Source organism: Barbatula barbatula (assembly GCF_947034865.1).
Source record: "Barbatula barbatula genome assembly, chromosome: 25".
NCBI lineage: Eukaryota > Metazoa > Chordata > Actinopteri > Cypriniformes > Nemacheilidae > Barbatula > Barbatula barbatula.
The window spans coordinates 12676375-12800272 of NC_136788.1; the positions used below are offsets into that span (position 1 = coordinate 12676375).

The 123898-nt window shown below is 40.0% G+C and overlaps 6 protein-coding genes across 7 annotated transcripts; 4 read left to right on the forward strand and 2 right to left on the reverse strand.

The window, feature by feature from the left end:
- Positions 1–15492: 15492 nt before the first annotated feature.
- On the forward strand, positions 15493–22128 carry exoc3l1 (exocyst complex component 3-like 1). The gene is made up of 14 exons (XM_079449996.1): positions 15493–16837; positions 16906–17013; positions 17786–17961; positions 18086–18305; positions 18451–18863; positions 18978–19267; positions 19348–19465; positions 19546–19671; positions 19783–19883; positions 19978–20094; positions 20241–20511; positions 20757–20912; positions 20998–21131; positions 21216–22128. Exons 2-14 carry the CDS (start codon positions 16974–16976, stop codon positions 21400–21402), a joined length of 2349 nt encoding a protein of 782 aa, XP_079306122.1. The 5' UTR covers positions 15493–16837; positions 16906–16973; the 3' UTR covers positions 21403–22128.
- A 207-nt stretch (positions 22129–22335) lies between these two features.
- Positions 22336–27517, forward strand: prmt7 (protein arginine methyltransferase 7). Its single transcript, XM_079449938.1, has 16 exons — positions 22336–22610; positions 22886–22922; positions 23600–23749; positions 23830–23938; positions 24014–24126; positions 24212–24622; positions 24693–24817; positions 24910–25045; positions 25139–25222; positions 25318–25365; positions 25724–25813; positions 25912–26073; positions 26162–26236; positions 26357–26517; positions 26582–26678; positions 26786–27517. The coding sequence occupies exons 1-16, from the start codon at positions 22516–22518 to the stop codon at positions 26942–26944; spliced, it is 2052 nt and encodes a 683-aa protein (XP_079306064.1). The 5' UTR covers positions 22336–22515; the 3' UTR covers positions 26945–27517.
- Positions 27258–29848, reverse strand: ciapin1 (cytokine induced apoptosis inhibitor 1). Of its 2 annotated transcripts, none has more exons than XM_079449941.1 (9): positions 29719–29848; positions 29030–29192; positions 28794–28937; positions 28635–28714; positions 28384–28552; positions 28233–28306; positions 28031–28149; positions 27803–27884; positions 27258–27697 (listed from the first exon to the last, which is right to left on the reverse strand). In XM_079449941.1, the coding sequence occupies exons 2-9, from the start codon at positions 29184–29186 to the stop codon at positions 27587–27589; spliced, it is 936 nt and encodes a 311-aa protein (XP_079306067.1). In that variant the 5' UTR covers positions 29187–29192; positions 29719–29848; the 3' UTR covers positions 27258–27586. The 2 variants fall into 2 exon arrangements, with proteins under 2 accessions (XP_079306067.1, XP_079306068.1); XM_079449942.1 differs by having other exon boundaries at positions 29347–29729.
- coq9 (coenzyme Q9 homolog) lies at positions 29786–33730 on the forward strand. The gene is made up of 9 exons (XM_079449939.1): positions 29786–30227; positions 31115–31331; positions 31493–31628; positions 31702–31844; positions 32084–32168; positions 32292–32396; positions 32658–32813; positions 32909–32962; positions 33111–33730. The coding sequence occupies exons 1-9, from the start codon at positions 30170–30172 to the stop codon at positions 33144–33146; spliced, it is 990 nt and encodes a 329-aa protein (XP_079306065.1). The 5' UTR covers positions 29786–30169; the 3' UTR covers positions 33147–33730.
- A 90-nt stretch (positions 33731–33820) lies between these two features.
- On the forward strand, positions 33821–37151 carry polr2c (RNA polymerase II subunit C). Its single transcript, XM_079449754.1, has 9 exons — positions 33821–34081; positions 34417–34466; positions 35133–35201; positions 35292–35344; positions 35449–35577; positions 35755–35806; positions 35891–36059; positions 36282–36356; positions 36474–37151. Exons 1-9 carry the CDS (start codon positions 33996–33998, stop codon positions 36616–36618), a joined length of 828 nt encoding a protein of 275 aa, XP_079305880.1. The 5' UTR covers positions 33821–33995; the 3' UTR covers positions 36619–37151.
- A 1819-nt stretch (positions 37152–38970) lies between these two features.
- shank2b (SH3 and multiple ankyrin repeat domains 2b) lies at positions 38971–112409 on the reverse strand (the record flags this gene model as incomplete). The annotated part of the gene is made up of 22 exons (XM_079449717.1): positions 38971–40104; positions 42298–44659; positions 44763–44874; positions 45146–45270; positions 46503–46547; positions 47642–47722; positions 48048–48183; positions 58920–59044; positions 60166–60248; positions 64322–64403; positions 70948–71058; positions 71490–71647; positions 78287–78626; positions 88331–88397; positions 91977–92054; positions 104855–104971; positions 105555–105722; positions 107437–107588; positions 107990–108098; positions 109718–109789; positions 111387–111590; positions 112224–112409. 22 exons carry the CDS (start codon positions 112407–112409, stop codon positions 39567–39569), a joined length of 5451 nt encoding a protein of 1816 aa, XP_079305843.1. The 3' UTR covers positions 38971–39566.
- Between the last annotated feature and the right edge of the window lie 11489 nt (positions 112410–123898).

The following is a 123898-nucleotide window of genomic DNA, read 5'->3' on the forward strand; positions in this document are numbered from 1 at the left end:
ATAGAAAAATGTGCTTTATCTATCACATGGCGTTTTAAACCACAAAATATTTACATTTGAACTATCAATATGGTAAAAACCTTTTGTAAATCATGATTTTTTTTAAAGGTTGGCATTTGCATGGAATTGTCCAAGCCAAAAAATAAGCAAATTCATAGCTTCTAAGCAGTTTTTAAATCAGGAGTTGCAACTTTTTTTTAGCTGTTTGTTAAATGGCCATATATGCCAGAAGTCTGCACGTCCCAGCAGGCCATGTGTTCACTCTCTCTTTAAATGAATGGGAAACCAGGCTGCTAACAGCAGGCTGAACAGTAGGCTAATTCCCTGTGTTTAATACAAAAGGACCAATTATATGCTAATCAGCACATCTCAGCACTGCTGCAGCTCCTCATCCTTCACCGGCGGCACAAAATAACATGCTTCTTTATAGGGCCACTGACTTTCTGACTTGCTGGTCTGTAGCTCAATTAAATGCCACTTGTGGACCAATTTGTCTTCTGAAGGTTCAATTTGTAGCGAATGGTGACACGGAGGGATGTAGTCAGTAGACATTTTTTTATGCCACATTTTTAGGTATTCTGACACTTATGTGCAGGCTGCAGTTATGTAATTGACTTTAAGGGAAATTACATCAGGGCTGTTAAATGATTAATCATGATTTATCGCATCCTGAATTAAAGTTTACAAACTATATGACTGTACTTACATGTATTCAATAAAAAAATATAAAAATGAATAAATGTTTATAGAATTACAATTATATATAAGTATTTATATATGTATGTGTGCGTGTTTATAAATATAAAATAAATATGCACAATACAAAGACGTATATTATGTAAACAAACAAATAGTTTATTGATAAGAACAGTGTTGGGTAAGTTACTCTGAAAAAATATTTTTATTACTAATTACTTTCTACATATTGTACTGTATCAACATTGATTAGTTTGATTCAACTAGTGATTCAAGGATAGACACAAAACGAATCATAATTCATTCAAATAAAAAATATAAAACACCACAAAATGCTTATTAACTGACTTGTTTTACAAATGTGTGAAAGAAACATTAATGCATGCATTTTAAAGTTAGACTTTGAATTTTAATGTCAATTCCACTATTGTATACATTACACAGTATTTAGTTCAAATACATCTGAAGTAACTGTAATTAAATTACAGAAGAATAAAAGTAATCCCCTTACTTTTTAAAGGGAAAAGTAACTAACTACTTAAAAAAGTTACACCCAACACTGGATGCGAATTGTCACGATTACTCGTTGATCAGCCCTACATCATGCATCCACTAACATATTACATTTTCTATAAAACCTTTAGACACGTTAAGGAGTTATATATATCTATTTATATATTAGGAGTTATAGCTGCTCTGAATAAGTTTCTAGAACATTTGTTTGATGCCAGTGCAATGCAAAAATGGGCTCCACACTGCGGCCATTCCCGTCACATTTGCGGCTGTGCGACCATATATTTAGGCGCACTGGTGCAATCGACCCGATCTAAACTCATAAAAAATTTAAATAGAATAAAATAAAGAACGTACGACTCCTAACTGTGCCTCCATTTATATAACGTGACATTATGCACTGCGATCAGATGCATTTCATGCTAGTCTAGCACACATTTCAACCTACACGTGCCCCCTTAGATTTTTTAATAGTCAGTTTTGCACGCAACCTCCAAATGACGACTTAGACATCTAATTATTGCACGATTCTATAGGAAGAGACTGTATCAGTTTGAGCTACACCCATGTCCTTTTTTGATCGTGTACAGGAGCTTAACATTGATCAATCCGACAGGAGCAACAGTAATGACGTAATCAGCATCTGCGCATGAGAGCACGGCTAACGGAAACACCCGCGTCGCCGAAACGAGACTTTCAGACTCATTCTATGCTAGTATGCGCCGTCAATTAGGCAAGGCATTTGTCACCGACTTTCGGTTGGGGTTTTTGACTTAAAAGTGGACCAGACCGATCCCAGTATGTCACAAACTCCTGTGAGAACAGACTGCTCCAGATGCTTTCACATTTCTCTTGCGATAAGTTGGTTTAATTTTTTTTTTTAATTACTGGGAAGAAGATTCGTGTATTAATCAGATTTTCAATGTGTTTTAAATGTAATTCTCGCAATTATTTGTGTGATGTTTAATACGCTTAAGAGATATTCTCTATAATATTGCTTTAAATGTATGTTTTTGTACGTATAGGGCATGTTTATGTGTGTTGTGCGCACTGTGCCCCCTTCTCATATGGGCACTAAATTGTTCTCCCACTCATTCTCTTTCACAACTCCTTCCTGGTGGAACATTCTTCCTAACTCGGTCCGGTCAACCACATCTATCACAACCTCCAAAAAAATTCTTCTGTGAATACTTGACAGACAAATGAAAACAAAGAAAAATAATGTACACTAACCCTCTCTGTTTCTCTCAACAGCTATGGTCTAACTTTGGTAAAACTAACTTTGCATTAGCACCTATTGTATTATTGCTCCTGTATGACATATCGCTTATTGCCCCATGGACTCATTATAAGTCGTTTTGGATAAAAGGGTCTGCTAAATGACTGAATGTAAATGTAGTCAAGTGAGCGGAGTTTCCGTTATAAGAAAGTAAAATATGCTTACGCGCCATTTAGTGCTTTGCTTTTTACTTTCTGTTTTGAGGTGATGTGCGAGTGTGGGTGTCGTTTGCAGGGGTCTGTGTCTGGCATAACCGATCTTTCTTGGACGCAGGATAAATGTTTCTGTGTGGCGTTTCTTTGAGCGATCGCCTGGCGTTCGACAAATGAGCCCAACACGCTTTCTTTAGTTATATAATGTTGCTTTTGGTGTGTTGTGGAATTTTCTTATTCCTTAATCAAGGTGAGTCAATTTTGACAAACGCAATATACAGAGACATCAGGTACTTTGCAAAGTATTTTATTGTCGTTTAATCTGCATCATAAGCAATGAGCATGGTGCAGAGCAAAGGCACTCTTTCCTGCTGCACCCAGAGTTTATATATTAAAACGTGAAAACCCCCTCCCTTTGCCCCCTAGCCAGAATCCCGAGCTGGTTTCCGAGAAGTGATGCCCGTTATTCCAAACAGAACATCTTGGCATCTGCTCGAGGGCAAAGGCAGAGTGGTATGACGCGTATAGAGAAAAACATGATAACATAGAGAAGAAAACATAGATAAAAACTTCATAAACATATAGATAGACACATCAAGAAGCTAGACTAGAAAATTTCCATTACATTCCCCCCTTTTATCATATATGATAACCAAAATCTTTATACTTTGACCATGTAAGATGAGCAACGCCCTTTCTCTTATAGGTTTCATTCTTCTATCTAAACAGTTCTTAAAATCCCACTAGAATTGGTAACACCACCTGCTTCAGCCTTCGTCACTTTCCATATTTCCACTCTCATTTGTGAAGTTGCTCCCGTTCCCTCATAACTAAAATTTTTCTGAGTTAGAGCTAGTCTAAAACTTTCTCTTTTTCCTTTTTATTTGGCCGTCCCAGGGGACATAATGGCCCACATTTTCAAATTTTGTTGCCTTATCCAGAACATCAACTGAGGTACACGTACCTCTACACAAAGACATATTTGTTCCCCAGTACCTAACAGAATTAGGGTAACACTGTCCCTCCCCATACCATTTTATTAAACTTGGAATAAAGTGTTGCACAGAAACAAAATTCTATAATCTCTAATTTCTCGGGGTTCGATGCGTCCCCGACTGGAACAGTTGATTCCCTTTGCGAGCACCAATAGTGCCCCTCCTGTCGCTTCAGTCAGCACGACCATTGCGAAGAGCCATTGTGGATGCCATTTTGATGGGCCTATGGTTGGAGTTGCCACTCCTTGGAGACCTTTTTGCAGTGGGAGGCGTGTCTTTTCCATGACTTCCTGGAAGCTGTGTAATGATTTGTCAGCTCCGTTTGCTACTGCTCCTTTGACCTGCACAAATATTTTGAGAGCAAAAACACAAAAACACATTGCTTGTAACATCCCCCCTTTTGACGCGTGGTCTAGGCCATGCGTCAAAATCGCAAAAGCAGGGAAAAAATGTTTTGGCAAACAGGTGAGGCCATTTGGGCCCCCGAAAAATTTGTCTGTGTATTTACATGAGCACTCCTTGCAAAATGCACGCTCAGCTGGTTCTGCAAAATGTTTGCATCTCTGCAAGAGAAAGAGTTCTGTTAGTGATTTCTGGAGACAATCTGTCTGTCTCTGATGTTGCTTGCTTTGCTGCAAGGTCAGCTCGTCGGCTTCCTGCAAAAAATAGTTTCAGATACAAAAGTGTGTGTGGCAGTCACACACAACAATGGCTGATGGGATAAGAATGGCAGATAGCATATCAGCAACCTGTGTGTGATAAGGAATGTTTTTACCATCAGCTTTTACAAAGTTTCTGTGTTTACACAGTGTGCCAAAATCATGAGTTACACCAAATGCATTTCTACTATCTGTGTGAATGTCTACATTTTTATTCTTTGCTAATTTGCATGCGTGTGTGAGTGCAATGAGCTCTGCTGTCTGAGCAGAGAAATGGTCCCTAAAAATGATATCAATTGCTTCTTTGCTTTTGGACTTGCGATGTCTGTAATTGCAGACACGCTTTGCGGACAGCTGTCTGCCGCGGTCAGTAATTTCGTGACCCAAAAATGAACAAATCGTTTTGCCAGCTGGACTTTGGAGACATTTTACTTTGTGTTCTTTTCTCTTATCTTTTAAACTGGAAACAAAGGCCTGCGCACCGGTAAATTTGGGCATGGCACAACTATGCCTTTATTTTTTAATCTTTTTAAACTCATTAAATATTGGCCTTATGCCATTGAGGGCTTCTAGTTTGAGGCTTCTGTTTTGAGGGGGTATTGCTGTTTGCATGGACGAAAATTACCCTTGGGCGTTATCACACAACAGGTTCACAGTTCCTAATCAACCAAACATAATATTTTCCTGTTATCAACAGTTGTACGGGCACCTTTCCCAAAATTTCTGGTATGTAAATACTCTTCATTAATCTTTTTGTGTGTGAAAACACTTCAAGTCCCCTTGTTGCTGACAGACAGGCATGATTTTCACGATGGGCATGCAACAAATTTGAATATTGCACGTCGTCCCTTTTAACCCATTCTATGGCGTGCGCATATTTGTCAGAAAAACACCCACAGCTCCCCACACCATTGTAATCAACGTCATGAGGCTCTGTGAGGCAATACTTTCTACATCATACTTACGTAATTCAATATTACATCGTATAGCTGTACGAGCGCTGCACTCGGGTCGTGTTGGTATCATGCTCAATCTGTCATACACATTATGACTCTGCCCAGCAAATGAATCGGGCAGCAGTCAGACATGAGACACCTGTGTTGAAATTTGACACTCCCCAACTCACATTGCACCCTTTTGACATCAATTATTCTAGATTAGAGCCACTAGCATTTAGGGAAAACACAGCTAGTTTAGACTCTGGCAAATTTAAACACTTCTTGTGAATCACAGTAGGCTATTTGTTGCCCCTGAATCTATCAAAAATTCAAGCGGTTTGTTGCACACAAGCATTGTGCATTTTAGCAAAGTTCAGAAAGCGGTTTCATTCATCATGGAATGTGAGCTAAGCAGATCTTCATTGCATACAGTAGGAAAAAGCATTTCTTCATTGCATATGCTAAGGGAAATCATACTCACCACCCTCGGAATGATGCCTCACCTCCTCACTTCCATCTACCTTTTCTCTTGACCCCATTGGTCTCAGAGGCTTCGGACAGTCGTTCCGCCAGTGCCCCGTTCTTCCACAATTGAAACATTTCTCTGGATCATAGGTGCTAGAGGGTTTAAAACCTCCTCTCCCTCGCCATCTTCCTGTTCTTCCGTGTTCTCCTCCGATATTCATTAGAGCCATGTGGAGTTCTTTATCTTGGGTGTTTTTCTTCTGAAGCTCTTTCTTGCCTGTTTGTCTTTCGGCGTGTACAGCATGACGGATGATCTCGCTCATTCTCGCGCGATCTGGCTCGATGCATGATTTTTCCACTTTTCGTCTCAGCTCTTCTCTGAGGTTCCGCAGAAAAGCGGATCTGAGATGTCCTTCGAAGGGACCAATGTCTGGTCCGTCTGCATCAGGTTGAAGTCCAGAATGTTCTTTAAATACTTCCTCCACAGGCCATTTACACTGTAGCTTTCTCAGGTCAGATGGTTTCAGTTTGACTTTCAACAGTCTCTCTAATTCTTTCATTGAGGGTGAGAATTCTTTGCAAAATGTCAAAAGTTCTTTGTCTGTCGGTGCTAGATGCACTCTTTCTTGCTTTTGACGCACCACGGGCTGTGGTGGAGACGGCACTTGTGCTGGTGGAGACACTGGTGGGGGCACTGGAGCTGCCTCGATCGGGTTCAGATGTCGGTGAGGAGGGACACAATCATCCTCCGGTTGGTGGTTGTACTCAGTCATAGATGGGGGTAAAGAAGACAGAGGGGTTAAATCATTATATTCAAGCAAAACAGGGTACAATGGAGTTTTCGGTGGTGGCAGTTCTTCAAATGCCATTTCTTTAAAAACATAGTCACGTCTATTTGCTTCCTTTTCCCATAATTCTAAACATTTACACGCTTCGTCATATTTTTCCCTTTCTTTTGTAGACATTTTAAATATGTCCTTTTTCCCCATGTGTTCTCTTATTTTCTCTAATTTTGTGGTACTAAATGTACCGTTTCCTGGAAAGTTACCTTTTTCTTTTAAATAGGGTACACCTTGTAAACTTCCCGTTCCCCACCTTTTCCTCATTTCTCTGTATGTTGGTTTATCCATATTCATATGGGATCTTCCTTGTCCCATTTTTCACGATTCAGAGTAGTCCCCCTCTACAGACTGTTTAGAAATGTTCTTTCTATTTCAGAGTAGTCCCTGCTCTACAGACTTTTTAGAATTCTATTTTATTTCAGAGTAATCCCTGCTCTACAGATTTTTTTGAAATTTACTATTTCAGAGTAGTCCCTGCTCTACAGACCTTTTAGAAATCTACTATTTCAGAGTAGTCCCCGCTCTACAGACTTTTTAGAAATGTATCTGACTCACCACTTTTCCTTTTTGTGCCTTGCACTGAGTTCTTTTGGGATCACGTCAGCTTGGGGTCCGGAGTAGAGTTCTCTCGTCCCTGTATGGGGTTAGAGCTGGATTTGCTATGTCCAGGATGATCAGTCAACTCTAATCCGTTCTCCATCAGCCTTGTGATCCCATACCTCGTCGCCAAATTGTTGTGGAATTTTCTTATTCCTTAATCAAGGTGAGTCAATTTTGACAAACGCAATATACAGAGACATCAGGTACTTTGCAAAGTATTTTATTGTCGTTTAATCTGCATCATAAGCAATGAGCATGGTGCAGAGCAAAGGCACTCTTTCCTGCTGCACCCAGAGTTTATATATTAAAACGTGAAAACCCCCTCCCTTTGCCCCCTAGCCAGAATCCCGAGCTGGTTTCCGAGAAGTGATGCCCGTTATTCCAAACAGAACATCTTGGCATCTGCTCGAGGGCAAAGGCAGAGTGGTATGACGCGTATAGAGAAAAACATGATAACATAGAGAAGAAAACATAGATAAAAACTTCATAAACATATAGATAGACACATCAAGAAGCTAGACTAGAAAATTTCCATTACAGGTGCTAATTAATTCATGTTTGGTAGACGTAATTTGCGGGTGGAACATGTCCCTATCACCATTTGGAAGACATTAACAAATGTTTACGGGAGGAGTTTATTGTTTAGTTGCCATTATCATCTAAAACTCGTGCCACTTTCTCACCATGTCCCGTCGCTCGCACTCAAGTATATTTGCGGAAGACAGAGAGCCACGACTCCATCCGCTTGTATGCTTGTGCATCCCAAGCACAAAAACGTGTAAACCAATGAACAAGTGATATTTTAGTCATATGAACAAACTGTTTTTAAATGTAATGCACAGCAACAGCCATGTGACCTTCCCCAAATTACAGTTTGGGAACCACATACTTTGACAGCTGGAATTGGAAAGCGGAGTAGCCAATGGACAGACCGGCCACTATAGCCTACATGATTAATATTCCCAACGAGTTCTTACAGAAACAATTTATTAAGGTAATCCGTCTTTGGAAATCTCAAATCATATGTTATTTAGTAGGCATACGCATATTTAATATAGTTTAATGATTCCCTGTGTTTTTCGGTTTGTCTGTAGTTTATGGTGGACAGAAAGCTACAGTAGCCTATAATAATGTTATTCAGTTAATCTCGGTGCAGTGATATGAAACTGTAATGTGGTTGACAGATCGGGAACTACGTGCGTTTCCTGAAAAACAACGTACACCCTTAGAATGTTCGCCAGCCAATCCCAATTAGGCACTCAACAGCCCCCTTGGTAAAATCAATAATTACCAATTAGCCTAGTTTATCATTTTTGTGCATGCTTACAGTGCCAAGTGTAAAAATACTTCAATCGTCTGTACGCCTACATTTTTGACTGTGCTCCTTAAAAAAATAAGTTACCCCAACGCCCTGCATACTGAGGTTTTAAGATACAGAAGAAATTGCAAAGTTAACAAAAATTACAATAAATAAAATAAAAGTTAAAACATCTCCCAGAGGCTGGCTTCAGTTTCAACATAATCCTCAATTTCCCCCATTTCATGCAGGTCAGTCAGACCCGCCAATCACGTTCCAGCACCGAAAAAGTGCCCACTGCTCGCAGAGGAAGTGAGTTGACCGCATCTTAGCTAATCATTAGTTTACTTTTGTTTTTTTGCTAAATCAAACAGCATGTCCTACCTTCTTTCGTCAACCTTATTCAGCTGAGGACTCAATTGTTTTAATATGAACTTCCTTGAGTGTTCTCATTAGGAGTTAACTAGCCCCCTGCTATCCAACCAGCCTCACCCCCTCAAAATATCTCCACCCCCAGAGACCCGAAGAGCCTTTCTTAATCAAATGTACATTTACTAGTCGCTCGGCTTGAGACATCTGCCCCAAGCAACCAGTCAATATCGTGGCCCCGGTTCAAAGCAGTCAGTTCATTAGCTGTGTCAGCTTTACAACCAGAAGGTAATGGGTCTGAAAGTGAGCAGCAACAATGCATGGCAAAGCAGGCCTCATTTAATAGTGATTTATCACCAGCCAAAAGCCCTGTTTAACCTTTGGCCAGTGTAGACCTCCCTTCCTCTCTCAAAGGAACTATTGTCAGATCCTCAGGGCATCTTACTGGGTGAATGAGGAAAAGATGAGCTAGTTAAAGTCACATCATTTAGGCCTGTGATACTGTTACTCTACGACAAATGTTTTATTTCTCCTCCTTTAAAACGCTTTCATTTTTAAAGCTTGATTATGAAGACACCCACATAAATATCCATTCACTTTGACACCGTGGTCTACTATTAAAAGATCTTAAGTTAAGATCGTTCTACTGTATGCACCAATGATGTCCAAAAAGGCTGTCTAGCTAGTCCGCTCATTGGGTTTTGAGACAGAGTCTCAATAGCAGAACTGTAAAAAACTTCCTTACTTTACCAAGCAATACTTTTGTTCTGCTTTTCAGAAACAAAAGCGTCCAGTTCTGCATGTCTTCTGTTCTAGTGATCTAATGCAGAACGGCCCTGTTAAGTGGCCAGATGACAATAGGGGTGATGTGGTCCATATGGACAGCATGGGTCTTTGCAAGCCTCCTCACTTTATTAATCGCATGTCCTACCACTGCTTAGTAAACTGTTTTGTTAACAAAGCTTTGGCAGGAAAAGAAAAAAGGGGGTCGGCGTTGAAAATGCGAACAGTTGGTGCGATGTAAAGGCGCTGTCTTCTGCCGAGAGCCCGGTGGTACCCCCCTCCACCCCACCCGCCTCGCCTCCCTCTCTGCCTTCAGTCTACGCCACTCCGCCCCATCCTTACAAGCTGTGGCTTAGTCACACCAGCTGCCTGGACCATTCTTCACTGCCTGGGCTGCCCCCTGTCAGGAACAGAAGCCAGAATTTTCCTCTGTCCCACCTGCTGAAGGGATGGAAGAGGGCGAGTTACGTGAACCCAGATCAGGGGGTCTGGGGATGAAGTGATCAATACAATATTGATATTCTGTCCAGACAATTAGATACGACCATTATAAGGCCATTATAAGGCCAGCGTGAGGTGTGAGGCTTGCTATTAAAACTGTGTTTCTTTTTTGTCAAATATGGCTGCTGTCCTTCTGAATCTCCATATTTCGTGATTTTTACTTTTAGCTGTATATCATATTTGTCACCCTTTATGTTTTTTACAGGGTTCTGCCAATATCTAACCAATAAAAAGTATTAAAATGACTTGTCAACTTTTACAGCACAGTAGTAATAATTTTTAAAGTAGTGGTTAGTAGTTAAAAAAATTATTTGAACTTGGAGGTTTGAACAAGGTTCCAGAAGAACAGCATTGATGTATATCAATTTAATTTCACCATTTTTGTTTATTTTTTCTCTCTATGCTATAAAGGCCCACATGAAGTCAAAATAGGTTATAAAGCCTAATGCTATTGATCCCTTTTGAAGGGATAGTTCAGCCAAAAGTACATTTTATCATCATTTTATTCACCATCATGTTGCTTAAAATCAAAGAAGAGATTTTGAGAAATGTCTCATTGCTCATTGTAAGGGGTGCGAGTTGTGCGAGTTGGTCTTGTTCAGTTACCAATGTTCTTCAAAATATCAGTTTTTGTGTTTTGCAGAAAAAAGAAAATAAATAATTTAATTAATAATATATGATTTTTTTTAAAGTTCTTTAAGGACCGTTTTGTGTTATGTACTAAAGAACACAGAAACCAATATGCTTTTTTGAATAACCTATTAGAATGTAACCATGTAGCACAATTTTATCTAAAGAAAAATCTCCAAAGAACCAATAACAGAACTGTATATAGTGGAAATGGTCCGTGAAAAGTAAAAGAAAGAGGATAATTTCCTGAACCTACAGAGCTGCAAAGAACCACAGAATTTTTTCCCCAATGTAATCAAATGCTAAATAACAAGCAAAAGTAAGCTAAACTGTAACATCAAATTGTATCTTCAGAATCAATCTGCTGATGCAATCAAACATCCAGTAGACCTACAGATGTTCCATCAGCTGTTCAAGAAATCCAACCCACCAAAGAAAAAAAGATAAAAGAAAAGAAAACCCCAATGCAAGCGAAATGATTGCGCTCCATTTAGAGCCTTACAATAATCCTTTTCTGGCCTGACAGAATTTCTTACATTTCAATTTTCTTTGAAGTAGTTTTCGGCACATTTGATGGCGAGCTTCGAAAGCACAGCATTATGGGTGCAAGAATGGGGCTTTTGAAGGTGTTTATAGATTTCAAAGATCTCTCTCTTGTAGAGCACAGATTGTGTGGTCTGATTGGGTCATTCCCTCAAGTGTCACTTGAAAAATCCACAGTATTTGGTCTTATTCCCGATGTTATGCACAAGCTAAGACTCTGAGGCATTCGCTTTGTAGCGGAATCTGCTTAGTTTTAGTGAACATACAGAGGTCGCGTGACACAAAGGGCCTCCGCGCACAGATTTTCACGCACCCTTTCCATAAAAAAGGTTGGTAAAATTGAAAACCGAAACGACCCATCCGCTAAGCAAACAGAATGAACTAATGGATCAGCCATCCTCTCCTCCCATTCCAATTATCCAGATCCACGTTAAGAATATGGCCACGTTGGTAAACGGCAATGCAAATACAGATAATCCCTTACATACATATACATATCGCATTCACTTAGCCACAGAACCACCCAAGCAGTTAGTACATGACTTGAGACCGCCAGCAGAGAGCAACTACATCCTTCAGGTTTGTACAAGATAATGAGGAATATGTAAATGCTGTGGGAGCTTATAAGATTACCTCATGTTTAATAGTTATTACAGGTGTTAGTAAACCAGAATTAGAAGCCTGGCTAATGCAGCTCCATTCAGACCGCAATTGATCCCTTAATACAGCCGTTTGTGGCTGTGTTTGCTGTCTTGGATGGGACATTGGTTTGGGCTGTGGTGGGTCCACATTGTGTACTCAAGACTCGGGAACAAAAGTTGCTCTCTGTTTACTCATTTTCTGATGTCTTCTCTCTTTCAGTTCCCATATGCACACAGTGACACAAAATGCTTGGAAATAACATTCATTCCAGCAGACGGACACCGTGTTCTCACTAAGGCTTTATTTAAGCCTGTAAATATTCTGCTGCTGCTCTCTGATTATAAACTCCACAAAATCGGTTCTCCTGCAAAAGTATCCATGTCACATTTGTCTTCTTTTTATCTTTTGTTTATTGGAGCCAGTTTTGGCAAGTTAAAGAAGTCATTAAGCTTATCCAGATCCAACAAAAGAAAGATTTTGCAATGGCAAACAAGAGTGTTAAATCAAACAGAGATTTGCCAAAGAGGCTTTGGCGAGTTGGTGAGGTCCATACCAATTTAGAGATTTCAATGCTGTCTTTCTTACTCCTGGGAAACTCATTGGACTTGTTTGAAGAGGACAAAAGCACCACAAATATGAAGAAATCATATACTTCAGCATCACATTCCTCAACGTAAGACTCGAAATCTGTGTCTGCCAACTGTGTCGGCACCTGGCAGTGAATATCTTTACTTAACTAGCAATGCAAATTGTGTTAAGCGCTATATAAATAAAATTGAATTGAATTGAACTAGGAAAGATTATACTACTAATATCTTGTTATTAAGATATATGAAGACATTCAAAGAATATTAGCTCATATATGTTTTTACCTGCTCCAATTTGCACAGTTGAGCAGATTCAAGTCACAAACTGACACGATGACTATTTTCAAGTGTGAACTGTGATACACAATTGTGCTTTTTCTAAATAAATTTTCTAATGTTTAGTTACCTATTATCCCACTAATGGACAATAACGACCATTTGTTTTATCTTTGGTTTAATTATGTAAAAGAGAAATTATTTAATTTCTTGGAATTAAAGTAAATAAGATTAAATAATGTCACGTCAAGCAGTAGCATCAGTGAGCGAGAAACTTTAGCTAAAATGATTGTAAACAAAATATATCTAATTTTTGTATAATTATTATATAGATATGAAATGACACATCATTTGCATTTAATTGTTATTATTTCATCACATTGCCGGAATATTTGGTAAATTGCACAAAGGCTTAGAGAAGACGATGAGGACCAGCTTTTAAAAATGCACTTTCTCTCACATTTTTTCTCTTCCCTTTTTCCTTATACACATATAAGCCCTAAAATCTTGATGTTTTTTCCTAAAAAATGATGCCCATCTAGCGTTTTCTGCTATTTTATAAAACTTTATATCATGTTAGTGAGAATGAGGTATGTATTATTCACATCCATGTGATCATAATTAGTGTGAAAATGCATTGCAGATTCATGGGAAAGCCCACCTAAATAGTCTACGATGTCATAAGAATTATGAATGGAAAACAGTTTCTCTGTAGGGTCCGCGCTCTGTAGACACATCGCCCTCTGCTGGCAACAAAAGAAAATCCATTTTGGATGAACTTTGCCCGAAACGAAAATCAACTTTATTTAGCACTATCGCTGATTCACTTTATTTAGTTTTTTATATTTAGTATTACTTGAGAATCTTATTTTAAAGAGAGCATTTATAAATAGTAAATTATATAATAAATATAATTATATATTATATAAGTAATGAAAAAGTTAATTAAATAAAATTAAGATTTTAATTGCGTAAACGCGGTATTTATTATGCGTGTGAAAACATTTATAGTTTCACGATTCAAAAGCTTTACACGCATAGTAAAAAAACAGAAACTCATTTTCACACATTAAAAGGTAGGAAGTATAAAAGTCGCCCTATATAAAAATCTATTAATACATAAATGAACAGAAAAATCTAAGTAGCCTCTTACAACAAAGCTGTCACAACAGAGAAAAGCTAAACACCGTAACTTTTATAAATTTCAACACCGCGCAGTTCCGCAACCTAAGATGAATTCCGCCGTGAATTTAAACGTTACGTCGGTTTCTTGTGTTCCTCTTGTTTTAAACGCAGCCACCAACACAATCTCGGTTATTGTGACACGGCACTGTTCCGCTCTCCAAAAGACCAAGAACGATGGGAACTCAAACCCGCAGCATTAGCTTGGAGGTGGCACCTATTTGCTGCTCATAAAAACAATATTTAGGTTGTGCTTGAGCGTTACCTCGCTGAATAGACCCTATTCATGTGAGGTTAGAGTGTAGCGTGGGTCCTGTGAGGAGGTAGCGTGGGTCTGTCAGGGCTTCAGGGGACACGGAGAATAGGGACCCGCCAGAGTGTCTTGCTTGGGTTCGAACCGCGGCGATTTAACTGCATAATCGGATTGAAAGTGAGCCGCGGAATTTATGTCAGTTCACATTTCATCAAACGGCGTGTGTGAATTGGAGTCGACAGAACAGAGGGTTAATCCAGAACTAAAGCCAAAATAATTAGGGGCCCCCATCTAATCTCCTGCTCATTCTAACACCCTTGAATGACATTAAAATATGGCAACGCTTGCTGTTGGCAGTCAAATGTGTATTCCAACTTTAAATTGGCCAATCAAAGGACGCTTTTTTACTACATGGAAAAGCAGAGGTTTGTCCGTATGGGATCACAACATAGTTTTGGGTCAATGGGGATGTCAGGCATATATATATTACATATATTAAGTTCTTTGACACACACAAATGGTTTTGTGCACAAAATGCACATTCTTTGCATTTTTGTAGATGCATGACGGGAAATTCTATCTGAACATGTTTTACATAAAAAGGAGAACATTGTGGCAAATGAAAAGTATTTGATCAATTAATAAGAACAAAAATGCAAATGCATCCGTACACTCGTTGGCCTATTTTTTTCTTGGAACAGAGTGCAAATTCCTTTTGCTTTTAAGTAGTTTCCACTTAAAAGTAAAAAAACAATCCCGACTATGGCCACCACCCCAAACCCTTTAATTCTGGAATGTGAAGCATTTGTTGCAATGCATTGGGAATTGTTCTGTAAGAGTCCAACAATGGACAACCACATTTACAGCATTTTTTTATATGTATAACTTAATTTATAGGCTATAATATTTATTTAAACAAATTGAAATGTGTAAGTATAGTATGTAATAGCTAATAATATACAATTCGAAAAAAAATCAAAACTCTCCCTATGCATTAACAAACATTAACACATCCTATTGTTAAGGGTTTTTGAGATACTGTTTATCAAAATCGAAGACATCATAAAAAGTCATCATAAAATTTTAACTATTTAACCTTTAAAGTGAGTTTTTTATGTAAACATGCCATAATGTGTATATTTGTCTGTCTGTGTCTGGGATAGCGGAGAACCAGGAAGACAGCCCAGGTCAGGAATGTCAGACAGGAAGTCCTCCCTGTGTTTGGTTGACTACATCTAAAATAGACTTCCTGTTCTCTAAAGCTCTGATTGGTAGGAAAGTGGTTTATTTAGGGGAGGGTGACCACAAGATGCACAGCTGCGTAACCCTTATCTGGTGATGTCTTAGTCCATAACGGGCCAGAAGCAAGATTACATGCATTATTTGTGCATTAAAGCTATAGATAAAGGTAGCTCAGCAACATCAAGCTCACGGTTTCTGTCAAAAGGGAAAGTAAATATAGGCTACCGTCTAAATGCACTGTAAGTGGCTTTGGATACAATATTGCACACGCCTTTGTCGATGGTTGAATCTCCACCCTTTCTAGAGGCAGTTACGTCAGACGAAATCCCGGTCCATAAGGAAATATTATCATTGGCAGAACAGCTAAGTAAGCATGTCAAGGTCTTCTGGCTATTATAGTGATTAAAAAGGCTAAAAGGTCTAGTTATATTGCTATTTAAGTACATACAGCTGTGAAGAAGGAAAGATGGAGCCCTCAAATCTGTCCTCACAAGCCTCACAAACTGACTGTAACCATGGGGCGAATACATTTAGCTAGAGAATAGTATAAGTAAGGAATATTGTAGAGTCAGCTAATCATTGTCGCAAAATAAACCTTCAGGGACTTTGAGAAAGGTCAGTTACAGTATATAAAGAGAAGTGCTGCGACTGATTTAAAACAATGATGTAAAAATCTAAAACACTAACAAAAATATCAACACATCATTGCGCATAGAGGTATGCATACTACTTTTTAAGTTATATTTGTGTGGGTGTGTTCTTGGTAGAGGGAACCAGAAAGTTGTAAACACGGTGTAAGTTCCAGGCAACTACACTTACACAAATAAACACAATCATTGGGGGCCTCTGGGCTAAGATTCCTCTTCTGTTTGTTCTACAAACAGCAGCTGTGAATGATCAAGGGGCATTAGCAAAACAATTCAAGAACAATACAAATCATCATAAAACATCTACAGTGCTATCAATGAACTGATGTAAACCCTTATAAAACCATCCAGAGCACTGCCTCAGACAACTTGTTGTTTTTCTTAAGACATCACAAGACATTGATACTAACATTCTGGGAAGATACATATCAACAGATCTACTGACCAACTGACGTAGAGCCATATAAACCCTTTGATTATTTATAGCACTTCCTCAAGCACTTTATAATTTCTTTGAGACGCATTGGATTATAAGACCAGCAGACACAGAGGCACTTTTTCACACGAAGGCCACCCCCACACTTACTGCTTACCATCTGGATCATTTAAAAGGGCGGAGTGCCCGCTTTCCCTGTGTCCCTCTTGCTCTCTCTCTCTTTCGCTCCTTTCCTCCCGTCCCTTCCTGCCGGCCTCCGAGAGGAGGATGTGTTTGGGAGTGTGAGAGAGGAAGGTTGGCGTTGAAGTGGGTATGTACCATCTCCTTTCTTTCTTCTCGTTTCTTCGTTTCTCTGCTAATTTCTCTATCTGGCGACAGTGAGCAGGCCCTCCGGGCAGGGCAGTGTCTTAGTGGCGGAACGGTGGACGGTTGAACAATAAGACTAAATGTCAGACGGAGACAGGATTGGCTGTGACAATCATGAAGGTACACATCGTTTCTTATTACTGTTCGCATGCAATGATTGAAAGAAAAAAAGCGTAATGTAAGTCATTAAATGAAGCACGCCAGTTTTCAGCATATTTCTTCCGGTGGGTCCCCTAAACAATTGACCCCTTCTGCCATAATCACACATGATTTATTGTTATAAGAAAAACACCAAAGGAAACTGGAATTTATAAGCATGCACACAATGCAGCATGGGAATCTGAAACAGATGCAGAAGTAGATTCAAATAGAGCACAAAAGAGCAATAACGTAATAAACGTTAAAAACAGATCTATCTTACAGTACCTGTTACCACAGAAATGTGACATTAACGCATTGTAGGTGAAAGCACTAGACACAGAAATTATTATACAAGGCTTAAATGATGCCGTCATTGCTGTTTTTTAAATGCTTTTTCTTAGCAATATATTAAATTTTTTGCAAGACCTCAAGCTTGTAAGCCCCAAGAAATGTCAATTCTGAAACTTTAGACTCAAAAACATTAAGAAGCAGTTGACCACTCTACATAGCCTTTAACTGCTTTAAATTATAGCCCCATGACCAGTAAGAACAAGTATTTGACTATGGAAAGGCTCTCATCAAATTAAGCATGCATTCTTTGAACATGTGTGATTTGGTAAACACTGCAGCATAACTTAATAACACTGGAACTGCAAAACTGGCCAATTCACATTGGACTTCTCTGTTACGGGTGGAGTCCCTTTCAGCTAAAGTAGCAATATTGAGTCATTTTTACCATTTTTTATAACAGATACCCCTGTCCCAGTGGAGGTGTGGCCTGAGCTGGAGAGAGCTGAGTGCTTGGCTCGGGGTGCTGCGCTGAAATGGGCATCAGGTGTCTTTTGTCAGCCAGAGCATCTGGAAAGACTCGAACAATACAGGAAAAGGGAAAGTCAACGGACTTCTTCGATTCATTCTAGATTGAAGGTAGATAGTGATTGTTTCATTACGTACAAAGTCTCTATAGAGTTATGTCATAGCTTTAGCAAGAAACTTCATTTTCTTAGTCTTTTGCTCGTGTCAATTTAGCGTGTCTTATTTTGTTCTTAAGTCAGTTGTACAGTCATACCTGGAAGGTGTTGACTGGGGTCTCGGTCAACTGCGGGAGGCCCGAGAAGAGCTGAGCGAAGCATCTCATGACTTGCACAAGGCAAAACTGGAGTCCAGAAAAAATTCTGAAGAGGTCACTGTTCTGGAGAAGCTTCGGGAAATGTCTATCAGTCACCGCCAGCTCCTTGCTGCCGTGAGCAACTTGCCACGCCTCTATAAAGGTTAGTGATGTATCTTCCTAATCATAGCATGGCATTTTTGTACCTTTATTTCCTAAAAATTTTCCCCATGAATCAAGCATTCATGTTTGCCTGCTTGTGTTTTCTTGCCCGAAGTACCTAAATTGTTTGCTATTATTTGTACCAGTGCAGAGTATGGTGCTCGAGACAGAGAGGCTAGTGGAGTCTCGGAGGCTCCTAGAGGCTCATGCTCGCCTAATGGAACTAGAGCGCTGGCAGGATGAGGTGCTGCTACAGCTCCAGGGACCCAAGGAAACATTCAGAACGGAATTAACCCCTGAGGATAAAGAGCTGGTGCGGAATTATTTCTCAGGTGTTGGACGCTTGGTGGACGCCCTTGCCAAGGAGCTTTGGGCAGTAGTGGGGAGCGGGTTGTCACTCTCTCGTCAAAACCCCACTCCTTTTGTGTCAGCTGTGCGTATAGTGGAGCGCGAAGAAGCGTTAGATGAATTCTTTCTGGAGGAGCGAAGGTCAGCATCAGGGCCCATCAGACCTATGCCCCCTGGGAGACCAAGAGGCTGGAGAGAACGCTTTTTCAAGGTTTGACCATGAATGCTAGGTTTCCTGTTGATAGAAGTAACAGAAATTTTTCAAATTGTACAGAGGCTTGTAGATGTCAATTGACCTGTACCTGTTCGTCCAATTATTGGCCAGGTGCTGGAGGAGGCAGTGTTGGCTCGTTTCCGTAGCATTTCCTACTTGCACACTCGAGGGCCAGGGCTAGCTAGTCACTTGTCTGCACTACAGCATGGCATTATGGGAGATCTCGCAACAGTGCGCCATCTTTTGGAACAATGTGTTCCACCTCACTATCATCTAACGAGAGCTTACCTGCGCTCCTGCCACCAGTTCCTGCAGGCACATCTTGGGCTAGTCAGTGGATGGGAGCTGGAAAGCGGGGAAATCTTTGCTGTTCTTAACTGGGTTTTGCACATTTACACCAGGTACCTTAAGCAAACATTTGTATCTTTAATTAGTGTATTGGTATTCTTAAAGTCATGCACATGAGAATGTGTTCTTTAAGCTCAGAGATGATGGGTGATCCAGATCTTGTGCGTGAGCTAGACATCAAGGACCTAGGACCTCTCATATCTCAGGAAGGTCTCGAGCAGCTACAAAATAAATACGTCCAAAAAGTTCGAGTAAGACCCTATTAAAATTTATATTGTTCTGTGTGGATAGATAGGGCAGAGGTTCTTGAAAAGTGTTTTTATTTTTGTAGAAGAGTGTCTCAGAATGGATGCACAAGGCTCTAGAGGTGGAACTGACAGACTGGCAGAGGGACCAGGAACCTGACATTGACCATGAGGGCTGCTTTCACACCAGTTTTCCAACCATTATCACTCAGGTGTTTTAGCTACAACTCTTGCTAAAGTGTTTCATACGAGAAAGATGTTTCTGTACATAAGAATGAATGTGCTATGTACAGTATATAAACTTACTACTCTTGGGTTGTTAGATGCTAGAGGAAAATGCACGAGTGGCCGTAATGATAAGTGAAGCTCTGCGGGATCAGACAATCCAAATGGGTCTTTATGAGATGGAGAACCTCCTTAGCCGGTGTGTACTGTATACTTCATAATACTGACAAACCAACAATGACAATTAATGAAATGCAAACTATTTGTACCTACTTCTCTTAAAAACTAAACAGATTTCGAGATGCAATCATTGAATTCGGAAAGGAGCATCACAAGGATCCAAAGACAAACAGTAACAAGTTCTACCTCCACTATCTGCTGGCCTGCATCAGCAACTGCATCATCCTCAAGTGAGATGGTGTACAAGTATCTTTTGACAGTATGTCTGTGTTTACGTGATGTTTGTTTGAAAGAAGTGTGCCTAATGTTCATGTTTGCCAGGCACTGTATGATTGGAAGGTTCATATTGAAATGTCTGATTTGCATGCATATTTAGAACCTCCACTGAAAGTCTGCAGCAGAAGTTGTGTTCCTTCCCTTCAAACCGGATGTCACGTATCCCACCTGGGCCTCTGGCAGGCCTGGACCGTGCTGTGAGAAAGGCTTGTCGCCTAGTCATGGACCATTTACTGTCTGAGTTACAGCCGCACTTACAAGGGCTCCTGTCTCGTACCTGGCTGGACCAGGATGATGCAACCCGAGAAATTTGTGGGATCCTGGAACATCACTGTGAACTGTACAACAAGGTGCATCAGCCTTGTCGACAGGTTGGTGTTTATATGATATCAAAATGACTCAAACAATAAAACAGAAGAAGAACGACTAGGTTTACATGTACAAGGATGTTCTAATAATAAGCTTAATAGACAGTTGGGATATACCTGTATTAGTGCTCAGAATTTGGGGACAGTTAAAAATATAAACAATATAAAATGAATTTGTGTAATTCCAAACAAGGTAAACATGATCCACATCAGCATATCAAGTGTCATGTGACATCTGTCATCCATAGAGACTAAAGGAAGAATGTCAGTGGCTAACTGTCGTTGAGTACATACGTGCACTGATGCAGAAGAGACTTGTCTGCCGAAGCGACGATGAGAGATGCCAACTGGCCCAGCGCTTAGCACAGGATGCTCAGCAGCTAAGAGAGCACTTTCAGAGCACGGTGACAACCAATTTACGGCTTACAATTAACATTGTTATTGGTAGACGATTTTTATTTTTGTTCCCTACTGTTTTCACATTTGAAGGAGATTGACGGAACAACAGGTGAAGTAACTACCACCGCCTTGATACTTGCACTGGCTGACTTATTGAATGTGAAAGATCCAGGGATGCTGACACTGGAAATTTCTGGATTGGTAACCAAGTACCCTGATATTAGGTCAGAATTCACATGCTCATATCCTAAAACTACTTTTTTACATGTCGAAAGATGTAAGTACATTTATAAAGTTTGTCTGTGCAGCGAGGAGCATGTCTCTGTGCTGTTGGACATAAGAGGGGACGTTTCCAAAGATGTTCGGGTGTCTGTGCTAGATTTCCTGGAGCAGAGTGCCCCACCTTTACCATCAGGGTACCGCCCAATCTTCACAGAAATACTTGTGCCCTCTTCTAAGACACAGTTTTGTTTGCCTACTGTAAAGTGTACTTGACAAGCATTCAGAGAAATTGCCAAATATATCCATGAACAGGAAGATTTTCATCAATTCCTAAGTACTCAATGCGAGAGTCTATTTATTTTTTGTGCATTACGCTATGAACTGTGCCTTATATTAGTAGACTATACAGTACCAAAATATTTACATTTATGGACTTGTCAAATAATTGCGTACAAAAAATCTACAAGAAAGTCATCAAAATATGTGCCCCCAAATGTAATAGTCAACCACAACAAGTGGTATGTAGAATGTATAGTGTATAGTCAGGGCTTGACAGTGTTAATCATCATATACTTTCATTGTATGGAAAACAGCAAAGTTCTACTTTTCAAGTAAATTGTCCCTTTTTTGGGAGAAAATTGCAAATAATTGTAATGTAAGGAATGGAATGTACTGCAATGTTATAGTATTGTTACCAAACATAACTGGCCCAATGATACTTTGCTGGATATCTATGGATGACTCTTTAGAACTTGTATTTTGTGCTGCACTATGTATATTGTGGTTGACTATTATTGGACAATAAAATAATGCATTTTAAATCTTAAATGACTAATTTAAGGGAAATAAAAAGAGCCAGGGTACTACAACGATAAGGGGTTACTGTAAATGAAAGCTTGTATAAAGTAACTGTTATGTGTTGTAAGGTAAACATTGTGCCGTATTACCATACTGCAACGTATTTGTAAAAATATGCTAGTAAAAAAATTCTTAAATGACTCTTTACAATGTTATCATAATATGCAAGGTGCCAAACGCATCTATGGTAAAGTGAAAATATGATAAGGATAATACCAGATAAACCCATCTAAAAGCTATCAAAACAAGGACAACATACCTTAAATTGATACCTCAGTTTTGCCTGGGATATAATATTTTTGTTTGTGATTAGAGACTGACAACTAAACACAACGATTTACACAAAATGAGGAGCATGTGCAAGCAAGGCCCAGCGGTGGTCACGTGATCTTGAAGGCGTGTGTTGGCGAAAAAACATGGCTGCGCCCTGAGAGATCATGTTGGAGTAATCTGTTCGTGAACCATTAACACATTAGTACTACAAAATACATTCATATACAAGTTTATTAACTTAAAGCACACGGAATAATGAAGACGTTTTGCGGTCGTGCGAATCCAACAAACGGGGCGTTGGATTGGGTCGAGGAGAGCGAGGAATATGATTATCATCAAGAGATTGCGAGGTGAGTAAATCTGACAGAGAACCTCATCTAATGTCATGTACGTTTACAACAGTCGATCTCATCGGGATTAATATTGCCGGCCAGAAAAAAAAGATGTATAAATGACTGTGTGAAAATGCTTGGCCTTTACTTGTTGCTATTGTTGTTATGCACGTGGATCAGATTGTGTGTCGTCATGTAGACTAAATTAAATAGAGGTTGTGCTATCCTGTCATGGGACATGAGTTACATTTATTCAATATGTCCTGATAATTGTTCCTCTGTCTGTTTGTAAGGTCATGTTATGCAGATATGCTTCATGATAAAGACCGGGTGAGTGTTGTTGTAACACTGTCCTCTTACATACACATAGCAAAATGTTTTTCACAAGCCCTGAATAGTATTATTCTTTATGCCACAAATCCTATCTTTTTATATAACCAATTTATATTATTTGTCAACTCTATATGCAATCTGAAAGTATGAAGTAAATAAAATTGGTTAAAGGGAATGTTTTTCTCATTATTATTTATTCAAGCTCCATAAATATGATTTTGCACTTTGTTCACTCCTTAAAGGAATAGTTCATAAGACAAGTGTATTGATCCTCATATCATCCTAGATGTGAATGATGTCTTCAGTTGTACACAAATATTTTACCAAAATACAGACATTATATTTTCTTGCATAATTCGAACTGGAAAATAGTTGTTCAAAGTTGTACCATTAGTCGTACACACATTTACATTTTGAGTGCAAATTTAACCGGACACAAAATATGTTATTTGCTAAATATATCCACATAGCAAATTATGTCACCGTGTATATTTGGACCATGACTGAATTCCCTTATGTTACCATAGTCACACCCATGGTTTCTATAATCATAAAAAACAGCTTATTTCAGATTTATAAGCTAGAAATTGCTATACAATTACTAAAAAAAAAAAAAAATCACATTTAAAAACATATAATAGATCCCCATGATTCACATTATTTTTACTTTTTAGAATGAGAAATACTACCAGGGTATTCGAGCAGCGGTGAGCAGAGTGAAGGCACGGGGGGAACGAGTGGTGGTTCTGGACATCGGCACAGGCACTGGTCTGCTTTCAATGATGGCAGTGACTGCTGGAGCCGACTTCTGCTATGCCATAGAGGTACTCATGTGATGAATAGTGAATAAAGAAAGGTTCGTTTAGTTTTCGTGATTATTTCTGATAATAGTTCCTATGCGCAGGTGTTTAAGCCCATGGCACAAGCTGCTGTTTGCATCGTGGAGAGGAACGGATTCTCAGACAAAATCAAAGTCATCAACAAACACTCTACTGAGGTTACAGTCGGTCCAGGTTAGACAACCAACAACACTCTTATGCGTCTAATACAGCCCTGAATATTTGAATTGAAAAGTTCTGAATTTGCAGATGGAGACATGCAAGAGCGAGCAAACATTCTTGTCACCGAACTCTTTGATACCGAGCTGATTGGTGAAGGAGCATTGCCAAGTTATGAGCATGCGCACATGCACCTGGTCCAGGTAAGCACGTTTTGTAAAAGCTTTGATGTTTCAAACTAGTGTATTATCTTATATGTGTTTAACAGATGTTCTCTTTCCAACGCAGGTGGGTTGTGAGGCCGTGCCACATCGTGCCACAATTTATGCCCAATTGGTGGAGTCGAACATGCTTTGGAAATGGTCACAAATTCACCCCATAGAGGTGGACGGACACAGACTGCAGCCTCCTCCATCTGTAGTAAAGTGTGCGGGAGTGCCCTCCGTCTGCGACATTCAACTTAGCCAGGTGTCCCCACGATCATTTACGCCCCTAGGACCCATCTGCACCATGTTCAGACTTGATTTCAGCAAGCCGGTCAGCAGGGCTGCCGGATCCTACACAGAACAATTCAAAGCCAAGACGAGCGGAAGAGCGCAGGTGGTCTTATCCTGGTGGGACATCGACATGGACCCTGATGGCAACATTGTGTGCACAATGGCCCCCAGCTGGGCCTGTTCTAAAACTCAGTCTTACCCTGTAAGTAATGCTCCTTATCCGAATGTCATTTAGTAGTAAATGCGCTTAATGAGTGTTTTGTGACGTACAGTGGAGGGACCACTGGATGCAAAGTGTCTATTTCCTTCCCGCTGAGAAGAATGTGGCAGAAGAGGAAGAAATCAGTTTAACAGTTTCCCATGATGACTACAGTCTCTGGTACAGCCTGACAGACAGGTAAAGTCCCCATTTTGTCGATTTTTTTTAGATCCCATTGTTCTGTATGCAACTTGAAATCAATTCAATCTAAATCTGCTCTACGTCTTTAGTCAGCAAAGTGATACCAAAGTGACATCTATCCGGCCGTGTTGTACCTGTCAGGCCCACCTGGTCTGGACGAGGCCTCGCTTTGGAGAACTCAATGATGAGCAGAGAACTGAGAGTTACGTGAACGCATTACGGAATGTGAGTTGAACCGATAGAAAAAAGCTTTCTGAATGGATGTTACAAATGATTGAGAAGTGCTCACCGTTTGATGCCTGTGCATTTGTCCTTCAGATTTTGAAACCAGACAGTGTTTGTTTATCAGTCAGTGATGGAAGCCTGTTACCCATCTTTGCACATCTGCTCGGAGCTGGGAAGGTATCTTCTGTATTTTATATTATTTGCATCTTTCTTTATTCCACTCATTAAATAATCCACGATAAATTAATACTTCACATTATTTACCAATTCAGGTGTTTAGTTTGGAAAACTCCGGGATGGCAAGACAAGTGATTGATCAGGTAAAGTTTTGATATCGATGTTGCTAAAACATGCATCTGCATGAGTTCATTACGATGTTCCCGGTATAACCACAATTTACATGTTTGTGCTTTTTTAACACATAGCGTTTTACTTTGAAATATCATTGTGACAAATATGTCCATGGAAAATGGAAAAAACACTGTACTTTTTAAATGATATATGGTGTTGTCAAAGTTGACAAGCACTTTTTAGTACTTTTATTGGTTTAGATATTTGCAGAACTCAATGACAAACATTAAGGGTGACTGTGAATAGTGATTTATGGCAATAAAATAAGTTGGAGAAGGACAGCAGCGATATTGTGTGCTAAATAAAAGGGACTTTGCACTCACGCAGGTACTGCAAACAAATTCGCTGAAGCATGGAGTGCAGATACTGGGAATCCGACCTGAGCAACTCACTTTAAATGACTTGGAAGGAAATCAGGTACAAAAAACCTTAATGATGCTGTTGTGTATCTGTTTTCCACTTTTAATTTCTTTGAAGCAATGTCTTATGATCTTATTTTTTTGTGTCTTTTTTAGATATCAGTGCTAATGGGCGAGCCATATTTCAACACCAGTCTGCTTCCCTGGCATTCCCTGTTCTTCTGGTACTGCCGCACTGCTGTGGCAAAGCTCCTCCACCCAAATGCAACTATACTGCCCTCTGCTGGCACACTTTACATAGTTGCTGTTGAATTCCAGGTTGTTCCAAGTTATTTATATTGTTTGTCTTATTCTTCAACGTGAAAGTAATTCTGGATCTAAATGTTTTGGATTCTTTAAACTCCAGGATCTGTGGAGAATCAGAGCTCCGTGTGGTACCTGTGAGGGTTTTGATGTCGGTCCCATGGATGAGATGATTCAGGTACAAGCTCTTTTTCAGACCTGGTTTTTGGACCAAACAGGAATGAGGCTTCCCACTTCAGCTTTGAATATTTAGCTTGAACGTTGAAATAGTAATGAAATTGCAATGATCCACCCTTAGAGATCCTTGGATTTCCGCGAGTCTTGGGAGGCAGAACCACACCCACTTTGGGAATACCCCTGTCGTGCCCTTGCCAAGCCACGTCCGGTCATGACATTTGACTTTACGCAATGTGTTCCAGACCAACCAATCAACAAACAGGGAACTGTGCCATTCACAAGGTAAGAGGTAATCATTTACACAAATAAGCTTGTTTAGAAGTTATATTAACTTATGATGTTGCAGGAGAGGATTTTGCCATGGTATTGTTCTCTGGATGGAGTATCAGCTGACGGATGACATCACTCTAAGCATGGGCCTGACCACACCAGTCAATGAAGAGGTATTTTTTTTAATTGTTTTGTCTATAAGTCAAACAGTGTCTTAGAAACTAATGTTCTGTCATTCTGAGATTGTAAAATAAATCTGAATGTCTCTTGTTTTTATCAGGGGGCTTGTGAATGGAACCCACATCGAAAACAAGGAGTCTTTTTCTTCAGATCTGCGCTTGAAATTTCTGGGGACGAAAGGGAAGATCTTTCATACAGTTTAACCTTTGAACCACATATTGGTGACATCAAAATGGACTTCTCTGTCACCAAGCCTTGACCAACGGACTCTAGTCAACTGTCACAAGTTTACATTTGGTTTTTAATCCAAATGTAATTATCCAAAGAATTTCAAATACTGTGACCTTTTTTCAAGAGCTGACTGCTGTTTTAATCCTCTGTAAGATTCCTTTATCTACAGTTATAGACCCCAGTAACCTTTCACAGTGTGCAGTGGGAACAGATTGAAGTTATTACGTTATGTGTGCTTACATTCATACCCATTTTAGTATATGAAAGCAGTGTTGTGTAAAGTAGCTATAAATATGAAATATGTACTCTAGCAGTGTTGAACAGTAAGGCAAAAAGTCCATGTATGGTTTAACATTTTATTTCAAAAGAATGAAATGAACACATTTTACATTTCAACACATTTAAAATACAATATCAAATAAACACCCAAAGTGAAGATTCCTTGCTTCTAAATACAGCTTTTTTAAAGTCAAACGATTTAAAGATGTTCAATGGTCTGATCTGGATATTTCAAACTATTTTGCACGTTTTATGTAATATACATATGAGATTTCAAACCAAACAGTGCTTTCAAATCCATTGGTAGAATAAACATCTCCATAAGATACCTTTATGGAAATTAATTCATGCTCTGATATAACGGAATGTAAATAAGTTCTAAAATGAGTTTCTATGTATCTGCTACGGCAGCGTTGGCCAACAAAACCTTTTCTCCGGGTTTAAAGGCAGGCATGCCTAAATATGGGCAGCTGGCACATCTGAAGGCATCTCCCAAATAACACTGAGGACAAAAGTAAAGACATGAGTCATAATCTATACAAAAAACCCGAACTATGAAAAAGATTTATATATATTTTACTTCAATTACTTTGTTAGGGATACTTACACTTCCACAGGCTGATTTAGGCAAGCTGGCTTTCTGGGCAGGTTTGCTGTCCTTTTCCAATTCCTCAGCCAGACCACAAGAGCTACACACAGAAAACAAACATCATGTTCATAGATACACACCCGTCTGATATTATTTATACTATCAATACCTTAACAGCATGTGTAACTATCAAGGCGCGTAGCAGGCAACTGCATATGTTGCTTAAATTAGCTGTGTGGTACTCACCAATTCTTGCAGGCTTTCTTTTTCTTATTTGAATCCTCACCGCAGGACGTCTTCAGAGAGGTTGGGTCAGGCTTCTTTAGGTCATCTGCATCCAGAAGAGTGTCTGAATCTACCAAATCCTGAAATGTCCATTTGGTGAATAAGTCAAGACCGACGATTACCTGACATCCTCAAACACAGACATAAACTGAACGTTACTTACCACATCATCATCGTCCATATCATTGGCTGACAGAGTCCACATTTTAGCAGTGCTCGGATCAAGTGCTGGCTTCTCTGAAGAAACAAAACAACAATACAATATTGTCCTATCAACAGCTAGAATAACTGTTTCAACACTAAGAACTACAAACCTGTTGTGGTGGCTTTCTTGCCAAAGGAGAGTTTCAGCTGTGTGGAGGACCCGACCTCAAAGTGGGGTTTAGATGCAGACATGCGCACCCTTGAAAGAGCGTTTCCTTGGAAACCCGTACGCTCCTTTATGGCTGCGGTTGCTTCTGGGCTCAGAGACTCCGTTTTAATCTGTGTCAAGTAAACATGCAGTTTAACATCATATGGTGTTGCATACATGCAAACTTTGAATCTTGTTGATTGAAATACTGACCTCTGTGACGGACACCAGTCCAGACAGTTTCAAAGCTGACATTAACTTCCCAGCAGTTCTTACACCATTTTCCTCTGAACCTGAGGAAGAAAACCATCACCATATGAACCATGTGTAACAATTTGTCACATTTTAGGATGCTGTGTATAATGTACTCGCCTGAAACTGGCTCCCCTAGCACAAGTTTCCCACCCGGTTTCATCACTTTGGCAATCTCTGCCAACCGTTCAGAGCTGTGGATTGATGAGCTGTCCGTCAGAAGGCCCGAGAGAACCCAGTCGTAACTTGACGCGGACTGAGAAGCTAACACAGACAACAATTCGTTATAGACACCAATTTTATGGTTTACACCTAAATGTATAATGAATGTGCAAATAATAAACTTTCACACTCACAAAGATGTAGTCTCTCCATATTTTCTAAAGACACTAGACTCTGGTGGCCCACAATGGTGCCGATACTCTCAGCAAAGTCTTTCAGCGTGGTGGGAGATGATGGTTGGCTCCAGATCAGCAGCACCTTGTCCCCCTCTTTAAGTCCAAGGTCTGCCATGATCTACTGTATAAAAAAAACAAGATGGTTGTCAAAAGCAGTTCAATAACTTGACTATTTCATAATCAAAATTGTAAGAAGGCGCACATGGCCTATAACGTCTTATCTGCGTATCTTGACCTATGCAGTTCCAGATACACCCACCAAAAGTTGAGCTAACCTTATGAACGGAGGCTTTACTGATGATATTTGTATTTAAACTCCGCGTATGCTAACTATAATCGAAACGTGGTTAATAGCCCTCTTTTATAAAACCACGGTTAGTTACCCTAAGGGTACATGTACATTTGCTATTGTATATTATTTCTGGCCTGCTGGTATGTGAATGATAATCTGCTGCATCATTATGACAACGCAGATCTTACAAAGCAATGTAAACAAACAGCACTATTTGGCGGAGACCTGCGTCGCCTTTCACGTCACAGAAGTGTTAAAACCGGTTATTAAAATAAACAAAGAACATCAAATGAGACTACTACAGTCACACATATACGTTCTTTAAATAAAACAAATACATTTTCATCAGACCGACCTGTTTACGGTGTCCCTGAAATGCGTCCACTGTCTTCTTTACACCGGTCACGACGTACCGTCAGGTTGTTACAGCATGCGTCGCGTTGAGATGACCTCATTCGCTAAAACCTCAAAATGGGCGGAGCGTAGTGGACCGGAAACTACTGATAGCTTTTGCTACTTTCTCAGCGCCCCAACGACCTATGGAGTTTATGATAGGGAATGTATCGTCTTCTAATGTTGTTTACTGGGAAATGAGAACCAACACCATTATATCCGATCGGGAAAAATGCGTACGTGTTACTTGACATGAAAGCATAAAAAATTGAAAATTTAGATGGGGTCGTTCGACTTTATGGGCCGCCAAGCGCCCCCTGTAGACAAAACGCAGTCATGACAGCATTATAAGCCAGCAGCATTCGCTACCCAACGCGTTATATTTTCGCGGCGCTCGTTCGCTGTCGGTGGATATGGCGGCGCTGATTAGAGGACTGAGAGCTGGGAAGGCCTTGCGGGGTCTCGGCAGCGGTAAGCAGAGGCATGAGAGAGATCAGTGGGGTTGTTGTATTTTAGTTCACGGTCCTCTCCTGTTAAATACACGGACTGAAGTCACGCTTGGCAACAGCGGAACGTCTTTACGTAACCATGTAAATCGTTCTGCCTGCTTTGTGGCAAATGTAACTGTGCGTACATGTCAGCAGGGCTACTGTGTGTGACAAGGTGATAATGAAGGGCAGAAGAACTGAGTGAAATGAAAGGTGCAAATGATAATCCCTGTCATTTAAAGGGTGTGTGATTCGGCCCTATAGAGAGATAACGTTACTGAGTGTGGTAAACATCAAATATATGAATAAAACAAAGCTGGCGCGTGTCTGCACGCACGTCGGAGTAGAACTATGCAATTGAATTGCAGCAAGTTAAAGGGATAGTTCACCCCGAAATAACATTTGTGTCATCATTCACCTTCTTGTTGTTCAAAAGCTGTATATGACTCTTTTTGTATGTGCAAGACAAAATAAGATATTTTGAGAAACGTCTCTGTGGTTTTGTGTTTATACAAGGGAAGTCAGTGGGGTCCAATGTTCTTTAGTTACCAACTTTATATAAAATGATTATTTTTGTGTTCCGCAGAAGAATGAGCGTGAGGAAATTATGAGTTTTCATCTTTATGTGAACTATCCTTTAAGACACATTTCTGGAAACTAAACTATCAATAAATATCAGTTTTCCAGAATAATGTTTCACATTCACTTCTATGATACTTAACCCATACTGTATGTAAGTTAAATAATACATAACTAGAAAGCAAAATTAAAAGTGCAAACTTATTGTTTTGGCGAACAATTTTTTATTTATTCCAGTCATGTTGATTTAAATGTGATTGCATGCAAATTCTCTTTAATGCATCCTTGCAGTTGCTGTTCAAGCCAAACTCGGTCCCGAGTGCAATTATATGAGACGTGGATTCCATCGTGCAGCAGTGCTGAGACTGGCAGACGACTTTAAAAGTGACTCCGTACCACCCCCATCCTACCACGAGGTCAACAGAGGTGGAGAGAGTTCATCCACTCCAGGACAGGGAGATTCTTTTAACACAGCAGCTGGACAGGAAAACGGCCAGCCAAACACTAGGTTAAATCCCCACTCCACCAGACTTTTACTCCTCCAGAATTTCAAGCACACTTGAACTTAGACAGTCATAAAGTTATATTCATCATGCATGGATTGTTGATGTTTACAACTATTTTGTAGTTTTAGAGTTGTTTCTATAACTTAGCATTTTGTGTCTGAAGTTATCAGGATCAGAGTGGAGAGCACAGTGAAGACTACGAAACGGAAGAACAGCTCCAAGCTCGCATACTGACGGCATCGCTGGAGTTTGTTCCGCAGCACGGCTGGACTGTAGAGGCCATTGCAGCTGGAGTAGAGGTTTGGAAATAGCAATGACATTCATGCATTTAACGTTATTTAAAAAAATAATAGATATATTCTCTTGATATAGACACTTGGCCTGTCAGCAGCATCTACTGGGATGTTCAACAATGGAGCAGGAGACTTGGTTTTGCATTTTATTGCGCAGTGCAATTGTCAACTCGCAGAGACGCTCGCAGAACAGCAAAAACAGATCCAACTCGGCCAGGCTGAGTGAGTTGAATGAATAGAATGATTTATATTATCACTGCCTGATTTATTTAGATTTATTCATTTGAAGGATATTATAAATCTATGCTTTTTTGTCTGCTTTATGTGAAGTCAAGCTTTTAAATATGAAATGTTATTGTTTAAGGTAGTGCATTTTTAATACTTGCTTGTAAAAAGAAACGGGCTATTGTTTAAACTGTAAAAATCAATAGTTTTAATATTATGCCATTCTATTATATTAGGCCAAAGGAAAAAGCAGAGTTTCTGAGAGATGCAGTTGAACTGAGATTGCGGATGTTGATACCTTACATTGACACATGGCCTCAGGTATCAGCCACCTTAAAAAGGCGTTCTTAATCCTGGAACCTGAATTTTTAATCAAATCTCACTTTATGTGCTGATAGAAAATTATGAATGTCATGACCGTGTTTATCTTTCCTGGCTTCATAGGCCATGAGCATCCTGCTACTGCCCCACAACATCCCCGACAGCCTGAAGCACCTGTCAACGATGGTGGATGACATCTGGTACTACGCAGGCGATCGCTCAACAGACGTGAGTGACTCCTTTGATCCAAAATGAACATCCCCTCTTCTCTTCACTTCCCCCTTTAAGCCCCTACGTTTATGTTAGGCCACCTACATGCCCTCGCTCTATTTCGTTTCATTCATTTCGACCAAACATTTGCATAAATAAATTTGATCATTTTGGTTCCTAAAGCTGCAGTGTGCCATTTCCTGCCCTGAATACATTACACTTGTTGTGGCAGAAGTGAACAGTGTTGTGTTTGGTTTGAGCAGTCTTTGTGTCTCTCAGATGAACTGGTACACCCGGCGGGCGGCACTAACTGGCATCTACAACACCACTGAGCTAGTGATGGTGCAGGACTCATCTCCTGACTTTGAGGAGACCTGGGCCTTCCTCGACAATCGTATAAAAGATGTAGTCAATATGGCCAACACGGCTAAACAGGTGTTAAGCTTTTCTACTTTCCATAACCATTAAAAGATGATGGAGTTGTTTTGGCAAAAATGCACCAATATGTTCATACATTTGTTTTGGTCTAGGTTCAAGCCACAGGAGAAGCTGTGGTCCAAGGACTCATGGGTGCTGCAATTACAGTAAACACACTATCGTTTTAGAAAATGCTTTAACCAATACAGTTAACAGATGGATTTGGTTTTGGATCCATGGTTTGATTATTAATTATTATTATAACAGTTTGGTTATACTGATGTGTTAACAATAATTACTTTGTCTTTCCTACAGCTGAAGAACCTAGCAGGGATGAACCAGAGACGATGAGTCTATCTCTGCAGTCGCTTCTGTCATCCTTTCGTCTCAGTTTCGAAGGGGGCCTGAAGCACAAATGTCTGACAACTCCTTTAACAGCTCTTGATAAACAAAGCAAAATGAAATAATCACAACGACAGCAGTGGTTTGTCCTTACACAGGCGCTGATACTACATCACACCCTGAGCACGTTTAAATGGGTCAGGTGCCATACATGCATCAGTTTGCCAACCAGAGTACAGCGAGGATCTGGTTTTCCTTTCGGACATTTTTTGTCTTTGTCTACAGTCATTTTAGCTCTCTCTGTAAAAAGAAAAATGTAATAAAAATGTACATTGTATTTGACAATCTTATGTCCATACGGTTTGTGTCCCTTGTTAAAAGAAATAAAAGGTAACCTATTTACTGAGCAATGTCTATTTACAGACTGGTCATTAGTTAGTAACACAAAAGCTTCACATATATGATACCTTAAAAATTACTAATACATTTTCTTCCAATAAACACACTAAGTTATTTTACTACAAAAGCACTCAGAATCAGATACCAAATGGTTATGCTTATACAGGTATGGAATTATTAATTTATTCGTGTACATACGTAGGTTGTTACTTGAAACAACGCGGTGGTTCTACTACGGTTTCACACACGGGACTTTTACTCTACGTAGAATTGTCTGCTCGTATGAAGACTTTTATTGTAGAACTGTAGCGTGACCCGGATGCTAATGAAATCAGAGCGGCCAGTAGCCAATCACATGTTTTCATGTGTTATTGTGCTGGAGCGAATGAACCATCAGTTCGTATAGCATATAGCTAATGTATAGATTTCTGCCTTTACAATCTACAGCTTATATTCACCATGCCGTACGCCAACCAGCCTACGGTTAAAATCACAGAGCTATCGGACGAGAATGTGAAGTTTGTGATCGAAAACACCGATCTCGCGTGAGTGATTGAAATGACATCCTTAACGTAAAGTTTGCACTGTAGTATTACATGTTTAATTCAATCAAACGCGTTATGTTTATTATTTACAAATACATGTTTGTTATGTAATCTATCTTTGGGCTTAACTAGTTATTTGCATCTCAGTATACTGCAAAATAAGAATAGCAGTGCTATATGCTTTAGTTAGTAATGCTTCTATCGTTTTATATTACACTACTTATATTCGATATGAGTATACTAGTGTAAGATAGCAGCTATACACTGTTCTCAATGCAAGAATACCGTGGTATTATATGATAACGTTACCATAAATGCAATATTATATATTTCAGGGTGGCAAACTCTATTCGACGAGTGTTTATGTCTGAGGTTCCAACCATCGGTAAGAATCAAACCGGGTTTTTTGTTTTTTTTGTTACAAAGTTTAAAATAGTATCTATTAAACGTGTTCATTTGGTCATGGAGTTCACCTCTAATTATAACGTGCATTATTACACTGCTCGTTGGAATGCTTCATTCTGATTGGCCAGTCGCGTCTAGCGGCTGTTTGATTCTGTTATTAAGTGTGTACACCATCTTCAATGCAATACATTTTCTATGTTGTCACTTTTTACATGCATTATTTGTTTATTGTTTCTATTACAAAAACCTTAACAATATATGTCGAGCTTGTCCTGCAATTCCAATGTATTATTAATAATATCATTAATAATATTTCTCAGTGTTTTTTTATTTACTAGCTGTTAAAGCACAGGTCAAATTTATTAAAACTATTTATTCAGCTAAAACACTCGAGGACTAGATAGACAGATCGAATATTAAGGTAATTTGTATTTTTTTTATGTCAGAATACTGTGCATATTAATATTGCTGTTAAATGCAAGTAGTGCAGACAGGTGTTAAAAAGGTTTGGTAAAGCTGTAAACAGACCTTTAAATAAATATGTTGTTACACTGTGCTTTATATACTTCTTTTTCGCTTCCTGATCACACTGTGGGGGCTTATTTCTATATTTGATAACAACCGGCTGCCCTTACTTATCTTCCAGCTATTGATTGGGTTCAAATCGATGCCAACTCATCTGTACTGCACGACGAGTTTATTGCTCACAGAGTGGGTGCGTAAATCATCATCCACATGATCATTTCAAAAAATGTAGTTATGATAAAGGCTGATCTCTTAAAACAGTTATTCTAACCCTTTACAGGTTTAATTCCACTCACAAGCGATGACATTGTCGACAAGATGCAATACTCCAGAGTAAGTTTATAGATCCACAGCCTCGCGATGGTTTCCGTTTGTTTCTGTTCATGTATAAATTGGTGAACTATGTATAAATTGACTGTACTTTTGTGTCGTATTAGGACTGCACGTGTGATGACTTTTGTCCAGAGTGCTCGGTTGAGCTCACGCTGGATGTGAGATGTACAGAGGACCAGACACGACACGTGACCTCTCGAGACCTGCTGTCCAATAACCCCAGAGTCATCCCTGTGTGTGCATTCTCCTAACTGGCTCATATAATAAATGTTTTATTACTTTAACGTTTTTAATTTTGTCTAAACTGTGCTTACGCTATTTACGATGGCAATGTTTTCTTTTTGGTTATATTATATGTGCTGTATGCACTTTTTCTGTGTTGTGCTAATGCATTATGTCTTATACTCCAGGTAACATCTAGAAGTCGAGACAATGATCCCAACGATTATGTAGAGCAAGACGGTAAGTCAGTTTTTCATAAATATCACTACTCTTTTATTTAATCGTTTATATATACAGTCACTTCATTGTATGGTTTTCATGTAGACATCCTGCTAGTAAAACTGCGGAAGGGTCAGGAGCTTCGTCTCAGAGCTTATGCGAAAAAGGGTTTCGGCAAGGAACACGCCAAATGGAATCCCACCGCAGGAGTGGCTTTCGAGTATGACCCCGACAATGCACTGAGACACACGGTTTTCCCCCTCCCACAGGAATGGTATGATCCTAAATAGATTGTCTTGATGTTGTGAACTCTAACTAATGTAATTTAACTATGGCCTATTTATGAACTAGCTGCATCACCCTCCAGTCAGACAACAAATGCAACAAACTCTGTAAAGCGCTTCATATCTGAGAATGTGCTATAAATATAACTTGCATGCTAAATTACCTTAAATTATATACATTGTTTAATTCTCTACCTTTGTTTCATTGTCAGGCCTAAAAGTGAATATTCAGAAATTGAAGAGGACGGAGTAGAGGCCCCATATGACCCTAATGGCAAGCCCGAAAGGTAAGACCAAATAAACATTCATATTGTATAAAGATAAACAGGAAGTAAGTTAGTGTTCATCTTAACATCATTAGTAACATTACACAGAGATCTCACGCGTTTTTTTTTACTCTACAGGTTCTATTACAACGTGGAGTCTTGTGGTTCGCTTCGGCCAGAGACCATCGTCATGTCAGCCTTTGCTGTGCTAAAGAAGAAACTGAGCGATCTACAGACCCAACTCAGTCACGAAATTCAAAGCGATGTTCTCACCATTAACTGAGTAGATTCAAATCCCAGTACTGCTTTTTTAGATTAAACATAGCTCAAAAGAAAGAGTTTGTGAAGATGTATTTTTTCAGCTCTTATTTGTTGTTGCATCAAAGTCCACAGAATTCTCCAATAAATGCATAAACATGTTTTGTTGCAATTTTGCACAATGCAGAAACACCACTTGCCCGTATGAACACCAGAGGGCAGAGTTCTTGAATCATATGAACGATACATTCCTCAATATATGGAAAGACAGCATGTATGGTTATGACAGAGTACCAAACAGCATGCTTATAAGATGAGAAACAATTTATTTCAAACAAAACAAACCCTGGAATGGATGTAACAAATTCACATAAAACCAGCCCTAGACAAACTATGTAAACAAAACGCAATGGAAGGAACAGGAGCTACATGAGTTCAACAACAGATTGTGCAATTGTATTTATTTCCTCCCGTAAATCTTTGTTTTGTTCATACATACGTACTGAGGGGTTTGAGGAAAGTGCAGTCACAAAACTTCTCTCTTTGATTTTAATCATCAATTCTATTTTGAGCACAAAATTACAGCAACATAGATCAAGTGAATGCATTCCTCACAGGAAGTGTGTGAGAGACAACTTCAGACCTTCTGAAAACGTCTAGAAAAATGCATTTTCAATTCAGAATTCTGTTAAACACAAATCAGTGCCATGGCATTTGTTCATTTCTGGTGGAAATGTTCGCTGGTATCATACGGCGTAAGTGGCCTGAAAATATGTGCTTGTTGAAATCGTCAAGTACACAAACCACACAAATCTACATTTGAACTTCTTTCTTTAATTACATTGTCTAAGAGAAGCAGGTGACAGCCATAACCTCATTATTTTCATATCTTCTAATTCACTGAGACCTATGTATATGTAGATTTCTTTTCATTATATTATATACGGTACTGTGAAATACTGGCAAAGAAGGACCAAACAGTGTTCTTTAAGTTTTTGTGTATTGCTTTTTAACTGATACCACATAGATTTTTGGCACACCACATATCAGAGTTAAATGTCATAAAAATTTCATAAATATTTCTATAAATCTTTAAAATACTGTGCTGTTTCCTAAAATAAGATATATAGAGATGATAACTCTAAATCCTCTAAGGTCGAGAGAAAAGCAAACATATATATATTTATATATATATATATTTATATAATTTTTATTTCAGAATCTCTTCACTGCATACTTTGAACGGCATTCACAGGCATTCTCGACACGTATCGGTTTCTCCTCAGTTCTGCCATTACCCACAGTGCTTCAAACTTAATACTGAAGGTGAAATGTGTAATGCTGGCTGTCTCTTCGAGTCTGATAAAATATGGTTCAACGTTTATCACAAATATGAAAATTTACCTCCAGTCGTTTTCCATACCTATGGAATATTTAAACAGCTGTGGGATTTTATCTAGAGTCCAAGGATTTTAGAAAATCTTTGAGAATGGGAAAATTAATATTCTGATTAACTTTGCGATGATCTGAAGATGTTGTGGTGTGTCAAATTGTAACACAGATAGGCACACGTTGCAGTACATAGATGAAATAAAAAACGTCATTTGAAAGCAAAAGCAAAACTTTTCCCACGTCAATCAGAAGATTTGCAGGACTTCAATAAAAATGACTTAAAGCACTTTGATTTGGAACTAGTTAAGCGAGTGTTTACTTTGTTAACCCACTTGATGTTTGTTGAAGGAACTAAAGAAAATCCAGAACATATCAAATTTTAAACCTAATATTACTCAACAATTTATAGATATGAAGTCACATCCTGTATCAGTTACAATTGACGACATTGATATGTATAGATTAAGGAGTTTTTCCTGTAGCGCTCTACACGATTCTTTATACCATCCAACAATCCGATCTACCGAGTTATAGTTACGCAATAAATAAATTCATAGATAAATAAAATGATTCAACTCATTAGGAAGGTGTCACATTTAAAGCAAAACTCAGATACATACTGGCCAATTTAAAGTTATTGTGTTAGCGTTCAACTCAAAGATTAACCGGTTAACAAAACAAGTAACTTTTTTTTCAATAAAACCTTGATGCTTCAGTTAAAACCTCCAACACTTTAATCTTGCGTGCTCCTTGCGTGAAGACGTTGTTTTAGTTCCATTATAAAACAGCTGGAAAATAATAGTGACTGGCAACACAGAGCAGCGCAATCGAGCGTTGATCGAAGGTACAAACAAAATGTCAGTGGGAATGCCTTAGACCTCCTTACCATATGGAAGACACCTAATAGTACCACAATTCAAAAAGACCCAAGAAAAATTTAGATCGTTCAGACAAACACCTAATGTTAGCGTATTCAAAGACTCAAAGAGTAAAGATGGCGGAGAGACCTGCTGCTTGCTACGGTTACGTTTGTTCGCACGTAGGGAGTATTGACCTTTGTGTTTCAAGCGACCAATTCCTGGAACTGAGGGACATCTGAACGCCCGCCAATCGCGTCTCGGAGATTCGTGTACCTCCCGGTCAAAGGTGTAGGAGAAAAGCAAGATATTTCATAGGCAGCTGATACATAGACAAAGGTTCCCTTTTTTCCTGAAGAAATATTCTCTGTAGAATTGTCTTAGCAAAGATAGAAAATGGATTCCCAGCTCTGCTGGTTTCAGTGCATTCAAAGGAGGCCAAAGTCCTGAAAAGCCAAAGGACAGTCAGCTCATATTTGTAGATTCCATACAGTGTGTTGGCTTCAATGTCCTTTCTGGTGCTGGAGCTCTTGGAACAGAAACGTAGGGAACCGCTTGTGCTTGCGCGGATATTCGAATGCTTGAGTTTCTTCAGGATGTTCCTAAAATCCACTGAAAAGCATGATAGGACAACAACGTTTCAAAATTATTGAACCAAAATAAGGGAAGAGGAAAACAAAGCTTATGAACAAGAAGCGCCGAGTCCCGGATGTCTCACCCAGTCTCATCTATCCAAGAGTACTTTAAGTGCTCGCTCGATGTTCATTCTGTGGCCCACGCGTGTAACGCCCAAATCGATCAAATCCTCCTTTTGCAGGTTGGGCAGGTGGCTGCCCTCGATGTCGTTGTCCATAAAGGCGTCCCTGTGCTCGCCTAGGTTTAGGCTCTCCAGCCAGTCGGCCACGTCCTGCTTGCTCCACATGAGGACGGGTTTGGTGGCGAAGGGCTTATTCGAGGCGGCCTGGATGAGGGTGAGAGGAGAAGGCGAGCGGCTACGCCCTGTGCCCAGGCTTAGGGGTGGCGTAGGTAGACCAAAGACGTCCGTCATAGTTGGGGAAGTGACCGAGGTCGGGAGGGAAGAGGCACAACTGAGGCCGGAGTCCGGAGGGGACATGATCGGGCTTGGGGAGCGGTGATGAGGAGGCAGGCTCTCGGCCTGATGGCACGGCGACGGGGCAGGCACATTGGGGCCAGGCTGGGCAGTGAAGGTAATGGTGGTGTTCTGCTGTGTACCTGAGATGAGTGATACACCATCCTGATTTCTGCAAAAAAGACAAATGAAAATAAGAGATTTAATCAAACAGTGTGTTTTAAATAGATTTCATTATGTTTTAAAGTTTTTTTTTCTAGGATTTAACCTTTTCAAGTTTCAACCTTTTTTAAGTACCATTTTCAATGGATTTTAATTATTAATCCATTACGGTTTATTAAGTATTTATTAATTATTCATCTTATTACGACTTCGTTGGATTAGCTTTAAGTATAAGGCCAATTTAGCTGAAATTTTTGTAAACCGAGTCCCTGTATAGTAAAGTTTTAGACGTTAGGCAACCCATCACACGATGTACAAAATTGCCTCTGAATGTATACATTTTAGGTAACTTTTGTGTTGCTCTTTTTTCAAAGCCATCAAAACATTCAAATAATTCCCTTTTTTCTTTTGATTTCGTGCTTTTCACCTGACCACAAAAGACTACGGAAACAAATAGGAACATGACAAATTAACCTGCATTGAGGAGCACAAATACTAGGCCCAGGCTTTTATTTAAAAATATCTTAAGAGATGTTACAGACATTATCTCCAATGTTAAGAATTTGCACATTAAATAGTATTTCTTATGTTTTTGATTTAAATAATGTGTTTAGACAGCATAATTTCATTACACTATTGAGAAATATAAGAACATGTGCTTTAATGGTTGCGCAACCATAATGGTGTGTATAACGTTTTGGTGTGAAATTTAACCTGACATTCAGATTCATCTTATGTGCATGCATATGACTATAACAAATGTTTCTTTTTTTTTTTTACATGAAAGTGCATCTAAAGTAGGACTACACTGTAGGTGGGCTAGCTTTAAGGAAGCTATGGGCGTCAAGCTCTTTGACAATGTGGTGACCTTGCCCCAGGTTTCTACATATACTTTTCTACACAAGGTGTGCTGGCCTAAATTTCTACTTTAATTTCCATCGGATTTAAAACACCAGAATAAGAGCACAACAATAAACAACACCTGAACCAACTAAAATGAAACAATGAATAAATACCTTAAAAACGATTCAGTGCAGAATTTCCAACACAGATCTTAAGAACAATATGCAGATTCAATGATACAGCCACAGAATTTTTTTCAGAAACAAAAATAAAGATTATTTTCAGTAAAGATTATTTAGTTTTTCTAGGTAAGTGTTTAGGGAAAATTATATTTTTTGTTTAATTCTGTGAACTAATAACAATATCGCAAATACAAATATTTTTGTCTATTCACATTTAGTTGCAGAAAATGAAAACTGGAGAAACAGGTCAAAATAACAGAAAAGATGCTCTGTATTTTTTCAGACCTCAAATACTGTAAAGAAAAGTTCATGTCACTTTTAAGCAATACAGCAGTAATATTTGTACATGTATCTACGAAAAGTTTTGTGGAAATCTCGATATTTATCGCAGTTTTCATGTGTCTTGTCAGTCTTTCACATTGCTGTTGGATTACTTCATGTCACTCCTGAGATTTTGTTGAAATTCAACAGATGCTGGACTGAAATGGCCACAATACATCTAGAAATCCTGATAAAATGAAAATTTGGAATGGTCTTTTACATTTATTTCCCCGGGTATAAATATATAAACATGCACATATACATGCAAACCCAGTGTACTAAACATAGAGCTCTGTCTGCTTGGTGTATGAGTGCATTTTAGGGTCAGTTCTGTGGTCTGTAAATAACAAAATCATTCAATAATGAATGATACATTGAAGCGGGGACCGCAAAGCGATGCCTGCACAACATGGCAGCCATCAGCGTACACAAGCTTACCCATACAGTCGATTACTGATGTTTTGCTAAATAAACAAGACAACATTATCTCATTATGAAATAGGAACTCTATAAAACCCAAATGGTTTCTGTCAATATGAAATATAATAGCCATTTATGATACCACTTTAGATAATCTGGAGAAGTCTTGTGGGAGCAATTTTGATGATGTGATAACTAACTAACAAATGGACCATGCTGTAACATCACGCAAGCACGCACACACACATACATACACCTCCCCCCTCTGTGGTGTGGTCTGTTCATCATCACACTGACGTTGCTCATCTCATCCTCAAGGCTGTTCTCATTATTAGGTTGCTAGGCAACTCTTTCGTTCTTCGGCAGAGCATGCACGCACACTCATCTAAGAGCATCTAAATGCATGCTTGTGATACAGGAAGAAAAAGAGGGCATACCTCGTTCCAAAGTGAGTCCTGGTTCCTGTCGGAGAGTCTAATGCTTCCCCTGGCTTTGGTGCTTTGTCCTTGTTCACATGCTGCAGAATTGAATTCATCTCCCCCATTCCATGAGACTTGGCGTCAGGCCCATGGGGGCCTTTCATCTCCGGAGGGTCGCCCCATAGTTTTGAGGTTCGTTGCGTTGGAGTTTTTAAGGGTTCCGGCGGAATACTTCCAGGGGGCGGAGGTGGGACTGAGCAGGGAATTCTGAAAGAGCTGACATTCTCCTCCGGCAAAGCGTCCTTGTAAAGTGCATTGCTCTTGATGGCAGGTTTGGGTTTTGGTTTGGACAGGATCTGAGCCCTGTCCACCAGAAAGGCTTGTCCATCTGCATAGACGGTGCAAGTGTCTAGGGTCTCACCTCCTTCAGAAGACAAGGTGGAGATGCTGGACACAGTGGAGATGGTGCTGGTGGTCTCCAGCTGAGGGTCGCCGCTGCTCCGGCTGTCAATCTCGATGCCCGAGTCAGTGATTTGTTCGTAGGGCTCTAACGGCCCTGGAGGGAAACTGGGAGGCGTGCAGTTTGTAAGGACTGTTGGTCTTTTAATTTCTGAACCTAAAGTGGGATAGTATGGAGCAAGTGAAGGCCCTTTTGTGCCATTTGCTTTCTGTTTCAGAAGCTCAGCTATAGACCCCGCCTGGTCTTCAGGAATGTCGAAACTGTTGGCGAACTCGAGTGGGGGTGGCAGGGGTTCGGCAAACACAAACTCCTCATCGATGTCGACAGAGGCCAAGGGCGGTGGAGGGATGCCGAAGGGAAGCTTGACAGGCTCGTCCACTGAGCTAACAGTTATGATGGTCTTGCCATGTGGAGCAGCTGACAGCGGCTTGGGAGGAGGGGGGTTGGCGAGAGCTGGCTGGTTGGGGTCGCGAAGCTCCCCGGGGGTGTTGTCGGGACTCACCGCCTCATCCTTGTCGCCCTCTGAGAAGCTGTTATCCTCTGATTTTACCCCATCTGTGGTGTGTACCATCAACAGACCAGCTGACTTCTGCTGCGAGGTATCCACAATGTCGATCAGCATGTTTTTCTTCTCCTCCGGCCTCTTCTCAGGCTTGCCCAGATCGAGCTGGTACTTGGACTCTGTCTCGTATTTGGACTCCGTCATCTGTCTGCGCAGGCCCCCGCGGGGTCGTCCCATGGTGGCGGTGCTAGAGAAGCCAACCTCCACATTTGGTCTAAGCTTAGTGTCGATGAAAAGCGGTTTATTGAGATCGAGTTTGGACAGGTCGCTCTTTAGCGGAAGAGGCTGTGATTGCTCCCTCATGGCTCTGTCTCTGGCCGCTAACGCTAAAGCTAATGGCGAATTGGGATCTAGCGGTTTGCCTGTGACCGGGTGAACGTAATTTCCACTTCCTGAGCTGTAGGTCTTGTGAGCAGGCAGACTTATTGGGCTGTGTCCTGTGCGTGTGTTCAATAGCTCCCTTACCATTGTAGGCTCTGGGCTGTTGAAGTCCGTCACATTGCCACCGCCTCTGGGAATGCTCAGCAAGGACGAGGGAGGTGCCATTAGCCTACGTAACCGCTCATCGCTGCTAAACATGCCCTCATCGATAGACTTTGAGTGTCGTAAACGTGGGGCTGGTTTAGGTGCCATGTCCTCGTCGCCTGCATCTGTGGACTTGAAAGACGGGGAATTTCGATGAGCATCAATCCTCTTCTCCCTGTCTCTGACTGCACCAGCGATTGCAGCTGCAAAGGGACTACCTGGACCGTCTTCAGGACGCAGTTGCCCTGGGTGGTCCGGCGTGGTTGTCTCAATTTCCATACTACTTCCTTGGCTGCTCTTCCCACTGCTGCTGGTGGATGGCTCTTTAATTATTATGGTTGGAATCGGTATGGAGCACGTCTTCTCAGGACTGTCCTCAACGTTAGACTGTTTCACAAGCATGCCCTTCCTTCTGGCAGGCTTGTTAGGTACAAACAGTCCAGCATGACCTATCTTTCCCACATCTGAGTAAGGGTTCTCCGGGATATGGGCACGACGCATATGAAGACTCTGCTGGGCTGTTGGACTGTGGTTGTATCCTTCAGATTCATACTGTTCGGGACTGTCTTTGAAATATGTGCCCTGATCTCTCCACCCAGCCCCCTCACCTCTGTCAGGGGTTGTGCTGTTTGCATTAGGACTCTGAGAAGTAAAGCCTGGTCTGATGGTGCCGTATCCTCGACCGGCTGGGACGGGAGCATTATTATGAGGTGGAGATGGAGGAGATATGGCTGGTGGGGGTGGAATGTCTTCAGATGTGTCAGGCATTGAAAGGCTTCTTGTAAATTTCAACATTGGAGGAGTGAGGAACTGCTTCTCTTCTTCGGTTACTCCTGAAAATAAAATGGCCCAAATCAACTCTTCCTGGGGATCAAATATTTTGTGGGGAAATGTGTAGAAGAATATTTGTTATGATCAGTATGATTAAAAACATACCTATAGATGTTTGCCGTCGTATAGTTCCCTTTGGTACACCCAGGTAAGGGCCTCTGAGACTACTTGGCAGTAGCGACGAGTCTACTGCTATATCCTGACTATTGCAGAGAGACTACAAAAAATTATATAAAATCAGTATAGGGCTGACATGATTATATGAAATTCAGCTGTTTAAACCGCTAAGTTAAAATGATTTAAAAAAATAAAAAATAGACTGTAGGAATGAGAAGCTAGTACTATGCTAAGCAAAAGCAGTATAGCATGCATGGGCCAACACATTATCAGACTTGCGAAAAAGGTTATTACAGTTAGACTAAAACCCCATTCTCAACAATGCCACATGAGACCAGAACTCCAAGGGACATTAGCCATGGCACGCTTACATTCATTTCAGGGCTGACGGCAAAACACTTGCTATTCGGACGTGGTTTGACCGTTGCAACCCTCACGTCGGCGTTTGAGTTTTCCCACGTGGGCTTCTGAGGGGGCACGACTTCATCCACTTTATCTGCAAGATAAAGTTTTGTCTCAAATTAGAAAGCAAAAAGGTAAGTTTAAAAGAAGCTCTGTATCAAATATTGCCTATGTCCTCAAACATAATCCTCAGAGCGAGGATCCGAACTGAGCAAGAGAGGCGACAGAAATAGGTACAACGACAATATTCAAGGTCAAAGCCGTGCAAGCGCTTCCAGGTTCCGTTGGAGAAATCTTAGCACTTCTTTCAACGGCCACTGCGCAACATGCTAGCATTGATTTTAGACAGCTCCCATGCATGGGATGATTACTTAGTGTGACTTGAAATACAATCCTCTTCTTCAGACCCTCATTATCTGAAAGCTGATCATCTATACAGAAATGGAGGAAAGGGAAATTCAGAGTCTCATTTCCTAGCATAAAAGTTAAGACTGAATCTGGTAAGGTAACACACATACACACAGTTACACCTGAACATTATACAGTATGGATATATAAACTCATGCCACTCGCCTACAATGTCAAACCGCTAAAGCAATACAGATTTAAACAGAATAAAATAAAAGCTGGCCGTTCAGCAGAACTTATTGTCTACATAAAACAGTTTAATTCTGCAACTGTAGAAAGATTATGAATTTGTTTTGTAAACTGTGTCTTCCTTATAAAACTTAAATATGTATTTATAATGACTCTCATGGAAGAACACAAGATTTCCAAGGCTGTTTTAAGGGCACAGCAGGAGTACTTTGTAGCCAACTGCATTATATACACTAATGCTCAGAAAATATATCCTTTGCGAAGACGCAGCAGTGTCCAAAAGAGTTGTATTTGTGCAGCAATCGCACTGCTGATCATTGCGAACTGTGCCAGTGGCATTACGCTGAAAATACAACATCACATTTTGCAGGTGGAATGTTTCTATATTAAACATATGCAGCATTATTTCCATAGCAATGCCTTGTTTCAGAGTGATTCAAAGCTGGAGAGGCTCCTCATTTGATGATAGTTATAAAGTTTACTTTAGCTTTTTATCGTTCGTATCCCGGATTCTGAAGGTTTTACAGTGTAAACACATTTCTTCTGTTTTTAATTCCACCAAAAGATTTGGATTATTCAAGAGAACTGTGCATTTTTTGCACAATTATATAAAAAATCTCAAATGTACAAAAGGTTAAGTTAACGTAAAAAAGAAGAACAAAAAGTAAATAATCACTACTTTTACTAAGTGGAGGTGAAAAAATTAAACAGTGCTTAGGGAGAACTCACCCTTTTTTTTCCTCAAAGTGGCTTTAACATAAAAGAACAATTCAGCTTTATTCAAAAATGAAATTCATTTAATTTCCGGATAACATAAGGAGAACCAAAGTTTGGAATACACTGTATTCCTCCATATGGAATTGACCTGTGGATAACGTAATGCCATCAGACGGAAAACCAAACTTTCAGAACGACAAATCCATGCAGTTAGTTAACTTTCCAGTAGCACTCAACAAGACATGACAGGTAAAACCCCAACCGAGCAAGGTGACAAAAAAGACAATTTCTGACACTGAACGATACTCCTTCAATACTGCTTACCCAGTGTGCCATTGTTTAATGATCAAAAAATAAATCAGGGTGACCCTTTAAACCATCTTTAGCTGTGGTCATTTTGTGTCAATATAAATCCTTTACCATTCAACCAAGAAACCTCTTAAGGGAAATGTGTCATGCTTTAAGTGTGAATGTGTTTCGGAGCCGATAGCCTCGTGGGCAGTGTGCCGTTGCGCATCGGGCAACCCTGGTTCGATACCAGTCTCATGGTCCTTTCCCAAACCCACCCCCTTCCTGTCCCCTCTTTCACTTAACTGTACAAATGATGGTGGAGTCATTTGGGGGCACAGCATATGAGACCATACAGTATATATTGTCCCACTACACACTTAATGTAAATATAATCACTAATACAAATCTCTGAAAATACATACAACAAAGGCACATGCACGTCAGGGAAGCACAACAGCAACATTTTTATGAAAGTAAGTGATAAAATGCATCATACCTTTATCCACTTTTGGTACAGCATGCAGGAAAACAAAATAACATCAAAGTTCATTTAATAATGAACGATTGCTGTAGAACAATAACAAAGAAAATTCCCACGTTAAAAACATTCTTAAGGTCTGTTCACACAAGACGCAATCTAAACTTTTAAAGAACTGTCTATAACTATGCCGTCATGCAAACACAAAGTTTCCTAAAAAAAGTTCAGCACTTACACTACGAGATGCAAAAAAAAAACTAAATCCAATAGAATAGATGCGAGAATGCGCCCTGCATGTGTGAACGACCGTGTGAAATGCAATAAATGAGACTAAATTGGATGAGATGTGACGTTTGCATCTGTATGGCATGGCTGGGCTTACCTAGGTCTTCTAGCTCTGAGGTCATAGATTTTGAACGCATGGAAAGGGCTGTGGAGGGAGCCCTCCGTGGTGGGGGAGGCGCTACAGCGATAAACAAACAGATGATACAGCAGGTACAGTACATGTTTTGTATACAAAAACACCCAATTAAAGCTGCTGATATTTTTGAAAAATAAATGAAACAAAGCGGGACTTAAGACCCTTGTTAAAACCTTGAAAATCTCCAATTAGCGATGTTAATAAAACCAGTGATTAGTATAACTAACATGGAAAAGCAATGGTTAGAATTTTTACATCACTAGTTATGACTTGCTTAATTTTCTCACGCATGAGTAAAAATCATCATCATTATTATTATTATTATTATTATTAAGAAATCTTAAGTGAATCAAGACAAGCCTCCTACCTTTCTTTCGAGCGGTGTCGTCGGGGTCCAAATTTCGACTGACTGTCACAACCTTGATGATTAAGTGGTTGCCGCCATGACGGATCATGTTGACTACTTGTTTGTGGCCCACTTTGACAACATTATCCTGGTTCACCTACAAAAAGAGGAACAATTAAGCATTAGAGAAACACAGAAAATGAACAAAACACACCTACTGTATGCTTACAAACTAATGTCAGGTTTGTGTGGCACTTTGCAATACCATAAAACAAGCATCAACACTAAGGTGAAACTACCAGCACCACCATTTCTTCCATTAAAAGCCACAATCAAAACTGTATTTATCTCTGTTGACTTATTGACAACACCAATATACAAGCAATCAATGAAACACAAAGCCATTATTTTGTCCTTATTTTGTTTTAATCTTCCTAAATGTTTCTCATATATTCTGCAAATGGTCACCATACCAGAGAGAGCCGTCATCTGAATGGCATAAGTGGGCAGTAAATCTGATTGCGTGTAAATGTTTAAGTGGGATATTAAATCTGCCACCGAGCCGTTACTGTCGACTTCAACTGCATACAGCTAAAGCAGAAACGATTTTCCTGTTCTGCTAACTGTTGATGTATGGGCAACATTCATCACCAGACGTTTTTCATAATCTTTTTTCAAGCGGGGTGTAAAGTCCAATGACTCCAACTGCACTTTCATTTAAAATGACATACTCTGAGGGGGAATTATACACCTTTTCTCGCTCATACTCCATGAAAGTGGAACACAAACTCCTACAACTATTTCAAGAGGCTCTACAATATTATTTTGGGAAATGAGTTATCAAAAAAAAATCAGAGAATGTTATACAGAAAACAATACCAGATTTTTTCGTTTTCTGAAGAAAATGTAAGTGCTTGCTTGTTCAACTCGCCGAAATGTTAAGAGTGGTTACCGGAGTATGCAGAGGCTAGGGTACTCTGGGTGGCTGCTAGGGCATTGCATATTTTGGGAAATCCCAGCGAACATACATCCTTATCAAATGTAAACCTTATATTATGCACTTTAAGTCACTTTGGATAAAAGCATACATGCCAAATGCATAAAATGTTAAATGATAATTTGGTAAATTATTAGGTGCTTATTTTTTTAACCCTGTATATTTACATTAAAGAATTGGTTATTCATGTCCATGACATTTGATCAAACCCCTACACCATAGAATTTACAACAGTAATAGTCACACAATCCATAGCACCACTAATGATAATCTGATGTTAATATGCTCTGCTATACGTATAAACATAAGGTCTAATTAGAAGGAATGCAGACTAAGGACAAATGCACATCTGTTTCTATGCCATTTCCTAAGCAAAACAAGAAACACTTGCACTATAAAATCGATCAGGCGAGAGAAATGAGAGAAACAGGTTTGGGAGAGATTTTAAAGTATGCCTTTTATCGAAGAAAAGGTTACGTGAATAAGCTTGGGTAACCTAGGAAACAGCCGAGAGAGCTGAAGTCGTCTTCATGACGAAGATAGCTGAGCGTCTCCTTTTGTGTGTGTTTGTGTGATTCATAAATGTGTACGTGTGACCGGGAGAAAGATATTATAAGTGTGTGTATAAGAGAATCATTGTTCTAATTGAATAAAATGAGCAGAACACAAGTTAGAAAGCAAGCTGGAATCATTGTGAGATCTGGAGTGAAAGGCCCAAATGGAGAGCCAGGTAAAAAATTACAATTTGTGACGTTAGTTGTCTAGCCTCTTTGCAGCATCTCTCCTCTCCTGCACATTTCCAACAGTATCAGAGCATACAAGAGAATGGCCTTTTGACACATTTTTTTAATTTCTAGAAAATGTATAAAAATAAATTGTAATGCAAGTCACACATGTGGTATGGAAGGAGGGTGAAAGCCAAGAGAAATTTCTCAGCATTCGCACTGACCTCTAGTCTCTCGGTATATCGCAGGTTGGTAATGAGATTTGGCCTCATTTAGATACTGGAACCAGATGTAGATAAAGCTCACAAAACAGCACAATCTCACCATGGCCACTTCATCTCGATAATCTCATTATGCTGGACTCGAGCCAATTCCAAAGCTGAGCTATCAGGACCACAACCAGGACATGAAAGGTTTACTCAACCTTATTTATGCTTCGACCACATTTTACTCTCTTTATTGGAACACAAATCCAAAAATTCTGAAAAATGTATAAGTACATTGTATATCCATCAGAGACAATGGATGCTGGTATTCCCACTCTAAACAACAGGAACTGTCAATTTAATGCATTCAAGTGTGATTAATTAATTAAAATATTTATTACAAAAAATACACCAGAAAATGGTGACAGCCATACGACAGGGGGGTGAGATGTTGGGTGGAATTGTAATTTTCTTTTGGCCTGCACAAGTTTCTCAAGTGCACCAGATGACACCTATGGAGCAGCAGCTAATCATGACAATCAAATATGAAAAATATGGATTTTCGTCAAATTTGAGATTTCGTCTCACAATCTGAATGCTCCAAGTCGCAATTAAACATCTAAAAGGACCTTTATTTGTCTACATTTTCGGAGAGGTGCACCTTTCTAAGTCTTTCCTAATACAAAGGATGCGTGTCCATCGGAAGCAAAGTGCTTGCACTTCTGACGTTTTGGCTTCAGTTTTAAAACATGCAGGATTGAGACAATAAAGTGTGGGACTGTTGTTAAAAGAATTATTGACAGAGAAAGTGCAGGACCTGATTTATGCAAATGTTTAGAGCTCAAAAGTAAAAAAATTAGTTTTTAGGAGATTTCATAAAAAAAATCAAAAAGCAGATACAAGCAATTCAAAAGTAATCCGTGAGGCTCCTGACGACATATTCATGTATTACGAAGCGAATTGATCCGTCTCTAAAATAATTATTAAATATCATCTGTAAATTACAGATTCTGTGACTGAAACTTTAGAAGAATATCAAATCGCACCCAAGTGTCTTACTCACTTTGAAGGGCAGATCTGTAGAAGTGGAATTCAAAAGGGAGAATGTTTGGCCCAAGGACAAAAAAGGACGACGCTGTTAGCTGTTATCTTGATTCTGATTGGCCAAGTGAATCCAGGCGCTGGAGCAAAAACATTTCAGATGCTCGGATTGGATGCCTAAGAAAAACTCTTCGGATTTACACGATCCACATAAATGAACTATTATTTATTCAAAACCCTGAATTACACCAAAAAGCAACTAGTTTGCAGGTATGTGTCTGGGTAAAAGACATTGAACACAAAATATGTAAGTAAACATGTACAGTATGTCAGGTTAAAATAGGTTTTCCCAAACATTTTAAAAGCACGGCACCCCTGCTAATCTTTTTTTTACATGCATTTCTAGTAATTAAACATACATGCATACATAAAAATATAAATAAATTAAATGCAGATGAGGAAACATCAAATCAGGCATAAACAAAAAAAAGCACAGAACAACCTGATGGATTTCTGCACTATCTTTCTTAGATGAGAGACGAAAAACAGCTCATTACTTGGAAACGGTATAACACAAAATTTAAGTGGTTTAAAAACTGTGACTTTTGTTGTATATCTTGATATCTATTCGTCCCGTGCCTATACAAAATTAACAATGCCCCGTGATCTGAATGTAAAATACACAAAGTATTTTTCTAACATCAGATCAACCCCATGTTAGAGACCCACTAAGGTGTCCAGAAATGCAAAGATATTGTTTGATGTCATTTCCATTCAAGCAGGAGGTTGGGACATACCAAGGGGCAAATTCTCTTTTAGACAATACCGTATCATTAACCTCACCACCTGAAATCTTATGACATTTAGTGCTGAATCACGTCATAACTAATCCTTCTTGGCAGAAATTTTCGTTAAATGTGAAATTTGTCGATGCTTTCAGAAGAGTTATTTAATAGATATCCTTAAAGCTAAATATGTACACTAAAAGCCAAAAAACGTCCATTTTGATTTCATGAACACCTTTAAAATGTAGCGACTATACTGCTGATAAACTGTGCAGAGAATACAATATCCAAAGTCTGCATGTGAAATGTGAAAAAAAGTTGTTTAAGCCTAAAGGCCTTTGCACATATAGTCCGAAAGTTTTGTATGCATTTTACGTATTTGGCACTCATGTGTACGGTGTCTCTGAATTGTCAAAATGCCTTTCAAAATGCTTGCTACGGATGCAAAAAACACACTAAATCTAACCCAGTCCAATTTTTTTATGACGGTGATGATATCGGAGGCAGTGTGTAAATGTGATTGACACAATGTGAGGTCGTATTTATTTGTCAACTTGCAGAAACACAAATTTCTGACTCAATGTGCAATGGCCTTAACTGTTGTTCTTATATGCATAATTTCTAAAATGAGAGGAACGTGACATAAACTGTCCAACAGAATAAACTTTGGAAGGTGAGTAAACGATAAATAAATGACAGAATTGTCATGTTTTGGGGGCACTGTAACTTTAAGAGTTAACAATGCCGATCCGAGTCACTGTGTGTCAAAAAACTGAAATCAGGTTAAAGACAGCTTGGGATGCAAAACTGGATTTTGGGAGGTGCTGTTTAAATACATACGCATATTCACAAAGAATCCCACACACATGCACAGAACATCAGTTTGCAATTGTAAAATTATCGGTGATCTTTGTGACAAACATTACTTTTGAATGTTTGTGCTTTCACGGTGCAATGAGACATTACAGAAACACGATGCACACACAAATCTTGACTGATAGATGTGCGTGACATGAGGCGAGCATCCCACACTTGATTAAAATCTGATGAAATTAGCAGGCGGTTATCCTCTCCGCACACGGTTAGCAAACAGGAAATAAACCATAAAACGTTAAGCCTTCCATTTGGCTAATCATATCAGTTCTGCTCAGGGTCATTCTGGTCAAACCATCCACACACGCACACACAGAAGTAAAAATGTAAAAAAACCTAAGAACACAAAAACCAAATGTGCTTTACTGCATCTCTGCAGAGCCCAAATGCAGGACACAATGAGCCTGTGCTTGCTGTTCTTTTCAAAGAACATAGAAGATATTGTGCTTGTGAGGGACAAATTTATGAAAATGTCTTCACAAATGTAATGCGGCATGTCAAAAAACGCCATGTGAGGACATCTTCACTATTGTAAAGGCTTATAAAGCAGGGAAATCATATTCTGCTCCAAATCTAAGGAGGGGGGTGCAAGCATTCACGTGCCGTTCACGCAGCTTAGCATTGTGAGCGTGTGTGTTTGTGTGACAGAAAATCTACTGGGACCTCCATATTTCATAGAGGATTTTGTGTCACATCTGGTCACTTCCAGAAGAATAAAGATATGTGCTGCACACACACACACACACACACACACACACACACACACACATATACTAATACATACTTGCTCTCTAAACCATTATGTAACGGTTTATGCATGTGCACCCTTCTGGTTACATAATGCCAATCTAGTGAACTAGGAGACCCCCTCCAGGTATCCTGACATAGACTACGAACTACTAGTAAGAGAAAAGTGAGAGTGCACAAATGAGGGTAGACTCCTGTTTTATTTAGGACACCAAAAACAAGGAACCCCCCATCTACAGACCAGCACAAAAACATCTACTCTAAGATTATACAGTATATGACTGACAAGAACAGCAGGAAGAATTATTTATGAGACAGGTTAGAAAAGAAATACAAGCTGGAGCTGGAGCCCAGGGGGTTGAGCACATGCCCATAACATGGGCAGGGACTGATACGTAGGTGACAGGGACCTGGGTTCTAGGCCAGTCTGTGTTATTATGACCCCTGATCTGATTTCTCATTGCTTGTCACCGCTAATTTTATGATGTCCTAAAAATAAAAGGTGAAAATAAAACGACAACAAAAGGATGTAAATGTATGCCAGACCATGCTTTGGCAATCTTACGAACATTTCTGTACTATACATTTACAATATAAGTCTAAATGAAGATATACATTTGATTATAAAAATGTGTCACCGTAAATGTACAGTTGAAAAGATGGATAGAAATAAAATAAAGAAGTATCTTACTGTTTAAATAGAAAAATGTCCAACGATGATGTAACAGAAAAATCAATAGAAACACATATTGGCTGCTATCAATACGGTCACCGATATATCATTCACCCTTAATAAAAATAATTCAGCTCAACAAATGCGCACGGCTCTCATCTCTTAATCCCCAAGTCAAATCCACTATCATTCCCAAACACAACCCCACACCAACGCCGCGCTCCCTAATACGATCTACAGAGCCTACAATCACTGCACCTCTGGCCTGATTTAGAGATTTACACAAATTTGTCAGCGGACAATCATCCAATGCGGATAAAACTCCATCCTTTCAAAAGCAATCTACCTCTTCTTGGTGATCTCCAGAAAGGAGAGCACCCTTTTGTCTTGAGTGGGGATGATTATGAAGACCACCGGGAATCATCTTTTTACAAGCACGCACACACATTTACAAGACCTTATCCATTTTCCCGCATGCTTCGCTCGATGAGGAAAATGCGGCATCGGCTTGGCCTGGCTTGCACTTAAAGAGAGGTTACATGAAAAGACCTCTGCGGTCAAGTCCTCTATAGAAGAGATTATACACAAGATATTGTGAATGACTCATTGATAGGCTATGGAATTTTCATTAAGGATAAAGGGGCTGACTGAATAATTTTACAAACACTGTAGACAGTATTTCTGTATTGTGATTGTCTCCTAAAGTAGATTGTAGGGTTACTTTACAGTATATGCAACGTAAAACTTATAGGTTTCAGCAGCAACAACAAACAAATGTTATGTTGCCAAAACGTAACTTCCGGTAGACCTCTGCAATGAATCAATAACTGCTGAGTAGCATTTAACTTAATTCAATAATATATTTAAGAAAATTATGATTATTCATATGAATTAAATATAAAATAAATTATATTATTATTATTATATTATAACCAAAAATATTATAACCAAACACAGACCGGAAATTAACTTTGGGCCAGGTGCATGCGTCCGATGAAACCGTCTTATTCAAACTGACATGTGTTTATTAAAAACTGCTTTTGTGTTGCGACTTTCATTTGTTTACAATAATTAATAAAAAAAGTAATTTGCAAAATCTAAAATGGTCACAATTATTAACAACTACATATTACCAAAATATGCCTAAAACAAATGGAGGGGAAGTGGAAGGCATGGGTTGGGTCCTACAATCCTGAAAAAATGCAACTGCAAAAAAATGTAAGTTCTGATCTAAGATCAGCCCTGTGACTATCAACAATAAACATGTCTTACAATTAATCCTACAATTTAGGAGCTTTCAAAACAAGGTTTGATGACTGAAATAAATCAAACACTGCAAAAAACTCCAAGATGACTGCAACAAGATGTCTACTTTACGTAGGATGTAAATCAGTCATTCTCTTTTAAAATCCAAACACCCGAGTGATGGAATCCTTCAAGCAGGTTTATTTTTGTATCTATACATACAGGAAAAGATCTGTTTACATGTGGCCCAGTACTGCACTACAACAGGAAAAAAACCCTCAAACTGCTGCCTCGCTTTCATCACTGCGCTCAGACACAATGCTGGTGCCGTTGCTAGGCAACCGTTGCTCTGTGTTACAACATGAGACCTGGACCATCACATACGTGCACGTGGAAGGTCCACAACATCACTAGGTTTTGTTATCCCACAAGTATTATAACCGGGGTGATCTACTCCACGATGTCACGCATTCCACATCTTCTGATATGTCATCCTCTGTTTCGACATGAAAAACGCATGAACAAAGCCAAAATCTGGGCTGGTGACTTTAAATTTAGTCACAGCAAACAGTACTGTTCTATACTTGGTTTGTAGTGCAAGAGGAGAAGCTTTTGGTGACAGGTTGTACGTATATCAGGCCATGAGGACGCTTGCAGGCATCTCCCACAGTCCACAGACTTCCACCCTGCTGGTTCTCTCTGTGCACAGAGAGAACGTTCTGGAGAGAGTATTACTGACAAAAAGAGACATCCAGCCATCAGCAAACATGCCATCATTTTTCACGTTTCAACGTATAACTTAATATCTGTACATTTCGTATAGAATGATGACAATATTTACACCGACACTCCTGCGCTGCTTTTCTAAACAACTCGACATTTAAAAGAAGCCGATACATCTTGTTTCAGGTTGTACATGACCTAAATGCAATGCATACACAGTTCTTCGTATTTATCAATAAGAGCATTCTTTTTTACTGAATTTATGTTATGGCTTGTTTGGGCAGTGATAATTACGTTAATAAATGACAATTTTGCTCCAACATGTCATTACACATCTCATTCCGGCTTATGCTGATCAGCGGCTGAATAAAAGCTTCCATTCCTTTTTAAGTAATGTTGATAAGCTTTGCAAATGTTTGATTATTGTTTTATAGTATTGATAACATGAAAATACACTATTAGCTCTTACATATAGAAATGTTAAATGTCAGTTTTACACTGCACGTGGATCATTTGGAAAGCGAGGAGTAAGTAAGATGCAAAAAATGCTTTAACAGCAACCAGATACAGCAACCAGATGAGAGTAAAGAGAAAGATACTCATGCCCACACACCAAAGGCCAGTGGGAGTAGATATATTTTCAGTAAATCCATAACTCTATTTTCTAGCTTCCTGGTTGATCACCAACATTCTTCATAAGGTACACAGTCAAGCCTGTTTCTTGTAGTTTCTTTCATACAATAAGACTTTCAGAACCTCTGGCAAATGTAGGAGTGAGAATTCAGAAGGTAGAACAAATAGCTTTTTTTAGGAGATATTTACAACTTACAAAACATACTGCAAGCATTCACCACCATTGTAATGTACTGAATTGCTTTAAACGAGGTCAAGTTGTCTGTGAGTTTTGCCTTGCTCAGCTCGGAAGGCTCGATCGGCCCTGAGCCACAACACATCCGTACAGGTGTGAGAGAGCAAATCGGCAGCATTGCAACCTGATGTGGGCAATGAAGCTTGTCTAGCTCCTGGGGGATTGGCGGTCAATATCATTGACTGAACGATTAAAACGTGTTTATTGTTTCCGTGGTATTTGGGGGGAGGTGGCGATGAATGCATCTATATAAATAAACACTCACACACTCTCCTCAAAATGTTAAAGGTACCTTTATACAGGGGGGAAAGGGATTCAGAATGCAATTTTGCATTTGTAAAATGCACAAAATACCTTATATAACTTATGTCATAGTTTACAGTACATGTATGATGCATAACTTTACTTATTTTTAAGTAAACATCATTTTAGTTTATAAATTAAAGAAATGTATTTATAGTGACACTGAGGTGTGGCAAATTATTTTGCGAATACAAATATGTGCTCCAATTAACAAGCTGATAAAAATTGCATGTAAGCCTGTCAAAATACAAAAATGAAAAGTAAAATGCTGTATAAAATAGTTTTAGGTGAAGAATACCATGACACATTGTGAGATGGGTCATTAGATGCATCGGATGTTAGATGCTCTCGATTTTTGGATAGAGAAACTGTTTATGGACATCAAAGTCCAAAAATGAAGAGAATTACATTTCTGCATCAAAATTCCGCTAGAACATTCTAGTGTATGTACATTAAGATTCCTGGATTACAGTGAGAAGCTAATAATTAATGAAATCCTAGCCACTCATGAGAGCCAATCATTTTCCTCCATCTTCAGCCCCATCCCTGGACCGCAGAGATGCTGGATCGGCTCTGTGTGCTTTAACACAAAGTGAGTGCTCTCCTGAATTTTGCATGCAAATGAACTTATTTAGCTGATGTCGAGAGGACGACGCGGTCTCCGGTGCTTTCATGTCTTACGGTCAGTCTTTGCTCAAGTGTCAGTTTCATCAGAGCTGTGACTTGAACCGCACTGTGCTAAAAATCTGCAGTCAAAATTTGTAGATTTCATTATAAAATCTTCCCATAAAAGCTTCCCATCAAATTCCTCCTAAATCAAATTATACGAGCTACGGTGTCCATGTTAATTTTAAAGCTATGTGCTCGTATGTCTACAAATGCCCTATTAAATTCTATTTCTCCTAAAGGAGAAACATCAGAGAAAAAGTAATTACTTAAGATGTTGCTAAAAGTCTCTTGAGCTGTGCATAATACCGTAACAGTTAGAAGCATTTTCCATAGTTTTAACCAAGTCATGATGAAATCTGAGCTAACAAGAAGGTTTATGCTTCATTAAGATTGAAAACAACCCAGTGTGATCCCTTATCATGACATTTCTCATCTGCCACCGCTGCTTTTTTGGCTTGACAGGTTACAGATCCGGAGTACTTCCGAGACATTAAAAATTTACAACATCCAATAAATGCGAGATCACTCTCAGACAACTGCACCAAATTCTATGCTCAACTTCTATAAGGAGTTAGACTGATAGATAGATCATTTCCACTTTACAACGAATCTGCAGTGCCAGGGCTACACCCTTTTCATTACAAATGTAAAATGAAAAGCAGGATGGAATACAAAGATTTGAAGTTTAAACATAACCCAGACTGCCAAGACACAGGAAACCTGAGTTTCACACAGGACACATCACACTATTCGTTCTCTGCTTTTTCAAGGAACGTGCATCTCCCGTGTTCCTAAGCTTCTCTCTCTCTCATTAAAGATGTAACTGTGACCTTTCCTCATATTCACAAGCCCAGACTCTGCATAAACATTTTCCTATTTGTTCAACGTGTCAATAATTGAGCAAGCCCGAGATGAAGTTCCCCTGCATGGGTCGGACATCACATCTCAGCTATCTGGGACCTTCAAATCCCGTCAGCAAGCAGCGAAGCTGACCATAGAACCTCCCCAAAGCTTATGGAAACCCAGATGTATCCTTACCTCTATGAGGAAGTCTCCAGTCCTTAAACCAGCTTTCCATGCCACCCCACCCTCATCCACAGACTCCAAATACTGCAAAGCTGGGAAGGCTGGAGTGGGGGTGAACTCCTCGATGGGTGTATCAGCTAAAAATCAATAAGAGAGAAACAATAAAAGAGATAGTAAGGATCATAAAATACAATGTGATGGTTATTTAGGGCACAGGTGAAAGTTAATCATGGACTCCATGACATTTAAAATAAAATTCCATGTTTTATATGAGAAACAAAATATATAACAGTATGCTAAACACAATTCCTATGAAAATGTGATGATTTGTGTGATGACAAGGAGCGCCTTGATAGCACAGTGAGCACAAAGCTAAACACAAGCATCTGGGCCGACGAAACATGATGAAAGCTGCAATGCATTCAACCGAATCAAAAATGAATGCAGTAGTTGGGACGTTTATATAACCAGAGCAAATGCATGCATGGTTGTCACCACTGGTCTGGAGCCTGACAGAACGGAGCATCGCAGGAAGTGATGCAGAGAGCAGCCACAGTGCAGCACTCTCAACTCACGCTCCAAACTCCAAACGTTCTGTAGTGCACTGGCTTGTGCAGAAACCGAGGCATTGCATAGCGGTTGTGGATGGGGACTGTGCAATAAGCACATTAGTGTGTATGAATCTGTCCAATATTACTGCATTGCATAGTAATGTTTGTCAAGACTTCTGATTCATTTTGAAGTTTAGCATTTTATAACACAGATGATGTGTTGAAAGAGAGGCCAGTAAGGTTGACTGTCAGCAAGCCCCAAAGCTAAAGCGCCAGAGCTCTAATGCAGTCCATGTCCCCGGTGACAAACCCAAGCCAAGCACATGGACCAGGGGGTGGATGGTGGGGGTCTGTATTTACACTTCACAGATTTGACAAAACCACTTGAATTCAGTGATGGACACACACACAAGCGATGCACGCGAGGACTTTGTTCCCCCATCAATTCAGAAGTTGTCGACGTGTATGCAATGCATGCAGCTGCAGCCACGCAGGCACATCACATCAAGCGCGCGCGCGATGACGCGGTTTGAAATCAACAAAAATGACGTTAAGTGAGGTGGATTTTAAAAAAGACAACACGAGGGAGGAATGGGAAATAAGAAATGAATGACCGACACCTCGACACAACGAATGTGTACAACATGAAGTCAAGAACAGACGATGAGGCGGCGGAGACGGAGGCGAGGAGTCCGTCTGTGTCCTACCTTTCGCCCCTCGCAGCACGAAACCGAATCCCTCGTTATCCTTCTTCTGCAGCACGACCGTCTTTTCGTTGATAACGCAGTCGCTGTGGAGAAAATTGCGCGAATAACGACCGTTATTGCAGCCTATCATCCTCATCATCGCCACCGCGGCGCGCGCGGAGTGATGCTTCATTCTGACAGGCGTCGGCTGAGCGGAATTCATCATTTTTTGCGACGATGAGTGCGATGTAAGAGTTGTCACCGCTGCGAAAACGACTTTATCTGTCGAACAAGGAGCTGTGACAGTGGTTAAGAGAGGCAGGGCCCGTTAGCCGGCGAGATAGCGTGTCGTAAGCGCGAGACATAACCGCCGGATGAAGGATGAAAATCACCAGAGGAAAACATGAGCGGTAATCTTGGAGGAATGGGTATGGAGAGGGAGAGAGAGAGAGAGAGAGAGAGAGAGAGAGAGAGAGAGAGAGAGAGAGAGAGAGAGAGAGAGAGAGAGAGAGAGAGAGAGAGAAAGAAAGTGAGAGAGAAAGAGAGAGAGAGACGGTTTACAGTGCCACAGAGAAGGAGAGAGCGCGAAAGAGAGCAGGGGAAGAATGTGCATGTGTGCGCGCGCACTGGGCAGATGAGCGCGCGACTAATATATAGCCTATATTTATTCCTCGGTTGAATGGAAATATGGGTTAAATTTCCTTGTTGGGAATATTCATTATCTTTCAAAAGAATTAGTTGCTCATAATCCTGTACAAATACGTCACAGTTACATAACACAGGGTTACAAATGCATGCATCGTTAACTATTAACAGGCACAGAAAGTTTCTGCACGCTCTGAAAACACTTCAGTCGATTTAAAGCTCACTGGTACCGAGAGAAGCATGTAACCTAAATTAACAATTTAAGAATTCATTTTCAGGTCGGATTAGTCTACATTTTTATGTGCAGATGTGTTCCCATTGCACGGTTACACAGTACCCTTAAAGGTGTAGTACAATGTCAATTCTGTCATCTCCTTTCCTGCCAATCTAAACCTGCGCGCTATTGAACTTTTTAGTAAAACACAAAAAGATCAAATTTAATTGTATGCAGCTTTTTTATACATCCACAATTCATAGTGACCATGGCACAATTGAATCATGTATGAAGAATGAGCTTTATGAGCTATAATGATGAGAGTAAGATTTCCCAATTGACAACATACAGGTCCATAAAGTTCAGTCTGTTCTTCATAAGAAACTTTTTGGGAATTTGACAGGCCTGGCCACTGTAATATGTATTTCTATAGAAAAGATATGCATGCATTTTCTTTCAAATTCTCCTTTCGTATTCTACAAAAACCAGCAGCATTCAGAGAGGAAAATGAAGATGAACGAAAGATGAGGTTTTTTGAAACTATTCTTCTTAGAATCTAAAATCTGGTCAAAGTCGTTTGACATGCTCAGTAAATAACAATCAGAAAGCTTTTAACATGCCATTATTTTATTAATTGCAATTTATGGGTATTTATATTTTCCTTTTGAGTAAGAGACAGAGAGCAATTACTGGAAAATAAAACAAATACTCATTAACAAAGACTAAAAGCTATTTTGCAGGAATACTAAGGATACAAAGAATTGCAGTTACAATATTTGCCGTATTATAAAGTACAATGTAACTGGTTGTGGTTGTTCACAATGACATCACAACATATGTATGCACCATCAATATCCTTTCCCAAAGGACAACCCTTATGCAAGCACATCATTTAATGAAAGTGTTTAACAGAGAAGGCGTAAATAGGCTCTATTTGAGCAAACTGAACATTCAGAAGAGTACATGTTATCTACAGTCTAAGATAGCAATGAAATTTTATTTCCTTGACCTTTTTATCTGGATGACAATAGGGCATACTATCTTTTAGATGGAGCATTAAATCCATTGGATGGCCTGGATGCTCAATGGGTACTGCTCAACTGCTCAGGTTACATAGTGAATGGCAAAGAGCCAGAGTTTCATTTCTACCCGGTACATGGGTCTTCATCTCCACTTGTAAATGGGATTGTGATCTGTGCGATTTCATTTTATCGCATCTTGACTGTGACTTAAAACGGATCAGACTATACAGATCTTAAAATAAAATCACTTTTAATTAATCGAGTGGCCCATGATAACGTCACCTCTCTGTAATCCCGTACACATTTCGGCATTAAAAAAGTTGGCATGTTGACAAAAAGGGCTTAACCTGTGACCACAATATTTACTTACTTTACAGTATTAAACTATAAGATAAAGTCTAAAAGCTCTAAAGGTAGAGTGCTGACTCTGGCAGAACGATGCATGGTTGTCATGGCAACATAATCTGCTTTGAAGGGGACACTGTGGCGATGTCACAGAGCCACAAGGTCATTAATATACAGGCCTGTTAGAAGGGGCTCAATAGCTGGGAATTATTATTTGCTCATAATGCATTTGTTCCAGAGTGGATCCCGAGCAAGGTGATCTCTTTCCAAATACTTTTGTTGTCTCCTAGACAACACATACAGACCACAACCAGGTCAAAATGTCAGGTCGGTTAGCTCTTTAACAAAAACTATGGGTCTCTTAAAATCTCTCAAGCCTGATTGTCTTTATAAAGTATATTCATAACTGCTAATAAATCACAATATCAAGTGAAGTAAATCCACATTTTCTCTACGTAAGCATTAAACCAGTAACAGGACTGACACTGCTAGCAGATATCGGTTGACAAGAGACTAAATGCTAAAGCAATTTCACCTAAAGCACCTATGTCCCTCTGTCCGCCTGTCACTCAGGCTCCCTGCAGCAGGAAGTAGTCGGCACTGCATTGCCATGGACTCTCTGTCTCCATGACAACCAGCTCAGAGCGAGGGGTGTGTCAGATGGGTAGGAGTGCAGCCGGATGCAAGGGGATCTGTCTCCTTTTTGTCATTTTAGCACCCCCTTCCAAACTGCTAAAGTTCATAGTATTGCAAAAACAAGCACTAGATCAAAACGATGAACATGATTTTATTGCATTACTAGACTTATAATCAAATGATCAAGGAAACGAAAAATGATTCCATCACAATCCATCTACATTTGATATGTGCACAGACTATGACCTCACTGTGGGTTAAATTGTGCCTAGCTAAATTGGAAACGTTTTGCAGTCACATGTTATGACATCATAATGTCACAGGGGCGGTTTTTGAAATGCCATAAAAATGTCTACATGATGCATCTATGACCTGAAGCTCAAGCATTGCTTACATAACCATTTAAAGAGGTTTTCACACACACTTCAAACCTATATTCCTCTGTGAATAACAATGCGGTGCTTGGTATTAAATGATGGTGAGGTGGCAAAATTTGGGGAAATTATTTTGATGATATCAAATCGATAAATAGATGAATGAGCAGGTAAACTGTTGAATGGCACTGCAATAATAACGACCTTGTAAGAATAGTTGCTTCTTACAAACCACCTACTTTAAATAATACATTCAAACTAGAAAGTTCTCTGACTACAATATCAATCATATTTGTAAAGTCATAAATGGAGTCGGGCACCAATAAACAGAACTACTGCTACGTGATAAATTGTACAACCATATAAGGACTGTGTATTAAAATAAGTTGCATCTCCTTGGCTGAAAAAAATGTGTCGTAGTTAGTTGTAGAAGGAAAGATGTTATTGATTCTACACAATCAATTAACCATTTTGTCCCAAAAGTCCCTTTAAGGGCTCCTGAACGGCCGATCTCCTAAGACATCACTGAACATGAAAAAATGACAAATTATCTGTTTCATACAACTTCTTTCCTTTGACATTGTCGATTGATAATTTAACAGTCCATGGTATCTTTAGCTTTTACCGCAAATAAAGACAAAACATAATTGGAATTTTTACAAAAATACTGACATAATATATTGAATTATTTAGCTTTTTCGCCATCATGCTTTGGTTGGTCTGTTCAGATTTCTTCTTTCCTCCTAAACTAACTAAAACTATAAATTTAACTAACTGATAATATAGCAATACAATATTGTTAACAGTCTTTTGACCCACATATATTTCTGTAGCGGAGAACTCATTTGAATATCATGTCATATCATGTATTGCAGCTAAGCCGACAGCCCGACACACTTTAAAACATGGTCAGGAGGTTTAGAAAAAATATTTAATCATACCTTGATGCATCAAAACTGTCATAAGATCCCACAGTGTAGTGTCGAAAGAGCTTTCGCCTCTCTGACCGGTCCGCCCGGGCATCTGTGAAGACACAGTTACACAAAATTCACTTAAATTGTGCATATTGCTTAGGATCTATAAAATGAAAATATATATTTTTTTACATGTAAACGCACTGTGAGCTTCTACTGAAACTTGTGACGGAGTTTAAACACTTCAAACACCCATCAAACTTTAAAAGTCTGAAACATCACATTCAACATCATTATCAACGCTTTCACACAGAACATAAAAATGTGCGAAATGAATAAAAAAGCAGCAGTTTTTTTCATGTGAGAATGTTGTTAAAGGTTCAGTTGCATAATAGCATAGAATTAAAAAAAAACGTCTAGTCACAAAATTGGTCTCACTGTGTGCCATATGTCACCACGTCCCCGGTGCCACTTTTTCAACAAAATTAATCATTCTGTGAATGTGACACCAACTGTGTTCTAGAAAACAAAGAAAGAAAGAAACAAAGGTGCTAACAGTTTCACCTTGACCTGCAAATTGTTACGACTGAGAATCAATACCATCTTGAGAAACGTCACACATGGCTCGATCGGCCTTGGTGGCTGTAACGTAACATGCGATTGTAGAGCGATCAAATAGTGAGTCCACAAATCACAGCAGCGAATCCAAAATAAGCAGATGGTAAAAACGACACAGCACACTAGTGCTACAATAACTATACCGCTCTCCCCATTTATAAAAACTCTTTGTGAGACAGGGACCATTTGGCCCATTATTGAGCCAAACAAGACGGTCCTCAGAGGGAGCTCAAGAAGGCCAAATATTGACTGCGTTTTATAGAAGCAACGATAAGAGCCAACAAACCTAATGAAGAGACTTTTTTATGATGTTGAGATTAATCGCCTGTGTGGCACCACTCTTAAAATGAACCAAACATCTCAGGGGCGGGGGGGTGTTCATTCAGGACTGTTCCCATGGCATCATGTTTGTCGAGGTTAATGGGAAATTGCGTCATGATTCAGCACATAGAAACGTAAGCAACACTATGTAGGTGTCATAAGCTTGATTATGTGTTATACATTGGAATAACACACCATAACATGTAACGTAACGTAACGTAACATCAATTTTAATTTTATTTTAATTTTTAATTCTCTTGATGTTCGGAACCCATATGTTATTATTTTTGGTGGAGATTCAAGCGTTTTTGAAAAATCTATTAAAAAGGGTACATTAACGTCACCAAGATGCCATGAGTAGTGAGTACACACAATGCACTTTTGCTGAATGCAAATACAGTTTGTGAGGAGGGCACGTTTAACATTGAAGAATAATTATGATTAAATATGATACTCAACTGGCGCTTCTCCACTGTGCATTCTTGCAAACGATTCATCAAAAATTTCTACTTTTGTCTTCCATGAAAAATGGGTTTGCCGTAACAGGAACAGTGAATGAAAATTCAGGGTGTGCAGCCTCGATGTGTTTGAAGTACTTACAATATAATGACAAAGACAAGACATATTATTGAAAGGAAAGGAAAGCCAGTAAGAGGCTATTTATTGCTTAATGAGATTGATGAAGAATTTGTACAGTGCAGGCTGTGGCTTCTAAAACTGCACCACTTGTATTGTCCTCTGCGGTTCTGTTGATGCACGATGATATCAGTAGTCAGAAGGCTGCGTGGGATTCAACACTTTCCCCTTCCAACCTACTCACTGGTTAGCTGTTAAAGTTACAGACGCGCAATTCTTTGTTGAGCTGAAACGTTTTGATGTGCAAACAAAAGAAGGTTTGAATTCAACATAATTCTACAGAGACATCCGCTACGACTGCTAATGAAAGATGTCCAACCAATCTGTCTGTGGTTTCTATTGTATAAAAGGCAGTCTGTGTTATAATTTGATTAAAATGCAACATTGTAGCTGCCAGTGCTAAACAGAATGAGGTGGTTACATTTTAAAGCTTCATTATTGAAGAAAAATGTATGCAACTCAATGGCACTTTTTGAAAGTAAGCACTTGGGACATTTCAAAACTTACAGACACAATTACAGAAACAAAACAAATCAAATTTAAATGCAAAGAGTACATATTCCGGTGCATCAAATTAAACTCAGATCACAACCGATCCGTTCGGGTGCAGTGAATCATCACGCTCCAAGCTTGACATTACCATTTATAGACGTGTTCTGTCAGGTTGTACATTATCCAGTTGGGATTGTGCAATGCAATACCGGATTCAAAATGATGACATTTTGCATAAAAATAAGCAGACTTAATGTCCAGAGACTGCATAAATAAAACACCAGCCACGTATGTACTGTAATATAGGTTACTGTCATGTCTCTTTCTCTTTTTTTAGTTTCCTTCAATTTATCACATCCTAATGGAACACCCTGCCAGCTTTCTATAGCAGAGCCACACGTACTAGACACAATCGCTGTTCCTTGGCGGACAGCGCAAGAAAAAAGCTCATTCGACACAGCGACGAGCGATGATCACAGTTGCTACAACACAGGATTTTAAATCACCAGGGGAAACTAGCCCTGTGGCTCTGATAGGACAGGAAAAAACTTGAAGACCACCACAAAACTTTTCAGGATAGTGCTGGAGCGCACCGCATCATTGAGAAATAACCACTTCCAATCACAAAGTGAACTCGACACATTTTATATAAAAAAAGAACATTTAGATCGATACAATTATTTTTAGAAAACATTATGGATAGAGTAAAACATTTATCCAAGAACTTGTGTGCAGATACTGACAATAAGAAGTTGTTTCAAAAACAAACTTCAATTAAAAAGCAGTCCAAATGACACAACAGAAAATAGTGTCTTCCAGAACAAAGTATTTGATGTAGCAGAAATAAGGACATGCACCTGCAGGGCATATAGTTTTATCTGATCTTTATCGCACACAATAAACAGTGCTGAAAATAGTATCGACACCAAACTGAAACGAATTATTCACGCAAAATGTCAACACTATCAACAATTACTCCCATCAACACAGAGCAATTACTTGCCACACAAATCCTTAAGCACAAACCTTCAGTTTTCCTTCATCAACGCTCAACATACCTCCAAAATGAACCTTCTTCCTAGATCTGCTAGTTTCGTCCATTGGTCCCCTTTAGTTCAACCAATCCAAAAACGCTCAATTCTCCTCGCCTGAAGGGGGGTTGGCACTTTTCTCTAGCCCTCGGGCCCTGCTGCCTAACTTCCCATGTCCAAAAACTCTTGCATCTCCTTGCGTGCACAGGTTAGGACTGACCATCAGCACCGCACGCGCGAAGACAACTGTGGCATTGAAAAGATTGTATGTAAGCTCTGTTCTCAGTGCCGTGAGAGCGAGAGAGAGGGAAAAAAAGATGCCACAAAATGAGGAAAAAAATCTTACCAGGGCCCACTCCTTAGCAACAGGGTTTGTACAGTGTAGAGCATGTTTCCATGGAAATATATCAATCAGGAATGTGCATGAGTGTTGCTCGGAAAAGGTTCAAGAGACTTCAACAGAATACTTGTGCTTTTACTAACCAGCTGACGCTGCCTTTAACAGTACAAATGTTTTTAAATATCGCATTAGATTAATTTGAGGTGGGAAATCCTGTTTGCTTTCTGAGCTGTGTATGGTTACCTGTCAAATCTCTGTTAAAATAAGTAAAACTGTTTCACGCTATTCTTCGATGGATGTGATTAAAATAAGGCAAAGAGCATTGCCATGGGAACAGATCATCTGTTTTCTAAAAGCTACGATTTCATTCAGTGAAAGAAAAAAAGATGTCCTTGTAACGGTTATCTGACCTGAAAACAAGCGTTTCATTCCATGTTTTCAATTCACACAAGTTCTTATAGTATTGTAGTAGCTATGGATTTAAACCAACAGCTCCCATTACAACCGAGCATTCCTCACCCTTTCATGCCGCATCCCTAACAAACATGGATGAGGTTCAAAAATGCCTCAGGTGACGCTTCTACCAAACATAGCAAGCATCTTCACACCGGATTACAGCTTGAATTTGTGCAAACGTGTGACAAGTCAATCATTTGCAATAACATTAATTATTGCGAATATCGGGAACAAAATAACATTTCAAAACTTGCAGATAAAAACTAAATTTACTCATCAATTATGCACGGATGATTGGAACATATAACGCATTTAAAATTCAGATTCAGATCTCAAAAATTTATTTCCAAAAGAAGATATTTTGAAGAATGTTGGCAACCAAACTACCTTGGGCCCCCTTGACTTCTACAGTATGGACACAAAACAACAAAGACATTTCTAAAGCGACAACGGAAACAAACGCGCATGCACGCGTTCGTGGACTGCCCTTAACCTCCGATACACATTCACAAACAGAGTGCCTGTAGATTATTTCTGGTAACAAGCAAAAGAAACCGAGAAGAACCGTTACTTGGCTAAACTTGTCTCTCCAAAATTTTGAATTTAGACTGCGATATCAAGCTCAACCACTAGATGTCACACAATGTCCCATATCGTTTCTTTAAATGAGACCGAACTACAGGACCCATTCAACAAATCATTTATTTAATAAAATTATTATACAATAAAATAAGAATATAAATGAATATTACCATAAATTAAATTAAATAAAAATGGTTATATTTATAAATACATAGCCAAACACAGACCGGAAGTTAACTGCCGTCCAGGCGTGCACATCCCATGAAACAACATGAGGGTGAATAAATGATAACAGAATTTCCGTGTGCTAATTATCCCTTTAAAAGTGCAGAATATAAATTTTTTGCTAAAGACATTTTTTCATAGATTAATATAATTAATATACAATAAAGTATTCACACAAATTAATTTTGATACAAGTTAAATATAAAATGTTCCTACTTAGCCATATACATGCAGAACTACATAACACCTTTAGGGCAAATCTCACGTTCTATTAAGTAAAGGGCGTTATTAGATCTTACAGTCTGAGAGCTGAGTCAGCCAGACTCTTTCCCCAGCTCAGCCAATGTATTACATTGGCCAAAACCTCTAGGCCAATGACAGCTGTCGTTCGCCACACCTCCATTCTGCGCGCCACATGCTGTTGTGAGCATCTCTCCTGAACACTTCCATTTGCCACACATAGCTGCCAGTTACTCTCTTACTGTACGCGGTCATCCTAGCCAACAATCTGGAGTGAAGCAAAGAATTGTATTTGCAACAAACAAAGTCATTTTTGTAATTGTAGATCCCAGGATTCAGATTTGAGTTGTGCCAATTTTTTCCATACTGTAGGCGGAAAATTGTAAAAAAATGTAAATGCTTCAATGCAAAGCCTTTTTACTTTTCCATTCGACGAACTCGACAACGTGTAAAATAAATATTTATACATGTACATTTAATTGTACTGCAAAAATCTAAGTATAATATGTATTGCAAATATTGTCTGTATTTATGCACAATTTTACATATTTGTGAGTTTGTTTGAGACAAAGTTTTCACAGCACGGCAGTGAGTAGATTTATCTGCACATGGTCAAAAATCTATTGTACAAGTTCACAGATTAAATTTTGCTGCTCTTTCACCTCCATATTACAGCTCTGGACTGTTAAGGTTTAATAAAGATTCAGTTCCACCAGACCTGGTTCAGGATGTTTTTCAATGAAGAAAACCTCACACGCACACTCGCGCACACTCACGCGCACACACACACACACACACACACATATGGAAGACATTCGTTTGGCCCAAAATAACAACTCTCAACAGAATGTTGCCCCTGGTCCCGTTAACCAATTTGCACAGAAAATATTTTGTGCGCACAAACACACCGAAGTTACACAAAAGGCAACAATTCCACAAATATTTTTAAATGATCTAATATTAAACACAACTGTAGACTAATGGTATGATTACTGTCAAGTGTACTGCCGCCCCTGTCTAATTTGGATATAATGCACAAAGTGTTTATTCGAATGGTGACAGATGAACGTGAGCATGTGATCTGAGAGGTGGACGTGTTCAGTTTGTGGCCTAGATGCAAATGAAGACTAACTGAATTAACAGCCTGCTATAGCCACAGGGCTTCTCAGATATTCTGCGGGTTATCAGAGCAGCGTAATTTTTTTTTTATTTGTTCTAATTTACACTCTATTCATACTAATACATGAGCAATACAATCAACATTTTGTTCTTGTTTACCTACTTTGATCATTACGAACCTGTACGACACAAAAGGAGATTTTCATAATGTTAACCCTGTTATTATTTACACAATGAGATCATAAAGTGGTCTGACAAGCTATCTGACAAGCTTTAAAGTACCTTGAAATGTATGCAATATATTCTTTGGAATTTATAGTGTGAATTTCTGTCTGTTGGCTTCAGATGACTTGCAGTATAGTGGTAAAATTAACATGGACCAGTTTTGAGGTATTTTTATGATGCATTTCTGGGCTTAATGCGTGCCGTGAATATTCTTAGATGAACATAGTCTTTAATGTCTCGCAAAGTCAAACGGGTTTAAAACAACAAGAAGATGAATAAATGAAGACAAAATGTTTACTTTTGGGTGAACTGTCCTTTTAAAATGGCCATGACAGTGAATGAGAAGTGGTTTGAGTGTGTACACTCACAGGGTCTGTCCTCGGGTTTGCTTGGGATCTCTTCCACACATTCCGCTGGGAACCAGCCTACATTCCCTCGAGCGCTGCCTTCCCAGAATCCTCCTTCTCCAATACTGAGAACTATGTGTAGAGAAAAATGATAGAAAGATCAAAATCAGCCATCCATCATTAACAACAACAATGCTACTATACCAATGCAAACAAATTAACACATGCGGTAATACACAAATGCTGAAGATTTAGAAAGTCTCGTAGTGCACCTCATTCTATTCATGAGTTCGTAATCTCTACGGATAGACAACAGTTATTATGCGTATTTGGCGTGCTGTCCCGGGGAGTCGGCTCAGAGCTCCTAGGACCTCCGTACTCGGAGGGCCCGCCCCTTGTCCGGGGAGAGGCCCCGGGCCCGGAATGTGCCCGGACTCAGGTCATTCCAAACACACAGTTTGGGTGATTCGTAAAGTTCGTTTTAGTGCTTTTATGCTGTGCCAAAGCTTTAGATAAAAGTAAACAGTAGTTCGACACCCTGGGTTTGTTAGAGAAACATTTACCTTTGACCCTGTCGTTCTTGTATAAAGCGATTTCCCCCTCCGCCTGTGGTTGGTAAGACTTCACCACCACGTAGTGTCGTCCTGGCACAGCGCTATACAACTTGCGTTTGGACCCTGGGGTTTCCATACCGGAGTAGGCGTCCCTGTTGGCACAACGACTAGTGAGAATACAAGTGACAAAGTCGTAAAAAATATATTATGTAAAAATTTGCTCTTGCATACAAATATGGAAATCTTTATATATATATACAGAATATACGTGCTAAAGCATTAATTGGTATTAGTTAAATATGTATTTTATATTTTCATTTAGTTATTCAAGGTCAAAATTTATGAATAAAAAATAAGATATTCATTTATATGCTATAAACAACTCTTCTGTGTGGTCTGGTTGTGGCGACAAAGAGGTTCTTAAGCATTACTAATGTACATATGGGGTACATAAAAGAAAAAAGTTGAACATAGCAAAAACTCATTGATGTAGCAGCCATAGAAGTCTGCACTGATGCACACTATTAAAAGTAAGATGGCGCCCTCTGCTGGAAACCCACCATAAATATACATTATTGCTGGATTAGCTTCCAGATTTAGAGGATTCTGAGAGTAGCCCTGAGCCATTACTTTACTCTACAGAAAACAGTACCTCTATTGAGCATTGGAGGACTGTCCTAAAATGACTCTCTGTGTACCCTGTGGGAGCAGACAGCTCCGTTTCCAAAAAAAACTTCTTCTGTGTGAAAATGCTGACATTAAAAGCCAGTCCCGAAGATGTTGTTAATGAACGTGTTAATGAGGGCGCGATGGGCCTGAAAATAACGCAGACACTCTCACGGCAAAAGAACATCTAGTTTTCGGTAATGATATGCATAATCTTCAAGGCACATTTCCTTTTTTCCCCTTGACTTCAGCATATAAATGTCAAATGTTCTTGGATTGACAGTTTACAAAAGCAACCAAATTTTAATTGTGTAAAGCAGAATTCAGACTTAATGGTATACATTTTAAAACAATGTACTGTAATAAATGTGTTAAACAGAAAGATACCATATACTTAAATAATAAAAAATAGGTGCAGATGAAATTGGGACAAAGCACCTACAGTACAGTATGTATACCCTCCATGTGCCTTTTGCTTTTTTAAGCCTCCACTGAGATCCTGTCAATGTCACCGGCCGTCTAAGGTCAACATACCCAGATTAGCTTTCTTGCATAAAGATAAAGATGTGATGTTTGTTTAGAGCTCTAGAAAATGTTTACGTGCAATCCAGACCTAAACCTGTAATTTCTTAAGATCTTAGAAAACATTTAAGGGATGGCCCACAAACAAATTTAAATGATGTTATCATTTATTCACCCTCAAAACCGGCATGACTTTCTTTCTTCTATAGAACATGAAAAGAAGATATTCTGAGAAATGTCTCAGTGATTTTGAGTTCATACAATGGAAGTCAATGCGGTCATGTGATGTTGGCTACCAACATTCTACAAAATATCTTCTTTTGTGTTTTGCAGAAGAAAGAAAGAAAATCAAACAGGTTTAAAATTACATGATAAATTCATTTTTATTTTGGGGTGAACTATCCCAAAAAACTCCCCTAAGTCGCTCTCTACTTCTAAGTCGCTTTGGCTGAAAGCATCTGACAAATGATAAATGGAAATTTTACTTGTTACATTGTATATTGCCGGTTTTTCATATTGTTTATGCTCTCCAAAATGTATATTGTCTATTGTAATGTCCTGTCATAAATGTAATGTAGATTATAATGTAAACAATGTAGTTTCTACTGTGCATATTGTTTACTAGAGCAATAAATTACCTTTCTATAGTAAAATCTTAACCTCAAGGTGGTTAAAACACCGGCAACCGCAGTAAAATGAGAGACGACAGTGTCCAATAAATATTGACTATTATTATCTGCTAATAATAATCGAAACAAGTAATTAATGCGTGTTACAAGTGTTATAAGTTCATTAGCCCAACTGCAGGTAGTTGCCAAGCAACATTGGTATGGATATACTGGATATATTCTCCATTAATTCTATGCAATAAATGTAGAAAATAATATGATGAGTTTGGTTCCAAAATAAGATAACAAAAAATTCCCAAAATCATGTTTTTTTTATCTCATTTTGGAACCAAACTCTTATACAGCATGTGTTTTGCGGCTCCGATGTATTTTGTGTCCTTTACTACAGAGAAGATATAGACTATACACTGTAAAAAGCCTTCACAATTTAGTGTTGAAGTTTAATGGTTTTAATGTAAGCTGAATAAACAGATTCAGAAAGTTCAAGTTGGGTAAACTTAAAAAATTGTAAACTGCTAAATCATTTTTACCACAAATAAACAGGCTGGTTTTGAAGTAAAGGAGGGTCTTTACTTCTAAAAGCAAAGCAAAATGTTGCCCATCAGAAAAGCGCATAACCTCAGAAACTACATATTAATAGTCAGAAAGTTTTGACCCGGACACAACTCTATGAAACGTTCTATTAACATTCTATTAAAACCTTTAATTTACATGTAAATCTGTTTGAAAGGGAAATGTCACCCCGAAATTAAAATTCTGTCCTCAATTACTTTCCTTATTGACATTTCAAACCTGTATGGCTTTTTGCTTCTGCAGAACACAAACGATATATAAAAAACATTTGGTGAAAGAAAACCGTTGGTATCCATTGACTTTGTGTGATTTGGTACCCTTTGGTTTTGTGTCCATACAACAGAAGTCAATGGGCACCAATGGTTTTTGGTTTCCAACATTCTTCAAAATATCTTTTGTGTTTTCCAGAAGAAAGTAAGTCGCACAGGTTTGAATAACAAGAGGGCGAGTTAATGATGACAACATTTTAATTCTGGGGTGAACTATCCCGTTAAAGACATCTTGAACTTAAATCTCAAAATATTCAAATTTCCATTAACCACGAAACCAGTCAAGTTTGACCCGTATGCAAAGCCTACGAGCACATACTGTCTACTGTCAGCTTTCAAATGGTCTCAACATAAAGAACCCACACACCAGCTGATGATTAAAAGCCAATAGGTGGAAGATAAAAAAGCATATTTCAGCAAACCATAAATGAGGGGCTTACCCATTCACAGCACAGCCTATGGCAGCCAAGCGCTCTGCCAATGCAACTAGCTGTCAAACCGTACTGCTTTCTTATCCAGCTTCATCCAAAACACAATTACATAAGCTCTGCTTCACGTCTTATTTTTGGAGGAAAATGCAAAAGAGAGTTAATGTGGGCTGAGATATTTATGCAAAAGAGGGAGGAAGAAAACAAGGCCAGCAAGTGTTAGATATTGGTTAAAGCGGCACATGTATAGTCACATTCACAGGACTATTTTTAATCGAGCTTCAAGCTAATAGGGAATAAGGTATCAGAGTTTTTACGCCTGTGACTGCCGCCATCAAACCCTTAGTGGCAATTACTGCAAAGACAAACACTTGGCAAACACATTGCTGTGCTGTCGTATAGTGAAATGATGTTATATTACAGGCTATTCGGTTAAACTTAGCTACAGCTAAATCAGGCTTCATTTAACTCTGTAGGAGTTCATTAAACACTGATAATCTTACAGCGTTCTGACTGTGTTTATTTAGATTAGCGCTTTTTTAAGCCTTTGGATGCATGTCCTATGACTTTTATGCTGTTTCACATGTCCCAGGCATTCAAGACTTCTGTTATAAACTAATTTGTAAAATGTAATTTCACAGTATAGTTTAAAGTTTTATGTGAAGTGCTGATTTATTAAAGCATGGCAAAATTATTACCATTTTTCAGTCAATAGAATCATTTAAGAAACGTCTAAGTAACGTCAGAGAAACGTTAATGTCTTAAAAAAAATCCTAAACGTATTAAATTATTAGGTGTTCGAGGTCGGTTAGTATGCTTCAGACTATAAATGAAACAACTTTTATTTTCTATTGACAGGCATACAGTACAAAAGTACATACATGCACTCTCACTAAATATATTTAAACTGGGATTAAAAAGTACCATGGAACTGCTATAGTTACAATGGTAAAACTACATTTAAATAGTGGCATTCTTTGTATACCACTCAATACCTGAATATAGTGAACACATGCGTATATTGGAACAACCACAGTACAATGTGTAGACCTTCAAAATAGAATCTTCAAACTTACAACACAAACAACATTTACAACATGACCTTTCCTGGCGAGGGATAAGAACGCTCCAATTTCTCATGTTTATAGCTGTTGACAAATGGCAATTGCAATATGCCGCTATAACCGACTACATCTGCTTCAGTTCCCTTCTCAGCCACTAAAGAGCAGCCACATTATCTAATACACCACGGAGTAGAAGACACATAGACACAGAGTGAAAGTGACATACATGCACACGTACGCACACACGCACACACACACACACACACCATACGGACATAGCCATAGCAACTGCTGCTGTAACTAGGGGATGGTGTTCGGTTTGAGCTGCACATGCAGGCAAGAGCCAATGATATTTTCACGGGTTTGACACTGACACTACCTAGCAGAAATGAAACGTTTCTCCAACATTTCAACACTTTTTTTAGTTACAGTTACCAGAGTATGTTATGAAAACGCAAACAATACCGCTGCAACTTTGAGGAACCAAGTATCATTAAAGCTTACAACCACAGTAGAACGTTCTGGCAATGTTGTGAACATACCAAAAACTAAATCATTGCAACAACCTAATAAAAATACCAAAACACAACCAAAGTACAACGTTTGCTACCATTTTATTTAGGTTAGATAGGCTAGCTTGAGAAACGACCAGAAAAGCACTGTCGATTCTAACGCAACCAATGTCAAGCACAACAAGCGAATCTATATAGGCTACACCGTGAGAAACGAGAGGAGAACAGGGTCAAATACCAGAGGAGTTAATTCTTCCTTTTTAAAATGACATCTAATTAGAGGAGTTTTTGCAGTGGAAGTGAGTAATTGGCCTGGCCCACTTACTGTACCGAGCCTGCTCTCGCGCAAGAACCCCTGTTGAGTGACAAGATTCGCACACCCACCGACACACATGCATGCGCGCAGACGCACACACTCCTGCACATGTGCACGCTGAACTTTCACTACATGATATGCTCCCACGCATGCACTCACTCCGAGAAATATATATAAATGCTGTATATATTCCATGTACACATATAGCATACAAGCACATGTTGTCTATTTCAACAGATTCTTGCCTCTTCATGTGTCCTACATTTTTGTCAGCTCTCCATATTGCACCTTTGTTTATTGTGATGCACCCAATGTCACAAAGCTGAAAAACAGCACACTGGGCTCTCGTCCAGGCTCATCCTGGATCAGGTGCGCCTTCATTGAACCAAACCCTGGCTGCTTGGTTATTTAACAGACAGATCCCCAAATATTTTTGACTGTTTCAAGGCCCGACTTCCTAATGTGTATTGCTTTCCATGCACTGAGATTCACGTGTCATGATAAGTTCTAGGTTTTCTTCATGTTTTCCATATACTACTGTACAATTTTACAAATACCTTGCAGGGAAGTTTTGTTAACATTTCCAAAATGCATCATTTCTAAGATTTTATTGGAAGGTCATACTTGTAAAATAATGCATATGTGTTTTTTATACGAATTGAAATATTTTATCTCTCATACACTTTAAAATGCACTAATAATTTAATGGTTATCCACTGAGAAGTAAGCCAGGGTGAACTCTATAAATGGCTTATTAAGTGGCAATTAAATGAAAATTATAAAGTAATTTCGCTTTGTTTTCCTCATAGTAGAGGAATGGGTAACTATGGTAACCAGGACTTCACATATACTGTAAACCTTCCCCCAGTACAAGATTCGACTCGATCCGTACCTTTCTAAATATACCATCAAATTATTCCCTATATCTGCTTTATGATGCAAAATCTCCACGGCTTTACGTTTTACTGCGTCTCTTGTGTGCTGCACAATGTCTTTGAACCTTTGGACATCAAAGCCGCTGTCATGATGTTAAAGTGCTGCTGTAGAATACAGGCACATGACCGCACATGAATTATAGAAAGTGCATGATGCTCCCTTATACCCAAGCTATGCAATATTGCTATATCTAACTAGAAAGCTTGACTCAAGGTCTGACAGACACTTTGCTGGTAGACACATAAGTCTATTCAAGGACGTAGATCCTTGAAAATCATACAAAGTACAGCTGGACAAAGTGCATCTCCATGGTCTAATCCACTTCCCAACCACCAATTCCCAAAAAGCAACATTTGACCTAATTGCATCCACACATGGCCCTATAAAAACAACACGAAATTGGCTTAAAATAGGGCCTCTGGTGGCTATGGATAAAAACAACTGTCCTTATAGAAAGAGACATACTCTGCTCTGGACATCAAAGGATCCTCTTAACCCCAAACTGAGAGGGACCCACTTTGGTCCAGTCTGAAAGTAACACATATTACTCTCGCCTGGTGTCAAATGTGAGTAAAAAACTGTTTGCCAGTAACTTAAAAAACTGAAAAGAAATTATTTAAATTGAATTGTGATACACAAATACATAAACACTTATTGATTTTTCTCTAGTACTGACAACACCTGTGGAGAATTCATCACATTAAACCTCCAAAGCTACAATATAATGTGTTTTAGTGATTTTGTGACATTTTTAAAGATTCAATGTGCGATAGTTTCATGGCCAGGGCGTTTTATTTATAGCCAATAAAATGTGGTAAGAGTTCATATGTTCAAAGTTGAATTTTGATAACTCATATTATGTAGGTGGACATATCACAAGGTGGAACTGACCTGCTGTGGCGCTGGGGGGTCTGTCTCCGGGTATCTCCCTCCCCTAGCCGTCCCAGGGAAGGGGAACGGCTTCGGGGTGAGCGTCCCCCCCAAGCCATGGTCTTCACTGTGCCATTGGGGCTGTTCTGCATCTGCTGGGGGTGGCGGGGCGAGAAGCTGCGCAGGGGTGAGGGTGAGCGCGAGCGGTCCGGCGGGAGCTTGTTGACGTTTAGGTTGTTGTCGCTGTTGGAGCGGAGCAGCACGCGGGGGGTGGCCAAAGTGTTCCTGCCCTGGTGATGCGGGGGCGTCTGCTGCAGCTGCCTGCTGCGACCTGCGCCTGCCGGTGCCTCCCGAAAAGGCACTTGGAAAGAACAAGATAGAAAAAGATTAAAAATGATAATTTACAGAATGTGAGGCGGACTTTAAACTTCTCCGCCAGCCTCAAAGCAATTCATTTTTTTTAGGCGGGCCTCATTTCTTTGCGAGTGGAAATAATTAGAGCGATGTGACAAGTGTTTAAGGGTGAGCGTTTCGGCTCGCTTCTACAAACGAGTAATATCACATTTAACTCAGACTTTGCCTCAAGGGCCAAAAGTCCAAACGCTGTCTGTGCATTAAGTTCACAATCACCTCCCTTTTAGGTTATTTATGAAAACATTAACTGAATTTGCTGCAGTTTAATTAATTTATGGAACCAAAGGACCAGATATAATTTCTAATCCTTATAACTATTGCATTATGTGTTTCAAGTCAAATAAAATTTAAAGGAGCAATGTGGAGATTTTAGCGGCATCAAGTGGTGAGGTTGGGAATTGCAACTAGCGGCTCACTCCACCCCTCCCTTTGAAGCACTACGGGGGCTGACACAGAACTAAGATGTTGTTGCGTTTTCACTTTTTTGCTGGAGGAGATAATGTATTTATGCAACGAGCACTGTAGAACAGTTTTTCTGTTTAGGGCTACTGTAGAAACAACATGGCGAATTCCATGTAAGGGGACCAGCGGTGTATGTAGATAGAAATTCAAGTAATTAAAACATTACACTTCATTATGTAATGTCTTTATACACCTCTGAAGATATAGATATGTATATTATATTGCATTTCTGTCAATTGATCCTCCAAAAAATGAACACTGGACCTTTAAGATGTTCTGACACAAGAACTATAATTCTATAGTATTTGCCCCAAAAAGGACCTATTAAAAGTCATTTTAAGTTCATTTCATGATATATTCATAAAAAATTGTTGTTTATAACTACTTATGTGCACACCACAGATGTCGCACCTCTTTTTATAATAGGCTCCTCCTCCTGTTTGGGATTCAATTTTATATCCTTCTAATCTACGCATTTATCTTTCTCTATTTTTCTATGCATTCCCAGTCTCTGCGTGTGAGTTGGCCACACCCACTTATTAACATGTTCTCAACATAAAAAAAATCAGTTGCATATGACAATTTATTTCACAGCATTGATATATACCCTCATGCAATTCCTATTTAGATTTATGAGTTTTAGAAAAATATATATTTTGTGTTTCAGTGAATGATCAAGTGTAAATCCCTCCAAAATCAATTCATGAATTGCGTGAATTGTTTTATTTCATTTAAAAAGCTAAGATGCAAGATTGGATAGAGATGTTACTTTACATACAGCAGTCAAGGTTAGCAGGCAATTCATGAATTTATATTTGTCACTTGTATCATGATGTACGAAAGCCCCTTGTGACTGAATAATTCTAAACCTGTTTCGGAGGCTGGTCACATGGTCACAAATCCTGTGAGCTTAAGTTGTATTTAGCTTATCTCTGTCATACACTTACAAACTGGTCTTTCTCTCTTGAGCAACCAGACTAATCATTCTGGTTTCGAGAGATGATTTACCCCAAAGCCAAGTTTTGTGATTCCAAGGTGATATCCAAGTGTTTCATGGCCAGATGAGGTCTTTTTCCACCTCGTCTGCAGAAATCCTGTGTGTTTACTGTCCCCTGTATGTGTGACGAACACTTATAGTTATTTCCCTAATTTCACGTTAAAAGTGGTTCAGAAACAGGTTTAGCCACAGGAGCTTGTCTGAAGGATGCTGTTCACCATGCATCTCACATGAACTAGATAACACTAGAAGGGTGAGAGAAACGCTCTAAATATATTTCAACATAAGAACCCAGAAGCGCGAGGAAGCGGAATTACATCATAAAACACAAATCTGTCCCCCCGACCAAACATTTATTAATACGATGATGTAATTGCAAGTGCAGTGGTTAGATCACCTTCCCTGTCATCGCAGGTTTTTATTGGGTGACATTTAGTATGACAAAGCTAGGTCTCTGAGGTGCAGATGTTCTGGTTCATTATTTAAAGGGGAATCATTATGAAGATGATGTTCAGAAGCATGTGAGTTGTTAACCCCACCTTAAGAGTAAAGAAGAAATCCACCCAACTACCCAACTGATCGGGTGACTCCACATCAGTCATGATGTCAATAAAAAAACAAAAACGACATGTTTATCGATAACGGCGTATGAAATTTGCTTAATAATTTCCTTTTACAAAGACTAGATTTAAATGGGCGGGTCTTAGGAGCAAAACAAACGCTTCTCTGGCACTGAAATCAAGTAATGACATCACAGTCACTTTGGCTGTTTTATGGTAATGAAACACACATTTGTTCTGAACAATTGAAATAAGCAGCGACTTGTCAATTCTCTCTCTCATGCATTGCTAAACACAATGAATTCCAATGAACTTCTTTCTAAACCGAAGCGAATGTTCACGTTAAACTTTTTAAAAAGTCTTGAATGACATGCATGAAACGTCCAGAGTTTAGATTTCACGGCGGGAGTTGATTAATTTCCTCGCAGACAGAAATGACTCTCTCAAAGTGACTCGCTTCACCTTCTCTCAGCACCTCAAACTCATTTCCTCTCGGCCCCACGAGACCAGTTTTAAATGTCACAAACATCTGTCAAATACAGTCAAAAGCAAACCTAAAACACCTCAAAAACACAGAGCACAAACATAACACACTTTACCTTACCTAGGAAATGCGTAAACAACATCTCGTACAGTTTTGAGAAGTTACATGTGCGAGATTTCCACTGGCCAGAAGTCACAAAAGGTTAAGAGAACCCTTCCTTAGATCCTTAACCCAGCAGCACCTCTTACCTTCTTTCTTGAAGGCATTCAGTAAAGACTTCATGTCTCCTCCGTTTATTGCTCAATTAGTCCGTCAGTGTTGCCTTGAGGAACTTTACATGGAAGGTCGGGTTCTCCTAAACAGTGTTCCTTAGTTAGCGAAAGAGAGGAGCTGTGATGACAGTCCTCGCACCACATGATGCCGTCTGTAACTGCAAGAGCGCGCGTTTCCTCGCTCTACACATGCTCTCTCTCGCTGACACACATGCATAGACACTAACTCTCTTTCTCTCTCTCTGTCACTGTTTCCTTCTATTCAGCCCCACCCCCTTTTCTATTTCTCTCTCATCACTCTTCCTCAACACCCCCCACCCCCAAATAATCACTGTATTATGAGTTGGAGCCCCCCGCGTCTAAATTCCGCTATATAGTCTTGTCGTAAGACATGAGTGAAGTGCGTTGTTGAATCAGCTGGGTGACAAGTCCATGCTGGGATAATTCTGTTCAAAACACAGCCATTATGACACAAAGTACTGAGATAAACACCATTCACCCAGAATTACTCAGGTTTGGCCCATCAGTGGCTCATGACACCATACAAGAGGTTTCTAAATCAGTGGCGACCGCCCACCGTACGGCACAATCAAGATGCTTGAATTAGCTGGTGAAAATGAGAAGGTGCTATTGATTAGTGATTTTAACCCTTGTCGGACTGCCGAAACAGCTGTATGGGAATCAAGCCCCTGAGTGTTGCTAAGCAACCGAAGCATGGATGTCTAAATTAGTCAGTGCAAGTTGCCGGGATTGAATTCTCCCGTTACCCGTCTATGTGGGCTGTCCTTTCACACTAGCAATTCACAATTGCCTCTCTCTCTCCCTCTCTCTCTCTCTCTCTCTCTCTCTTTATCCCCACCTCCCTTTTTCTGGCATGAGATTAAAAAAAAGCGTTTGGATATAATGAGGAACGGAAATCTTGCATGTTAAAATCTGTGTCAGGTATGATGTCATCAGTACATCGATTTGAATATCTGATACACATGCAGTGAAGTTCACAAAAGCGTAAATACTTCTGTTCTTCATTCTTTCCTACCTTAATACAAATTAATTTATGAAATTAAATTATCTGCATGACAGTTTAAACATTGAAACATTGAACCCGTAATTCCCGAATATCTTTGTATTTTGAAAATGATGATCTAGAAATTCTTTAAAATCTTGATCTATCCCTTATATTTATAACTTTCATTTTAACAAACATTTTTGGATTTTAAGAACTTAGTTCCAGGCTCAAAACTGGTTTTGTAGTTAAAAATAAGTTAATAAATAAATAAACCATGTACAGTACTGAACTAGTAAGTAGTAGAAAAGTAAATAAAACCTACTTTTTATTTAAATTATTTATTTTATTAGCCTTCATTTGGTTTCAGCCAATGTAAGGATAAATATTGCTGCTGTCCTTCCAAAACCTCTGATGTAAAAAAATTACAAAGTTTTTGAGGAAATATAAAAAAAACACTGTACTTTAAGTTGACAAGCTTTTTGATCATTTTTATTGGGTAGATATTTGCAAAACCCAGTGGCAAACGTAGAGGGTGACTAATAATAATAATAATAATTAATGTCAAAAAATAAACATCACAAAATATGAAGATACAATGTTTCAGAAGGACAGCAGCGATTTCTACAATTTCAACAGAGATGACGATATAGAGTCAAAAGTTACAGATCGCATCTTTAAAAAAAAGTTTACATATGTTGTTATAATTGCTTCCAATGTTTCCTCATCTGTAAGTCGCTTTGGATAAAAGCGTCTGCCAAATGACTAAATGTAAATGTAAATGTAAAAAATAATCTCAGATTTTGGACTCCACTGTAAATCTTTCAATAAAAAAAACCTAAAGTAACTGTAGACCGAGCTATTCATCATTTTTTGCATTAGAAATCTGAATTTTATCTCTCGGTATGAGTTGTGACCAAATGAGCCACCGAACTGACAAAGCTGACAGCTTACATCCAAATAACATTTTCCACAAGCAATAACACAACAACCTGCCAAACCGTTTGATACTTTCCCAGGAGAGCTGTGATCGTGCATTCACAAGGCAGTTGTGATATGGCCATGATTACTTTAAAACAAACTGTGTGTCCGCAGTGACAGCCATCCCTTTATTTCTATTTCCCTCTCATTCCTCGTTCCCCGCTGTTTGTGCCATTAACAACCTTGACTTATACTTTAGCCCCTGCTATCGGCTGCTTTGATTAATCTTTCCTGATAAAGGAAACATCCTTTCATGTGTGTCAGCGTTTTCCAACCCTCCGCCAGTCGAGAGCGTTGCTAAAGATGAATAGACATTTTCAGCCAATTAAAGGCTCTTATACGCAACGAACAATTCCACAGGGCTTCTGAGGGCCGACCACTGCAGCTGGTATCCACAGACTCATTAAATCAATAGTCATTAAATTGCACTTGAAACTGTACCACAACTAAAGAGCTCAGCCTAGTCAGTGGAAGCCAGCGCTCCGAGGTTTAAACATTGGGCCGCAAAACTAAATCTATAACTCCATCATGCTCTGCATTAGAGTTTTTTGACTTGTTTATAAACCCTGATTAAGTCACAGGCGTAAATTATGTTTCCCAGCAGTATGAAATCTTGTGTCAATACAGGCTGCACCGTCAACCTCCATAATTCTCAAAATATATCTGTGAATTGTTATATGCTTCAGCAAGAAAGTCGATAATAAGCCGAGCTCCGTCACCTACTTGGCTTTCCAACCCAAGTGAGCGCAAGGCAAACTCACATCCATTAAGCCAATTATTGTGGGGATCTGGTAACCATGGCAACCATTGGGTGGCATTAAATGGGACGACCATTTACATACATAACTACAGTGCTTGTTTTAAACATATAGGCTCGGCGTCGTGGTACATAAACAAACAAAACGCTTTCGACCTCATAAAAAGGGATAAAATCACACCCGTTCCAAATGTTGATGGACGCTACGAACTGAACAAACGTTCAAAGCGTCGACGCTGTGCCCTCTGCTGCGGTCTAACATGTGCATGAAAATAACAAGCCCATCCCATTTCTCCCTGAGTGACGCATTAGACTCAATGACAAACTGTGCAACTATTGAAGATTGTTCAATCAAACCTAATAAAAATGTTATCTTTGCACAGCTGGCCCACCGTCAAAGGTTGCTTTTGCCTGAAATTGAAACGTCAGGGAGAACAGCGAGCCTGCGGATTGCTAAGCTTTTTTGATGGAATCCTTGTGTTGTCACATCAGCTGTTATCTGAAGGCAAATGTGAAACCTGACAGCTGTAGTGAAGTGGACAAGAAATGTATTTGTAGCCCCTGAATCTATACCATCCAAACAGTCCCTAAGCCGGACAAAACGCTTTAAGGGAGACAGGGGCTAGTTGTCACACTTTTAAAAAAGTAAATGTTTTAGGGTACAGGAAGCTTATTTTTACCATTAAATTGTGTATAGGCACATAGACCACCATTCATGGCAAACTGTATTATTTTTATACATACTTGAACATGTTTACTAAACTGGTACAGTATACTGTATATACTAGGGTGACAACCACCCAACAAACCAAATGTGGTTCAGGTAATCAGTTTTTTACTGATTTACTGACAGACGTCATAGCCTATTGATGACTGAAATCTCGGGAATGCGGGACATTTTCTCCATATGCTCAATATAGTACACTATATAAACATATGCTATATTGCCATCTTGACTACTTACAAAGATTACGCAAAACAAAAACAGATGCAATTCTGTAGTGATTCATGAGAAATTGAAAACGAAAAAACACCACTTCCCAAAAGATTTATAAATTTTTTAGTATGAGGATGTCCCGAAAAAGAGAGTTAGTCAGGTTTTACTCAATTTGGGAAGATATTTGTCTCCAAAATATGGTTAAGTAGACCCACATGCACACAGAGAACAGACATCTAGCACATATTAACAAAACTGTTCATTTCAATTATCATCATTTCTGAATCCACAAAAAAATTTAATAATGAATAATGCAAAAAAATTAAATGCAATAAAATGTGTGCATATCTTAATATCAATATGATAAAATGTCCCACCCCTGATCTTTGCAAGACGTAAAGAACACCTGTCCAGAATTACTTCCTGTTTTAGTTTTTAACACTGGAAAAAAAATCAAAGTTTGTTTACGGAAGTCCTGCCACTCGGCGGCCATGTTTGCAACGGCAGCAATTTACGTCATAGCAAGTCCACAGCCCCATCTGAATGAGGAAAGGCAGATATTTCTTAATTGGCTGACAAGATTGATTGCCGATTATCTCGTTTTACTAGAAGGCAGGACTTCCTTCGCTAGAGTGGCCATATTGTGCGTTGCATTCCTCGCCATTCATTGTAACAGCAGTGGCACAGGCTGGCAAGTGCCTCACGATAGCGCCGCCCCAGAGAATCGTCAGTCTTTATTGATGGCTATGTGAAATACTAAAGAAAACCTGTATAATAAAAATATTTAAAAACAAAGTGTTTTGTGTCATATATAGTAACATGTGGCAGCCCTGATCTCCTACTTCCACTGATATAGATGGACAGTTAACTGACAAATCAAAGTCAGTCAATGTCATTCAATAACCAGGTTAACGCAGTACATTCCTATTCTTCATCCTGTCATTGCAGAAAAACCAGGACAGTAAAGGCCTGACAGTAGTAACGTGACAATCTCCCATCACATTCTGATCAAACCTGAAAAAACGTGCCCGAACGCCCTAAATTCAGAACAGGAAATAGTGGGAATTCTGCTGGTGTTGCGTGTGTGCGCGTATGCGGTTGGATGAGACTCCACTTCCTGTAAGGTCTGTATCTTATGTAGGTCAGCTCCACAGAGTAAAGCTCTCTCTAGATGCACGACTAGGTTCAGCGCACTACACCATCTATAGGGTGCAAAGACAATGAGAAACTGTGCACACAACCTTCCGGGTACAACGAGGCACTAGACAAATATTATCATTTATAAATCATAATGCATATGGATCGCATGCTATGTGTGGAACACTGTGAAAATGTACATGCAAAATGCTTGCTATAAATAATTCACATTTTAATGAGTTATTCATATCGGTCCGTACTTATGTTGCACGCTTTCTATCCCACATCTCGGTAGTGCACGACACTGCGGGTGGATCCGTGGCTTGCGTGCACTTTCAGAAGTCTATTTGCAGGGAGCTGATTTCATTTCATCCAAATCCTTTAGTTTAATGATGTCTAATGATTAATTAAATCTGTTGTGCCTTTCCTAGCCTTAATGAGGCGGCTGATTATGCGGTCGGTTAATTGAAATGAGCGTTCGGTCGCTGGATTCCTTCGAGTGTGGCTGAGAGTGTCGGAGAAATATACAAATGCATCTTACTTTGGGTAAATGAATACTGACATCTGCTACACGTGTCGGAGCCGTGGGAGCCGAGAGGGCTGTGTGAAGTAAAAAAATCATTTGTCATCTGTTTGTGGCCAAAACATTCTGCCGACTATGCATAATCTGATTTGTGCTTACTGGAAAATTAGACTATAGTTGATCAAAAGCTGATGGGCGCTGCTGTGAGAATTAGATCCACCCGTATGTAAAAATAACTTCAAATAATGTTATCTCACAAATTATCTTCTGTTCTACTGACTTAAAGAATAATATTCATCTCAGACGTATTATATTCAAGCGTTCACATCCACAATTATGAGCTAAAAGCTAAACCACATCGGGAACCCAAGAAGCAGATATTGCGAAGGCCCAGCATTATGACACTGCATAATTATGGGATAGACTGGAGATGAAGTCTGTTATGCCGATGAAGTGATACAGGAAGCCCCTTTTAGATTATCTTAGTCTTTAGCACAGTAGAACTTTTCACCTGCATTATCAGCTGCCTGACTGATAATTGGATCATATCCGACACCTAATGAATCCTTATGATCTCTTGGGTATAACAGAGGGATTTCACTTATTTAATGATTTTAATGGTTTCTTGGGAAAGATACAGATATTTTTAGTATTGAAACAAAAATAGGGCACAATATGCTGTATTAATATTAAGGAATTTTCCGTATTCATTTTTACAGTTGTTACCTGTATTTAACATTTTGCACTGCATTAAATTACATTTTAGCATTAACGGAAATGTCCGTAAAATAAAGGGAAAATGGACTGGTAATTTTGTGTGATTTGTTACTCACCCACATGACGTTATACATGTTTTGAGACTTCCCGGCGTCTTCGGAGCACAAATAAAGATATTTAGGTGACATTGAGAGATTTCCAGGCCTCCTCATAGACATCGTGGTTATAGTTGTTATCAAGGTCCAGAAAAGCACTAAAGACATTGTTAAATTGGTCCATCCGCTCATAGTGGCTCAATTGAATTGTTTTGATGTGACAAGAATACTTTGTGCGAAAAACAAACCAAAATAACAACTTCAATGGAAATATTTTCCTCTGTCATGTTGGTCTATGTGCATTCTGTGGAGGCAGACGCCGGCGTTCTGACGGACAACCCCCACACTGTTTGTAAGCTGATCTTTGCAAAATGTCTGATGGTTTCGATATTGAGGAAGACATGCACTTTTTTGCTCAACCGAAGTGCTCGCAGACAATTTTGGTTTGTTTTTCGCACATTTAGCATAAAAAAAATTCAATTGAGCCACTATGAGCAGATGGACTAATTTAACAATGTCTTTTGTACTTTTCTAGACCTTGACAACAACTATAACCATTATGTCTATGAGGAGGCCTGGAAATCTCTCGGATTGTGCTCCAAAAGACGGCGGGAGATCTCAAAACATGTTAAATGTCATGTGGGTGAGTAAAAAAAAACAGAATTCACACACATTTGATTTTGGGATGAACTTAAGAAAGTGCAATGGTTTGGTGTTTCAACTTACCAATATCTGTGTCTTTGTGATTCTTTATGATTTCTGCAAGCTCAAAGTTTCCAGCAATAATGGCCACCTTTACAAAAAAACAAGAAAGAAATCATATTAGATCATCTCAAGATTTACTGCAAAAAATTATCTGAAGCAAATTCAAAATAGTCTGGTAATTGTAACAGGGCTTCACAGGTAATAGACGCAGAGATTCAAAGAGGTGGGATTTATTCACAAAGCAAAACACAACAGCGTAACAAAACAGAGACTATACAAAGGACACGGGAACAGAGGTGAGTATACAGTCTTAGTGATGAGCATGATGGCTGGCAGGTGCGATGATAACAAAGGAGGGACTTGTGAGGGAGCGTGGAGGATGATGGGAAGTGTAGGCCAGGGGGAAACAGGCAAAGAAGAACACGGGAGGCAGACAGGACTGTGACAGTAATAACTATTTGTTTTTTTCTGAATTATTGACTCATTCTTGTCATCCCACATGATTGACTTTCTTCTGCAGAACACAAAAGATGATATTTTGAGGAACGTTTGTAACCAAAAAACATTGGCCCCCATTGACTTCCATTGTATGGACACAAAACCACTGAGACATTTCTCGAAATATCTTCTTTTGTGTTCCATGTTACAAAGTATTTTGTTCAAATATGAAACAAACAACATGAAACAGTCAGTCCACAAACCTTCTTTAAAAGAATAATATAAGACCACTGTTATGTAACAAATTAGGTGCAGATTTGTGCAGTTTTATCAATTTCAAGGTAACGTGTGTTCAAACTAAACCATTCACAGACATATAAACCATTCACAGGCTAACTGCCCCAAAGTGTAAACGCAGAAGAATCAGATTAGCCCAACATACATAACCAACCAATGGCATGGGTTTTTATTGGGGCTACCTGCTTGTCCAACCAATGACAGAAAGTGGGAGTGTTCATGAATCCTCTGGAAAGAGCCTCACCCTGTTTTGATATTCCAGAAATACGAATGGCGCAGAAATTACACAATTCACCTCTAACTTTTATGCAACTTCAAAAAGACCTTCACAGCATTTAAGGAATATATTCAACAGCACAACTTTCAATTAATCAAAGGGCAGTTGTGGCTTGGGGTTAGAGCGTTGGGCTTGTGATCAGAGGGTTACAGGTTCAAATCTCAGTGCCAGCAGGTCATGACTGAAGTGCCCTTGAGCAAGGCACCTTACCCCTGATTGCTCTGCAGTAATGTGTCACTGTAAAAAAACTACTTGTAAGTCGCTTTGGATAAAGCGTCTGCCAAATGAATAAATGTAAATGTAATCAGATGTTAATTTCTATTTAATAGCTTTAATTTTGCCGCCCATACCAACTCAGTTCCAAAGTTCTATATCTTTTAAAGGATCTATTCTTTAGACATCAGTCTGGTTACCGAGTTCGGATGTGAGAGCAAAACCGTGCACAAAAGACAAGACGTAACATAATGTGCTTATGAATGTTAGCATAGTGCGTGATAAAACGCAGGCTTCCTTCACATTACACTAGTTGCTAAGATTTATGTAATGAGGAACTGCATTCCTTTTCAAGTGAAATATGGTGCTTGGCTGCAGCATTGAGGTACAATGGTAGATGGGACACGAATAATCGAGAGCTGATAACTGCCAGGTAAATCAAGACTGTAAAATCCACAGAAGACCTAATTTAGGATGAAATGGGTCAAGAAATGTGTGTGACTGAAAAGAGCGTTTTAATTCATTGCAATACGGATATGTAAATGCGCACGCCCTATTTGGTAGATGCAACCTCTCAGTATCATAGAAACATTTGCATTTATTCTGCCTTTTCCTTTGACCCGTTATAATATATCGTAGAGGTAATCATTTGCTTAAACCCAAATACGTAGACGATGGCGAGTCACATCAGCAGGGAAAGTTCTGTTAAACCGGGCGGACAGGAGCAGTCCAGTGGAGTGCCTGAAGTTTCATGAGCAGTTTAAATGAGATGTAATCGAGTGGCCGGCGAGGCGTGAAATATGATTTTAGCAGCGTGAGATGAATAATACAACGCATTAAACAACGCATCGGCGGAACGCTGATATGTATATTACATAAACACTTCACTCCTACGTCAAGTTTGGAGTAAGCTGGGTCAATACGAAGCTTAAAGGTTGTCAACTAGAACATCCAACACAGCGAGGCCGCCCGTGAACGTTCTAACCTGCAGAAACCGTTTCTAATGCTTAAAAACATCTATTGACCAGGATTTACGGCACCACAGACTGCAAACAAAATGATTTTGGCTCTATTTTTAATTTCGTCTGGAGGTTTGCCATGGATTACTGTATGTGTTATCTTGCTGAAATAAACGCAATGTTCCTTTAGGCACAAACAACCAAAGATATTTGAGCGCCCAGATTCACACAGATCTGTTTTTCGACACAGTCTTGGATGTTAGGCGGAGAAGGTTTTTAAACTTTAAACAAAATATAAGACGAATGCCGTTTTTTAAAAAGGGTTTTGTAGGATGAGCTGGTCTATGCACTTTGAAATCAATCTCTGAAATAAACACAATGTAACTGCAGTGCAGATATGGTTATTTCTGTCAAGGAGGTTGCATTTCAAAGGGTTAAGCTAACATTATGTGGGTGGTCTACAGTATTGATGTTGGTGTGTTTGCTATTAAGACGCTTTACTGTACGTGCTGTTTTGCCACGAGCATCGGCTTTAATAGTTCAATTCATTGTGGCTATGCTTTGAGGTTTGGATTATTATTTTTAAAATAACTGGATACAAAAATCTATAAATGTCATTTCAGGGGTGAATATTGTAAAATGCCAAATCAATCAAATGGATATAGTAATTTTTATTGGAATTAAGCTTCTGTGTGTTTGTTTTTTAGTTAAAACACGTCCTCTCATCCCAGTTGAGAAACACTTCACGTTTTCAAAATGTGACAACCAATGATGTAAGTTTGGGGCGGAGCAAGCCCCTGGAGCATATTAGGTGCTTTGAATCCTGTTTGGAAATTGCATTGACAATTTTCCAAAGAATTAGTTTTAATGGTCATTGGCATCACAGTCAGAGTCAATACTGTCATCAGCTCAAGGCCACGGGCTTAAATAACACCTACTGCTGTCAGACACCTCACACGACTCAATGTCGCAACATGACATTTGAGAAAATCCCAAAGTAAACAGACACAGAAAACAAAGATTTATAAATAAATCCAAATATGTCTGTTTTCAAACTGCCTTTTCTGCTTATGATCTGCTTGTTCTTTATTCACCCGAATGTGATTCCTACTTATGAAAAGATACCAAAGCATGCAAACAAACATCATAAAATGATGAATTACCCTCAGGCTCATTTCATGGTGTCACATAATGCCTGTACTTACATCTGACGTTCCGTCTAATTAATTAAGAGCTTCTCGTAACTGAACAATAAACAGACTCAAGTTCATTCTGCGCTTTTTGTCAAGGTATTTGTTTCCCGAGGTTAACCAACAAATCGTAATAAACTTTAAAAAATGAACTTGCCAGAAGAAAAATGTCCAGAGCCCTGGAAAGGAAGCCTTCAATGAAACAAGCATAGTTAACATAGCACAGGGATGAATTTGGCAACTGTTGCTGCGGTGGCCGGTGAACACTTCAAATCACGTAAAAAATCACGTACCTGAAAGGACGTTTGTCCACGGTGGTTCTTGACGTCTTTGCTGGCTCCACGGACCAGAAGAACCTTGGCACACTTTTCCTTCAGAAGAAAAAGCAGAAGTGAAATTAGCGTAATTGCTCAATACACAGACTTTTTGTAAAGCTAAACAAAAAATATTCTTCTTAAATTTCCACAAGGTATCAAGAGGTCTCCTATCTCACCCTGATCAAATCGTCTCCAAAGTATCAGACTACTCTCAGCTTTGTGGTCTCCAAACCAAGTGTCAAGCTACAGCAAAGTCAACAACCGAAGAGAAACGAGAGGGGGTCTCTGCGACGTCGGTGTGCATGTATAAATGTGTATGTGAGAATGAAAACTAGAAAGCGAGAGGGTGGGAGGGAGAAGCTTGTGGAACCAGGGCTCTGTAGCTCTCCAGCCCACTATATCCAGCTGGATTCAACAGCCCACCCACGGAATGCCTCACCACTAAATTGACACACAATCGCACACACACACCTCTGTTGCCTATTGCTCCTATCTTGCTTCTAATACTAGTTTCATAGCTGCTGCCAGCCATTGTATAAGACATAATCACATGTGAGGACGATGCTTCTATTCCCCTGCTCGTAAAAATATCATTGGCCTGCATTTGGCACCGGACCAAGCTCCCTGTTGACATGGCGACGGATCGACGCAATGGGTTTATAGGGAACAATCCAGGCTCGGAAACACACCCTTGACGTCCTTAAAGCTGATGAACGGGAGAAATTAAACCGCAAGCGAAGAGATATTTTGACTGTAATAATAACCGGCTGTGCCCAATCAGAGGAAAGGAGCACTTCAAATAATGACCCCATTGGTCAGCGCAGGGTGACACAGAGATACACAATTGATCATACTGTGTGCGACCACCGACCTCAAAGCTTCCAAAAATCAATAAATCATCACCAGTGGTCAAAGACAGGGTCATCGTATGAGAACGTTTATTCATACGTTTTGGGCTGGTGGAATTGTTTTCAAAACTTCTAAGCAAAGTCAATGTCATGGTATTACAGCGATAGTTCACACAAAAATAAAACGTTTGCCATCATTTATTCACCTTCATGTTATTTCAAACCTGTATATGACTCTTTCTGTGGAACACAAAAGAAGAAATGCCTCAGTGGTTTTGTGTCCATACAATGGAAGTCAATGGGGGCCAATGTTGTTTGCTTACCAACATTCCTTAAAATATATTTATAAAATATATCTATTTGTGTCGTGCAGAAGAAAGAACGTCATACAGGTTCAGAATGACATGAGGATGAGTAAACGATGAAATCATTTTTCTTTTTGGGTGAACTGTCCCTTTAAGTCATTGACAATCTTGTGTTACAGCCGTGGTCACCGTTTGCTGTCATGCTATAGAGGTCACAGGGAACACTCCAGTAAAATTTCTGCCAAATACATTCAAAAAGGAAAATGATACAAACCATCCTCAAATGGGCGACTTTTACGTGAGCACAACTCAATATTCTCCTCGATCTAAGTCACAGCATTAAACTGCAGTAATGGTACATATACTGATCCTGTATCATATTTGACCAACCCAAACTCACACTAGGAGGCAAAGAGAAAATAAAACCGCTTGTACTGTGGGATACATAATGAATCTGCGATCAATATGACATTGGAAGTCACAGTAGGAATATTACATTATATACAGGGTAAATGCGACAGTGAATTGCTGTTGCGGTTCCAGCAGACAATGGCGGCCATGCTGTGACCCGGGCAGATACAGCAGACTGAATCTCCCACAGAGCAAACGTGAGGTGATTATCTGCCTGGCTGCTTAATGTTGAGAATGTAATGGCTTGTTGTCCATTCATAAACACTGAATGCTGGTGCTAATAGTCCTGAGCATTCCAGCTTTGTGGTTTATTGTGGACAGAATGATGACAATGGTGAATCATGAACAGTGTAATTACTGGCAATCATTTACTGGCTTACATACAAATGAATATGGCACCGTGAACCTTCCAATGATGTGAACACGAACCTTCTATTTTTTAATATAGATATATGTATCTATATATTCTATTTATTTATTTAAAATAGTAAATAGTTATTATATTGTCGCTGTCCAAATTCACTGTTTTTCAGGAAATGGAAAAAACACTGTGCTTTTTCAATGATTAAATACTGTGTTGTCAAAGTGATTTATTTTATATTTACCTAACCCAGTGACAGACATAAAAGGTGACTAAAAATAATGATTTATGACAAAACGGAATATGGAGTTACAAGATTTCAGAAGCAGCAGCGAAATAATATATTTTAATAATATATAACTAATTATATTACATTATATTTTAATTTATAGCCAAATAAACTTTACTGGAAAGTAAATTTAGAAACTGGGTGTCTTTGAAATTTAATTCTGCTCCTGTAATACATTTCTAAAAAATAAAGACTGTACGGTTCCATAAAGAACCTTTAACATCCACCTTCGTGTAACACAAAGGTTTCTTTGTGAAAAAGGTTTCTAAAGACCATTAAATAGAAAGAAATTGCAATTTAAAAAAACTTTGATTAAAAAGTCTTTTTAAGAGCGTACAGTTGGGTTTTTAAGTTAACCATTTGGCCCTGAGATAACAAGTGTTTCATATCAGTGTTAAGGTTTATTGATTCGTTGAAGCACCAGTACATATTTTACAAGCATGTACCAGTAGGTATTTTAAAGAAAACTAATTCATGAAAGTTACAATCTTACAGTATCAGGCCATAAAACCCCTTTGAATATACCCCTTCAACCTTTAAATATACACCCGTGAACAAAAGTGAAGAGACAATGTGAAAGACTGAGAGAATCCAAAGATGCATGAAAGTTGTGAATAAATCTGGCTTATTCCTGGAGTATTGGGCTTTTTAAAAATGTACATTTACATTTATTCATTTTGCAGACGCTTTTATCCAAAGCGACTTACAAGTAGTTTTTTTATACAGTGGCACATTACTGCAGAGCAATCAGGGGTAAGGTGCCTTGCTCAAGGGCCCTTCAGTCATGACCTGCTGGCACTGAGATTAGAACCGGCAACCTTCTGATCACAAGCCCAACTCTGTAACCATCTTTTTACTTTTTTCAACAGTATGTCCTGTTTCAACTTTTTGCAATAAAAAGGCTCATTTTACTTAAACACCCACAGTATAAATAGTCAATTTAAAAAATAAAAACGTCTCGGTTACGTATGTAACCTCTGTTCCCTGATGGAGGGAACAAGACGTTGTGTCGAAGCCGACAGATGGGGTTCGCCCTTGAGAACCAGTCATCTCTGACTATTTTGAAAAGGCCAATGAAATTTGGCGAATGAAATTTGCATGCCGGGCCCCGCCCCCGGAAATCCGGGTATAAAAGGGGAGCCGGCGTGCTCATTCATTTACCTTGTGTGCTGAGGAGCCTAAAAGCATCTCGTGACTGCTGCAGCGGACGGCTATTGTCGTGGCAAGAAGGACACAACGTCTTGTTCCCTCCATCAGGGAACAGAGGTTACATACGTAACCGAGACGTTCCCTTTCTGTCGGTCTCTCGACGTTGTGTCGAAGCCGACAGATGGGGTTCCTATGGAAAACGCCACGGCAATAGTCGCGTCACAATCTCCAGCGAAGCGACGTTGGCCAGCCTAGGCGAGTCAGACGAAGCGCTCTCGCGAGATTGTAACCTTCCAGTAGGTAGACAGGGGGACCCAGAGCTTCCAAGAAAGATGGGTAGCCCCTGTCCTCTGTCAACTCAGACGGCCCCAATGGCGAGAGCCGTCCGGCCTTAGGCCACTGGGTAAGCGCTATTCCCTCAAGTGGGAGGTGCGCTACGGAGACCACTTCCCACCCTCGGGGGGAATACAGTGGAGAAACAGCATGGTCTTACCGGCAGGGAAGAACTCATGGGAGGTATGTGCGAGAATCCGCAGGGTGGATGCTCACCCGGGGAAGGTCACGAGTTCCGGGGGAACAGCTCATGACGGAATCTCAGACGGAACCACCCTGCTGGGGGGTTACCACGTCTGGAGCACTGAGGTCGGTTAGAGTCACACGTAGATAACTCAACTTGTGCCCGCCAAAGGTGGCAGGCTGCTCCGCCCAGCCCGCTGCCTTGAGTGCTTAGTGATGGATGGAATGCCTATTCTTCGCCCGAGGGGAAAGAAGGGAGGCAGATGATTGCGCACTGACCCCCCCCAAGAGGGGGGCTGGCGCTTGTCGCAGGCGTACGCCCTGCCGGCCGCCGGTCTTACCTGGTGTTATCCTGCAAGACTCGAGCTGACACCGGATCCACGCGGAGGTTGTAGAACCTCGCGAAGGTGTGGGGCGTAGCCCAACCCGCAGCTCTGCATATGTCTGCCAGAGAGGCGCCCCGAGCCAGTGCCCACGAGGAGGCAACACCCCTGGTGGAGTGCGCCCTCACTGCCAGCGGGCACGGGCAATCTTGAGATCGGTACGCCGCCATGACGGCGTCCACGATCCAGTGCGCCAGTCTCTGTTTGGAGACAGCTTTCCCCTTCTGCTGACCTCCAAAACAAACAAAGAGCTGCTCAGAGCCTCTGAAGCTCTGCGTGCGGTCCACGTAGAGGCGCAAGGCGCGTACTGGACACAACACGGACGGGGTTGGGTCTTCCTCCCCGGTGGGGAGCGCCTGCAAGGTCACCACCTGGTCCCGGAAGGGAGTGGTGGGAACCTTGGGCACGTAGCCGGGCCGAGGTCTCAGGATCACGTGAGAATCACCGGGCCCGAAATTTAGGCACTCTGTGGACACGGAAAATGCTTGCAGATCCCCCACCCTCTTGATGGAGGCGAGCGCCGTCAGGAGAGCCGTCTTCATCGAGAGATGAGAAAGATCGGTCTCTCCGAGGGGCTCGAAGGGAGGCCTCTGGAGGCCCGCCAGGACCACATTGAGGTCCCAAGAGGGTACGGAGCGCGATCGAGGTGGGTTAAGCCTCCTCGCGCCCCTGAGGAACCTGATGACCAGGTCATGCTGCCCTAGAGGTTTTCCAGCAACTGGTTCGTGATGAGCGGCGATAGCGGCTACATACACTTTCAGCGTGGACGGAGAGAGTTTACTCTCCAACCTCTCCTGCAGGAAGGACAGCACGTGCCTGACCGAGCAAATCCGTGGGTCTTCTCTGCGAGAAGAACACCAAGACGAGAAGAGGCGCCACTTAAAGGCGTACAGCCGCCTCGTGGCAGGTGCCCTAGCCTGAGTGATGGTCTCCACCACCGCGGGGGGTAGACCACTCAGGATCTCCTCGTCCCATCCAGGAGCCAGACGTGGAGGTTCCAGAGGTCTGGTCTCGGGTGCCGCAACATGCCCTTCCCCTGAGAAAGAAGGTCCTTCGTCAGGGGAATCGGCCAGGGGGGAGTTGTCGTCAGGAGCATTAGCTCCGAGAACCAAGTCCGGTTGGGCCAGTACGGCGCAACTAGTACCACTTGATGCTCCTCTTCCCTGACCTTGCACAGGACCTGTGCAATGAGGCTCACTGGGGGGAAGGCGTACTTCCACTTGTCCCGTGGCCAGCTGTGCGCTAGGGCATCCGTGCCGAGGGGGCCCTCGGTCAGGGAGTACCAAAGCGGGCAATGGGTGGTGTCCAGGGAGGCAAACAGGTCCACCTGTGCCCGCCCGAACTGCACCCAAATAAGCTGGACCGCACGGGGGTGGAGTCGCCACTCTCCACGGGGCGTCGACTGACGAGAGAGCGCATCGGCTGTCTGGTTCAGGTCGCCCGGTATGTGAGTGGCACGCAGGGACTTCGTCACCTGTTGACTCCACAGGAGGAGGCGTCGGGCAAGTTGCGTTAACTGTCGTGAGCGTATACCCCCCTGATGGTTGATATACGCTACGGCAGTCGTGCTGTCTGATCGGACCAGTACGTGCTGGCCCTGCACGAGGGACCGTAGTCCCCTCAGTGCCAACAGAACAGCCAACAACTCTAGGCGGTTGATATGCCAACACAGCTGGGACTCCGTCCAGAGACCCGACACTGTGTGCCCCTTGCACACCGCACCCCAACCCCGTAAGGAGGCGTCGGTCGTTACCACGACGCGCCTCGGGACCTGCCCCATGGGGACGCCAGTCCGTAGAAAGGTCACTGATGACCACGGGGTTAGGATACGACGGCAGAGAGGTGTAATGACGATCAACCTCCTGCCTGTGTGCCACGCTCTCCAGGGAACTCGTCTCTGTAGCCAGTGCTGCAGCGGTCTCATGTGCATCAACCCGAGGGGAATTACCCCCGCCGAGGACGACATGTGGCCCAGGAGCCTCTGAAAAAGTGTGGAAATATCGCACCTAAAATCTACGATCTGGCCGTAAGGAGTAATTCATACATTCCGTTAGCATGTAACAGGTGTTGCATGAATGAAATGTGTCACGCGGACGTCATTGATTGCTTGGAGGAGTTGGAGATGCAGTGTTCTGATGATATTTTGGTTGATGCAAGGAATGACTGTGGGGCTGTCTTTAATCGGAAAGGCCTTCATTTTATTCATGTTAATGCAAGGAGCTTACTACCTAAACTTGAGGAGGTCAGACAACTTGCAAGAACCTCTAAAGCTGCTGTGATTGCCGTGTCAGAAACCTGGCTTGATGGATCAATACAGGATGTTGAAGTCGAGCTTGCGGACTACTCCATTTATAGGCACGATCGGAAAAGAAACGGAGGAGGAGTGTGCCTATTTATAAGGAATGATTTGTCATATAACCCGCGGGCCGATCTACAGGTGGAAGGTTTGGAGACTGCATGGATTGAACTGTTGCTTCCTAAAACTAAACCCATTATTATCTGTGTTTGTTATAGACCCCCTAAGCAAACGGATTTTTATGAACTTTTTGAAATGGTCTGCTATAAGAGTAATGTATGTATGGAGAACGAATGTATTCTTATGGGGGATTTTAACACAAATGTATTACAGCCTCATAAGAGTAGTCTGAAAGAATCTTTTTTAACTTTTTGCAAGGTGTCGGGCCTAAAACAGTTGATCACTGAACCTACTAGAGTGTCTGTTAACAGTCAATCCCTATTAGACTTAATATTAGTTTCAGAACATAAAAATATTTCTCAATCAGGCGTCCTTGATATTGCTTTGAGTGATCACAGTGTTACTTATTGCACTCGTAAAATATCTAAATCACTATTGAAGACTGGTAGCCATAGTTCAATTAGATACAGATGTACAAAACATTATACAGCTGAGGAATTTAAAGAAATGCTTTCTAGGAGGGATTGGTCAGATGTTTTAGAAAGCAATGATGTTGATGGGGCCTGGACTTTGTTTAAACAGCACTTTTTAGAAACTCTTGATAATGTTGCACCAATGAAGGAAACCAGAATTAAACAGAGAAGTGCAATTTGGATGACTTCTGATATTTTGGATCTTATTAGACAACGGGATAAATGGTTTAGAAAGTTTAAGAGGTCAACGTTGTCTTGTGATTATGATAAATATATATATTTTCGTAATCAGGCTAGTTACAAGGTACAGAAAACAAAGTCTGAATTTTATGCTGATGCTATTACGGCAAATTCACATCAGCCTAAAAAGTTATGGAAAGTTCTCACTGATATAGCCGTTAAAGGAAAATCAAAATCTAAGTCTGTCAATATTGGGTTAGTTATTGAGGATAAAATGATTTCTGACAAACAGCAGGTTGCTTGCGTTTTTAATACTTTTTTTACAACAGTTGCTGCCAGTCTGGTTGATAAGCTGCCGAATGTGTCAGGTAGATATGGCCCATCATTTGTAAACTCTTTTTATAAAAACAAACATGTGACTCCTGATGTTTTTGAAATTGATCCTGTCTCAGAGGAAAGGGTGAGATTGTGTCTATCCACTTTGTCAATTAACAAAGCTACTGGACAGGACCTTATTCCACCCAGATTTTTGCGCGACAGTGCTAATGTAATTTCTAGGATACTCACCCATATAATAAATTTGTCTTTAAGTCAGGGTATCTTCCCATGTGATATGAAAAGGGCCCGGGTAGTCCCCCTTTTTAAGAAAAATAGTAGATCAGATGTTGGTAATTATAGGCCTGTATCAATTCTGACAGCCATATCAAAGGTTTTTGAGCGTCTTGTGTATGAGCAGGTGGAAGGGTACCTTGTCAAACATAATCTGCTGTATGAACTGCAGTCAGGATTTAGAGCAGCATATTCGACTGAAACCTGTCTTATTCATTTATGTGATTATGTTCGACAAAACTTTGATGAAGGAAAGTATGTGGGTATGATGCTTCTTGATTTACAAAAAGCCTTTGATACTGTAAATCATGCAATTTTATTATCAAAGCTGCAAAGTATAGGCTTCAGAAATGCTGCTGTGAAATGGTTCACCTCTTACCTCACTGGAAGAACTCAATTTTGTGATGTTGAGGGGACCATATCAGATTCTCGAGATATTACTTGTGGGGTGCCTCAAGGTTCAATCCTTGGCCCCCTTTTATTTTTAATTTATATTAATGACATGCCAGCTGCTGTGAAATGTAAGTTGCTTTTATATGCTGATGATTCTGCATTGTTGGTCTCTGGGGATGACATCAGCGAGATTGAGAAGACTCTGGGTAACGAATTAAATAGTGTCAGCAAGTGGCTTATAGACAACAGGCTTTCAATACATTTGGGAAAAACTGAGTCCATTTTATTTGGAACAAAAAAGAAGTTGTCTAAAATGAAATTGCTTAAAATCAAATGTAATGGCACTGAAATAGTGTCTCAAGAAAGTGTTACATACTTGGGGTTAACATTAGATCAGTCATTAACCTGTTCATCTATTGCTGACAAAATACTATCCAAGTGTGCAGGTAAATTGAAATTTTTCTATCGCAGAACAAGGCTTTTTGATTTTTCTATCAAGAAATTACTGGTTGTATCATTAATTCAATGTCATTTCGATTACGCATGCTCAGCTTGGTACTGTGGATTATCAGTTAAACTTAAAAACAGACTGCAAGTGATGCAAAATAATGTTATCCGCTACCTGTTAAATGCACCCCCTAGGACTCATGTTGGCAGAGATGCTTTTAAAAGAGTAGGACTGTTGCCAGTACAGGTTAGGGTGGAGCAGTTAAAGCTGAATCATATGTATAATGTCATAAATGGTTCTGCTCCCAAATATTTACACTCCAATATAAAAATGGTTCATACACAGCATTACCATAATACTAGGGCCAGTGTCCGTTCTTGTAAAGTGCCCAGAGTCAACAATGCAGCTGGAAGTTCTTTTTTTTATACAGGTATCATGTTGTGGAATAATTTACCAATTTCCCTCAAAATGGTAAATACCAGAGGGACTTTTAGATATCATGTTAAGGCCCTTTTAGAGAGTAGAGTAGCTGATCTTTTTAATTAGTGTAGACTGATTAATTTATGTGATTTATGATTCTCTGATTTTAGGATGTTGTTGAAATCCGGATGCTTTGTGTAAATGCTTTTGTCTCTGACTTATATTAGGTCTTTGTTTTTTGTGTGAAATGGTTTTCCACCAAGGACCATGTTGGAAATAAGTGTTTTACACTTTAACATGTTATCCTTTGGATTATGTATGTTTGGCAATCCATAAATAAATCAAATCAAAAAAAAATCAAAAGGGGGACCGCTGGTCGCTGCTTGAAGAGTTTCAGGCAGTTCAGCACTGACTGTGCACGCTCTGTCGTAAGCCGCGCCGTCATGGAGACAGAGTCGAGTTCCATACCGAGAAAAAAGGAACTCTGCGCAGGGGAGAGTTGGCTCTTCTCTCGGTTGACCCGTAACCCCAAACGGTCTAGGTGCCGGAGCACCAGATCCCTGTGTGTACACAACAGTTCTCGCGAGTGTGCTAAGATAAGCCAGTCGTCGAGATAGTTGAGTACCCGCACACCTCTCTCCCTGAGGGGAGTGAGGGCGGCTTCCACGACCTTCGTAAAGGCACGTGGGGACAGGGACAGACCGAATGGGAGGACCCTGTACTGATATGCTCGCCCCTCGAAAGCGAACCGTAGGTACGGCCGGTGACGAGGGAGAATCGAGACATGAAAGTACGCGTCCTTCAGGTCGATAGCCACGAACCAATCTTGACGCCTGACGGACGTCAAGATGCGCCTCTGCATGAGCATCCTGAACGGCAGCTTCTGGAGGTGCCTGTTCAGGGCACGCAGATCTAGAATGGGGCGCAACCCTCCACCTTTCTTGGGGACGATGAAGTACGGGCTGTAGAACCCGCTGGACATCTCGGCCGAGGGGACGGACTCGATCGCTCCCTTCGCCAGAAGGGTTGCCACCTCCTCCCGCAGCACGGGAGCATCTCTGCCTCTGACCGAGGTAAAGAGGATGCCCCGAAACCTGGGCGGAGGTCTGGCAAACTGGATCGAGTAGCCGAGACGGATCGTGTTCTCCAGCCACCTTGACGGTCTGGTGAGTGCTAACCAAGCACTCAAAGACTGCGACAGGGGCACTAGAGGTACGATCTGCTTCATCGCCCCTGGGGAGGGCGGTTCGCAGGCTAGCGGTGCCGGCCCCGCCTCGTGGCCTGGCGGCGCAGCTCAACGCACCGTCGAGGTGAGAGTGCTGAGGGCTGCGCAATTTTATACTCGGCCTTGCGTGTCGCCACAACGCAACGTCGAGTTGCCGAACACCGTCCTGCGGAGGGTGAGTGCGGCTGAAAGGGGGACCCAGAGAGAGAGACTGCTCTTTTTGTGAGGAAGTGGGCGCTAGGCCCTGAAAAGGGCCTAGCAGATGTTGGGACGGGGCAGGGACCGTCCATTTCCGACCCGTCAGCGATGGAATGGCTGGGGTCGGGCCCGATCTCGATCTCGCCGGGTCCGGCTCGTCAGGAACGCTTCTGCTTCCGCGGCGGCTGCTGACGAGACGGTGGTCGCTTCCTGTCCGTCCTCTTCCGGGGGGCCGCCTGAGGAGGGGGCACCGTAGCCGGAGCTGACGAAGAGGAAGGCCGGGGCTGCTGGGAGGCAGACGTTCCACGGGACCTCGACGGCCGAAAGGCGGTCGGGTCGCGGCGGGGCAGGATGTGCTTAATGGCCTCCGTCTGCTTCTGCACTGCCGAGAACTGCTGGGAGAAGTCCTCGACAGTGTCACCAAACAGCCCTCCTTGCGAGATGGGAGCATCGAGGAAGCGAACTTTCTCGGCTTCACGCATCTGCGCAAGGTTTAGCCAGAGGTGTCTCTCGTGGACCACTAGTGTGGACATCGCTCGACCCAAAGCTCGCGCTGTCACCTTCGTTGCCCGGAGGGCAAGGTCGGTGGCAGCGCGGAGCTCCTGCATAATCTTCGGGTCGGTCTTACCCTCGTGGAGCTCTTTCAGTGCCTTGGCCTGATGGACCTGCAGGATGGCCATGGCATGAAGAGCTGAGGCAGCCTGTCCAGCAGCGTTATAGGATTTCGACACCAGCGATGCCGAAACCCTACACGGCTTGGACGGGAGTCTAGGTCGAGACCTCCAGGTGGCCGCCGTCTGCGGGCACAGGTGCACCGCGACTGCACGTTCAGCCTGGGGGACATCAACGTAGCCTCTAGCTGCCCCGCCATCGAGGGAAGAAAGGGCGACAGAGTCAGCATGACGGGAACGAGCCGAAAAGGGGGCGTTCCAAGTCTTGCTGAGCTCCTCATGCACCTCGGGGGAAAAAGGTACAGGGGGCGTGCGCGGCTTGGAGCCGCGCTCGGACCCGATGTACCAATTATCCAGCCGCGAGCGTTGGGGCGTGGGCGGTGCGGTGCACTGCAGCCCGATGCTCGCGGCGGCCCGATAGAGCATGGCTGACATCTCGACGTCTGCCTTTTCCTGAACTCTATCTCCGGGCGGAGACGGCTCGAAGGAATCGTCAGGGTCGGATGCCAGGAGGTCGCCCTCCGATGCTGCGAGGGACATCTCATCGTCGTCACGCACCGAGTCCGACTGCGTGACGAAGGAGTAAGACGGTGTGGAACCGCCTTCCTGGGAACGGCCAGACGAGCGAGTCGGGGCGTGAACGGTCCGCGAGCCATCGGCTGACGGGTTTACGCTCACGGAAATCCCCATGCCACCCAAGCTGCTCGCCGCTGCTGACGGCGGGGCTGTGGCCACCGCGGTCGCAGAGCGGGAAGCAGACGAGGTGGTGGCTGGCTCTTGAAAGAGCGCAGCCACCCGTGACCGCAACTTCTGTATCGCCATCTGCCCGCAGTGCGGGCAGGATGACTCCACGAATGCTGCCTCAGCGTGTTGGACCCCCAAACACCTGACGCAAGCATCGTGTCCGTCCCCCTCCTCAATGAGGGAACCGCAACCACGAGAGCAGCGGGACATGCCACGCTGAGAAATTTGCTCTTTTAGAATATATCTCTTTCAGAAACACCTCTGGAACTGCTGAAACGCCGGGGGGATGATCGCTCGGAAGGGACAATCCGCTGCACCACGTCAGGAAATCAGCTGTCGTAGTCATTCGATGCATAGGCTCCGAAGAACAAAAGGTAAATGAATGAGCACGCCGGCTCCCCTTTTATACCCGGATTTCCGGGGGCGGGGCCCGGCATGCAAATTTCATTCGCCAAATTTCATTGGCCTTTTCAAAATAGTCAGAGATGACTGGTTCTCAAGGGCGAACCCCATCTGTCGGCTTCGACACAACGTCGAGAGACCGACAGAAAGGGAACTGAATGGTCTCTTAATCTTTCTCCATGGCCGTATTCTACATTACTTGAAAGAAACCTCACTGCCCTCAATCTTATCCCTCTGGCTCTACCGCCACTGATCTCACCCTTAAAACTGTATTGATCTAGAAAGAGAAAACAATGTTTTTAAAAATTCTCATATTGACAGAGGATCCATTCTGTGACGCCAGTGGCCTCGGCTCATCGACTGGTTAAATGGAGCAGAAGTGGGATAATTTGAGGTACAGTGTGATAACATACCTGTTTGTAGAGGGCGCAGATATGAAGCGCCGTATTACCAGATGCATTTTCAACTCCCATGTCTGCTCCGTAAAACAAGAGATGCTCCAGATGTTGAACATGGCCGTATCTGCAAGCCTAATAAATAAGAAAATAATGACTATAGTTTAAGTGTTTAAGTTTTAAAGGAAAACTTTCAACTAGACATCCGCAGCTCTACTGAACGTAAAAGCTTTTGAGAGTGTATACAGTTCGACTGATCCGAAAGTCTTTTAAAACATAATTAAATCTCTGGTACACTGTCATCTCATATTTGTCAAAGCCCTTGTTTTGAAAGTGGAAAAGGATAATTTTAGAGACAGAGTAACATCAAAAACACAAATCATTTGACTGACAGAGTAATAACATCCTGTAGTCCACCTATCACAACACTAGATGTCAGTACGCTGTCATAACAGACGGGCATGTTGACGGGTTCATTTGAAACCAGTTTGATCTTGTCACCTGTCCAATAATTAAACAAAGCTGCTGTCGTACAAAGCTAAAGCTCTATTATCACCTCTTCAATACAACTACTTTCTTCCCTCCCCTGCGCATATATTACACCCTAAAAATGTTTTATCACACTCAACATTTTTAGCTGAAACTTGAAGAAAATGTACTTTGTTTCTCTATCGATAACCACCTAACTTAATACTCATAATGTGAAAGAGAGCGCCACCTGGTGGATTTCGTGCCAAACGTTTTCATCGTGACAACCGACGCTGGCGTGGGCACGCAGGAGTACCTCGCAGCAGCTGGGGTCTCCCCCAACGGTTACCGTATGGTAGAGAGGAGTCAAACCCTGCCTGTCTTTGTAGTCCGGAGACGCTCCCAAATCCAGCATCGCCTGTGAAGAAAAGACACAGTATTAAAGTGATAGTTCACCGAACATAACAAATCATTTTATTTACCCTTATATTGTCCAAAACCTCTCTGACTCTTTCTTCTGTGAAACACAAAAGATGATATTTTGAGAAATGTATCCGTGGTTTTTGGAGGTCAAGCTGAAGTGTTTCTACTACTTGCATATGTTCGTCATACATAGAAACACATTCTAAAAGCAATATTTGCTTGATACCATGTTTATGAATACTGTAAGTATATGTGCGTATTCAGTATATACAGACTTGCAGAGAATAAAATCATATCATTGATTTTTCATTCCCATCTATATTGCAAGTGATGCGGCAAACGCTGCAGTAATAATCGCTGAAGCCATATACTGCTAATTCACAACTCACAGACAGCTTCATTGATTACAACACGGCCGCGTTTATCATCACATCACTCGCTTCTATCATAAGCACAGTCTGAGACGAAATTTGATAAGAAATTTGTTTCCAAACGAATTTTTGTGCAGATAAAGCAAGTGATGAAGGACTTATAAATGAGGAAGAGAATACAGACAGAGTACAATAAGGCGAGATAAAACAAGAAAAAGATATGAGATAACAGAGAAAGATGTTTCAGGAGATTAAAATGTGGGTGCGCTTCTCATCATCTTCTACATCCCTAATACATGAAATGAACTTCATCATTAAGATGTCAAAAACACAACAAACATAAACTGACTTAGCGTCATAGAGGTGATTTATAGAAAATTGTAAAAGCAAACAAAGTTAGTTATGCCCGTGTGAATTCTGTTTGTGTTAATTGAATAATTGCTTAATTATTTTAGTCAATTCACAGTGTGGTTGCTCAATGATGTTGTTTCGATGAACACAGAGAAAGATATTTGGAAGAATGCTTTTAACCAAACCGTTCTTGGCCACCATTGACTACCATAGTGGGATTGGATTAACCCGAGGGTGAGTAAATGATTAAAGAATTTTCTTTTTGGGTCAACTATCCCTTTAACTTGCAAAACCCACAAATTTAAAACCTATGTAAATATGTATAAAATACAATTCATACAGTATTCATGAAAGCAAATCTAATAATACACAACAAAGCAATTACACTCTATGAAAATAATCCATGTCTCCGGGCAACATTTACCAAACTGGCATGCATACGTCCAGATTTAAAACATGCTGATATACCTTTCATATATAACCAGGTGAGCAATTTTATAACAAAATCACTACAAGCTCTTTTTATCTCCCTCTATAATTACAAAACCCGGTAATTGAAGGAAATCTATGGCTCCAACACATTAAAGTGACATAAACTGAGATTCTGCGGGATGGCATTCATAAATAAACAACAAGCAATGTACTGCGAGCGCAATGGAAAAAAGAACATTGTGTATTACTACTGAGATTACAAAACAGCAGCACATCATCAGCAGTTACACAGTACTGTATGTCCGACCGTTGTCGAGGGAATAAAATAATATTGAAGCTTTTACTTTAAAACAAAACTAAATAGCAAAATTACAAACTACTTTTAATTTTTTTTTAAAGCAATAATTAATAATGTCTTTTCAAGACACTGTGAGGTCTCTAAAGCAGTACAATTCTGCCTCTCTATACAACAGCAAGTGTTTTTTTAACAAAACTAAATTGACAATAACAGAAGCCATGAATTCATATGGCCATTTGGGATGAGGTCAATATTACCTTAAGAGCGATCTGATTCTTAGCCCTGGCAGCTTTATGGAGGGCAGTCATTCCATCCCGAGAACGGAAATCTAAATGGGCTCCACCATTCTTCAAAGTCATTATAACCTCCACCATATTGTCCAGGTGGGCCGCGAGAGTTAGAGGCGTCTCTGCAGAGCAGGAGAACAAAACAAGCACATTACACTGTATGAAATAAATCTCTCAAAGATTCAAGAAACATAAAACTCACAATCATTAAATTAATAGGAAAATGTATTATGGAACAGAATATTTAATACTCAACTTATTTGTTTATTAATTTAAAAATTTGAAATACATTATATTCTGTATGGTTGCGATTATTATATTAGCTTAAAAAAAGAAACTTGCTTCAGTGGCGAAGCTAGGTATTACATTTCAATTTACGAATAACTAGTTTATAATTATATGAATAAATGTGAACGATGCATTTAAACATCAAATAAATAAAATGATTCATATCAAATTTAACATGAATTGTTTGGGTTTGTGTTTTGGAAATAACTTTTTTTGAGTTTCTCAGATCCCCTACCACCAGTATCCGCGTCCTGATAGTTGGGGTCCAACCCTTTCTCCAACAGCTTGGCGACTTTGTCCACCTGGTGATGTTGGATGTATTCCATAAATTTTCTCAGGTTGACCTACAAAAATGAGTAAGGGCAAAAGATTTAAAGAGAGAGATATAACCAATGAGGTTAAACTCGAAACAATGACAGCTGATTGAGAAGTGAGGGGCCAGAAAAAAGTGATGACAAGGACAGAAGCAAACGTCTGACAAGAGTGTGAAGGGTCTCAACTAACTTCCTCATGTTGAGAACTCTGGGACACACATACAGCGATACAAGGCTGGATAAAAATAGATAGGAGAGCAGCTCCCAATACAGATACATCAGAGAGAGAGAGAGAGAGAGAGAGAGAGAGATAGAGAGCAGCTGTGAGAGAAAGACCATTGGGAAAATACAGTATGGTGCATTACAAACACAGATCAATACATGTCATACACTAATGCAAAACACACACAGGGAAGATGTCTCGTACATGTTATAAGTGGCACAACGTATTAGGTGTTTGCATTATTTAACTTTTGGATCCCATTTAACCAATGCTAGTGTTCAATAATTCACACTACAACACCAGCAAATGGTTCTAAACACATTAAGCTAACTACAAAAAAAAAGGTGTCACGTACGGTGTTCAAGACCATTGTAAAAGAAAAATTCACCTCTAAAAAGGTACACCAAATGTACACCAATGTCTTTCTATTAAAAACTAAAAATTAAAAGTCAAGAATATTATCCAGAATAACTCAACATGAGTACATTATACTGTAGGTAATACCAAGGGGTCAAGTAGAAATAGCTTTTATTTTCTATTTCGTCTTATGAATTAACTAACAAGTAAATTATGAAACAAGGTAACAACTGCACGTTTAGTTTAGCCAGAGAGTAAAAAAAATGCAATTCCATGTGAAAATGCTACAATGTGATGCCTCCAAGCATTTATAATGCCTCAGAATTCCATCAGAATCGATTCAGTGGACTGACATGTTACGAAACAATCGTGTATGCAAAGGCTGCTTCAAACCCAGGTGACTTACAAAGCTCTAATATAATAACTTATTAAGGGAGCCTGAGAGCTCAAAGCAATGAGAAAGAGAGCGTTTTAAATGCTGAGGGAAGCAGAGCAAGGACGGAAGATAAATAGGCTAAGCAATAAACTCAAAGACACAGAGCTCAGCATAGGACACACAGTGCTGGAAGAAGTCGGCAATTAAAAGTCACTTCAGAGCTTCGGGGTTGCTCCTGGGAGGGAGGGATTGGGGGGTCACAGAGCGTCCACAAACGATGTGCAAAAACGCTATGGCGAAAACTGGCTAAAGCGTGAAAACATCAACATCTACGACCGTCTCCAGAAACTCTGCTAGGTCCAAAATATATGCAAATGTACCGGTCTGCTGCATTATTTATCGGGACGGCTTGCAATTGTTGTGCGTTAGATATTCATTCCTAGCAAGTATAGAAAGCAAGATTCTGCGATTCTTAATGTTATGTTTCCTGTTTTAACTGTCGCTGTCCCAAGACATGCTCTTTTGCTCGCAATTAAGCAAATGGCTTTTATTTGATATGTATGTAAAATAGGCCATTATCATAACGGAAAACAAGTTAACCACCAGCTGGGTCTCAAGAAATAGACACGTTTTGAACAAATATGCATAGTAGGCTAATCTACATAAGTCAGCTGAAATTGAAATAATACTCACCTGCGTGTGGAGTTTCTCGATCTGTTTTTCATTGACGTTTGGCTGCTGGTACACTCTGCTCTTATAACGGAACTGGGGATTAAATCAGAGGGGAAAACAAGACATGTGAAAATGTCAAATGCTTTTGTTATACTGTATATGTAAGGTTACAGACAGGAAGACAACAGAGGGTGGAGTGTAATATATATTTAATCAGCAGAATGGAACGAACTCCAGATACAATGGTGAATAAACAGATTTAGAGCTGGTAAGAATGACTTAGCTTGCAATATAAAGTCTCTATGAGCATGGATGGAAGATGACACGAAACTGATGATGAAGACGAACTTGAGGATCTAGATGATGATGAGGATCTAGATGATGATGATGAGGATCTAGATGATGATGATGAGGATCTAGATGAGGATCTAGATGATGATCTAGATGAATCCTGTTGCTATTGTCTTACATTTTTATGTGTAATATATTTTACAATCGTATCTAAAGCAGGCTCAGGCCAAAGAAAACAATTATACCAGGCAATGACATCTTCTTTCCGCTATTAAAGGGTAACTCCACCCAAAAATGAACATTTTGTCATGAATGTCTAGTTGTTCCAGACATGCATATGGAGCTTCAGTCAATGGTGCTTCAGAACTGTTGTTTGCTAACATCATTCCAAAATATCCCTCTTTGTGTTCAACCGAACAAAGAAATGTATACATGTCTGGACCAACTAGAGGGTGAGTATTTCATGACAGCATTTTTATTTTTGGTTTCCCTTTAAATAAGTATGCCTGTAACAACAATCTGATAGGATGAAATTTCTGCAAATTAACGTATGTTTCATTATAGTCTGTTTGCAGCTCTCCGATGTGTTGATACTTCCATGATCATATCAGAACCTTGGGCTTAAATGTACATACAGAAGTACAAAGGTTGTGTTACAGCAACCTCACATCAGTCTTTAACACAGAGAACTGAGAATGGTTGGGTAAGTCATCACATCTAAGTCTTATAGCAGTGTATTGGTATAAATAACTGTCAAACCCATTCTGTCACCCTTAACAAACGTCCACGCAACAAATGTGCACGGTGAGGGTACCATGTTTGTTATACTACATGTAATTTTCATTTCAATTACTTGATCATCATTTAGTGACCTATGTAACAAATCTACATGACTCTTTATTTGGAAAACAAAACATGTTTTTAATGTTCTCGATGCTTTTGATTTCAAAGAAAGCATATATTGACCTGGGTCTGTTAAGAAATACAAAAAATGCCATTAAAGCACAAACAAATTAGTTCCTACACACTAGAATTAACATACTGTGTAGCCACAATTTATATTTAAAGGGATTATTCAACCAAAAGTCATTCAAAGATTCAACCAAAAATCTAATGAATGTCATCATTCGTTCACCGTCATATCGTTTAAAACCTTTTCATTACTTTTTCTTCTGTGAAACAAAAGTCTCAGTGAAAAGTCTCAGTGGTTTGTGTCCACACAAATCTTTCCAATAGGTGAACTACTGTACTGTATTACTTTCAAAGAGACACAATTGTTTAACAATGAGCAAATTACTTAAACACTAACAATAAAAGTAATAAAAATAGCTACTATTAATAAAAGAAGGTTTGTGTCACAGTTTAGGATGCAGATTCACAGACTTGGGCGGCACATTACCTCAAGTGTAGGAACGCCCATGTTGGTGGGCAGCGGATAATCTCTCAGGGGTCTTTCCTCCTCCAGGAAACCACTCTCTCTCCCATCCACCGCAGGCTGGAACAGCCCATAGTTCAGCACATCCCTCAGACTCTGTGTGAGCGTACACAGGATCTGCTGCTTAGCAACCCATACTGTGGCATCGGAACTGAACTTCATGGATTTCTGGCAAAGCCACGGAAGAGGGATGTACAGAGAGGGAGACAGTGAGAGAGAGACAGAGATATACTCTATCAGGCCAAAGCAGGTGTGCAGATTAACAAAGGAAAAACAATTGTGTGCAATAATGTACGCGCAGGAAAACAACAGAAGATTCATGAAAACACAGATGATGATTTTGCCATTAAATGGCATTGATTGAATACACAAAATACAGACAAAATTGCATTGCAAAAACAAAAGTAAAGGTTTGATTTTTCCTGTGCTCCACGTATAATGTTATAGATAAAGTGCTTTACCCAGTAAACTACTAATTTGACAACTTCCAACCTGTGTTAAAAATGGCTCTACGTCACAATATAAAACGTCTTTCGTTTAAAGCATGACAATGTCATTTTTTAACTAGGTCAAACAATGCTCTCTCCCAGCTGCATACGTTCCATTGTTTTAATCCACTAAAACCCAAACAGCTCTCAAGAGAAGACTAAAACTGTAAAAGGGAAGCAATTTACTGTAAAAATATAATTTAGAGAAATCCACATGGCCCAGCAGCCTCGAGCTAAGCACCAGTGTGTGTGTGTGTGTGTGTGTGTGTGTGTGTGTGTGTGTGTGTGTGTGTGTGTGCATGTGTAAACGCACGGACTGCTGCAGGTCAGGGATGACCACACAGATCAGCAGCGGCTCTCTCAGGCTGTTGTCCAGTCGGCCACTGGTAGGTCGATCCAGCCTGGGAGACTCGTCTCTGGAGCTGTCGGAATCTGAACTCGCCGAGTCAGAGAAACTCTGAGCCATTTCCTCCTCACTGGACATGGGGCTCCTCGGCATGATCAACTATGTATAGATGGAGACAGAGAGAGAGAATGAGAGAGAGAGAGACGTCCATCATAAATTAAATAGCAAACACAATGCAAAGACAGTGAAACTTCACTTTAAAAAATCTCCATCGAGAACCATAAAGAATCTCACAAAACCCTAAATAGGATAATATTTTAAATTTCATGAAAGAAATTCTTTTGAAATTGTATTTCATTTTGCTTGAAAACAATACACTTCTTAAAGCAGCACTATGGAACTTTTGCTCACAGGTTCCCCCATGTGGTTGATAAGCGCAACTGTCTGTTACCAAAGTTGTAAATAATGTTGCCGAATAAGCTTCGCCGTGGGCAGAACAACACACGTGACTTTGTTCAAGTAAGCTGATGAAACCGTCGAATGCAGAAACCCATTTCCCACTCTTCCGCAGGCAGGGGGTGGCCGGGGCTGTGTGTACTAACCCGAACGCAGAGCTTACAGAGTGTGGTTGTAGCCCCTATTAGGGCTGCTCAGGTAGCAGTAGAATTTGACCGGTTAAGAGTTGTTCTACCACTGAAATCATTTAAGAGACATTATTTTAAGGTCGAAAAACTACAAATTGTTGCTTTAACAAGGATTTCTTAATAAGCTTAAAACCTCTTATCTTTTACAAATGACACTTGTCAGACTTTACAATACGACACAGTAAAAATATTGCATAAAATCCAAGCCAAAGTCTGTAACATCTTTCATCTCAGAATGTATAAATATACAAATCAGGCAAGACTTCTTTTACGGTTGGGAGCATTGACAGAAAAACTTAAATGACACGCGAACAGAAGCCAAACTCAACACTGAAAAAGATAACAAGAAATGTTTTTTCAGAGCAGACTACACATAATTGTAACAATTATAATAAGGGAATACTCAATAGCGACATCTGTATATCACATTAACCTCCAGGAATCAACATTTTAACTGAATGTTAATGTTGAAATGTCAACTGAACCTCTTTTAATCACATGCTTTGTCATCAAAAACACCTCATTTAGAATGTTTTGATAGCATTTTGATGAAAGATTACCAAAACATTTTAAAAACGAGGTGCACACGTAAATCCTTCACAGTCAAACCAAGACTGCTTATTATTTCCATTAATAATATTTGTCTGTATGATTCATATCCAGCTACTTCGCCTCTTACAATATAACATGTTCTAGCCTTTTGTGATGTCACCAGGTTCACTGAATGTTGTCGAACCATCCCTGACAAGACTGAGCGTGTTTATGTTTTGTCTACGGATGACTTTAAGCGCAGTGGTGCACTGAAATGTCAGACTGTATATCACGTCATTTTAATATTTCAACTTGATCTTTGGGCTCTTCTTGAGATAACTGGAACACACCGGAAGAAAATTTGTAAGGTTTTATCTCATAAAATAGCAAAAAAATGTCATTTGATTGTGGTACAAGACAAACAGGATGTTCTGGTGTTTAAGGGTGAAAAAGCAAATATTAGATAGATACAGATAGACATAAAAAGATTGAGAATAAATACTGTAGAGAAGGCAGTCACTAAAGTAAAATCGGTTACATAGTAAAAGGTTAGATTTCTTACATGCCGCACTCTACAAAAGACTAAATCATGGCATTCGCAAATGAGACAAGTCAAGACGTCTGAAGATTAATTAGTAGATCTTATCACATTCTCTGTGCGTTTTGCACTATGAAAATTGTTGAATATTAAAACTGACCTTTCCATGCTAGCTCAACCTCATAATGCCCAACTACCACGAGCACTGTTCTCGAATAAAGGCAGTATTGAATAAAAATGCTCAGACATGATGTTTATTTCTAGGCTAATTCACCATGGGGTCCATCTATCGACTATTTCTGAGTAAATTAAAGTCTGTGGTTGACGGTACTTGAAGAGGCATTCAGCAATATAACTTACAGTACGATGCAAACAGTCTGACTGAATTTTTAGGTTGCAATAGTTTTCTTTATGTAAGAAGACAATACATAACTTTAGCAGTATTCTATTAATTACAATAAGGTGATGAATGAGTCTTCAGAAATGTCAGTTCGCTGCATTTATTATTATTTAAGTCCTTTATCCTAGCCTGGAAACCGCCACAGATCGTCATTTACTCTTAAATTAAAAACCATCAAACCCTTAAGAAATTCCAACGGGTTTTCTTGGCTTGAAATGTGAATTCACTTCTGGATCACAATGTAAAAAGATTGAAACAGGACATCTGTCAGCGTATTGTTCCATTTTCCATGTCGACCAGTCTATGGATGACATATTTATATTTATCTAAAGTTATGTATATACAGCCATCAATGCTTGTTAAATTTAAAGAACCCAGAACACTAAATGTCGTTTGTAACAACGTGCTCAAGAAAACCGACCGTGTTGGTCTCTCTCCCCCGTGACTCGCTCAGACGGCCCCGTCGTTCATCAGGGCTGTCAGTGTAGATTTTCTCACCAACCTTAACAATCACCAGCCACCGAGACAGAATTCAAGAAGCACAAGGCTTTTGTCGACTTTCGCTTGAAAGGTACCACCAATTAAAATCTTACATTGTGGAAAGGAATTGCACCCACATGCACTTTAGTGCTAAAAAGTTGACAGATAAACACACAGACACCTACTGAAGTCCTTTTACAGTCATGTCAATGTATGCTGGGTGATATACTGTTTTCTTACTGTACAGCGTGGAAATTTTATCCAGCCCTGGCTATTTTAATAAATGATGCAGTGCATTCTTTATCCAGGGGAATAAATTAGACATTATTTGCTTGCATCGAGTTCAAAGCAACGTTATTGCATAAAATAACCTTCCCATGTTATAGACAGGACTAATTAACAATGATTTATTATGTAAAGATAAACTCAGAGTTTATTAACTAGAATTTTATGCAGTTTTACAGCAGAATGACATATATGTAATACGTAATAATGTAAAGCTAATTTAAGCTAAATTCCTTATACCACCAAATCTGATCTACAACGTTTAAAATTTTGTTTTTTCTTTCTATAATTAAATGCACAATGTGTAAATATGTCCAACCAATGATAGACCTCTTTTACTATTTTGGACATTAGATACATTTACTACACATATTTTTGGATGGTTGGATGGATGGTTCACCCATAAATACAAATTCTGTCTTCGTTTACTAACCCTCTGTCATTTTTAACCTGTATGACAACAGCGGTACCCATTGACTTGCATTGGTTTTGTGTCTATACAATAGAAGCGAATGGGTACCGCCATTGATTTAAAATATCCTCTTTTGAGTTCTGCAGAAGAGAGAAAGTCATACAGGTTTGAAATGACAAAAGAGTGAGTAAATGATGACAGAATTTGTATTTTTAGGTGAACTATCCCTTTAAAGCCAAGCTTTATATTTTTTTTATTTCATCATTGTTTAGAGACAGAGACATGAATCCTGGCATTGTCATCCATTGGTGGAATAACCTGGTCATAGTCAGGTAGTCAGCTGACATCATTCTTTGGGCACATAACGTTGCTGAACCTAGACCTCCAAACCAATGGGAGGCTCTTACCTATTTGATTAGTTAAATCCAGGTGGTGAATTTTTTTTAGGTATTTACTCAAGGTAATGTTGAAATAATGATTTCGGACAGAGTTGCCACGACAACTATGAAACACATTTGTATTGTTTCCGTTAATGGAAGTGTAGATGCATTAGGCTTTCGGCAGATTTCCCAGTCATAATGTGTACGAGTTCTTTTGTCCTACACCATATGTGACAGGCTCAATTTTCTGCACTCATTCTGAAACCCCAAATAAGTAAGATACAAGCAATTTAGCGGGGAATCAAACCCAACAAAACATCTTACAGAAACAAGCAAAAGAAAAAAATATCTGAGAGCCATTTGGTGAAGATTTGCTTCAAAACAGTGGGAATGTGCTTCAGCACTTCTGAATAGTCATTGCATCATTTTACAGCGGTATACACTACAGTAGGTCTAGTAGTCCTCTTCCAAAATCCAGCCTGAGGGCAGTTAAACTTGCTGTTTTGGAAACATGGACAGTTTGAGGAACTGACAGCTCTCCCAGGGCTGAATCTTCCTGTAAATAGAGAATTATACAGTACATGTATGTTTGTGTGTGTGTGAATATGGTAAAAGTACTTTACAATAAGGTGTTTTTTGTTGACATTTATTACTTACAGTACTTTTACAGCATTTATTAGTCTTACTTTATGTTAATTTCATAATTTACTAATACATTTTAAAAATGTTTTTTTTTCCGATGAGAAAGATATTTGGAAGAATGCTTGTAACTGACCGTTCTTGGACACCACTGACTACCAAAAAATACAATGGTAGTCAAAAGTGCCCCATAAATGTTTGCTTTGCTACATTCTTTAAAATATCTTCTTTTGTATTCAACAGAACAAGGACATTTATAAAGCATTTTTTTCTACCATGGTAATCAATGGGGGCCAAGAACTGTTTGATTAAAACCGTTCTTCCAAAAATGTTTCGCTTGTTCATCAGAACAAAGAAATGTATACGGATTTGGAACAACTTGAGGGTGAGTAAATGAGGACAGAATTTTTATTTTTAGGTGAACTTTTCCATGCACAAAGAACCATAAACAGCTATATTGGCATTAACTAACATTAACAAGAATTAACAAGTGCAGAAAAACCTTTGTTCATTCTAAGTTCATGTTAGCTTCATTTACTGATGTTAACAAATACCACATTAGAGTGAAGTGTTACAATAAATATAATGTGTATTCCATATAATATTACATACATTTATGAAAGAGAAGCATCCGAAACTGTACCCTTGATTTGACGAAAGCACAACCATTAATATTTTAGAACTTATTCTTCATCAAAAGTGCTGTGGATGTTACATCAAAAGCTCTTGGCTTCACGTTTTGCAATACAGCAATTTCAGCATACTAAATCTCATAAAACAAAGGCAGAAAGTAACTAGATTTAGATTTTTACATTCGTGCCACCACGCTTCTACTATAGTTGGGAATGCTGATAGGGTAATGCTACTATATTAATACATGGTTAGATTGTCATGCAGCACCTTCGGTCTTCTGGGTCATTGATAATGCTTTGCAAAAGTGTTTTGGGTGATATTCTAGGCCCTGGATTTAGGTTTGGTTCCATCCACAAAGAATGTCTATGGGATTTTCCAACCATGCAAAGAAAATAAGTTTTTATAAAAGAAATAGCACACCTCTCCTCGAAAAACCACTTGATTTGCTGGTATCATTCTACAGCTCAGACGGTTCGAGATGAGTTACACGGCCAAGTCGAATGAGCAATGGTATTAATGGCTATAGCAAGCTTCGCAAATTACAATCAAAACCTCTTTGAAGCCTCTGAAAGGCGAGGAGTCTGAAGCAAGAGAGTAACTAAAGTACAGCTTTCATCTGGGCCATGGAGTAAACTGCAGGGTTGAGGAGCCGTGGACAGCAGAGCTGTGAGATTTGAAGGAGGAACGCATGAGGCAGATCGACAGAAAGAGATAAACAATGAGAAAGAGAGACAGGAAGGCGGACTGGCCTGGAACAGTGTCTGCTTGCCTTACCCCTGGTGACTTCACAACCGCACCAGGGGACTGCAAAATAGGACAAGACTGGGCTTCTGGTATAAAAGAATATCTGAATTACAGCAAAGCTCTTTCTTTCTTCCACAAAAGCTGTAAAAAGGGTTGTTATACACGACTGTAGTAAAAACCAATGAAAAATAAATGAGAACCAAACCCCACTTCCATCAAAACGTTGTCATCTTTCCCCTCCTATGGGCTGCGCTCAATCTAAGCTTATCAAAGAATCCGCAAGTCAATACAGGAACAATTATCGGACCCAGAGGACCACAACTGCTTTTACGCTTTGTCAATAGGGTAAGACCAATAGCGGTATATAGTTTATTCATCTGTCCATTCAACCGTTCGCACTCTTGGGAAAACTAAATCAATTTAGAAGCTCCATTTAATGATTCCTCCACTCCACAAATTGTCAAGTACATAACAGCCCATAACGAAGCAAATAATAACAATGAAGCCATCACATCCTAATAAAATGAATGCACCGCTGTCCAATAATTTGACAAAAGGCTGCTACTGGTGTCACAAATTATCTTTTTAATTAAGGGCCAATTGATTTGTACAATGTGAATCACACAAAAATGTATCATTATTAGAAAAAAAACAATAATTATAACCCTCCCTAAACCTAACGTCACTGGTGTGAAAGCAAATCATACTAAAACATACAAATAAGATCGTACGAATTCACACGAATAAGCCATCTCATTAAATAGTTACGAATTCCTGTGAGATTGTTTTGGTACATATACATATATGTATATATAGTATATATATATACATATATATATATATATATATATATATATATATATATATATATATATATACACACACACACACACATTATATATACAGTATTTATTAATTTAGAGCTTATTTAGAGATCGATACGTTAAATCAAATACAGTCGATAACTCTCATTGGTTCTCGCATCTCATAACAACTGTAGTTGTGTTTTGTCACAAGATACACAAGAACCAATGACCTTCAAAGTTATCAACATGCCACATATTGAATCAACTAAGTTGATCTTTATGTTTACATTGATATACACATGTTAAATCCCTTAATTGCCCCAAAATATTATTTTCTCTTACAAATGTACTGTTTTTGCACGAAACCACATGTATTAACCTACTGGAAGTCGTCTGAATCACTTTAAAGATGCATGTATGTGCTGTTGAGAGCTCGGCCATAGGCATCATATGTAATATACATCTATTGTATATAAATATAAATTATAAAGTATAAATAAAATTTTCATATTTAGGGTAAATATTCCTTTAAGAGAGCTTTTTTGCATTCCATTTATGTCAATTGCATTAAATACACAGAAGTCTAAAGCTAAAACCTAAAGCTTTTAATGAACATGACACAGACGTCACTACAGGGCACCACTTGCCTCCGCATTTTAAGCATCTTGGGCATTTCTGCCACTTTCCGCAGTATTATGCCCCATGCTCCGGGTAATTGTTGACCCTGGCTGCTGTAAATGCGAAACAGATGTAGCTTTGGAATCCTCAATGCAAAGAGTGCCGCCACGGGTCCCCTCGGCTAGCCCGTGTGCATAAATCGCTTAGAAGCTAGAAGTGGATGCCGTGTGTCTGCAATTCCAGTCTGCTAAAATCCTCCTCTTTGCTTCTTATCTCTGTGGGACACAGGATAACACAGAGCTTCCAGCCCAGTCATCTTAAATGGATAGATGGCCACAGCTGCGGCTCCTATTCGCTACACAAACTGAATTTTTGACTGGCATTGAAGATGCCTTGCACTGCGGATAAAGTTGTGTGTATTCTAATTACTGTTTTTCTGGCAGAGATCCTTAAAGCACAATCACAACAGCAATCAGATGTATTGTTTTCAGAATGCCGAGTGTTAGTTGAAAGGCCCACTGAATGAATTGAAACAGAAAGAAAGATCTGATGTGTGTATAAGGACTCTTGAGAGGAAAATCACATCTTTGCAGAGCAGCGTTGCAGTAATGATATATTGCTTTGAGTTCAGTAGGATGGGATGGCTACAGTGCAGAGGGCTGCAAAGGAAGAATTTTCCGATCCAAACTGTCAATGGACGTCAAGTTGAAAGCTGAAGCGCTTCAGTGAATTTTCTGTCTTCTCAGCTTCATCCTCTGACTATAAACTCAAAGTTAGCCTTTGTTTACCATTGACAGTAGCTAACTGATAAGAAACGTTCATCCTAAGACACCATTAAGCCACCGACTGGTTGGTTTAGGTCTGTTAAAGTCTACAGATAACGATCTGGAGAGATACAATGGCCCTAAGAAGTGTCACTACAGGAATCTTCTTTTCCGTTGCTATGGAGTCGCAGGTTGGAAAGCCCAAGGGACCGGCAGTACCCAAGTAGTAGATGGGAGAAAACCTGGATGTGCACATAGTGCGGCATGTCTGAATAATGCTGACCTAAAAACTCTTTTAAGAGGCACATAAATTATTGATCCCAAGGGATGCTGATTTAAGCGACAAATTTAACAAAGAACGTTTTGGGGTTTTTATGTTGATTTGCTTAATAAAGAGGATACCTCAAGCTAAAAAGAGTATTTAGATTAATAAACACAGCAAGCAGTCGTGTTCCATTTTGCACGGCGAATGATACGTATAAACAAGTCTTCCTGAAAATGTGCTTAAGTATTGGGTCAATATATTGGCTGGGTTTAAACAGGCCTATAACCATTCCCACTTGTCCAATTAACAGCTCTCCATTATGTCAGTTACAAAATTACAAATAGCCCTATCAAATGTTGTTTTAGCAAATTTTTAGCAAAATAAGCTTTGTGTATTTAGCATGCATATCTATAACAATTGATGTATAGGCTGTTACATTTACACTTGCGTTAATAAACAATTGTGTTTGCATCGCAAAGGTCATGGGTTGATCTCAAGGAACAGACTTACTGGTGAAATGTAAATTCAATGCAGTCACTCTGGATAAAAGCGTCTACCAAATGCACAATGTGAAAATTCATATCGGCGTAGAACGCTTTTCCACCATCGCACCGAATCGTTCTTGTTGCTTAATCGTTCCACTCCGTACCGATTCAATGCCAGCCAGTACGCAATGGTTTCCTTTTATTTTAACACAAACACCTCACGCGCTGCCTTGGTAACACAAGAGACTGAGCTATAACATCTCTGCGCACATTAGCACGATTTAACCGTGCAGAAAATTCCATGTAATCGTGCCGTGTCGAACCAGGCTCACGTGGAAACATAACCGTAACCATTTCAGGCTGTGCATAGATGGGTTCAGCAGGAAGGTGGAAAAGCGCTCATTGTCTTAGAAAAACCCATACCAGTCTACCATCAATGTCCTCCATTACAAAACGCAAAACTATGGGAATGTAGGCCTACTGGCAAATAAATGCATCATGTTAAAAATATTATTGTTCATTTTTCAAAATATTTTCATATATTGGAACCAAGTTCTTACATTTTTCAATATACAAAAAAATCCTTGCGTATTATTCAATAAATTGTAATATATGAACATGAATTAATCTTTATATTGTTAACTATGTGTACAATATATATATATATATATAGTCATTTATTTCATATATGAACAGTGAATAGGCCTATAAAGCTAAACATATCTTCTTTGCGTAAGGGCTAAAATGATTAAATGTGACGTAATATGAGGCAAACGGTTCTTGCTCAAGAAAATGAATATTACCGTTAAAGAGAGCGGTGACTTTAAGAGCACACGTCATTGTCAAGAGGTTCAAACTGTGTCGTTTTACGGGCTCATTTCTTGTCAAAACTGAGAAAAAGAAAGCTACTTAAAACGATTTCAGGTGGATTGTTTGGAAGTGCGCCGAATCAAAGCCGCAATATAAACGTTAATGACGTGCATGACAGAATGATGCGCGAGACTTTTACAAAATCATCGGGAAATTACCGCGGCATTAAATATTCGCATCACAATGTCCCATTAACGTATTTTGAGGTGCGTTTTCGGTGGTCTGTAAACTTCGGGCACGGTTTGCGCACACCTTCAGACCAAATTAAACGTATCTAATCGATCATTTCACACTAAACTATTAACTTTCAAGCCGAAATTGATAACATTTCTGTCCCAAACAGCGTATCCGTCATGCATTTACTAGAAGACAGAACAGATCATATTATAAGATCAGTACATAGCATACTATACTACAGAAGTTGCCGTCACCTGCATGGCGTCTCCGAGCGCGTCAGGTGTTGGGTCTGTCAAACGATACAAAACTTCCCTCTCCTTCCCTTTAAAGTCAACAGTCCTAAATGGAACACTGCGGCTGATAGTAGCAACACTGCAGGAATAGAAATAGGTCCGTATGAACCGACAACAAAGGTGCGTACCTTACAGCATCCAGCGCACTTTCCCCTCTGGCTCTTTTATCCTTTCTCCAAAGGAATACAATCTCTCCAGAATGCCTCGAGTAGTCCAAACTCACAGGGTGACCCCTACTTCGGTTAGGGGGACTGAGTATTCCGCTTATTTGAACGCGTCAAGTGCGCAACGTCGACCCGCGCGCGCAGCACACGCCGGGTGAGGCGGGAAAAATTTGCGCTGGGCTCCGGAGCGTTCAGCGCGAGAGGGGTTTGCTTGGGCAGGCGGGGCCACAATCGCCTCACTTACATTTGGGACAAAAAGGATGGAATCATCTAACAGACAGATAGATGAAGTTTGAAGAAGAGATTCATTAATAAACACGGTTTAGTACATCAATGTGTTCAATTGAAAAGTTTGGGCTCCACAGATACAGGCACAGTGAAGGCAATTGAGCACCAATTCCGACCCGAACAAGATTTCGATGTTCTTCACTTATAATGAATGTGCTGCGTTGTATGCTACAAAGAAAGGAGCAGCGAAATTGGATTTTTAAGTATGAATAAGATTCATAATGGATGTGAGCCTTTCCCTCGCTCCATGTATCACTCTCTCCATCTTTCTATTTCTCTCTCTCTCTTTTGTTGTCTTCATGCATTGATGACTGTAACCTCCTAGATGTCTCCACCCCCATTTGTCTTTGATTTCTCCGTCAGTCAGAAGTGGGGCAGTAGTCTGCAGTAAAAAGTGTGGTTTCTTAACCATCTCCTCCTGTAAACCCTTCACAACCCACGTCGTCCATGTCCCAAAAAACTAGGTCTTCGTGTTATAATTGGAACTCGGGGTGAGCGATGCTAGACCCATGATGAACACGGCATAAGAGGTAGATAGAAATAAATGGGAAATTCATACTTAAACCTCCAGGAAATATAATCCAGGAGGTACTACAGTATCTCTGATAGAACAATTTCAGTATGCACCTGAAATGAACAGCAAAAATCATTTACTTTCTCTAATGTCATTTCAAAACAGTTTGAATTTCTTTCTTGTGCAGATATTTTGAAGAATGTTGATAACCATACAACATTGGCATCCATAGACTTCCATTATGAGCACAAAACCTGTGAAACATCTCTCAAAATATCTTATTTTTGGGTTCCACAGATAAAAGAGTCATATACGGGTTTTAAGTGACATGAGGGTAAATAACAAATGAAAGAATTTTTTTTTTATGAACTTTCCCTTGCAGAATTTATAACAACACTTTAGCAGATGCTTTCTACATCTGGTGCACTTGGAATCCTTTTCTTCCCAAGAGCAGATTACAAATATAAGAATAATATGTAACAGGATGCTTCATGAGGGATTCGAATATTATTTCCATCTTAAGTTTAGAAACAAATGTAATTACACCAACAAATCCAGCATTCTTTACCTCACCTGTCCCAGATTGGTACATTTCAGTGTAGGTTTTGTGAGACACAGTGTACTGTTCTGATGCTCAGTAGGAGAGTATCAGCTGTGCCTCTGGCCTACATTAAACTGACCTGTTTTCTCATCGCCATCATATATTTAGGGC

What these genes read in the sequence shown, in the direction of transcription:
- coq9 (XM_079449939.1), top strand. Translation starts at nt 30,170, where the DNA reads ATGGCGGCGCTGATTAGAGGACTGAGAGCTGGGAAGGCCTTGCGGGGT. An exon ending in CCATTGCAGCTGGAGTAGAG is followed by an intron (nt 31,629 to 31,701) that starts GTTTGGAAATAG and finishes CTCTTGATATAG; the next exon opens with ACACTTGGCCTGTCAGCAGC. An exon ending in ACATTGACACATGGCCTCAG is followed by an intron (nt 32,169 to 32,291) that starts GTATCAGCCACC and finishes CTGGCTTCATAG; the next exon opens with GCCATGAGCATCCTGCTACT.
- prmt7 (XM_079449938.1), top strand. Translation starts at nt 22,516, where the DNA reads ATGAAGACGTTTTGCGGTCGTGCGAATCCAACAAACGGGGCGTTGGAT. An exon ending in CTAAAACTCAGTCTTACCCT is followed by an intron (nt 24,623 to 24,692) that starts GTAAGTAATGCT and finishes TGTGACGTACAG; the next exon opens with TGGAGGGACCACTGGATGCA. An exon ending in TGGTACAGCCTGACAGACAG is followed by an intron (nt 24,818 to 24,909) that starts GTAAAGTCCCCA and finishes CTACGTCTTTAG; the next exon opens with TCAGCAAAGTGATACCAAAG.
- exoc3l1 (XM_079449996.1), top strand. Translation starts at nt 16,974, where the DNA reads ATGTCAGACGGAGACAGGATTGGCTGTGACAATCATGAAG. An exon ending in TGGCTGTGACAATCATGAAG is followed by an intron (nt 17,014 to 17,785) that starts GTACACATCGTT and finishes TTTTTATAACAG; the next exon opens with ATACCCCTGTCCCAGTGGAG. An exon ending in ATGGAGAACCTCCTTAGCCG is followed by an intron (nt 19,884 to 19,977) that starts GTGTGTACTGTA and finishes AAAACTAAACAG; the next exon opens with ATTTCGAGATGCAATCATTG.
- ciapin1 (XM_079449941.1), bottom strand. Translation starts at nt 29,186, where the DNA reads ATGGCAGACCTTGGACTTAAAGAGGGGGACAAGGTGCTGCTGATCTGG. An exon ending in TATGGAGAGACTACATCTTT is followed by an intron (nt 28,938 to 29,029) that starts GTGAGTGTGAAA and finishes TGTCTGTGTTAG; the next exon opens with CTTCTCAGTCCGCGTCAAGT. An exon ending in AAGAAAGCCTGCAAGAATTG is followed by an intron (nt 27,885 to 28,030) that starts GTGAGTACCACA and finishes TTCTGTGTGTAG; the next exon opens with CTCTTGTGGTCTGGCTGAGG.
- polr2c (XM_079449754.1), top strand. Translation starts at nt 33,996, where the DNA reads ATGCCGTACGCCAACCAGCCTACGGTTAAAATCACAGAGCTATCGGAC. An exon ending in GTTTATTGCTCACAGAGTGG is followed by an intron (nt 35,202 to 35,291) that starts GTGCGTAAATCA and finishes AACCCTTTACAG; the next exon opens with GTTTAATTCCACTCACAAGC. An exon ending in ACAAGATGCAATACTCCAGA is followed by an intron (nt 35,345 to 35,448) that starts GTAAGTTTATAG and finishes GTGTCGTATTAG; the next exon opens with GACTGCACGTGTGATGACTT.